This window comes from Copidosoma floridanum, unplaced genomic scaffold (genome assembly GCF_036245765.1).
Source record: "Copidosoma floridanum isolate Cflo_tuat_1 unplaced genomic scaffold, Cflo_Japanese_pri ptg000021l, whole genome shotgun sequence".
NCBI lineage: Eukaryota > Metazoa > Arthropoda > Insecta > Hymenoptera > Encyrtidae > Copidosoma > Copidosoma floridanum.
The window spans coordinates 14,462,423-14,584,318 of record NW_028321898.1 but is presented as its reverse complement, the minus strand read 5'-3'; the positions used below and the strand labels follow the sequence as shown (position 1 = coordinate 14,584,318).

Below are 121,896 nucleotides of genomic sequence, written 5' to 3'. Positions count from 1 at the left end.
TTCTCAAAATTTATACGTAATTAGCTTATATGCCTCTAGATTTAACAAAAATAATATATATGTACATATATGTATATATATGTATATATATATATATATATATATATATATATACGAGGGTGGATTGATAAAGTTTCGGCCTGACCAAGAGATGGTGCCACTAGGCCTACCTTGAGGTGGCGTTCTATAGTACCATCCTTAGATAGCTTGTAGCTATAGTTTTAGTCCGATCGCCATGTTAGTTTAGGTTTGAGAGCACGCTGAACAAGACGCCTCTGTGTTTTTCGTAAAAATGGAAAAGCTGGAAAATCGTGCTGTCATCAAATACTTTTATTTGAAGAGGTTAAAGCCAAAGGAAATTAAAGAAGAGATGGACTCAACACTGGGGACATCCTCCCCATCATATTCAACCGTTAAGCAGTGGGTTTCTGAGTTTAAAAAGGGTCGTGTGAGCACCTCTGATGAGCCTCGCTCAGGACGCCCCATTGAGGTCACAACTTCAGATATGATCGAAAAATCCATCAAATAGTGCTGAAAGACCGCAGATTAAAAGTGCGTGAGATAGCTGAGACCTGTAAGATGTCATATGAACGTGTACAAAATATTTTGCACCAACATTTGTTATGGAAAAGCTCTGTGCAAGATGGATGCCGCGTTTGCTAACAGTCGACCAAAAATTGATTCGAAAGAACATTTCTACCGCCAATTTGGCGTTGTATAAGCGTAATCCAAGCGAATTTTTGCGTCGATTCATAACCGTTGACGAAACTTGGGTCCACCACTACACTCCTGAAACCAAAGAACAGTCTAAACAGTAGATTGGACCAGGGGAACCAACTCCAAAGAAGGCAAAAACAATTTTTTCGGCGAACAAGGTTATGGCTACTGTTTTTTGGGATGCAAGAGGTATTATATACATTGATTACCTTGAAAAGGGTAAAACTATCACTGGTCAATACTACGCAGACTTATTGCAACGTTTGAGCCACGAAGTGAAAATTAAACGACCTCATCTGGCGAAGAAAAAAATCTTGTTTCATCACGATAACGCACCAGCGCACACGTCAATCGTTGCGATGGCTAAAATCAACGATCTGAAGTTTGAATTGATGCCGCACCGTCCCTACTCTCCAGACCTAGCCCCGAGTGACTATTATCTGTTTCCTAACCTCAAAAAATGGCTTGGCGGTAAGAGATTTGCGGACAATGAAGAAGTAATCGAAGCTGTAAATGGGTATTTTGAGGAGCTTGACGAATCAGTCTATAGAGATGGCATTACTAGACTAGAACACCGCTATGAGAAATGTATCAGCCTTGGAGGAGATTATTTTGAGAAATAAAAAAAAAAAATTCTTGAAAACGTTGTTTTTCTTGGCCAGGCCAGAAACTTATCAATCCACCCTCGTACATATATATATATATATATATATATATATATATATATATATATATATAATGATGTGTCGAATCCGTTTGCAACCCTCAAGACACAAAAAACCTATTCTTTATAGCAGACGACATGAACGCCAAACATCTACACTTTAGAAACACAAAAACAAATTAAAGAGGGAAGCTATTTTTTAAATGGATAACAAGTGATTAACTAAACTACAAGATTTAAATACTCAAAACGATAAAAGTTACCTTTCCTATGTCATATTTCTTTTTAGACGTGGCATTGATAGACACAAGAATAAAAACATTAGACACACACCTAGACACATTAGAAGTAGACAGCAACCACAAGGCTACCATGACTACCTTACAATTCCCATCAAACAGTCTATGAAAATAAGCCACACAGAGCCCTAATGTTTACCTATTTAAAAGAATAAGCTTTTAAAAATTTCATAGATTACTTGAGAAAAAGCACCACATTAATAAAGAAGAGTTAAAGAAAATAAAAAATATAGACATCAACACAGCCACATATCTCAACGACAACGATATTATTAAAATAACTGACCCACAGGTAATTCCAAATATAATAGGACACCAATTAGAAGCAATTAATACACACTAAACAATTCTCAATGCTACGGAGCATAATAGAAAAAAATGCAATATCTAGACCAAGAAATGCTAGCAATGCCAAGCGTAATAAAATTCTGTAACAACAATTCCACTGCACCCTACTCTGCTGATAAGCAAGATGTCATCTTCACTGATAAAGAGAAGTGACAAAGATCATAAGGTACATGAGCAAAAAAACATCGACAGGGTGAGAAAACATACCTAAAATAATATTGAAAAATTGCCGAACAAAATAATTAGAAATCACACAATAATAAACAACAATGCTTTAAATAATGGATATTTTTCCAATAGTTGGAAAATAGCCAAATTAATAATTAAAAATAAATCATAACAAAGCAATTGATATTGAAAACATATGACCAATTAGCCTACTTTCAGTACCAAGCAAAATACATGAAACAGTTATTAAAAATTAATCCAAAAAAAAATTTAATATACTACCACGCTCATGAAAATTTAGAAAAAATTAGGAACAAACTAAAACAAAGGTATAACACAATTAAAGGGTATTACAATAACTGATTACTCGACACTAATGCCAAAAAATGTGAGACCATACTAGTTATTAACAACGTCTCAAGGAGGTCATCAATCAAAAAAAAATATGAGAACATTCCGAATAAAAGATAAAATAGAAAAACAAATACACCACACAAAAGAATATTAAAATATCCTGGTGTTAATATTAATGACATACTAACTTTCACCCAACATGCCAAAATCCAATTAGAGAAAGCAACTGTTTTTCACATACTCCACAAACTATTCCATTCACCTTACCTAAACACAAAAACAAAAGTCACAGCCTATCAATACCTTATAAGGCTGATCATAACCAACGCTTGTGCCTGCTGGTTTAATATCAGTGCCAGTATGATGAAAATAATAAGATTAATCAAAAAAAGATGCTTGAGAAAATGCACATAAGCTTATAGGATAGCAAACAAAGTATTTACTAAATGGAACGATAACAATAATTTATACGTACAGAGCAAAATAAATCGCATAGATGTCACAATTATTCACCTTATCAGAAAACATACAAGAGACGCGATACACAATAAAATAAATGATCTTATAAGCTCCCCATACTTTACAAATGACTTACATGTATATATACATATATATATACTTACATATATAGTAAGTACACTTAAAACAGGGCTTATTCCACCATTGGCGATTTTATACCTAGATAATAACAAATACATAACTAACAGCAAAGGTATACCAATAATCTACCATTTATCCAGAAATAGCAATAACAAAAAAATAACATATGAACCCAGTAACTTACAATCAAATATTTGGTATATCCTACCAACATTACAGACGAAGATAAAAACTAATGAACAAATTTAACTATATTTTAAAATAAATGAATACTAATATTTATATATATATATATGTATAAAAGCCACATCCTTCCCTTGTTCTCCTTCTTACATTATTACGTAGTTTGTAAGTAGCTAGTAAAAATTAATAATAAAATAATAAAACAAGCTAGTTTTTCAACTGTTTTTTGTTTCTAGCACTGTGTCACTATAGTCGAATGTAAAACCTGAACGTAAGTTAAATAAATATGTAATAAAAAAAAAAGAAAAAGTTGTAAAACAACGAGCACCCACTCGGTAATTTTGTAGTTTATATACCAGATTAGTATGGATGTTTTTATGTACAATGTTTACTATCCTTGTTATTATAACAAAATTGCTCAATAAACATTTGAAAAAAAAAAAAAAATTTATAAAATTCAAAATGTATGGTGTGCTGACGTGGTGTAACGTAGAAGGGACCGGAAGTATCTCAAGGAGGACGAGGCGAAGGGGGAGAATCAAGCAAAATCCACTTCTGTCGCACTTTTTCTCAAGATCAGAATCTGAAATCGTTGATTTACCCTTGCGCAAAGCGCGCCTATAGAAATAATTGCTACGTGCACAATCTGAAAAAGCGATCGCAGCAATACCTGTGCTAATATGTGAAACTAAACGATACGTTTGTCTTCTGCTAGCAGTCTGCTAAGCATTACTAGCATAAGAAAGTTGTGTTTTTATACATCTACAATATTTCTAAGGAATAAATTGTCACTAAAATTACGAGTAGTATATATACATTTTACTTATCTATGTTTATTGAAACATCTTGATTAAAATGCAATGGAATATGTTATACTGTGTATCTTTTAGAGCTATTAGCTGGCGTAACCTGCAAAGACGCATAAGCTTTGACTTCGAAAACGAAAACAAACGTTGTATATATAGCACGAATTGCGAATACTGCCGTCTGCTATGCGAGGCAAATAGTTCTCGTTTTTCCCTGATTGGCGCTGCTTTTAAATTGTGCACGTAGCAAATATCTTAAAAAATCTGTCGTATCCATAAATATCTCGTACGACATTCAACATATAAATTGAAACGAAGGACAGACTTGACATTTAACTATATCAAACTGTTCTTAGTAAATGAAATATTTCATAAAAGCGTAATATAAAAGAAACGCTTAATACGCAGCTACTTTACTACATAAGATAAAATTTATCCTTATAGAATTACAGTTATAGACATAATACTAGATAAAACTTAATGACACCATAATGTCAAGTGAATGGATTTAAAAGGAAAGTGCACAACAAGAAAGAGAAAGAGAGGTCTTGCAATGAACAGTTGGTTCTTGACAAGCAAAAATTAAATTTATTTGTTTGTATAACGAATCTACAAGTTTCGCTTTTAACTCGGGAGTTTTTCACAAGAAAGTTAATGGTTTCACAGAATACAATTTTACGATCTGTAAGTTTGATGTAAGTAAAGCTACGTTATATGTTTTTATTGTTCACGTGAAGAAACTTGGTCTTAAAGGAGTTAAGATAAATACAATGTCAAAAGTGATAGCAGCAATGATTTGAACAGTTTTGAAGGAGAAGAACATTATTAAGAGAGGGGGTGGATTTGACATATGTCTTTTATCAGAGATTTTAAGTTGAGCAAGAAGATTATTAGTGATAAAAGATGAGAATATAATGATTAAAAAAGAGCTCAAAATAGCAGCTTGTAAGATTTCTTGAAAAATAATGAGAAAAGTTGGCGCTAGAAGGTAATAAACTCGACAGAATATTCGATTCGTAGCTTGCAACCGACATAAGGGTTAATTTTTGTAGCGATAAAATATGTATGCAGAATAACACTGCAATGCAGAGCTTAAGAGAATAGTATCTTGAATCTGTTATATGTAAAAAACGTTAAAGTATGAAGTTGACTGAGAGCGAAGTAGTTAGTATTAGTATTTAACCAAATTTAATGTGTATATTTATACAGTACTATACTTTTAAGTACTTATGTTGTGCTTACTTCACTTATCCGTACCAAAATTTCAATAAAAATTTTATCAGTGATAACAAAATATCTCATAACCTCACAAAACTTCACAAAAAAAGGCAGCATTATTCGTAAGACCAGAAATAATGGAATAAATTAAGAAGAGGATAGAAATCGCTCTGGCTTATGTTTTTAAGCACGAGTAGAAGGTATAGTTAGGGATAAAATCATTAAAAAAGCCACGTAATAGTTTTTCATCGCATACATACCCTAACCCTATAACAATTGACTTAGATCCGCTAAATGTCTAATACTTTATGGAGTTCAATTACCTTTAGTTTATCAAGACTACGTAAGTGTACGTCAATTTCAAGTTGACAGATGAATTCTTATGCACTTTGAAGTTATTCATAAAAGATGCTAAAAATAAAAACACGAAGAAAAGTATTTTTTTATGTAATTTCATGAACTGTTTTTTAGAAACATCGTACCATTAAGGGTCTCTCACACAACATAGAATACAAGAACATAGGTCAATTTCCGTTAATCATAAATTTTTAGATGAGCCAGTGTACTTCAAAAAAATATAGTTACATTTATAACATAACAGGCTCATAAATTATTATGATATTATTTTGAATTGTTTAAAAATAACTTAAAAGTTTACAGATCACTCAAATCAACGGCATTTACTTGAGAAGTAATTTTATCTTCAGTACGTATTTGTTCAGTCTGATGTAGATTTTCACGTTGAATATCTAACTTACTCCAGCTACCAGGTTCGCTTTTTTTCAACTTGATTTCAGTTTTAGTTGGTAGCATGTTTACAGAACTAGCAGTGACATCTACAATCTGAAAAAAAAGAAAGAAATTTATAAATCAAGAACTACTTTATTCTAATTTTTAAGATATTTCTAAATAAATTGAATCCTGTTTAGTAATTTTGTACTTCGGTGTTTTGCATTACTGCAATACAAGTTTGATTTGTAATGGAAATAAAATTGTGGGATGAGAAAAGGACTACTCATTATTACGACAGCCAATGACAAAGTAGTAAAAATGAAAAATCTAAGCAAACTGCTTCGTGATAAGCTGTCGAAATAATGAATAGTCATTACACTCAGCTTACGACTTCCCTTTCTTTGAGTATAACCCCGGTTAATTTGTGGTAGTAACAATCGGCTAAGAATATTATCTGTACCGAGGAAACTCTAAGATTAGGAACCAACATACAAACAATGATTGTGTTTATATGTCGGAGGGCGGGTTCGTGGCCCTGTGTAAAAGAGCGAAATTGCTCAAATTGCCGATTATATACAATACTTAAAAATATTTATTATCAAGTTTCAAAATTTATCTGTTGAATAATCAATTAATTCCTGCACCATATACAGCAATTGTTTATTGATTATTACTTTATTGAATTCTCCTGAATATTTCCTTAATTTAATTAATTTAATAATTTAATATCTTTTTTATTTCATTCCTGTCCCTTTTTGGGGTTCAGATAATATTCTCAGTTTATTAAACGATTTCAAATCTTAACAGCTATTTTCTAGTTTTTATCTTAAACTATAAAAAGGAACTCGCAATCTTATGTGGAGGGGAAGGTTTGCTTAAATAAGTACAATCAATTTATTTTTAATTATCTTATATTTATTCAATCATATGATTCTAAGGAAAATTTTTTACATGTATTAATTTTATTTGAGTGATCGCAATTTTTTACGTTAATAATAAAAAACAATATATACTATACTCGACAACTCACTTAAAATTTATCCGCCTTTTTAATAGAAAATTTTACAAAAATGACAATTTGAATTTTCCCTCTTTAGTATCTCTGCTTGAACACGTTAGGTTAGACTAATGCGAAATTTTATTACAACCGCGGAAAGTTAGTGTTAGGTAACTACCTATCCGACCAAGTCACGTAAGGTTAGGTCGTTCTCAGGGCCCTTGGGTGTCTTGAGCACTGCTCAAGTCATCAACCCAGGAACTTCGCCTAAGAACGTGATCGCTAACCCTAGTGCCTCGACTACTTGGGGATGCGTCGTCTCCACGCTTAAAGCGGTCGAGCACCGAAAGTCCAAGTAGGTACCGGTTAGTGGAAGTGTTACCTTGGTGATGGTGTACACACTTACTTTTCAGCTATCGGCCTTCGTACTTCGTCTCTTCCTCTCTTCGTCTCTTTCTCTCCCTTCGTGCTCGTCGCGGTATTGTACCGGTGCACGGGAAAGTTCCAGGTCTGGGTGAGTAACGGATATACCGCGTCCCAGGGTCGCTGGAAGATGAACTCCCCTTTGCATTGCGCAATGGTGCCTTTTATGCTAACGTTATTTCCTTTTGAGTAGCAGGTTTTCCCTTCTTTGGGTAAACGCGCTCTAGCGTTTTCTTAACGTACTAGACGCACATTCCCCGCGCGCGGCGTTCAAATTTGAATTTTCAAATAGGAATTTTTTATAAAATGAAATATATGTATACATAGAAAAATGTGTACTATTGAATTGTCTATTAGACGGATTTTTTATTACAAGAAAATATAATAAATAAAAGAATATAAATATAAATGGTAAGCGTGTATTATAAATTCTAGGTAATAGAAGTGCCCCCTTGCATCTGCCCCCTCTAATTTGTGAAAATAAAAAAAAATTTTTCTTTGAACAAATTAGGTTTGAGGAATAAGTTTTGTTAGTTATTATTAACATCATTTCCTTTTAGATGTCTCATTTTTTTAACGAGCAGGAACTTTTTCTTTAAAGGTAATGGGCTCCTTTCCGAGGCACGTTTGCAAAAGAATTTTTTTTCTATGGTTACATAATTTATACAGGATTGTCCCTTTTAGTTTATACCGATTATATTCCTGTCCATTTATTATGTTTTGTTTGGTTATGTGCCATTTTTCATCGTTTGATCGTACGTTAGATGTCGATTTTGATTGTTCAGGTATATTATCGTTTGGTTTTCCTGCCAATATTTTTAATGTATTGAAATCCTCGGTACTTCTTCGGTCCTTTTGATTGATGTGTCGGTTTAACGAAATGGCTACCACGGTTTTACTCCTCTTGATTGATGATGTTTTAAAACTGTAATCCAATATATACGAAGGAAATTGGTGTAATATCGAAACGATTGCTAATACTTTGATCTCTGTGGTAGAATAATTTTTCTCTGCCCCCTGTATTGATCTATTTGCAACGTATATTCCTCTTTCATTACCATCGCATGAGATGGCTCTGAGTGCGATTTTACTAGTATTTATTTTTACTTCAGCCTTGGATTGTTTCTTAGCTTCAAAAAAAATTCTTCCAATAAATCTACATGTTGGAAACTTAATTACCGGAAAAGTAGGGAAAATTTTCCGTGCGTCGTTATATTTCTCATAAATGTATTCAAATGTACTTGGTAATTCACTCCCCGTCTCTATTAATGCCTCCAGCTTAACCCTTTTAATTTCAAAATTTATTTCCGGGCATACAAGAGCTTTATTGGTCAACAGATTTTCGCTGTGTGGTTCTTCTAGTAGTGTCGGTCTTAAATCTTTGAATACTGTATGTATTTCTGGTTTGACTACTGAACAACTTTTTATTTGATTTTTATGGCAAATTAAGTAGAAATGGCATGCATTTGTAACAATATTAGACTTATTCTCCTCAGTCACTTTTTTTTCAAGCTGGTTATCAAATGGAACCAAAACTGTATATATATGTACGAGGTATCAAACATTCTTGAGCCTTGATAAGTAGATTCCCTTGATTATTGTTAATTTTCGACATTATTTTTGAATTTTTATTTCCATGTGGTAGCGTGGTAGTGTTAAAGGTGTTTATGTTATTTTTTTGTTCGGGCTTGGATTCATAATTTTTTAATATACTTGTCTTTGTAATGTCCCCTCTGATCGTTGTATCCCATGAAGTATAGGTTTGATAATCTTTAGGGGTTTGGGATACAACGTCTATTCGTTTTCCTGATTTGGGATCTCTTCAATTAAATTTATTTGAGTTCCCTGGGTCCCTCGATTGTATGAGCTACTTTGTGGTCTTTCTACGTATGGTCGATTGGAACTATTATTGTTGTTGTTAGTTTGTTGGCCTGAGTTCGTATTTCGGTTTATGGTGGTATTACTTGTATTGTTACCGCGGTCACGCCAATTGCTATTGGGAGGGTTTGGTGTTGAGGCTCGGAAGTTGCTATGATTCCGCGTAGGGCTTGAGTTTATTTGTCTCCCGGAATCTATGTATGAATTTTCTCGAATCGAAATTGAGCTATTTAACGCGCCTACTGCATCCATAGAATCTAAGAGTTTTATGAGATCGTCAATTTTGTTAATTCCCCGAAGAATTATAGACTGCTGTATGACTTCGTCAAAATGATTTGCGAATTTCTCAACGGCCTCCGCTTCAGTGGGTGGTGCTGATAACATTTTCACGTAACTATACAAATTTAACACGTATTCACTACGGCTCATATTATTTGTGGCTTCGTATGCATTCCATTCGAGCGCTCGACGAACTTTAGCTTGTACCGTCGTGTTCCAATATTTATTCAAAAATAAAGTTTCAAAATCATTCATGGAATTTATTCTTTCTTCGATGTGCTCAAACCAATCAAGTGCCGGGCCTTTTAATGCTTGAGATAATACTAATTTAATCGTGTCAGTTTCTATGGAAGTTATTTCAATGTAAGTTTTTAAGGCTTTAAGGAATTTGATTGGTCGATCACTTGCAGCTGCGCTAAAAGTGGGTAAATCTACTTTCAATTGAGAAACTCCTCTGCCTTGTACGTTATTTAATTTTCGGGTGATGATCGATTCCACGTCTTTTTTGTGTTGGGCGATAGCCTCGTATATGCGATCATCTTCCTGTTCTAAATTGACTATGGCTTGAGTTTGTGCCGTGACTGTTTGATTGAGTTTTTGGAATGTTTGTGTTGTTTTCCCTATGTTTAGTGCGAGTTGACCGAATTGTTTATTTAAGTTATCGAGTATTTCTGATTGTCTAATAAGTTCTGCCTGACGTTGTGCGTTTTTAGTACGTATTTGATTTTGTGTTTGTGTGAGTCGTTCTATATGGGTCTCCAGTGCATCGTACGTATGTGTAAGTCGCATCGATTGTTCTTTGAGTGTGTTCGTTTGTGTGATGACTTTATTTACTTTGTCAATAATTTGTTCCGAATTATTCTCGGGGTTGAGAGGTAGGATTTCAGCCATTAGCTGCTTTTGGACCCCTATGACCTCGAAAATATTTTCATCATTTCCACCCACTGTATTTGGCTGAGGTGACTCCTCTAATGGAAAAATTCCACTTAAGTTATCTTCGTTTTCCCCGTGAATCTGAGCCGTTACTTGTTGTGTTTCTTCATTATTGCCCCCTCGTCGTGTTTTAACCATTTTTAAGGCGAACGAATAATATAAAACATTTGATAAAATTTTTTGCACCTGTTTAAACACTCCCTCTTACGATTGCGAGTCCCACCAGGGGTACCATTTACGACTTCCCTTTCTTTGAGTATAACCCCGGTTAATTTGTGGTAGTAACAATCGGCTAAGAATATTATCTGTACCGAGAAAACTCTAAGATTAGGAACCAACATACAAACAATGATTGTGTTTATATGTCGGAGGGCGGGTTCGTGGCCCTGTGTAAAAGAGCGAAATTGCTCAAATTGCCGATTATATACAATACTTAAAAATATTTATTATCAAGTTTCAAAATTTATCTGTTGAATAATCAATTAATTCCTGCACCATATACAGCAATTGTTTATTGATTATTACTTTATTGAATTCTCCTGAATATTTCCTTAATTTAATTAATTTAATAATTTAATATCTTTTTTATTTCATTCCTGTCCCTTTTTGGGGTTCAGATAATATTCTCAGTTTATTAAACGATTTCAAATCTTAACAGCTATTTTCTAGTTTTTATCTTAAACTATAAAAAGGAACTCGCAATCTTATGTGGAGGGGAAGGTTTGCTTAAATAAGTACAATCAATTTATTTTTAATTATCTTATATTTATTCAATCATATGATTCTAAGGAAAATTTTTTACATGTATTAATTTTATTTGAGTGATCGCAATTTTTTACGTTAATAATAAAAAACAATATATACTATACTCGACAACTCACTTAAAATTTATCCGCCTTTTTAATAGAAAATTTTACAAAAATGACAATTTGAATTTTCCCTCTTTAGTATCTCTGCTTGAACACGTTAGGTTAGACTAATGCGAAATTTTATTACAACCGCGGAAAGTTAGTGTTAGGTAACTACCTATCCGACCAAGTCACGTAAGGTTAGGTCGTTCTCAGGGCCCTTGGGTGTCTTGAGCACTGCTCAAGTCATCAACCCAGGAACTTCGCCTAAGAACGTGATCGCTAACCCTAGTGCCTCGACTACTTGGGGATGCGTCGTCTCCACGCTTAAAGCGGTCGAGCACCGAAAGTCCAAGTAGGTACCGGTTAGTGGAAGTGTTACCTTGGTGATGGTGTACACACTTACTTTTCAGCTATCGGCCTTCGTACTTCGTCTCTTCCTCTCTTCGTCTCTTTCTCTCCCTTCGTGCTCGTCGCGGTATTGTACCGGTGCACGGGAAAGTTCCAGGTCTGGGTGAGTAACGGATATACCGCGTCCCAGGGTCGCTGGAAGATGAACTCCCCTTTGCATTGCGCAATGGTGCCTTTTATGCTAACGTTATTTCCTTTTGAGTAGCAGGTTTTCCCTTCTTTGGGTAAACGCGCTCTAGCGTTTTCTTAACGTACTAGACGCACATTCCCCGCGCGCGGCGTTCAAATTTGAATTTTCAAATAGGAATTTTTTATAAAATGAAATATATGTATACATAGAAAAATGTGTACTATTGAATTGTCTATTAGACGGATTTTTTATTACAAGAAAATATAATAAATAAAAGAATATAAATATAAATGGTAAGCGTGTATTATAAATTCTAGGTAATAGAAGTGCCCCCTTGCAAGCTATAGCCGCACTGAGGTGTCACCGCAATAAGATGTCGTCAGAAAAAAACGTCAATGAAATAATCTTTCAGAGTTTTTATAGAATTTCCGTAAACTTGTCGATACTTCAGACCCCCTCCTCTCACGAACAGTCGTTTTACTGAACTGAGCTATCGTTGAAATTATCATCACTGTAACAAATATTCAAAATTTTACTACAACTACTTATGTTAGACGCGCTTCGAGTGGTCTACGTTATTGATACTACGTTTCTGATAAATTGGAGGACAAAATTTTGCTCATATTTTTATTTTTATTTTGTATTCTTACAAGCTAGCGTACTACAGTAATACACTACACATTAATTGACACAGTATGAGGAATGGTCGTTTTCGTACCTGATGACGCATGTTACCAGAGCAAGCACCCGGCCTGAGGGACTCTTTGTGCTTGTCCTGATTAGATGTTCACCAGGTACGAACCCTACTTTTCCGTCAGAGGGCGCACTATACGTCCAAATGTTGAAAGAAAAGCCTTAAAAAGAAAATAGTAGTTTTCGTACCTGGTGGTGCACCAGGTGCGAAATCTATTTTTCTTACTAAGGGCATACTTAACCTACAAAAACGCCCGAGGTAGGAACGTAATTGGCGGGTGGAAAGTGTACCCACGGGCGCAAAGTTGTACTTTCCGTCGTTGATACAAAAAATGTTGGTCTCACATTGGGTAGAAACATATAACTCACTTTTTATTAAAAACATATTTGGTTTGTTAGTATATATCAGTGCCCTCCAGTGAATTTGGAAATTCAAAGTGATCAATGATCCGTTAGGGGCGAAATGTGAGAAAATAAATAAATACAAGTAGAGTGTATTTAAATTTTCTTGCGTTGATATATTAATACACAACGTTCCGCTGACAATATGCGCCAGCCTCATCAGGCTACAAAATTAAAATTAAAAAATACACAATGAGTGATCTGGAAGGCTCAAACACAAAAATACAATAAATTTTTTATGTAAATTGTTACCGCAGGTATGCGAGAATTCGTAAGTTTGGTTGACTTACTCGTCACCTGTCGTGCTATCGACTGACAATAAATTACAACAACAAGCCAGCGCTTATATAGGCGGAGCTGCAAAGGTAGACGGTAAAGGGCGATGAACTCGATCGAGACATTTAAACCTTCGTAGTAAAGGAAGGTATGCTCTATTAAAAGAAAGCACATCCTCCTTTCTATTGATATTGTGTTTGTCGAGTTTTATATAAAGCATTTCGGAAATAATTCTTTTTTTGTAATTGGATTCTTTGTCAAGGATTTTAAAGTTATCCCAATCGAATTCATGGTCAAAATTGATTTGGTGTGCACAAACAACGGAATCAGAGTTTTGACTTTTCATATGTTCACTAATGCGGACCTCCACCGCTCGCTTTGTTTCACCCACATATGACGCAGGACAATTTTTACAATAAAACTTATATACTACATTTGTCTGTTTATGTTTATTCGTTGTATCTTTTCCTAAGCGGACGATATGCCGCAGTTTATTGTAAATAAGAGGGTAAGTGTGAATATTGTAGGGTTTTAACATGGTTGAAATTTTTTCAAAATTATTGTCAATGTATGGTATGCCAATTTTGCAGAGAGGGTAGGTGTTTGTAGTGCTTCTGTTATGATTACTATATTTGTGTCTTTTTAATCTGACGTTGGGTGTAATCCGCAATCGCCGCCAGCAGTTACATATGTAAGACGTGACAACGTTGCGTGGTTGGGGGCGCTACTGTCGATTTACTGGTGATGTGATCCGCAATCCCGCCAGCAGTAAAGCAGACGACGTCGGTCTACTTGCTCTTTTTCGTGACATTTTTTTGCTGTGATCTCGCGCAATCCCGCCAGCAGTAAAGCAGACTATATTTTCGAGTAGCTAAATTGTTAGGATTTTTTCGAAGTCATCGTGTTTTTCATTCAAGTAGAAAGTAGATAATTTCACATTTTGCATCATAAACACCAAAAAAGGTTTGACAATTGTTGATGCCAGTACGGGAGAAAAGTTCAATGTGATGTTGTCTGAAGGATTAGTTGAACGAGCAAAAAACGGTAAGTATTTATAACGATACCATAATATAATGGAAAATGTTTTTTCGTAACCTCAAAATATTTTATCAAATCTTTTATGAATGAGAAAATTATGCCCCATATTTTTTCTTACTTGTAACTCGAGAATGGAGGCTCTATTGATGTAATTCTCGTTTATAAACTGTCACATTCCTACGTACCTAAAAAATGCTTTCTTCACATTCTCACAATGTTCATATTCATATTTGTTTCTAGTTGATGGTTATTCTGTTTTATGAATTCTAGATGCAGTTTTTAGGATTAGAATTATTAATCAATTGAAAAAAAAGCGTGAAGAGGATCAGCGCAAAAATATGTCCTACAGTGAAGTACCGTATATTGAGAAACCATGTGAAGTAACTCTTTATGACGAATCTACCAAAACAACAACATTGTTATATGTGGATCAAGCTACTTTTAATTTACGAAATGGTTAGTTTTAAATGCCATACATGTTAAATAGTTCTGTATGATCTTATTTTATGGATTATTACAGATCATCTTGTGTCTTCCAAACTGATGGCTCAGTACAAAGCTTCCAAAGCCAAAAAAGATGGTCTTACAGGATTCATGGAGTTCAAGAATTTTCAATTAGATTTATTTGATTCATTATCTGGGGAGTGGCACAAGTTTTACGTTGACGAAAAAACTTTTAATCGTGCTTATTCTGGTAATAATCTCAGTTTTTATTGCATATGTTCTTGCTAGACCATAATTCATGCTCAAACTTTTTTTAGATACTTCATTTGCTTCGCAACTCTTGGTGGATCATATAAGGACAATTAATAATCAGTTCAAACAATCTCTTTCAACTACAATTTCTTCAAACAGTTGTGAAAGCAATGTTGCACACCTGGTGGGTGTACAAGACAAAGTAGGTAATGCATCACATGATGATGATACCTCTGTACAGCTAAATGATGAAATTGATAATGAAAAGAAACGTGGTAAGTGATAATATTCAAGTATTACTATATATATTTAAATCTTTCTGAAAGAGGTTCCTTCACATAAGAGATATTTTTTTAGTTTCTCAGCGAACACACTGGTCAGATGCTCAAGTGCAGTTGTTGTTATCGCTATACAAAGAACATGATGAAAGTTACAGTAATCAAATTATAACGTACCAACAATTTTGGAAACTGATTGCCACTGGCTTGAACGAAAAGGGTCACAAATTAACGACTAAAAATTGTGTTGTCAAGATGGACTCATTAAAGAAATCGTACAAAAGTGTAAAGGATTACAATTCCGGATTTGGTAACGATGTTAAAACTTGTCCGTTTTATGATGTAAGCTATAATCTTTAAGTATAATTTCGCTGCGTACAAAGTATCAGATTATTTCGAAAAACTTATTCTTTTTTAGGAGCTAGATAAAATTTTCCATCAAAAGCCTTGGATTAAGCCGTTGTCTATTGCTGGGAACAATATTAGTTTGAAAGACTTCGACAAAAATTATTCTACTCCTTTAATGAGTGAGTAATTTTCTTACACTATTATACTGTCATTTTTTCGCCTATAACTTATGTCTGTATTTTAGAAAGACATTCACCAAGTGCTAAGGCACAAAGTCTTGCTATTAAAGAAGCATTGCTGGATGAGAAACGTTTGAGAAGATCTGAGACAAAAGCGTATCGAGAAGAAAAACTAAGTATTTTTAAAGCTATTTTGGAAAAAGTGCAAAAGTAACTATATATTTTCGATACTTATCGTTATAAAACTACGTTGTAGGGTTTACAGTGTACATTAATACTTCTATTTTATTTTAAAAAAAAAGTTCAAACGCGATTATTTTATTTTCTTTGGGATACCATCGATTATTCATAGTGTTCTCTGTAACGTAATACTTTGTAAGTCATCCAAGACTGTTATTCATAATTTACCATTACATGAATAGTTAATGTAAGAAAAAAAGTCTGTTTTGGAAAAAAATTTACAATTATAAAAGTTCTATTTTGTTCGAAGAACACAAATACTTGTGTACGTACCATCGCTTTAATGTAGTTAACTAAAATGTAATAATTCATAAGTCATGCAAGACTGTTAAGTATAAGTTACCAAAAGTTACCAATTAATGAATAGTTAATGTATAAAATTACAATTTCCTACTATTAGAAAAGTTACAAAGATTCTATTTTGTTCGAAGAACACAAATACTTGTGTACGTACCATTGCTTTAATGTAGTTAACTAAAATGTAATAATTCATAAGTCATGCAGGACTGTTAAGTATAAGTTACCAAAAGTTTTTAATTAATGAATAGTTAATGTACAAAATTACAATTTACTACTATTAGAAAAGTTACAAAGATTCTATTTTATTCGAAGAACACAAATACGTGTTTGTGTACGTACCATTGCTTTAATGTAGTTAACTAAAATCTAATAATTCATAAGTCATGCAAGACTGTTAAGCATAAGTGACCATTACATGAAGAGTTGATGTAATAAAAATAAACAATCAGTTGTTTGTTGTGAAAAAAAATTATATTTTCATACAATTACAAAAGTTTTAAAAGTACAAGAATTAAGAAAAGATTGGTACAAAAATGGACTTGTAAGACAAAGCATATTTTGCATTAATAATAAATATTACATACTTAAAATATTTCTAATGTTGTCTCTTTTAATTATACCTTCTTGCTTTTGAATGTTATCCATTGACAACGGAGGAGGACATTCGTCGACTACGTCAGGCACCAGTATTGAATACTCACACTTATCTTCTTCTTTTATACATAAGTTATGCAAAACGCAACAGCAAAGAAGATAGTATGGTATAAGGTCTGTTCTTCTCATATGACGTTTATCTAGTAAACATCTCCAACGCGACTTTAACAAACCTATCGAACGTTCGACCATTGTTCTGGCTCTAGAAAGAGTTTTATTACAAAAAATTTGTTTCACTGTCAAGTGTCCATCATCCTTATAAGGAACCATGACATGTTTTTGGATAGTGTACGCAGAGTCTTCTAAAATATGCTCATGATCCCGAAAGAACGTCTCATTGCACATCTGCTGTACACCAGAAAACTTAAAAATCCTCATGTCATGTACCGAACCAGGCATCCCGCAAAAGCAATGAATAAACTCCAGTTTATCGTTACAAATAACGTAAATAATATTTAATACATTTTACTACAACTGGTAGATTTCATTGACAATGAAAATCACACAATTTTATAAACCTGCAGTTGTATTGTGTGTACATTTTTACGGTTGACATAGCTTTGACCATCTCTTTTAGGAGCTAAGATTTTGATGTGGGTACCATCCACTGCTCCAACAACTCCTGGAAATTTGAATTTTTCCTCGATAATCTGTGAAATTCTGTCAGCCTCTTCGATGTAAGGCCATTTGATAAAAATACTGCAAAGCTTGCAGATTGCTTTCACAACTCTTTTCACAGATCTCCATGCAGTTGCGTGTCCCACTCCGAATTTTGAAATAACTCATCTAGTTTTCAAATTAAAAATTTTGACTATTTACATCATTTAAACAAATGCGTTATTATATGTAAAAAAAATTAATTGTAAACCTATAACAGTCTGGAGTTCCTAAGAACCATAACGTTATTAGCAACTGTTTTTCAGGTTCAATAGGCATGTTGCCTGCAACTCCTGGAGTCCCCTACAAGTCTGGTCTTATCAAAGCAAGTAAGTATTCAAATGTACTCCTTTTTAATCTATAAATTAATAGAATCATTGTTATTATAACAATACTCATTATATACTTTTTATCAGTAGCGATACATAATTGTGTATTAACCGAAAATTTTCTTGGAATTCCTTTGCATTAAATCTGTAAACCACAGTTTCAATGAAATTCATCACTCTGGGCTTTACTCTTCTTTCATCATTTTCATCGTCACTGCTAAAAAACAATGAATTATCGTCTGAATCACTAGAACTGGAACTGCTGGAGTCAAACATAACAGCAAGTATCTGAGCTGTTATTTCCATTTTTCTTTTTGGCACTTGAAACTATTTTTTTTGGTCTGCGTGTTTGTTTGCGTACAGCACAATATGCTTTGTTTACAATCAAAAAATATCACGAAAAGGAGCAAGTAGACCGACGTCGTCTGCTTTACTACTGGCGGGATTGCGGATCACATCACCAGTAAATCGACAGTAGCGCCCCCAACCACGCAACGTTGTCACGTCTTACATATGTAACTGCTGGCGGCGATTGCGGATTACACCCCTTTATGTTTTTATTAATAAAGTTAAAAGGGTAATTGTTTTTTATCAACAGGTTTTTCACCCTAGAAATATTCACACCGTGAAAACGTGTACTGGCAAGCAAGATCGCCCTATCAACCAAATTAAAAACAATATTTCTCTCATAGCTAACTGGATGACCAGAAAAATAATTTAAGATTCGTCCGGAAGAAGTAGGTTTATCAAACCAGTCAAAATTAAAATAATTAGAATTTCTTATTATCGTCAAGTCTAAAAAGTTGAGTTTCTTGTCAATCTCCATTTCATATGTAAATTGTAGTTTGGGATGATATGAATTCAAAATGTTTAAAATTCGGTCAATATGGTCAACATTAATAAAAAGTAATACATCATCTACGTAACGAAAATGAAAAGATGGAATAATGTTATAGTTATTTTTTAAGATGGAGAGACAATTATTTTCCAGGTCGTCCATTACAAGGTCAGCAAACAAAGGTGAAATAGGAGAACCCATTGGCGTGCCGAAAATTTGTTGATAAAAAATGTCGTCAAAAGTAAAAAAAGTATTATTGAACAAAAATTTTGTACATTGTCGAATTTCATCAACCGGGATTCGACATTTATTCATTATGGTCACAATACGTCGATCGATGCTCCGTAGTACCAACTCTAGAGGAATATTAGTAAGTAGGGAGCTGACATCTAAAGACATTAGTCTATAATTAGTAGTGGGTTTTATATTTTTTAGTTTATTTTTCAATTCAAAGCTATTATTAATGTGTGATATTGGAACGTTGACTGACTTCTTGAGTTCATCGTAAATTATTTAGCTAGAAAATATGTAGGGCTATTGATAAGAGAGACGATAGGACGTAAAGGGGCATCGACCTTGTGAATTTTCGGCAAGCCATAACATTTAGCTAGAGTTGTATCTGTGAGCGACAAAGCATTGGGATGGTATGTTCTAGAAAGGAAGCCGTTAGAGTTGAGATTCTTTAAAATGTTAGAGGTTCTCTTTTGTAGAGAGTTTAATGGGTTTTTTGAAATAATTTTATACGTCGATTTATCAGACAGTAAATTATGCATTCTTTCCGTACAGTCACTTTTTTTGAGACAAACCGTAACGTTGCCTTTGTCAGCAGAGGTGAAAAATATATCGGGATTTTTGTTTAGAAAATTTTTGTTGATTTTTAATTTTTTGCATATTGGCGGTCCACTCTAGAAATATCTGGCTTTTGTTTACAAGCATTAACTAAATATTGCGATAATTTGTCACGGATTCCGGTCTTTACTCGATCGTTCGTATCGAGGTGTGAGAGACCAACTTCTAGGTTTTTGATAATACATAAAAAATCGCGTTTACAAAAAGTTGATGGGAGATTGAAATTCGGTCCAAGAGAAGAAATATGTAACTGCTGGCGGCGATTGCGGATTACACCCAACGTCAGATTAAAAAGACACAAATATAGTAATCATAACAGAAGCACTACAAACACCTACCCTCTCTGCAAAATTGGCATACCATACATTGACAATAATTTTGAAAAAATTTCAACCATGTTAAAACCCTACAATATTCACACTTACCCTCTTATTTACAATAAACTGCGGCATATCGTCCGCTTAGGAAAAGATACAACGAATAAACATAAACAGACAAATGTAGTATATAAGTTTTATTGTAAAAATTGTCCTGCGTCATATGTGGGTGAAACAAAGCGAGCGGCGGAGGTCCGCATTAGTGAACATATGAAAAGTCAAAACTCTGATTCCGTTGTTTGTGCACACCAAATCAATTTTGACCATGAATTCGATTGGGATAACTTTAAAATCCTTGACAAAGAATCCAATTACAAAAAAAGAATTATTTCCGAAATGCTTTATATAAAACTCGACAAACACAATATCAATAGAAAGGAGGATGTGCTTTCTTTTAATAGAGCATACCTTCCTTTACTACGAAGGTTTAAATGTCTCGATCGAGTTCATCGCCCTTTACCGTCTACCTTTGCAGCTCCGCCTATATAAGCGCTGGCTTGTTGTTGTAATTTATTGTCAGTCGATAGCACGACAGGTGACGAGTAAGTCAACCAAACTTACGAATTCTCGCATACCTGCGGTAACAATTTACATAAAAAATTTATTGTATTTTTGTGTTTGAGCCTTCCAGATCACTCATTGTGTGTTTTTTAATTTTAATTTTGTAGCCTGATGAGGCTGACGCATATTGTCAGCGAAACGTTGCGCATTAATGTATCAACGCAAGAAAATTTAAATACACTTTACCTGTATTAATTTATTTTTTCACATTTCGCCCCCAACGGATCACTGATCACTTTGAATTTCTAAAAACATATTTTTTCGGAATCCATACAGTTTATTTGGTCAAGTAAAAAGTTGTTAACAGTGGAAAAAGTATAATTCTGCTGAAAAGTACCATCCGTTTCATGTGCCAGTAAATAATCGTTGGCCTTTAAGGGCCGTTGATTTGTAGTTCTTCCTGTATAATCTACGAAAATAGCTATTTATCAAAGCTGTTAAGATTTAAAACTCACAAAAATTACATAGTTAAACAAAAATGTTGTCTCTTATCTCACAACTTTATTATCAGAGCTTTAAAGTCCTGGAGCTTAATCTCTACATTTTCCATCATCACAAAAATACATATTCTACGTATTTAAGAATCTGAAAAAATTTAAGAGATGACTGTGAGGGTACAATAAAAAGGTGATCTCTCACGCAATGGATTTTTTATTTATTGATTTTGACACGGCTGTTTCAATATCGATGTATGTTCTGCGTCAGTTTTTTGACATCTCAAATTGTATTCATTAATGATGGAGAGCTGACTGCGGGTAGCTTGACTCTTACCCTCAGAGTCTTTGCGGAGGCTTGCATTTGTAATAAAAAATTTTCTGACGGCACCAGGCTGGATAGTTGAACGACCAGAAGACTCTGAAGTAATGGAGTAGGTTGTGCTCTGGTTAGACACGTTTCCTGGTATTTCACCAGAGACGTTATCGTTCAAGACATTTATTAATTGGTGGCACTTGTCAATCCTGGTGGATCAGGGTAGAATTAGACGAAGGTCACTTGTCCATTGGAGAAGAGTGTTGTCGGTAGCTGGGATATGCAGCTGCACAACTAACAACTTTAATCTTGATGTACTGCCGTGGACGACTGTGGAATTTGCAATCAGTCAGTCAGTTTATAGGCATTTGTGTGTCCTCTTTTGGGTGTGGTCCAGCTCTGGATGGAGGAGAGATGTTGATGGTTTGTTCCCATCCCCGTTCTTAGCGCATCTGGTGCATTTTAACTCGGGAAGTTTGTTGTAGAGCTTGAGCTTTTCTCATTTATGTTTTGATTTATTATGCTGATTACATGTTTCTTCCCTTTTCTTGTCAGGGGAAATGATAATGATTTGGTTGGTAAAAAGTAATTTGGACTGCTGATTTGAATGTCCATATTTGGGTTAATCCAGGCAGCCTGCTTGTGGGGGTTTATATTCTATTTTATTTGGAATTGCGTCTTTTTTTTATTCTCTAAGGAAGACCAGCAATTCCAGATTGATGTTCTGGTCGAATTATTTGGCTTGGTTTGTTGTTAATGTATTTAGTGGTTGCATATGGGCCTCCAATGCCATTCTGAGGCATCTATTTTGTACACGTTGCAATCTTTTGCTGTTAGTGGGCGATATCCTAGCGGCCCACACTTGGGCTGCATACAGGAAGGCTAGCCTCGTCACCGTTGTGTTGATTGAGAGTTTGTTTTTTGTAGACAACTTGCTACACTGAGAGATTAGTGGAACGCCCTTTGTCCTCGCACGGTCGGATAGAGTCCTAATGTAACGTACGCCTACCGACCCAGGCAGTGGGACAGCTGGCGAGCCACTTTGAACGCTAGGCGGACCACTGTAGTACAGCAGCAGTACTATCTATACAGTACAGCAGTTGTCCCGATATCTAGTGCATGGTCTGTTCCGGTTCGTGGTACAGTATATGTCCACGACACAAGCTATTTATACTATCTACTAGATAAGTTACTTGTATCTTATAGATAATAATGTATGTATATGATATATAGCACATCATTACTGGACATATCTATATATACTATTCACTGTATAGGTGCTACCTGTGCGTCTCTCTGTCACAAAAATGATTTTCAAAGTAACGAAAATTCGAAGTGTTGTATATTATTTCTAAAAACTTTTATACATATTAACCCTATAACTGTATTTTATAGAAAAAAATCATCTCTCCAAACTGTAAAATAAAAATTTTTGTTCAAACAAACTATTATAAAAAATAAGTTTTGATTTTTAATTTTTATGATATTTATAGTTTAAATAAAACTAGATAGTAAATTTTTATAATGTATAAGTTACCAGTGTCATTTACAATAACGTAATAAGTGGCAAATAATAATACAGAATATGTTACTCCTCGAATAAATTGATCAATCTTAAAACATACCGTATTATTTTTAATATATTTTAAAGCGACACGATTCATGAACGTGCATACATACAAACGCATTCAATAATATACATCTATATACGCATGCACACATGCGCGTTACATACACATATGCGCGTCGAGTACATTATAATATATCATACTCGACGCTCGGCAGGGGAGCTACTGTGAGTACATCTAATCTACTCATCAATAGCACCTTAATAGCACCATACTTGTGGCACATTGCTTGTGCTGCAAGAGTGGAGCGCCTGGCGTCTCACTCTGGGTTGTCTCTTGTCCCAACGTACGTGGTAGCTCAGCCACGCCACCTGAAGGACAGAGGGCGTTCTACTAATCTCTCAGTGTAGATTTACCCAGCAGGGGCAGCAGGACTCCGATGGCTTTAGCAGTGTTCGTGATGGTTCTGTCTACGTGTTTGTGATACTAGAGCTTCTTGTCAAGTACAACTCCCAGGTACTTGACTTTGTCTGGTCTTACTTGTTGATCGAAGAGTTCGATGGTTTCAGGTAAATTGTCCTTTCCTGTGATAAACACAATGCACTATGTTTTTTTTTGTGTTTAGCTTGGTTTTGCTGTCGTCATAATATGGTTTCAGCGTATCAGTGTGCTGTTTTACATATTTACAGTTTTATAGGGCGTTATTGTAGAGGCGTTTGGTCTGATGTTTTGGTGTTGCCATTTCTGCTGCCTTCATTATTGCACCTGAAAGGGTTTGAATGCTGGCATCGATACTGGAGGTAGTACTTAACTTATTGTCTATTTGAATGTTTGAGTGCAGGATTTCACTGTATTTAGCCCAGTCTGCTTTTTTGAAGTTGGGTTTGATTGGTGGTGGTTCTACTTTTTGTACTGCGTTTCCTAGCTCGGAGGCGCAGTAATTTGAGTTTAGTCCATCACTTGCATGGATATACCGTATGGTGGATTTTCAATGACTGCTTCATCTATAGCAGATGGTTTATGTTTTATTGAGTATGGTCTAGTAGTGTGCTCTTTTGGGTCAATGACTGTTATTTGTTTGTTTAATGTGTAGTTAAAAAGGGTTGTTCCGTTTTTATTTGCCATCTTGTTATTCCAGGTTACATGTTTGGCGTTTAGGTCACCTATAAGAATCACTTGGTTTGCTGTGTTGAATACTGCATTTAAGCCTGACGTTGTAATTGGCACTTTGGGGAGGCAGTAAGCTGCAAAGATTTTTGGCCGATTTGTCAGACTTATACCTATAGTTTCCATTTTACTTGTCTTAGTTGCAAACAGGTAGTGGCTTATTACATTTCTACACATAATGAGCACACCTCCTCCGTGTGAATTTCTGTCTTTTCTGTATATGTTATAATATTGCATTTTTAACTTGATTTTTTCAACTATTTTTGTTTCACCAACGGCCATTATGTCTATATTTTGTTGGTTAATACAATGCTTTAGTTCGTCCCACTTACCTCTGAGTGCTTTTAAACATGCGAGCGGAACTTGCTCGCTACTGTGACATGAGTTCATGCAACGTTTGACTTGGCTTAGTTTGGCTAGAAGTTTGTTTAAGTTTACTTTGGCTTTGATCCTCTCAACGGTGTCAAGGATCTGGATCAATTTGTTTAAGTCCTGTACTTGTTGGTTTGGTAGGTGCGAAAATTCTTGCAAGTTTATCACCGGAACTGGCTGTTTAGCTTGCATGTTGCTCTTGTTTATCTGATTATTGGGCTCTTTCATTTTGGAGGCCTTAGGGCACTTTAAGTAGCCTGCCAGGTAAACTTTCTCGCAGTTAGCACATTTTGGGTCCTCTACTTTATTACCTCTACTCGATTTTTGTGTTAAACAGGTGCTTAATTGCTCTGACGTCTTTTATGTCGCTGTCTGCTTGAATTTTTAGCAGTCTGACTGGTTGATTCGGCATCAGGGCTTCTCTTTTCTCAATGACTGAAATTTCAGAGCAGTTTATGTCCTTAGTCTATAATTCGTTTTTTATGTTATCACTCGGAATATCCGGCAGGCCATTTAGTACTATTTTTTGGGAGTTTTTCCAGCTCGGTGTTTATATGTGAAATTTAAAGTTCTTTTCTTCTAAGTATTTCTTGAAGTACTTAAAGTCGGCCTTGCAGTTTGTGTAAATGTATGAGTTTTCGTTTTTAAATTTGAAATGTACTGGTTGCTTGCAGAATTTCGTGGAATATTGGTGGTATACCCTTTTGCGGAAATGTGTGATGTGTGTGCCCCTGTGTGTGTGGCTTATCTTGTTCACTTTGCTTTTGTGTTTTATTTTGGATTTCCTCCTCTCCTTAAGTCAAGTCGTTGGCGTCCGCTAAGAGGCGGAACTTGTTTTAAACTGTTATTCCTTCAGCTTGATTCTCGCTAGTTTTTTTCCTTTTGTTCGTTCGCGGGATCTTGGCTTGGGCGAACGATCCCAGCTGATCGATGTTTATAAGACTGCTTTCATCAAGTTCATTGACCTGGTGGGATGTTCCCCTGTCAGGACCTGACAGCCCGGCGCGATCGCTGCACTCGTCCTCCGGGGGAGCAGGGTCGAGTCCGCGATTCTAAGCTACGGCTTGTTAAGATTTCACTACTGATCACTAGCTCGATGCGACTCGTACGGCGTTTCACTCTCTGTGAAATTTGCTGAGACGCTTGGGCCTATTTTAACCACACTTATTTTATTTTATTGCAGGTAGCTTTAGCGATTACAACGGTTTCAGCGACTTTGCTTTACATATTCAATTTTCAAATTTTTCAAACATCATCAAATTTTTTTTGAGCTAATGATTTCCTTGTCCGGAAAACGTATCATACCCTAATAAAACAATATTGAGAACTGAAATTTGGTCACAAGGTAGATATTACAGTCTTTAATATACACATCAAATTTCACAGAATAGATGTAAGGGTATTGAAGTAGCACCAACTTAATCATATTACTGGGCATTAGATACAATGAATTGTGGCAAAAGCCCGGTAAAAAAAAGGCTACAGACTGTTTGATTCAAAAGCCACTTCCTATAAATTGCTTAGCTATAAGAGAAGATAACATAAAAAAACCAGTGGACAGTGGGTGCTTGGGTACCCAAGTAAGAAATTATATTTTTATAAAATTATATGGCAGATAATATAATTATAAATATAATTATATCTTGTATGAAACGATATTGTGTACAAAGATGGTGCAATTATCGTTGGAATGAGTATACCTACGAAAGTTGGGTGTGGTTTCAATAAATATTTTAATATTAAATAACTGAACAATTATAAGCAATACATAATGGCACAACGCAATCTCAATAATATGGAGGCTGGCTAGTACAAGACTATGAACTTTCATCGAATCTTCCGATAGTTTCAAAACAACTTCCTACTGCCTACTCTGATGACATCTGTAACGTCAGGCTCACATTTATCACATACGCTCACACACTTATTCCTACTCCATATTTAATACCCAAAATATAATTGTATCTTTAAAGTTGATACAAACCATCCTGTAGTACCGCTACTAGCATAGTAGTACATACCAGTGAATGTCCCTAAAGGAAGGACGTTTATCACGCATTGGTTTTTATTGACAGATATTATTTGAGCATCAAAAGTATAATAAATCTACTATCAGAAATACGCCAAAAAAATTTCAGATCGTTGAACTCTACCTTTTTTCACATGTTTAATTTAAAAAATTTGTAATTGAACATGTAACCTTATGCAAAAATCACTTCAAATTGCATTTACAAGACCTGTATAAACCTCCCAATTTTTATTTGTATTTAAGATTACTTTTAGATAAACCTGTTTTATTTTTGAATAAATCTAAATACATGTGTACATATACATACACATATATATATATATATATATATATTTAATAATAATACAAAAAAGAAGGGGTTAAGTATGCATAAAAGCGTGTAGGTAAGTACATCCAAATGAGAAAAATAATTTCCACCGTTGCTGCATAAATTTGTGCTTCTCCTATCTTTCTGAATTATGAGCTGAACTTTTTTCCCACTAACTATGTGATAAACGTCCTGAAGTCAAAAAACCACCTTAATCACGAAGTAAAAATCGTGATTAAAGAAAACGCAATGAAAATCAATCAGTGAGTTCATATAGTACAAAAAAATTTTTTTTAATTATGAAAATTAAAAAAAAAATGTGAAAAAAGTATAGAAACAATTATTTATTTACTTTAAAAGTGACAAATTTATGATAAGTAAATAAATTTTTTATAATATGTATAATGTATAGTAATTTACAAAATTTTTAAAAAAACATTTACCTAAAAATATTTTGCTAAATAAATTATTTATTCATTTAATATACTATCAAACAAAATGGATTAATAAACAGTAAGTAAAAATTTACTTTTAAAATAAGTTACGAACTATGTATAAGACAACATGAAGTAATCGATTCTCCTACGTTAAGATCGCTCATAGCAGAGCGGGTAAGGGCTTCGGCTAGTGGGTAAGATATTGGTTATTTAAATATATTTGAAAACTTTTTTTTTTTTCATCTTTTAAGAAACTGGTTAAAAGAAAAAAAATGAAATTAAAAATGTGTGCTGTAGTGTGGTGCCATGACGTTATGAGGTGTGATGTTGTGTACAGGGGACTGAAAGTACATCAAGGAGGATGGGGCAAAGGGAGAAGAATCAAGAAAAATTCACTTTGGTTACACTTTTTTTCAAGGTCATTAATCTGAAATCGTTGATTTACTCTGTAGGGCAGAGCTCGCCTATAGAAGTACAAAAAAGAATGGTGAGTCAGACAAGTCGTGTGAATCAAGTATAACTATTCTGAGAACGATTTCACGTCACTACAAACCGGCAGTTTTTAAATACATGAACGAAAAACTAATTTATTCAGTTACATTATTTAAACAAATTTATAAATATAAAACATTTAAATAATTATTTTATAACTTTGAATATAGCACAACTTTCTCGCAAATCCGCTGATAGAGTGTCTTCAACTCTTACCTTACTGTAACATTAAAAGTGAATTCTGTCGATTACCCTCATTTATTGGACTTTGAAATAAATCCCTTGAGCCGTACATGACGACTGACGACGCTACAATCATAGCAAGATCTCTGAATTATAATGTAATTCTTTACTTTTTAAGAAAACTAAAACTAATGTATAAACTTAATGGTAACAAAGTAAAAAGCAGTAAATCCAGGGAAAAATCTTAACACGATTCTTAACACTAGAACTTATTATACTAATCACGAAAAACCGCCAGTGAACAACTCAAAAACAATTTTAATAATCACCACTACTGGAGAGAGAAGGACCGGGACCGCAAAAAACCAACGTGCTAGGCGATCGTATTGACAAAAAGAAATAGCATAAGAATACGGACAAGATTTATAGAATTACTGCAAACGAACGTCCCCAAGATACCTGATGGACGGAATCGAGACCAACCTTTCGATTGGTATATTAAACAATCGGTGGCTTTATGTCCCAACTCTTAAAAGCCTTGCGACTTACACCCCTTCGAGCTATGAAGGAATTTGCTCACCTCAATTTCCTTAAAGTCCTTTCCTTGATTATCCGAAATCAAAAACTGCCTCTATTCCTCCCCTTTTTCTCGCAGCAAACCTCGGCTCGTGCCCTCCGATCCTCATCCCTCGTCCGCGCAATCGAGATCACCGATTATGCCGTGATACGAGACCAATCACCCTTAAATAGAGGAATCGGCGACATAACCACGCCTCCTCCCCAGATTCCATCGATTGTCGACGGAATTTTCCAAGCAGCATAATTTGAAAAAAACTTATTTATTGCAAGAGAGAAGAGCTTTATGATATATAATCATAACCACAAATTATCTTCCGCATTCAGCTGTATCTCTATAAACAGGAGGTGATAAGTTTCAAACCGTTTTCAACTAATTATAGTACGTTTAGTGTTTAATATAATGTGCACATATTAATTATTTACACTGAAAAAAGTCCTTAGAACTAAAAAATTTGTTACTAGAATTGGAATTTTAACTTAAGATCCTGCTCTGTGAGATCTGAATGTTCACCTACTCTAGGTACGTACCACTAACAGAGCTACCAATTGACAAAATAATGGAATATATTTAGAAAAAAAGCAAAGTCATTTTTAGGAAATCGCTTTTAACACGAAAAAAATCTGAAACCGCTTAACTACCACCCAGATTTTTTTCGCGTTAGAAGCAATTTTTCAAATCAAAAACCTAAATCTATTACACTAAAAAGTTTCAATAGCTGGATAGTAGAAGCAAGTAAAAATACGTGTATGTGATAACCACATGACATAGGCTATTTTACACAATTATCAGGCTTTACAAGGCAAAAATGTGTTTGTAAGAGTAAAATTACACATTTAAAAAGTGTAAATAAGAACATTACACTGAGAGAAAAAAAATTCCCGTGCTAGAATAGTAATCTAGTGTTACTTTGCTGTCTAGGGACTTTTTACTTCGGTTAACCTAATTTTCACCATTCTGTACAGTAATTTCTATTGTACAAGCAGTAAAAATGACTATACCTACAACAAAAGTTACTGTTACAAACATTAAAAATTATTTTTTAAGTATAAATAAGTCTCTAGATAACCGAACACTACCAGATTACCATTCTAGCATAGTGATTTTTATTGTTTTTTTTTCTCTCAGGGTAAAAATAACGTTTTCCCATGAAGCTTGAATCAAATGGAGTAGAGAGATTAGTAAAATTAAAAGTTATTCTAAACATACTCTTGTATAAGCATACTTGCTCCGAGAATAATCACCATCCCCTCCACTCGTGGTGACAGCTGGCATTCTGAAGGTACGGAAAGGTATTTTTTTTAGGATAGTAAACAAAAATATAAGCTCACTAAGAAATAATCATACTATTGATGATAATATTCTGAGAACAAAAAAATTTAGTGATTCTAAACATTAGTACATTGTTTTAGTCAGTGAGTGTAAATCGTTACAGCGTGATGAGGTAGGCTGAACTTTAATAGCTATCTCTCTCTAGCTGGAACATGATTGGTTGAGACGTTTCATTTTATCAGCATTAGCTAATCAATTTTTAACTTGAGTGAGATATCCATTACGTGTCAAACAATCGCGTTTAAGCTGAGAGCGATAGCTACTACTAAAACCCAATCTGCCTCGTCACGTTGCAAATCATTGATTTGCAACTTCTAGGAGTATATGCTCTAAGAGCTAGCCAGATAATAGCTTCCCTTAAAAAGGGAGCCCTTAGAGGACCAAACATTGACAGAAAAATCTGTTTGTTTTTAAAAATCAGAGAGTTGTTTTTAGTCACCTTGAGTACTTATGTCATCGGAAAAACTCGAACAAATACCTCGATATTTTCTAAAGGGATTTGAACCCACGTAGGTGAAAAGTGCGCGAAAGACGTACGAAAGTATGCGAAAAAATAAGTTACTACCGTATTTTTAAGGGCACCTTTACGTAGGTGAAAAGTTCGTGAAAGACGTGAAAATAGTGAAAGAAAAACCTCACGTGAGTAAAAATACGTGACAAATTTTTGAAGGGTTAGAATGCATGGTGCAGTAATCATAAGGTTTGCTCGATTACTCCCCAGCCAACTAGGGTTATCTTTGTGGAACTATCAAACAAACTTGTATACTTTTTAAGTTTAATAATAGACAAGTTTAGATATAATTAAATGTAATACTAAGGGAAATCATCACGCACTGCATGACTGAAAAAAATCAAGGATATAGATATTTAGAATTTTTTATTTAATATTGTAGAATTAGTACTGTAACACATTTCCATCATTTTTAAGCTATCTATAACTGATAAAATTTCATCAAGTTTTAAAAAAATTTTTAATAATCGGTTCAGTGGCACCTTTAGGCCAACCGGATATTTTAACTGCCGGGGACACTTTTATTGTAATCAGATCTATTTCATTATCATGAACATTAGAAGTCATTTTTGTACTTTCTTGTCGCATTAACTCTTTTTAACTGTCACATTAGTATTTACATTAGCAATTGAGTTTTTGCAAACTCAATACATTTACAAGCACTTGTTGACGTAGTCGCAATTATATTCCTATATCAAATGTAACATGCATACTAAGTGTTATTGATGTCAACAAAGTTAATGTGATTATTTATATCTTTTTAGTTGCATAATAACTTTTTCAAAAACATTTGTACTCAAATGCTGCTGATAAAGATTTTCTGAGGTTCCTCTGGCGTATCCTCTGATCGATTGAAAAAAAAATATCCTTTAATGATTCAGATTTAATAAATTCATTCCGTCGTTTATGATAGTTAAAAAATACCTTTAAAAATTGCAATATAAATTTTTTAATTTTATTTCTGTTTTCACCCTTACATTCACAACCTCAACTCCATTGTTAGTGTAGTTTTCCATGTTCCCAAGTTATATTTACCCATGGCATAACGAACTTATTCATCTCTATTATTATTATTATTAAAATAACAAATCACCGATTTTGATGCAGTAGCACATAACCATTATAACATATCATGTTGCTAAGCACAGGTACTTTTTACTAATTTATCAATTAAATTTGAAACATTGTCACGTTTTTTGGCTATTTTATTCATTTTAGAAGTTGTTATTATTCGAAAAAAAGTCTTTAAAACGTAAAATTCACACAAACACAAGTGTGATTGCGGAAAGACTTTTTTTAGCACGGCTCTTACACTTAAATCTTTGTCAGTCTTAAATATTTGCATGCTTGAAAGTTAAAATTCTTAAAAATTGTTATTAATTCCAGTATTGTACACGCCTCTTTATAGCTACTAATGCAACTCCAGTCTTGCTCGAGCGCTCGTACCATACGTACGCTTTCTTTGCACGCCCGCTACACGGAGAGAACAAACAAGGTACTATTATTTATTCTATGGTCCTCAAACCTACACTGAAAAAAATTTCGAGGATCAGCTACTCAAAACCGTGGAACATCCACTCGATACGCATGCTGGTAGTTGCTCATAACTCAGAGTGGCCGCTCCTCGGCTATCGAGGAGCTGACACTCGACAGCGAGTGTCTGATACCTCAAAAAGAGGAGCTGCCATCCAATGATTGATGGGTGACAGATCCTCGCTGCTTTGAGTTGTCGTCCCTCGCGTACTGTTCCGCAGCATATAGTTCACATGGAAATCAAAGTTAGGAAACCCAAGTGATAAGTGTAATTTCATTTGTTCACCATGGATAATTTTTTTGATAGGTATCCTGATTTATTTTTTCTGCGTGACAGCATTAATCGTAAGTATATAAATAAGTTAAGTGTCAATGTAAAAATATTTGTGGAATCCTTTTCTACATACACTCGAATTTTTGTTTTGGTTCTTATGATTTGTGAAGAGCATAATGTTGCGGATGATGTATTTTATGCTATCAATGATGAAGAATGGAGTAAGATATTGAAAGATCACCCAGAAAAAGCGCAGTTGATGTTTAAGAGTAAGCTCATGTTTAAAAAAGTAAGTATGCTTGAAGATGTTTGCGGAAATGGTATAGAAGTAGAGTGTATAACAGAGACAGTGGAGCATCTCCTTGTATATCCTTTTCCTTCAACCTCAATTGTTGCAGATAATAAGTCTGTAACTCATTTTCCATCAGCACATAAATCTATGATTAGCTCATCATCAAAAAATACTGAATCCTCCACAGAAAGTGATATTTTGTCTCACACCCCTAAAAAAGCTAGGCTTCAGCCTATCCAAGGTGCCTTCTTGATTTTTTGACAGCTTTAAAAAATATACATACAATAAATTGTGAAAAAAATTGAAGTTTTATTTTACTGATAATATGGATTATTTTTGATTTCCAACATAGTTTTCACAATTTATCATTTTTTTTTATTTTAATACTATTGTGTCTTGTGAATGTATGTTTGAATGAATTTTTAGACACAATACAATTTGTAGAAAATGAGCTGTACACATTTTTAAACAGCAGACCAGAGGACATACTTGTTCTTGGGAAGTATGAACATTCCCAATTTTTAGATTTATCAAAACTAAAAAGTCTAGACATTAATCACTACATGTTTGAGAATCCCATTAATTATATGTAAGTCATCCTACTACACCCTACCTACATTTTGGATCAAAATAGATTTTTAATGTTATATGTGACTCGTAAATGCTATTATATTGTTGTAAAAAAATTTTCTTTTGTTTATTTACAACTTTATTTTAGTAGAAGTACAAAGATATTCCACTGGATTGCTGATCAAATTGTAGAACTTTTTCCTACCGTTGACAAAGAGCTCCTTTATTACCCATATGTTGCAAGTACTGTAGATAACCAAAAGAGCAACGAAGAAGGGTGTTTATATTGGTGTTATAAGTATCTGCATAAGCAGTACTACGATGCTGGGTTATTAAAGCGTGATAAGTCGAGTGTACAACCGACTAAAAGTAATGAACCTGAACGTAAGAATCATTCTATATTGCTCTGCATGGTTCCTTGTTCAATTAAATGTTTCATTCAATTTTTGTTCTATTAAAACAAAAAACAGAAACAATGATATAATCATTTACTAAAATTTCATAGCAACGTTTTCAGTTCCCTTCAACTTTGAGTGTTTGACAGACCCAGATCGAGGAAAGTACAACGCTATTGATGTCAGAAACAAGTGGAAAGAATCATTTCCTCATAGATGTAAAACGCTCGTTGAAAAGGAAGGATACAAATTTGTCTGCTCGCCTGCCACTTACATGCGAAGTTTTCCATGTCTTAATGATTCTGTAGCAGTATCTTTGGTAAGATGTTTATGTGATGCTGAGTCAAACGTATTTTTAGTTATTTATATGTTTTAAAAATTATTATCTTAAAATTTCACAGTTAGAGAGTGATTTTATTAACATTTTGCCTAGTCTTGTTGAGAAAAAAGTTTTTAAAAAAGTGACATTTCAAATTACACTAACATTTTTCAAACTGATTGGCCTGAAGTAGCCACAAAACTCAAAACTCATTAAATTTTTGAAAACTTCAAAAATAAAAGAAGTACTTGCTTTTACGAACACACATGCAAGCTTATTAAAAAACGGTCAATAATTATTAATACAGTTTTTTTTTAATTTTTTATGTTGGCATTGTCTTAGTTGAAATAATTTTCCTTTATTCAATGTGAGCATAATAATCTTTTAGCATTACTTGCTTGTCCGCTGCTATTAACCGTTCAGCAGCCTGTTGGAAAAGACGTCATTGCAAAATCATTCATTCTTGTAGTAGAGGTAATTTTTTGGCTTCATTTATTATATTTAAATTCGATATTATTTTTGTGCTATAAAAGAGGTTTCAAAACGGTTGTAACAAAATACGTTAGTAAATATAAAATATATTTTCAGAAAAAGGAAAACATCGACCCAGAGCGATCAGTAATTACAAACAAATTGAAAGAGCTTGGCGCAGACACTGTAGTATACGTTATTTTGTGTGGGGCTTTAATAAGTATTGAAAAGGCGTACGTAGTTTTAAATGGAGAATTATATCCGTACTCAGACCCATTGAAGGCTGTCGACATTTGCTTTAAATGTCAAGCATCTCTTCGATCGTAGTCTATACTATCTGACTACGTATGGGCCTTTTTGCAATTATCAATATATAAGATACCACACAATAAATGACCCGTTTTCGTTAATAAAACTTTCCAAGTCGTTACCAGACTGATTCATAATTTAAAGCAGCTATAATAAGTCTAGTTTTGTTACTAATTGACGTGTGATACCTTTGTTGACAAAAATGGAAATTTTAGTGGTTCTCAATTACATTTTTTATTTAATACTAGATTTGTACGGTAATTCAAATTTACCGAGAAACATTGTTGACAATGTAATAAAATTTTTTGAAAGATTCATTCAAAATATTTTTTTGCCATTTTTAAAATCAGATCTTATGCATGTTTTAAAAGATTCTTTTCTTTCACAAGATACTTTGAATAATATTAATTCTGTGTTTAGAGACTACGATCGATTGTTTGACACAATTAAAACAGAACATGCAAGATTTAAATTTTTCAAAAAATTTGGTTATTATGAGCCTAATATTTGTCAAGTTGGATGTTATTTGAATTACAAAAACATTGTTGATAAATTAGTTGTAGTATTTGAACCTATTTATATAAGTTGGGTCCCTTTACGAAATTCGTTACAATTATTTTTGAATATACCAGGAATATTACAAGATATTTTTAAGTTCATGAATAAGTTGTGTTAAGAAGGTAATAATTATATAATTAAAAATGTAATGCAAGGAAAACTATGGGGAGAAAAGTATCAGCATATGTTTGCAAATAAAATAGTTTTAACTTTTTTTTGTACTATGATGACTTAGAATGCGGGAATCCGCTTGGGAGCAATGCCAGCAAAAATAAATTCGGAGCAGTATATGCTCAACTGGCTTGTTTACCATCAAGAATTGCTTCACGTCTTGAAGCTATATTATTTTTCATGCTTATTCATACTGAAGATAGGACAAAATGTACTAGTAAAGAAATTTTTTAAATACTAATTACAGAAGTAAACTTTCTTAGAAGAGAGGGGATTAAAATTGTATATGATTCTGTTGAACTTGTTATTAAATTCTAATTAATGTTAGTCATTGGTGATAACCTCGGGCTGAACGATATTTTTGATTTTACTACTTCTTTTAGAACCAACTATTTTTGTCGAGTACGTAAGTGTACTGTGAAAAAGGCTGAAAGTATGACTGAAGAATGTGAGTCGATACTAAGAACGCGCGAAAGTTATAAACAAGATGAAGAGAGCAATAATTTATCTAAAGCCGGTATTAAAGAAAAGTGCCCCTTCCACGAAGTCGACAACTTTCATTTAGTTGATAATTTTAGCTTGGATGTAATGCATGATTTCGCGGAAGGGGTATTCTCTTACGTAATTCATAGTGTATTGGCAAATTTTATTTACAAAAAAAAATATTTTACTTTACATACATTCAATAGCCGTATACAAAATTTTGACTATAGAGGAACCGAGACCTCTAACAAGCCACCACTGATAACAGAGTCGTGGATGAAAAACAATGTGCTATTAAAAATGTCTGCTTCCAAAACTCTTAGCTTGGTAAAATATCTGCCCTTGATTATTGGCAATTTAGTTGCAGTTGATGACGAATTTTGGAAACTAATTAAATATTTAAGAAGTATTTCCGAAATTTTAAAATCTCACTTCATCACAGCTTATAATGCTAAATATTTAGCATATTTAGTAAAAAAACATCATCAGTTGTACATAAAATTACTCGGTCCTTTGAAACCAAAGTTCAATTTATTGACGCACTATTCGAGGTTATTGTTAAAGCTAAGACCAAGTATTAATTTTTCAACCGTAAGATTTGAGTCACGACATCGACCCATTAAAGCTACTGTTATATCAACTAGCTGTAAAAAAAATCTACTTCTTACGATAGATATTAAACAAGTTTTACAGTTTATGTGTCGTACTCTTCATTGTATGCAATTCAAAAATAAAGCAAATAAACTTGAAGCAGATGTGTTAAGCACATTTAAATGTTCGAACTGCGAGATTAATATTTAGAAAAAGTAGAACTGAAAGGAACAACTTTTAAGGTTGGGATGTTTTTTGTGACAAAAGTTAATGTCTTTCATAAATTATTCGGTAAAATCAGTAGAATAATATGTGTTAAAAATAATTATTATGCGACTATGGAAATTTTTAAAGAGGTGTACTTCCATTCACATTACCATTCATACGTTGTCCAACGAAATGCTAATGAAGATATTAGTATGAATCTCAATTTTTTTATAGATACGGAACCAGCTCTATTTATAATAAAAAATATCACGCCAAACTCTCAAGATAAACAAAATGTAGAGTCTTTAGTATGTTTAAGGTCAGGCTTGTGAAATAAATTATATAATGAAAATCAAAGAAAAAAGTTTTTCCATACATCTAATTAACCCATGTAATATTCCTTTTTTGATAATTTTCGCAAGTTTCTTTGAATTTATCAAATATTTGTAATTTTATAGGGATGAGTAAAAATCAACTGCATGCGTCTTTTTCTAATGAGTCAATCTCGATGTCATATTCCTCGATTTATAAAGGAACTGACACTCGATGAGAAAGTGTGCCTGCTACTCGGTTTCATCGAGTGTAAGCTACTCGAATTTCGAGTAGTGGCTGCTCAACAGTGATGGGGACACTGTTCCTCAACTTCAGAGAGGCAGATCACCAAAATTTTTTTCAGTGTAATAATTGCTCGATTACTTTTTCATGTTATATTTTCTCAAATAAAAGCGATAATAGTCTGAAATTCACATGAAGATCAGTAAAGTCAGTAACTTGGCAATAACACGACCAACATGCACCGTTTACCCAGTACTCTACAGCACAATCTCTGTTACGCTATCTGTTAATTGGTATAGTGCAGCTACAATATTTGCGTGATTCTCTTTCACCTGATCATCCCGTGCTCATCACGGAATTATTCTGGTAGCGTACAGGCGGTATAATCGTGTATGGGATTCTGTTAATGCATATAAACATATATCTGTGTGCCTGTGTGTTGCAGCAGATATACTTAATATAGCAGCAGTAGTATATCTATATAGATATAGTATTACAATAGTGCATATTCTTAATCTATTATATTCATGGGCAGTTATATGGGCAGACACACACGCGTTTATGCACTCACATACAACAAAGGTATCTTACTATAGCATACATGCTGTTCTCATGTGTATATACCTTGTGTATACCTATAGCTAAACCAGAATCGTTTGTCAAGTAAACCAGAATTATTCCGTGACACACCTCGGAGTATCAGGCAAAAGAGTCCCTTGCTTATTTGGATGTCTTACAAGCAAATTGTGGCCAAAATATCCGCAATAATACTGTAAGAAATGTGGACTTTTTGTAGTGCTGTTAGCTTGGCGAATATACTATGAAAACATCCGGTATTAGCTTGAAAATTTTGTAGTATTATTGCGTGTACAAGTCATCCTAGAATAATACCTTGTTTGTTTTCTCCGTGTACGCATAGCTCACTACTCAGCCTTGAGTCTTTTCTTAACAGCCTTTCAGAGCTCCCTCTCTTTTCATTATAGTTTCAACTAAGTCACGTCACGCGACAGTACTTACGGTGCGATCAATACGCGCGTACACGCCACCAACAGCCAAAAAAATATTACGATGGCTAGACTACAATACACGGTCACTATGACCTATGATTTTAATATACGGTAATGTGGATATACTTTTGTGACAAAATCTCCGTCACTTCACGCGGTGGTTACGGTTAGTACATTTTTGTAAATGCGATACCATTTTTTTCTTAGCTACAGTACGCCATCTATGATGAGTTTACGGACCGTAGGGACCTCATACGCGTAGATATGTGTATTTTAGCACATTCGAAGCCCGAACTCTCCGATATGGATTTGGAACAATCTCGGATCTCCCAATCCCCATCAAATTATTCTGAAGCGAAGAAGACCGCTTTTGATGGTCTTCTCGAAGATCCAAATCAAGTCGACACGGAGAAAGCTGGCAGCAAGCCTAAATAGAAGACATCTCTACCAATCACAAATTCGGACCAAAAACTCTGGCGCAAATCCAGCAAAATCCTCATTGCGGAAAACATCACTGTCCACTTCATAACACGCTTTCAATGAATCGTCCACGACCTGAAAATCATTGATGAGAAGAAGGTCGAATTTACCACCCACCAACTTTACAAGTACAGCGAAATGGTAGACGTCATCTGTGGAGTCAATATCGGCTACACGGAAGCAGAGATTCTGGACATGATACAGGAAATAGTACACTTTTCCCGTCTTAATTACCGCATGACCAAAGGTGATCAGACCTGGTTCCTAATCACCGTATACTTCGACACGTAGGACACCAACTCCCACACCATCTACAACCTAAGGTCTCTTGGGAGCACTTCTTTCAGAATCGAACAGAAGCGCAAGTCAAATGACATTCTCCAATGCTGCCGCTGCCAAAAGTTTAACTACATGGCAGCCTACTGCCACGTCGCCTTAGTCTGTGGCTTCTGTAGTCTAAATCACGCCACTGCAACTTGTCCAAAATAGGACACGAACGAAGTCACCCCTCACTGCGCGAACTGCAACCATGAGAACCACGCTTTTTACTGAGGGTACTTAAAATTCCCCCAGAAAAAAGCTTGTACTCCTGAGAAAGGCACCGCCTCTCCTCATCCACCCCTTATGTAAAATCTACCCACCATACAATAACCAAGGGCTCGAACACCATTTGCCCGGAAATGTAATTTCCACGAACGTGTAATCCTCTCTACCGAATCATGAAAGAGCTCAACCCCAAGCTCCTCTACTCAACACAGCTCCTACAACCGAGACTACTCTTCAGTCCATTATGAGTCTGCTGACACGCCTCGATTATAAAGGGTCTGGTCTTAAGGGCAAGCAAACAGCATTACGCTACTAAAACACTTCACACTACTTAACTGGAACGCTAACAGCATCGAAAAGGAACTGAATTCGTAAACATACTACAGACCAAAGACATCGACATTGCATACATTACTAAAACGCACCTAGACAACACAAAGTCACTCTATATACCAAACTAAACGGCCCACAGACGAGGCAGATGCGAACAATCTCATGATAAAGTGGCTATCCTTCTTTGCAAGGGTATCTGTCATCGTGTCATAAGTAGGGACGCTGCCAACGACGAACAGTTGGAATCAAAGTATACACAACCTCCCTCTACACTTATCTCCCTCTACTCCCCTCCCAAGGACGATTCTAGCATTCATTATATAACCTCGCTGATGACTTTAACATTCCTACGATCGTGGCTGGCAACTTAAACGTCCAGCACAAATCGTGGGGAAGCAAACAGGAAAATTATAAAGGAAGTTTCTTTTTTAAACATTTGCGTAACCTTCACATCAACATTTAGGTTCCACCTGAACCAACTCACTATCCTAGTTCTCCGGACCAAGATCCAGACATCTTAGGCATATTTCTAAAAAAAAACTTGACCATCTCTTAAGAACCACGAACTTCCCCAGACTTCCCTTGCAACTATAACTCAGTCGATCTATATATCCCTAGATCCTTTCTCATCATACTCGTTACTACCAGACGCATGGACTTGGTCCACCTTATTTATAACCGAGAATCTTTTTTTTCAAATGTCAGCCCATGAAATCCTAAACGGAACTCAACATAGCAGTTGAAGAATTTACTGACAAACTCAACAGATACATCCAAAATGTCACCACAATAACCATAGCTTCTTAACATGTACTGAAATTCCCACGTGATCTTAGGCGTCTCATAAAGAAGAGGAAGAAAAGAGTTTAGAAACTCTGACAAAATTGGAGAACCCCATAACTATAAGTTTAACTTAACTCTCTCAAAAGAGAAGTTAAATCCTAAATTATTAACTTCCGAAACAAGGAATTCAACAGATTCATAGCCGAGGCAGAATTCTACCTGAAAAATGCTGGGGAGGTCGTTAAAAACTTCGTAACAAACGGCTTTTTCTCCCCTCTCTTCTTAAGACAAGGGAATAAACTCTAATCACTAGATTCTGATGAAGCAGAGTCTTTGCAGATTTACTGCAAATTTAATGCTCCCCCAACCTTAACCCTGAAGAATTAGCTCACGGGAAAACGTGAAAATCTACCACACGGTGCAGCAACAGGTCCTCGACAACCCAGTTTTCAAATACTGCACACCCTTCGTAATCAGATACATCATACGCTCTCTAAAAACTTGAAAAGCTGTTGGCAGAGACGGCATCTTCAACAGCGTCCTTAAATCCTCCCTCAGAAATTAATTACGGCTATTTGCAACATTACTAACGCTGGGATGCGTTTTTGTTATTTTCCGAGCAAGTGAAAGGAGGCGATCATTTATCTCCAAAGCCGGAAAAACTTCTCAGCAATTCCTCAAGCCATAGACCCACTAGTTTACTCCCTTTACCCAGCAAAAATCACCAAAAGCGTTATGCTTTTTCGCCTAAACAAGCGCGCCACGGAAAATAACAACTTTCTAGACGTTCAGTATGGCTTTAGAGCCGGATACTCGGTAGTACACCAGCTTCAGTAAGTCACCGAAGATCTCTCAGAGAGCCTAATTCACAAACAATTCAGCACGATAGCTTTTCTAGGTGTACAGCAGGCCTTCAACAAAGTTTAGCATGAGGACTTATTGCACAAACTCATATAGTTAGGTTTTCCGTATTACCGCATCAAAACCGTCAAATCTTACCTCTTAAACATATTTATTTACATTAAAGTAGGAAAATCCCTCTTTAACGCCCGTCAAATAACCTCTAGAGTCCTCTAAGGCTCTAAACTTTCACTCATCTTTTTCAACATTTTTTGCTACGACCCACCCCAGCGCAAAGATATCAATACATACGTCTACGCAGATGACGTTACGGTCAGCTGCATCACTACCCTTCTAAATGAGCATATCGTCACTTTCCATTGCTGACATAATCTTTGGAAACGAGTCGTCTCCTGAAAAAATCTAAGGAAGAAACTGCAGGAGAGTTGACAGAGTTGAAATCAACTGGAGCAGGTAGCTCCAGGTACGGCGTCACTTCGGCACCATGCTAAACGAGCGATTTACGTACTTTCGACACATTCACTGCACTCGCTGCAAGGTATACGGAACCTTCGAGCAGCTAAAGTCTTGCTGCTTTAAGCACAAAACAGTCTCTCAGAAAGATCAAGCTGCACAACTTCAACGCCATCATCAAGAGTATCAGTATCTACGCGATCCCAAACCGACTTAAGGGCACCCAAGGCCCTCTTATGAAGATAATAAGATCGGTCGTGGATATTTTGTGGCACATCAGGAATACTTAAATTATCAGAGTTCAACATCGTCCCTCTACTTCAAGCAGCCCCTGTTCTTGTATCATAGAATCCGTGCCTCCATTACGATCCTCACTATCGCCACACTCGCGAACATCCAGCTCGGGTGCTTCATAATAAAACGCCCATGTCCTATTGCACGGAACCCAGAGAACCCCCTAAATACTCTAGGTCTTTAATTCCCCATGCTTACGTCTAATGCATCTCCATGATTCGCCAAAACCGTGACTTCAATTTCGCACACTTCGTCCAGGAGAACCTATCTGCCCGCCATGTCCTCTACGACCTTAACAACTTATCAACGTGAAAATACTAAGGTGCGCTTGGAGCGACATAAAACACAAAAAAAATTTTTTTTTTTAATATATAAAATAATAACAATAATAATAATAATAATAATAATAATAAAAATAATAATAATAATAATAATAATAATAATACTAATAATGATGATAATAATAAGAATGGTGAGAAAAAAATTACGATGATTTTACTCCAATGAATTTTTTTACTTTATGTCCAGTTCTTCGACTGTTGTGCCTTTTTCACCACGACTTTCTTCTTTCTTGACCTTTTCAGATTTACAGATTGTGTGCAATTGTTTAGCAACGTTTTGATATTTGTGTAGTTCTTGTACAAACTTATCTTAAGTATCAAGTTCTTTGTTTAATACCATTCTGTGAACTACACTTGACTTGACTTTTTCCATTTTTAACAAGACGTTTAGTTACCATTACTTTGTGGTGACAATATAAAATTTACACTTCTACTTGACACTAAACAAAAACCGAGATCCAAAGTTCAAAGGGTAAGTGCATAAATATACGTTTATTCAAAATTCAAGTATAAATTACGTGAGACCGCATTCAAAGAACTGGATAATTTTATCGTCGAGTACCAAAAAAGAGTAAAAAAAGCACTAGTTAAGACAAACACTCAGCTGTTACCCGGAAATTCGCGATTCGTGTACCTTCTTCATCGTATGTGTGTCAACTTTACGGAACGTATACTGGAATTGAAAATTCCAAACATCCCGCAGAAAAATTTAAAAACAAATAAGTACGATTGTAAATTCATAGTAAAAGTTTCTTAAAATTAAGAAGCCAAGCTTTTTGCAATAAATGAGGAATCTGTGTTTCATAATAATGAAGAATGCAAGAAAAAAATACCTCGTACAAGCCTGTACGGTAAGCATTTATATCCTTTTAATTGTTTATACTTCCTTCTCGCTTTCTCTCCCCTATTTTCACCATGATACTTTATCTTTTTCTCTCTCTTTCTTTTTCTTTGTCATTAGTGACAAGTGGCAATTGGTTGAGGCTTGCTGTACTTGTGGTCACGGTTGCACGCTGGCGAAATTAGTTGCCGAGTATAAGCATTTCGGACTTTATGAAAGACTTGTATCTGCGGTCTCGTGCTTTGGTTAAAAGTTTATTGTAGCTTATTTTTTTTTTTTTTTTTTTTGCTTATACTCATTAAATCATGCTTGATATCTTTTGTCGGTTTTTTTTTTCTGGGGGCCAATACACCGTGTTGCGTCTCCATACTTTTAAGCGTGCCCTACATACTACTTACAACTATGTACCAGCAGTATGTTGCTTTTGGCGTACATGCAAGTACTGATTTTTTTTTTGTTTTTTTTTTTTAATTGCTATATAGTTGTGCATATAGAAATTATGTGTACACTCGTCATCACGTACGCAAAACTTTACGTGACATTACGCTATAGTAATTTTATGCTTCTTAATTATACGTACTATTAACTAATTTCTTTACAATTAAAAAAAATTTTTTTTTAATACCGTTGGGTGTGCATTCTATGAAACCACCGATGAAAATCTGCAGGAACTTTAATGATCAGACAACTAATTTATTGAGATTCACTGGTAGTTCTAGCGAAGCAACTGGTGATACTTAGCTACAAACCAAAACACTTGAGGCTAACAAGAATATAGAAGATGCCCTCTTTTTTATTAAATACAATAATTTTTCTGAATTACTGAATCAAAAAAAAAATAAAATGAAATGAAATAAAATAAAACAACATAAAATAAAGGAAAATACCTTGTACTGCTGAACAGTATTATAAAATACAGTTATGCATGAAATTAGTACAGTCATCAATGCTAATGCTCCAATGATCGAACTAACATACTGGAATTTGCTGGCAATTCCAGCAAAGAAGCTGCTGGAACCTTGCGGCAAATATAAACTTTTGAGTCTCACAAAGTCGACAATGGTAATAATTTTTTAAAAATATTTATTACTATCTGAAAAAATAACAGTGATGGCATGAAAAAATTATTCACCTGAATGAATAGTAAAAGTAAAAAGATTAAAAAATTGCAATGTTTTGTTTTCTAAAGATTTTTTTCTATAATTCCACGTATGACTAACTCTAATGAAATCTCTGTTTTTCAAGGTTTAAAACAGCATCATGAACGTGGTGCACAAGATTCGTTATTTAGAAATTTACTAAACCAATTGACTTCAATCGATGCTCGTAAGCTAAGTCCGGTGAATAAAGTGCTAGTTGTTAGAGGGGGTAAAATGAAGCACCAGCAGAGCCCATGGTGAGAGAAAGGTGTGGATTTGCCGGACATTTGAAGAATTAATGCACTAATGAGCTGTGAAGTTACAAGTATCTTAAAATATTTAAATATACTATCGAACCGAAGCTATTGTTAATTTGAATTCTCCGTCTTTTAGAAAACTAAAAAAAGGAACTTCACTTTTTCCAGGGGCTAATCTGTCTAAGGGTGCGTTTAGACGCAACATCAGTAGAAGTGTGCAATACAATAAAAGCATACTATCTAGAGAAGAGGGGGAAAAAGTATTGCTATTGCAGCCAAGAGAAATTGAACAGTGTGCCCTGTTCACATGGGGCGTGAATACTTTTCTGCAATCCATTTGAATGCGCGAGTGCGAGAGGGCGAATGATCCATCGTCTCTTTCGCACCCGTGCATTCAAATAGATTGCAAATTGCTATTGACGCTCCATGTGAACAGGTCACACGGTGCAATTGCCGTTTGCAGAGGAGGTAATAGACAGCTGTCAAATTAAGCTTCTGTTCACAAAGATAGAACCCGTGCTAGGCCGTGTCACGGCCGGTCGATCAAGAGCCAGACTGGGGACACTTATTATTCTCTCTTACCGAAGAATTTTCAGGCGTTCGATAAAAGGTAGGGGGGAGCATGGGCTGGGAGAGCAAGCGGCTTTCCCACGGACGTTTGGCCAAGAAGCAGTTCTTTGAGGAGAAAATATATATCATCGTCTTAGCAACGATAGTCAATATTGATTTTTACTTTTTTGTATTTGTCCAAATATGTTACTATGAGCAAGCGTATTTTGTTGTTGTTTTTGGTTACAAGCGACAGGGGTATTGACAAAAAAGTTTGCAAGCACCCTGCTAGATTGCTGCAAATTTTCAAAGTAAGAACATCGTCTTATAAATGATTTTTGTTAACCTATAAATTGGTTGTATTTGATAAAAAAAAATTTAGTATTAAAAAAAAAATTGCATTATCAAACTATTTTATAGTGCATGCGCAAGGTTCCACAAATTTAAAAACCTAATGCACCATAGCAGTACTTCTTGGGTGGTGTGGAAAAGTGCTTTATAAAATAAAATTAAGTAAAAGAGCGGCATTGGCTCAGTGGTAAGCGTGCTTGTTACTGATATAACGCGGTTCTAGGAGTTATGGGTTCGATTTCCGGTGAATGCAGATTTTTTCAAATACTGTTTTCATCAAAAAAAGTTTCTATATAACCCCGGCTGTTTCGGGGCGGGGTTTTCCGTGGAATTTTCCTTCAGAGTAATTCCAGGATTTTTTCTTTGCCTGACAGGTCTTCAGGCCTGGGTGAATGCGAAACAGTGTTAGGGCTATAAGTAGGGATTAGCCGATCCGATGCGTCGGGCAGGGATCGCCGGCCTTATCGACGAGGAGTAGTCCCTGGAACATGGGGCTTCTCCGGGCATGCTAATTAGCTTGGATCCGATACTTCGGGAGAGAGCGCCGGCTAAACTGGCAAGAAATGAACGTCGTGGAATATTATGGAGTCCTCTCCAGGGAAAGGCTGCACAGTGGTGGACCCGATGCACTGTTGATGCAGAGAGTGTCAACTTAACTGGCAAGGTGTTCTACCGGAGATACTCACACTGTGCCCATGGATTCAGGTATGATATCAGTAAAAAAGGGTTTGAAATGGGTGTGGCAATACGCCCCCACACATAGGTGGTGAGTGGGTGGCCCTGGCGACTAGGCCAGCGGTAACCGGGTAAAATAAATAAATAAATAAATAAATAAATAAAATTAATTTATAAATTCTCATCTGTTTATACATTTATGACTCTGTTTAAGATTAGTGGGGAAGTATATGAGGAAGACGATGGGGAAGCAAAATAAATTTGGTAGAGGACAAGTGGAGGAGCGGGGAAAGTGGGAAAGAGCGGAAGGAGCTGACCTAAAAAATATTGAATTAAAAATCATGTAAAAACTAGCGAATAACTACGTCATTTGCAGGGGCATTGTGGAGAAGCTGCGGGGGAACATTAAGGGAGCGTGGAGAAAAAACTTTATCATTGAACAAATTATTAAGTAATATCACATAGTTTTTATTTTAAAGCAGAATTTATAAAATTAATACTAAATAAGAAATTTTTTAACCTTTTAAAAATTCAAATCTAACTCAACATAATTTTAAATAATGAGATCAAATTTTTCATAAAAGAACGCCCTATCCCTTACATAACTTAAGATCTTATATTTGTCGAGATATTTTGTTCTTTTGTTGGATATTTGTAGTCATACTTTTGTTTTTTCAGAGCAATTTTTTTTTCGTTTAATAATAGTTCGTCTTTTTCAGTTTAAGAAATTTATCTTGTCGCTTAATTATATCCTCATGTCTTCTCTGCTCTCCTCTCTCCGTAGAACTCATTAGATTAATATCATACTTTTTTCTTTTTAAAGGTTTGCGGTTGGTTGTTTGTCTGTCATAATAAATTGTAGTTATTACTTACAGAAATATTTTTAGTTACTATTACGTACTCACCCTTTATCACTATCACTGAGAGCTTTAATTTCTAATTAATTTTCTTCAGAGCTTTCAATAAATTGTATAGTGGTTTGATCTGAGTCATTGGTCTCAGCAGAGTAACTGTACCCTGGACAAATCAAGTAGTTAGGATGCAGAGCATGTTTGGCTTGAAATATTTCACAAAGCTCACTGATACATTACACAAAAAATACGTAGTTCTGATCGTTGTACATATTAATTTAAATACATATAATGAATTATAAAAAAGTACCTTAAGTAGGGAACGTCTAGTCTTCCTCTTCCAGATTTACGTGATCCTTGATTTTCAATTTTATTTTTGTAAGACTGTTCTAGGGCTTTCATTTTAGTAGCAATTTGACCATTTGATACTGTACATCCATGAGTTAACAGATCACCACTTATTTTTTTGCAGACTTGTTTTTTACTTAATGATGAATTTTTAATTGATACTAAATAATCCCTAAATAAACTTATTAGAAGCAAAGTACTTTTATCGTTCTATTTGAAAGATTGTTTTGAACCCAATAAGTTAGCTTTTGATAAGTTAGTAGTGTTTGCCAAAGGATGAGGTGATTGTGATAGATTGTGTCCAGAAGGATCTCTATCACTTGATGCATACGTAATACCATGATGTAATTTTAAAAGAAGTAAGGCTGTATCTTCTACATCTTGAGTTATAGGTGTCACAATACTTTCACGTGAAGTTGATACATAAGTGGCATCTTGCTGTCTATACTCTGAAACACAGTATTGTATTGTTTAATTCTTATTAAACAGCATTTAAAACTACAATTGAGAACAAGCTACTGACCACTAGGTTTATACACGTAGTTTTGTTCTAGTTCAACTTCATTCAAGCTGTCAAAGCAAAAGTGTAAGAAAATATACTGTTCTACAATTTTATTTCCACACTCGCCACATTGCTAACGCAGATTTTCCAGATTTAAAGTCTATTGAAAAACATGCATTACTAGTTATTTACTACTCACTATTAAATGCCTGATTTACAAAAAAAACTTAATCACAAATACATACCTGATTCATTTTTCACATAAGATTAAGTTTATAAAAGCAAATGTTACCTCACTTTTTGATAATTTCTGGTTTTCACACTTTCACAGTGTTAATGAATAAATCATCTACATCTATTGTCTAGAAAAGAAAAAATTTTTCACTCTAGTTTCGTTAAATAAACGTTTTAACTGCGTCTTAAAACCGTATAACTTTACTTAGAAGCTCAGTGTTTACAAACAACAGTTATAAGCGGTGTGTATACCTATATAGTATAAAGATATCTCGGAGGCCTCCGAGTGCTTTGACAAAGAACTCGTGTTCATTTATTGGGATTCCAAAAGGTCACGTGACTCTCGCGGTATATATAGTCACTTGGGGAAAAATAACACAGGCTCTGTAGGTATAATTCTATTTTTATTTCTTTTACACGTTTAACGATTGCAATACGATAAAAGCCTTTCAATAACATGTTTTTGAGGAGATGACAATACCTTAGCTATTTTTCCCAACTCAGTTAATCTTTTGCAGCTTAAAACTTTCCTTTGATAGTGCGAAAACGTACATTTAACCTTACCAAAATTCCGCTCGTTTTCCTATAAATAGTCGGGATCGGGAGAACTTTGTACAGGTTAAATGTACGTTGTGTAATGTAAATTGTCGAAAATGAGTTATTTATACCAATGGATTTATCAAGACAATTCTGCGTCTAATAGTATATCTACAAATTAAATATCTCATACCGTGATTTAGTAATAATTAAATGAAAGTTAGAAAAATTGCTAATAATTTTTATCAGTGGTAAAAAAAAAGTGAGTGATACAAAACGTAGAAATCATGCCAGACAGACAGCGTGAGTGTACTTACCTTCTTTCACGTTGTAAAGTCGATGATCACCGCCTTGGATTCCAAACTGGAAAAGGGTAAGCTGCATATAATAAGCTGCATTTTTGCACTTACCCTTTTTTCACGAGGTACTTGCGCCGAATTAAAAGGGTAAGTACAGATTTTCACAGCTCCTATCGAAATTTTTTTTTTTTTTTTTTTGTGGAAAACAGAATGATTATACCATATTTGTATAGAAAACAGTTTTTCTTGCGGTCCAATACTCAGATTAAAATTGATTTTTAGTTTCCCTTGATTTTCTCAGTTCATCTCTCATGGAACTTATACTTTTTTCCGTTAGATGGCAGTATCGTACCCAGAAGTGTAGGGGCTTACCCCCACTCTTATACTAGTCGTGCGGTGTAACCGCTTACTGACGACTTCAGTCCTTGCTGAGCTCGAGTCCGAGCCACACATGTAATAGTAGTAAATAAAGCACACACTCATATACAAAGTCTTTCTGATCATTCCAGCACCTTCTCCCACGACGACATATATATATACCAGGATCTAAACCCTACATTGGTGACCCCGACGTGATTTTGTTGATCGTCTAAACCCTACATTAGTGACCCCGACATGATTTTGTTGATGGTCTTCGTCGTCGTCGACTTGGCACTGGCATTGGTCGCCCGACATGCTCATCTTCGTCAACCTGGAGATTTCTTTGCTGGGGCATTTATTGTGGAAGTGTCAGCCACGGTGAGCCTTTTCTTTTGTTGCTACCGCTTTATCAGCTAAGCCTGAGCTTATTTCGCCCCCACGTGGGTCATATTGGCGCTTGATACGACGTCATCGCCTGATGCGATGCCTCGTTGCCTGACCTGGCTGGTGCTCGCGCTCGTGGTGCTGTTTCTCCTTCCTTCATCGCCAGGATCTGCATTGTTGACCATATGATGTGTGTTGCTGTTGTGTGCGCGCCCATTTTCGAGCCTGTACATCGGCCACATGCTCCACCTGCATCATCCTCCAGGTGTGACTTTACCAGGTGCAATTCCGCTGCGCTCGTCTTCAAAGTTTTTGTCTTCACCCTTCTGTACATGATAGGCAGAGTTGTTGACACCTCGGCAGCCGTTTGGCCTCATTTTGTGCTTGGTCTCGTGCTGCGTGCCAAAGGGTTGGCCATTTTTTTTGGAGCCACGTGCTGGTCGTCGCAACATTGGTCATTTTGGAAGCCACGTGCTGTGTGAAGTAACATCGACCATGTTTCCGCCGTGTCTTCTTGCCACCCTCGCATGTTCAAGACCAACGAGTGTATATTGCGTTACGTATGTGCATTTAATTGAGTGGCGTCACAAGGACCATAGTTTAATTATCAGTATTATGTTGAACATAAATTGTGTCTTGTCTTGAATTTTATTTATATGGTTCGGAGCACTGTGTCATTTTAAGATAATTTGTTGACATCTGATAAGTTAGTTTTTAATTTTTGTGCATAATGTTTAGCCAAATTAATGTGATAGCTTCATTTCTAGTCTAATTTTTATATTGTATGAAAGACTGATGTCCGTATAACCCAATTATAACAGCTCTTATTGTTATGGCTAAGCGTTGTAATTCCCTTTTATGGTTTTGGTTATACGATAAAATATTGACACGCGCGTAAACCAATGGCAAGCTTATAATTCGAGCCAAATTACTTTAAGCATTGTTACGAAAGCTCGTTACATTACCTCTATAAGGGAGGCGCTGTTGCTCATTATTTTGTTTTTTTCCTAATGTTTATATGTATTTTTGTAAAAAATAGAAGCAGCGCTCAATAATTTTTGTATTATTAAATTGACATTGTTTTGTAACTGATGTGTGTGCCGCAGTGCAAGCTGATTTTAAAAGTGTTCTGTTTATGTATTAATACGAAACTGTTTGTTTTAAAAATGATCTGAAGAGTTGTAAGATCGATCAGATATCTTATTCAAATCTATTTGTCTGCGACATGGAATGTATTTTCCCTCGTAAAATTTTTTTGTACACGTTTGAAAATTGTAAATATTTTGGTACAAGACCTTTTGTAAGTTTTAACTACGTTCAAACTTGAGAGGAGTACTGTAGGGGCTTACCCCCACTCTTATACTAGTCGTGCGGTGTAACCGCTTACTGACGACTTCAGTCCTTGCTGAGCTCGAGTCCGAGCCACACATGTAATAATAGTAAATAAAGCACACACTCATATACAAAGTCTCTCTGCTCATTCCAGCACCTTCTCCCACGACGACACACACACACACACACACACACACACACACACACACACACACACACACACACACACACACACACACACACACACACACACACACACACACACACACACACATATATATACCAGGATCTAAACTCTACAGAAGTGTTAGGAGAAAGTGAAATTTTTCAAACAATTATTAAAAAATATAAAATTTACCCAAGATGTCATGTACTACCTATCAGGAGCATTTCGAACCTGGCTGTGAATCTACATGCTCTCAATAAGATATCTCGTGCTACTGATATGGGCATTGCGAATACAACTTCGTATCGACGAGTTCTTTATTTAACTTTTTATCCTTATAAAGTGCCTCCATACTAACCCTTACATGAATATTAATTATTACGTCACCATACTCTTCATACATATGTAATAATATTATTATATAAAAACTTTGTACCCCCACAGATCACGCATTATTGAGTTTCTCGACCACTTTCAACTGTCAGACATAGAAGTAACGATAACTACCATGAACGTGAGCTTCATAGTTTTTTTATTGTAAAGTGTTATATTCGTGTGATAGTTCATTGAACAAAGTCCATGATAACTTATTTACAGTCATTAATGTCATACTTGCGTATACTTTACGGGCTAGCTCAGAGAGCGCTCTGCTTCGTTCTATTTCCACACTACAAAACAAAGGTTATATTACTAAATTTAGTATCGTCTTTACTGTGTTAACTTGGATGTTGGTATTATTCTTTGCTTCTGAACTTATACTATGTATAACTAAAATAATCTTAGTTATTGAAATTCTCATAAGTCAGAACTCTTGTGTTATTTGTGGCTAATAATGCATTGAGCTTTAAATCGTCTGGCAAGTCTACACTATACTGGCGTCAGATAGCACTATTACACTTGCACACAGCGAAAGGACATATTCTTTTGTAGGTCGTGCTGGCGAGAAACGGCTTCTCATTTGACGTCTACGAAAATAACTAATTTTAGCTGTCTGAGTTAGGATGATTTAGTACTCAAAGATAGTGTTAAGAAAACAAAGGGTAGGCCATATAGAACATCAAAAACAATAGTGCACGGTGCAAAATTAATGCCAGCGTCCCAGTCTTTTGAACAAAAAATCAAACTGAGTCAAGATAAAACCCCTCTGACCTCATTGCTTAGGAACAAAAAAATTTTAATTGTAATATATTTGACAAAGATACTCTTTCATCAACTTCCGTTGAATAAGGGTTAAAACTAGTAACTGTTTTAAATGATTATTGCAGTTTTGACGCTTTGAATTACTCGACAAAGTAAAAAAAAATGAGCCAACTCAGATACTTGGTGAAAAAGGTGCCAACTCGAAATTTAGGTTGAAAAATCAGTCAACTCAAATTTGGCTTGAAAAAGGAGTAACTCAGGTAGTAATTTTTTTTATCAAGTTTTGTCGTGGTAGCACTGACATTCACAATAAAGGTTGTTATTGGCAGGTACTTGCAGCGTCTCGCGGGTTGCTCCTCAACGATGCCTTGAATAGGCCGAGACTACAGACGCTGCCGAAGCGAGTACGCAGAGGCCAGTAGGCGTCGCCGATATCCACGATATCAGCGGAAATCACTAATCTTCTCACGTATCAAACTCACGAAAACTCACACAGGAAAAATCTCACTTCTCGCGCGCTTGAAGGCCCAAGCTAATCTAGCGCTCTCTTGGCCTTTTCTTCTCTTCCCCTCCTATCCCTTACCGCTTTCCCACCTAGTCCCTTTAACTCTTTTTACCCTTTTCCCTGCTTCCCTACCTGCCTTAGCCTGCCGGTCCCTCACCGTTACAAGGTATACCTATGTAAACGAAACAAAGATTTTTCAATAATGTAATGTTTCAGAAATATAATTTATGTTACAATGACAGAGCGTACTATATTTATTTAATTGTGTGCTTTACTATTTTACTGTGATCATAGAAGGAAAGTAAAACGTTAATTAAATATGACTATATAGTTAAATGCGAACGTATACCTATATGTGTACACAAATATACTTTCAGAAATATCGAATTTTCGTGTATGATACCTTATTTCTTTGTACAAGAATATCACAGTTTTTATAAAAATATTATAAAATAGGACGCCGCGTTGACATAGTATTCATGTATTTGATGATTGAGAAAAAATTAAAAAATATAATATTTTTACTAAAGTTAAATAACAAAATATCATTTGTAGTTAAACTAAGTTGTTTTTTTAAAACGATGTTCTAAAACAAAAAAATTAGTTAAAAATTTATTAAATAACATTTAAAATGCATTACCTCTACAGTCTGATGAGAGAATTACGTCTAATCGCAGCAGACTTTTGAAGCACATAATTTAATAACTATAATACGATGTATTACAATAACAAATTATATTTATGAAAAATTGGATAATTGAAAAATTTTTGGTCGTTTATATACGTATACCTTTATTGTAAAAGTCAGTGCTACCACAACAAAACTTGATGAAAAAAAATTACTCCCAAGTTGGCTGTTTCTTCAACCTGAGTTGGCTCCTTTTTCAAGCCAAATCTGAGTTGACTGCTTTTTCAATCCAAACTTCAAATTGGCTCCTTTTTTACCAAGTATCTAAATTGGCTCTGTCTTTTACCAAGCCGTCGATATAGATGTAACAAAACTCAGAGATAAAACTCCGAGGTGTTGCCTTACATGTTAAATTACACATTATATTTGAAGTTATACTTTTATAGGCGCGTTCGGCACTACAGAGTAAATGAACAATTATAGATCAGAGACCTTGAGAAAAAGTGTAACGGAACTGGATTTTGCTTCATTTTCCCCCCATTGCCCCACCCTTCTTGACGTACTTCCGGTCTCCTGTACAAAACCGCCATATTACTCCACACAACATCATAGCATCACAGCACAGCACACTTTTTGAATTTTATTTTATTTTTTTTAAACAAATTTCTAAAGAAAAAGAACTTTCCAAAATGTATTTGAACCACCGATATCTTTTACACAAGCCTTTACCCACTCTGCTATGAGCGATTCCAACGTAGGACAATCGATTACTTCATGTTATCTTACAGTTCGTAACTTATTTTCAATGTAAATTTTTATTTAGTGTGTATTCATTCCTTTGGTTTGATTACACAGGCCTGCAAGGTTTTTTTCTTTGCAGTCCAATGGTCATATCCTAAGTATTTTTTTGCGCTGAATCCAAATCCGTTAGCCAAATTGCCCTATCACGTCAGGATTTTGAGCAATTTTAACCTAAAAGTGCCAAACAGCGTATTTTTTGCCCTTTTTCGCGTTGAATATATCAAAACAATGGAATGATAGCGCAAATCGGACAACGGAATCGTTTTTAGCATGCCAAAATCTACAGAAAACCATACCGAAAGCGTGAAATTTGAAAAAACTGTTTTTGTAATACTTAAAAGAAAAACTTCTTGGCGCGAAATCGACAATTTTTATTAACACATGACATCATCGTTGCACCTCGTTTTTTAATAATTTAAATCAATAAAACTCATGTAATTGATGTTAATAAAGTCACCCATTACGAGCACATAAAGTTATGCTATGTAATTCAAAATGGTGGACACAAAATGGCGTTTAATAACATGGGAAAGAGATTGTTTCCGACTGTAAGAAACACAGATATCATTCTTTTGTTAAGGCCATTTTTTAATAGGTGGCACCTTTGGCGAAATATTTAGATGCATAGATTAAAATGGCCCACCGTTATACAAAATTCAATTTACAATTAGGCACTATACCACAACAATTGTCATTTTCGTATGCTATTGTCAGATGACATCGCTGCTTTGATCAGAGTGAAAACTAATTTCAAATGACTCAATTTATCCAAATTTCGACTTATTTTATTTTACTGTCTTCTTTCGTAAATGGGTCTTAGCATATGTGTTGTTTAGCTCATGAAGTTGGCTGCTAACGACGAAAAAACACAGCACAATACTTGTTTTGTTACAAATCGGGTTACTGATGGAGTTCACATTACGTATACATAAATATACCACTGAATTTTTCTCCATTGAGTAAATCGTGCTGTGTTCTTATGAAAAAGACTAAAGGTTGTTAATATAAAATAGAAATGAAAGAAATAAGCGAAAGAGTAATATTGTTAATTGGGTTCCGTTTCGGCAGAAGACTGTGACAGATGATGAAGAAATGATGAAATGTGATGTTTTCAACCAACCGAATCGCTATTATTATTATTATCATCATCATTAGTATTATTGTTGTTATTATTATTATTATTATTATTATTGCGAATCGATTAGAAAGATGAAAGACATTTTAAGTGACAAGAAACAAATTTTAAAAGAATCGCCACTTTGTGTCCACCATTTTGAATTTTCATAGCATAACTTTATGTGCTCATAATGGGTGATTTTATCAACATTAATCACATGAATTTTATTGATATAAATTATTAAAAAACGAGGTGCAACGAAGATATCATGTGTTAATAAAAATCATCAATTTCGCGCCAAGAATTTTTTCTTTTCAGTGTTACAAAAAAAGTTTTTTCAAATTTTACGCTTTCGATATGGTTTTCTGTAGATTTTGGCATGCTGAAAACGATCCCGTTGTCCGATTTGCCATCATTATCATTTTATAGTTTTAAGATATTCAACGCGCAAAAGGGCAAAAAATACGCTTTTTGGCACTTTTAGGTTAGGATTGCTCAAAATTCTGACGTGATAGGGCAATTTGGCCAACGGATTCGGATTCAGTGCGAAAAAATACTTAGGATACGACTATTAAATTGAAAAGAAAAAAAAATAACCTGCAGGCCTGTGTTATTCATTAAATCAATAAATATTTTATTGAATAGAATATATCTTTTGGCTAAATGTTTTTTTCAAAAAGAGAGAAATTCGTATATATTCGCAGAGCAGCTCTTATATGTATTAATAAACATTCATTTACTTATCATTAATTTGATACTTTTAAAATAAGTAAATCATTGTTTGTACAATTTTTCACATTTTTTCAAAATTTTAATAATCAAAACTAACACATTTTAGTACTGTATAAATAAAATAATTGATTTTTGTTACGTTTTCTTCTTTCACAATTTTTCGTTTGTGATTAAGGTGATTTTTTGACTTAAGGACATTTATCACATAGTTAGTGAGGAAAAAGTTCAACTCGAAATTCAGAGAGGTGGGAGGAGCGCAAATTTATGCAGCAACACTGGAAATAATTTTTCTCATATGGATGTACTTACATACAAGCTTTTACGCATACTTCACCCCTTCTTTCTTGTGTTATTAAAAAAAAAAATATTATAGATCTATTTGAAAATGAAGCGGTTCATCTAAAAGTAATCTGTCATGCAAACAAAAAAATTAGGAGGTTCGTACGGATTTTAGAAATGCAATTTCAAGTGATTTTTGAATATACGTATGATATTTCAATAATATCTCTCAAAAAAACCTATATGTGATGAACGTCCTGAAGGAACATTCAATGGAATGTACTTTTATTCTGTTGAAAAAAGCAGTAATACAGGATGGTTTGTCTTAATTCCTATCTTAAAAAAACGATGGGTCACGTGATGAAGCCTGTTCATTCGTCACGCGATTGGCTGAGACTGATGAAAATGGAATTTTGAAAAATCAGTGAAAAGTCATTTTAATTTGTAAGTTGATAAACATTACAATATTACGTGTTACGACAATGATGTAGTTATTGCATTTTTCTTTAAAAATACAGAAAATAAATGTTTGATTGGTGATTTTTAAATCATCAAAAGATTCGACGAAAGCGCACTGTTTGGTACTGACCAGCATACTTATTGTTTATATTGTATCGTCATATAATATACTGTTTATAATTGTTCAGTTAAATATTAAAATATCCATTGAAACCACAACCAATAAACGTTTGTATACTTATTCCACTACTGATAATTTCAACACCTTCGTACACAATACATGCAGTTTCATAGACGGTATACGTATGAATATACTCATATGAATTATGAGCGCGCGGTGGCTCAGTCTACAAGGTCGTGGATTGGCACGCGGGAGACCGTGGTTCGATTCCTGGCCAGTGGGACTTTTTCGGGCAAGTACCTCTGTGATTTTTCACATGTGCTTTTTTACCACGCAATGCTCCTCGAGGAGGGTTTAGGCGACCTTCCCGCAGCAAAAATTGCCTTTCCCCTACCCCCTCCTGTAATGGGAGGCCTCCTATCCCTTTCCTTGTCCCTTTCCTAAGTGCTAAGTGCCTATAGTAGTGCCCTTATTAAAGGAGCCGATCGTAGAGCACTATTAATTATAAAAAAAAAAAAATTAATATTCATATATTATCTACCACACAATTTTATAGAAGAACGACTTCTTAATTCGGTACCCAAGCACCGATTGTCGACTGGTTTTTCTTCGTTTAGCCACTAGTGATACATCATTTTTTATAGTCTATATTTATACATTTACGTATTACGTTTCATATCATTAACAAAAAGTCACTACACATGTCAAATAATAATTGTACATTTTTGCCTATTAAAATTGCAAGTATTGTAGCACTAAAAGTTTGAGTATTATTAGTAAATAAAATGTTTATGATAAAATATAGTTACGTTTGCCGTACTTTATGATAAAATTTTGGCTAAGAAATTAACACAAATGGTTTAAATACACTATACTTCGGTAATTGAAATACTTCATTTGCGTTCTCTTCCAGAACATTTTTGCGAACGTTTCACCCACGCGAAGTACCCTTGAAACGTTTAAATCTTATTCGCACATTTTTCGCTTATTTCTCGTGTAGTTTCGCCTAATTTTTGCTTTTGCGGTTCGCATATTTTTCGCACACTTTTTCACCTACGCGAAGATTCACCCGCGAACACGTTGATCGCTTATTTTTCGCGCACATTTACATAACTGAACCTACTTTCTGCCTACTTGTTCGCATATGCGGAGGTGCCCCCGTGATCAATTGATTTAATTAGATCTCAAATGCATCCTGATCAGAACTGAAATGTACGGTGCGATAACGGGCCATACACGCCGTGGTAAAGTCGGTACACGGGCCTTCTACCAAGCCGTGATGGCACCGTTAACTTGTGTTACCAGGAGGGCTGTTGAAGCACGAGCGAACTAACGAACGATAGAACGAACGAACGATATCGAACGATAGAACGAACGATGGAACGAACATGGCACTGATGTCGCATAATCTGAAATATAATTTTAAGCACGCGAAATTAAAAATGGCTACATAGACGAAAACGCAAAAACGCAGATAACTCAACAAAATTTATCCTTCACTAATCGCGGACCTCATTTTCGATACTTAGGCGGTAATAAATAATATAAGCGTAATTAAATAATTCCCAATGACCCAAAACGCCTATCTTTCGATCTCAGACATTTAAAAAATATTTCAACGTAAAAACTTAATCCTAAGTGATTTAATGCGCCTTTTTTATGTACTACAGCGTGGCGTTTAAACATTATTTAAATAGCCCTCTGGGGACCAAGTGGATAATGATGAATGATCATCATCATCATCATCATCATCATCATCATCATCATCATCATCATCATCATCATCACCACCACCACCACCACCACCACCACCACCACCATCATCATCATCATCATCATCATCATCATCATCATCATCATCATCATCATCATCATCATCATCATCATCATCATCATCATCATCATCATCATCATCATCATCATCATCATCATCATCATCATCATCATTCATCATTATTCACTTGGTCCACAGAGGGCTATTTAAATAATGTTTAAACGCCACGATGTAGTACAGAAAAAAGGCGCATTAAATCACTGAGGTTAAGTTTTTACGTTTAAATATTTTTTAAATGCCTGAGATCGAAAGAGAGGCGTATTGGGTCATTGGGAATTATTTAATTACGCTTGTATTATTCATTACCGCCTAAGTATTGAAAATGAGGCCCGCGATTAGTGAAGAATAAATTTTGTTGAGTTATCTGCGATTTTGCGTTTTCGTCTATGTAGCCATTTTAAATTTCGCGCGCTTAAAATTCTATTTCAGATAACGCGACATCAGGGCCATGTTCGTTCTATCGTTCGTTCGTTCACTCGTGCTTCAATAGCCCCCATTTAGCATGTACGGGCAGTATACCGCAGCGGTAAAGTACTATGGCCTGTATATTGACTACACATGGCCAGTAAAGATGAAAAAAAACAATCAATAAAGTACTTTTTTAGTATTCTTCGGGTATTTTTACGCATTTCTATAGAATTAAAGTGACGTAGCTTCCAGACACGTTACAAGTATCTTGTTCTACTTTTTTTTGTTAGTTATGATTGAATAGTGTACAAATATAAACAGTTAAATCAATGTTATGTATATTTATTAAATGATTTGCTAACAAAGTATTATTTCACAACATGTAATAAAATTAAACTCAATTCTAAAAAACAACATGTATCATAATCTTAAGAGTGAGATATATAAAAGAAATATTAATTTTAAAAAACAAAAATGTTTATATTTAGTTAGTAAGTCAACGGAAATAAAATTTTTTTATAAAGTTAATAAGAATAATTTGACATGAATAAAAATAGGTACGTTATACTTGGACCTTATATGGATATAATTTGAAAGTCAAATGTTACCCCTCATAGTTACATTGAGAAGATTCTTGGTTGTCGATTTAAACAGACCAAGTTCGCGGCTGGACGATGGAGAATTTTTTTTTTTTATTTCTTATTCTCCATTATTGTAGTTTTTTTTATAAATCAAGGTAGTGACAATGTCTTTGAAAACATTTTTTTTTAATTCACACTAAATTTTGGTACTCATCAAAAAGTATTCTTATTTGGTTCTTCTTGAATAAATAAAGTAATATATTTACTGTAAAAAAAATGCTTCAAGATTTCAAACAAAGTGGACGTTCGGGTTTACTTAAAGATCCAAATAATTGTTTTTTTTAATTTAATTTTTGGAAAAAATCATTCTTCTAGAATCCTTATTGACTACCATGTAGTAATCTATTCGCGTATATATTGGGTTTTTTCATTACACACAACCACCTTTTAGTTTTTTCATCCATGATTGTAAAAAAATGTTATCATTCATAATAAAACATACACTTTGCTATTGCAATGGACTTTTCGGAGTTGAGAACTATAAATCATATCAAATTATTTCATGTTTACGGGCAGTACACGGACATTGTATGGACAGTGTACGCAATTACTAATGTACGGTACCTGTACACAACTTGTATACACGCCTTGTAACACATTTCATGCGGCCCATAAGGATTTTCTTACGGCAACAGTATACAGGCCGTATATTTCTTTACGGCAGCTATAATCCATTTCCGGTCGGGACATTTTATCTGATACATCTTGAAATTATTTATATCAATTAATATTTAATCGATCTTAAACATTTAAATCGATTAACTTACGAACCACACTGGCCCCAACAATAAGTTAGAAAAAAAAAAAATCTGATTTATTAAATATCGCAGTTTCTTAGGTCTAATGGCAAAACGACAGTTTTCGGATTAAAAGCTCTAGAATTCGTGCTGACATAAGATTCTTTAAATATCTCATTAAATTTAATATCGTATGAAAGCGATTCATTCATACTTCAAATAAGGTAAGGTGCACAACCAGTGCTGTCCTCATTTTGCCCCCTAAAGCTCATGTTCAATCTTACGGAAGAAAATAGTTAAAGTGTCCATTATTGGCAAATTTAGTCCTACGAAAATTCAATGTTAAAGTGGCTAGAGGCGCTAGCCGTACCCTCCAACCTCATGCACCTTGGCTGGACTAAATGCACCAACAGTGTTTTACAAAATTGAATCTACTTTAATTCTATTATGTGACATGACGATTTATTTTCAGAACCTACTTAATTTTTGTTACCAATTTAAATTTATATGTTTTAGTAGAGTAAACACATTTGAATATTAGAGATTTTTCACTAATAATTTTGAAAGTTTCATTAAAGTCGGCATAAAAACTCAGTTAGCTACGAAAATTATATTAAAATAAACGACAAAAATTCAGCTGCATACATACCCCTTTTAATTCTATGTCTAAATTGTATCTAGAATCCTCCTCAGGAAAATATAAATTTATTGTGAGATGAATTGGATTCAATTTTACACATGATAAGTTTGGATCATATTTTTTGGCAAAAATTGACACAAACACACAAGTTGCTGTTTGATGCCAGTCCATTCTACACTCAACTTTCCTAAGTGAATCCTGCAAGAAACACATTAACGTCACTAAATAATTATAAATAATACAAAGGTTGAGCAAGCACAATTAGTTTTACTAACTTTTTGAAACCATAAATGTTTTCCTTGGGTACACCCAGGCTGTTCGAGAAAAATGCTGAAATCTGTTGTTTTCTTTTTACAGCAGGACCAGTATTTCATGCCTTCATGAAAGATTGGAACTCCAGGGTGGTAGGTGCAAATTTTATCATGGTTTAATTGACCTTTAAAAGTTTCTTTACACGAATTATTTTTACAACTTTGTCCAATAGCTACGTTATTCTTATCCTGATTTGTATTATTCAAGACTTTCAAGTTTTTTATTTGTTCCAAGAGATTCGGTGAGATTATAGGTTTTAATGTAACTTGTGGGGAATTAAAAGGTGGTCGTTCTACTTGTGATTCAGTATTCAGAGGCTTGACACATACCTCTATGACTTTCTCAGCTTCTGACTTGTCAACAATTGGTTTTTGTGGTTCTGGTGGCTTGATGTTTGAGTGATGGGACCTAGTACAACCCTTAATACTTAAAAATTCAGTAAAATCTGTGCACTTTTTGCTACAACAAGACCATCCTTTGTAAGCATCGTGGAAGACTGGATTACCTGGATGATGTTGGCAGGCATCTGTGAAAAATTTGTAATTAATACGTTTTAAAGCTGAGAGCGTTACATTTAACTTGAATGTTTGCGATTTCTAAGCAGCCTGATACTTAAGCAAAGCAAACATGCACCCTGCTCACACGGACGTAGATGAAGATAAAAAAGTACCTTCTTTATTGTTATTAGGATCAAATTTTTCTCCACAGCCACGGTTGTAACAAATTAGTAACTCTTCTTCGTTCGTCATTGTTATCACGGGTAAAAAAATCCTGATTATTTATTGTCACCTGAATCCCGTACACTTGAGTTTCATGTGCGACTCAATGCTCATGTTTACAAGTACAAGCACTCTTTCTTTTTTCGCTTTTCTAATATAATAGGTTAGGCCGCGATCACACGTCTGCAGAAAAAGGCTACGGGTTGCAGATTGCGTCAAAGAAAGTTCCCGCACTACACCTTTTTTTCAGTCACTGTGACTGTGTGAGTGTGTGCAAAAGTGTATTGACGCCATCTGATGGTGAAACAGTGCGTAATTAAATGCCGTAATTTCAGGACATTAGAGGATCCAATACATTATTAATAGGAAGTTTACAGATTTATTACGACAGCAAACGTGAAAGCAACAATAATTTCAACAATTCTGAATATCCTAGTTGTCTGTTATATACAATGTTAAAGCAAAAAGTGACACTGACATCTGAATTATTAGGACAAAAACACCACTAAAGCCAGTAGCATAACCTCAAACTGCAGTATCGAAGCAGAACAGACTCATCTCGACCGCAAAGTTTCATACACAATAACATAATAAAATAATCCCATGCTGTTTAACCCTATAACCCAACGCAATAGTCACCAAACCGGTAATGTGCGAAAAATCGGTCGAAAAATCGGTACTTTTTTCCATAAAAAAAAAATTAAATATCTTCAAAAATTAAAATTCCATACTATCATCGTTATTCTTATGTAATAGCTAGTATTTTTGTGTAAATTTACAAAAAAAAATCAACTCTCCGACCTTCTGAAGCCGAGAAATTTTTTTTTTTTTTCATTCCTGTGGCGTCATTTTTAAATATTAAGGGCTCAAATTTACATGAGTTGAAGTTTAATACTTACAGATTAAATGAAAAATTTCCAAATTCAAATCAGTCATTACTGAGCGCTGGAGCGTTCTAAGTAGTGACATTTTTGGCTTTTCGTTAGTGACATGAGCTGATCGACCGTGGCAGGAGTACATTAGCATTCTATGGGTGGAGTGGGTGAGATCAAACTCCTACTGACTTTCTCTTAATTATTTTCTTGTGTTTTTATTGTGTTTTTATTTGTAATTTGTGATTATTTAAGCGGCAAAGTAAACGATTATAGTGCTTGGGTTACTTATAATTGCAAAGGAAATAAGAAAAAAAATTTTTTTTTCAATTCGTGTATTTATCTGAAAAAACGTTACAAAATGCGTGACACAATATTAATATTTTTGTTTCTTTACAGGTAATTCATATTCACTTTCGCTGCTACTACTATTTTCACGATTACATACAGTAAGTTCTGATGTGTCACTATCACTGTCAACAATGTCGTCATTTACATTTTCATTTACATATTCTTCGCTGTCTATAGCTGCCTCTGTAATATTTAGCTCGTATAATTCCTCGTCGAAAATATCTTCGATAATAGGAGTTTCAATATTTGTGCAAGTTTCGTTGTCACACTTTAAACATTACTTGAACATTTTAATCCATGCTTTCTACAGCTGCAAGTTATTTTTCTGCATCCAGTCCCACATGCATCGGCAGGCTATTGTTTTTAAAATGTCTTCTGGGATCATTTGATCAGAGCTACATATGTACCATCGTTCTGGATCAAGTGAATTTCCAAGCCATGCTTGCAGCTATAAAAAAGTGCTATAGGAATTTTGAGCTGCAGCACCCTCAGTAGGTGGGAGATTTGCCAAGGTAAATGATGATTTAGATATGCAGACTTTTTAAACAGAGCAAACCTTAAGTCACTCAGAGTACCCGTGAATTTTTTTGTACAGTATAAGGTAGAAATTATTTTGCATCCGACTTGAGCAATAACCGTGTGCAGAGTACTTTTATCGTAAAAAACTTCGAAATTTTGGAGCAGCTCGTGTCGCTTGTCAAAAACTTTACAAATTTTATTTTTGCCTTGTTTAAAAAAACAGGAGGTTGTGTCGCAGCCTGATATTATATACAAAAGTCCAATGTAGTTTTTTAAATGTGGGTATTTAAAACTATGTGCACGCTACTGTATACCCATGAAAAATAAGCAGACGCCTCAGGAGCCGTACTATATAACTCTTTCCGCTTCACGGGCCTAAAGGTAAGTGTACCTACCTCCGTGGCACGTAATGAACATTCCAACTGAAATGCACCATAAAAAATGGTATACTAAAATTTTTTTGAATATTTTTTTTTTTAAATCTTACATAATCTCTTACGGAATATTTAAAAAAATTTTATGAAGCTAAAACTGCAGTAGAATATTTTTAAAACGAATAAAAACGGTATGCTGGTATTACCGTGGTTGTGCACCTATTACCGTGTACGTATTACCGCGGATGTCCCAATCACCGTGTCCGTATTACCGTGGGTAAAGAAAGTTGTATTTGTGGAATATAAAAAAAAATGCAAATTTCACCTACATTTTCTACATGACTTATTTATTGTTTTAAAAAAAATATTACTTTTTTTTGTACTTGCTTATTCATTTAGTAGGAATCTTATACATTTTTGAGCACTCAGCAATAGATTTTCCAGAATAGATACTTTTCAAAGCTAATTTTAATGTCTCTGGAGAGTAACACTTTTTGTTTTTCTTTATTTCGATCGATTTCTTGCCTTTCTTGCCTTTTTTAGTTTTCTTCATCTTGGTTACGTTAGATCGACGTGCTTACCTACTAATTGTTTACGTGTTAACTGTCGTGCGTTCTGTAAGTATAGGGTTATGTTTACGTACGCGCGCTCACCGCGGAAATACGTACATAAATCAGTTAATGAGCGCGTTGTACTGAATACCGCGGAAAATAATTATTTACTCAAAATATACACAAATATTTCTGTTTGAATTGCATCTACATTAACGTCATTTTAGATTATTAAAATTGAAAAATTATTTCATATGAAACATTTCTTATTTTGAGCAAGTAATCATCAGTTTTTCAAAATCCACGGTAATAGGGCAGAGCACGGAGATAGGTACACTTACCCCTATGTTTTAACATAGGCCCGCAAAGCGAAAAAAAGTTATATGGTACGGACCCTGGTAAAGCCACAGAGAACGCCGAGGTGCAGGTTAGATTGTATAGCTATATATACGATCTAGGGAAAAAGTTTCGATATTGAATCTGCCTAACCCAACGCTGCTGCTCTTGGACAAGAGACAGCCTCGCAGCCGGAACCGATCCAGATCGCGCTCTAGAGGAAGAACCAACCAGGCAGAGGCAGTCAACAACGCCACAAACCCAGACTGGGGCCGGTTCCACCAGCGGTTCGGGGCAGCCGCGAAAAAGTGCAGTCCACCGTGCACCTTCGGTTCAGCTGGTTCGGGAAACCTGTGAGGCCGCCTTCGTCCCAAGTGGTGGAGCTGGGCCAATCCGAACCCTCGGAGAACCGCTTTCATATCTTCGACCAAGAGTCCCGGGTAAATTTCCTGGTCGACTCTGGGTCCGTCATCTCACTTCTTTCCAGGCACCTCATCAAGGACCGAGAACTACAACGTCAGCCGTTGACGCTCACGGCTGCCAACGCCTCGCCGATAGCCACATACGGCACCCACATCCTGACCATAGAGCTAAGTCTCCGACAAACAGCGACGTGGAGCTTCACCGTCGCCGATACCCAGGTCGCCATCGTCAGAGCCGACTTCCAGACGTATTTCGGTTACCTGGTAGACGTCAAGACTTGGGACACCGCTACTCGGACCTCCTCGCGGAGTACATGCTCCCCAGGGCAGCGCTTCCTGACCTGTCAGTGCACCACACCATCCACACAACAGGCCCGCCGGTCGTTGACCGTCCTCGACATCTACTCGGACCGCGTCTGCAGGCAGCCAAGGTGGAGGTAGGACGTCTCTTGGAGCAAGGCATCGTTCGCCCCTCGTCCAGCCAGTCAAGAAGTCCAGCGGGGGCTGGAGAGTCACTGGAGACTACCGGTGTCTGAACGCCTGTACTGCTCCGGACCACTACCCCCTGCCAATCATTGACGACCTACTGCAGGAGGCATCTGGGAAAGTCTTCTCCGTCATAGACTTGCGAAAGGCCTTCCACCAGATCGCTATTACTCAAGAGGACATTCCGAAGACGGCCATCACGACTCCGTTCAGCCTCTTCGAGTTCACGGAGGTCCTCCATGGGACTCCGCAACGCAGCGCAGTCACTGCAGCGGACGATGGACCACGTCCTGCGCGAGCTTTCCTTCGCCAGATGCTATCTCGACGACACCTTCGTGTCCTCTGAGAACCACGAGCAGCATCTCCAGCACCTGCGCCAGCTCTCGAAGTCTTACGTAAGGCGAAGCTCCGCGTAAAACCGCAGAAATGCGTCCTTGAGCAGGACCAGGTCGACTACCTGGGCTATACGGTGTCTGCCGACGACGTCCGCCCTCCATCACGCAAAGTCCAGGGTATCTAGGACTTCCCAAGACCAAGCAACTCCTCCGAGCTCCGACACTTTCTAGGCATGATTAACTTTTACAGGCGTTGTATACCCAAAGCTGCTCGTGCCATGGCTCCCCTCAATGACTTATTAAAGGACCTACCACCCAGGAGTAAAAAGGCTTCGCTCGCCTGGACGCCTGAAGCCGACACCGCCTTCCAACAGTGCAAGGAGTTACTGGCAAGAGCCGCTACGACAATGTTCCTGTGCAGGCCAAATGCTCCGGTCGCCTTGAGGACCGACGCATCTGACACCGCCATCGGAGCAGCCCTAGAGCAGGAGTACCCGCGTGGCACCTGGAGCAGGCCACTCGGTTTCTTTTCGAGGAAGCTTTCCAAGACCGAGAAGAGATACGCGGCCTAGGACAAGGAACTCTTTGTTATCTACACCTTAATCAAGGTCTTCAAATGAGTGCTTGAAGGACGCCGATTTACAGTCTACACGGACCATAAGCCACTCATCTTCGCAAGACGCCAGAGCTCCGCCAAAGCCTCAGCGAGACAGGCTCGGCAGCTTGACTACATCCTGCAAGACCAGGTAACTCTTGCTCATGTCAAAGGAGAGGACAACGTGGTGGCCGATGCCCTTTCGCGCATCAACGCCGTATCCATGTCCTGGAGTTCCAGGTTGTAGCCAACGCCCAAGCCGAGGATGACGAACTCCATCATCTGCTGGAGGACCCTCATCTCGACCTGCAGCCGCTCACCACCGATGGTCATCGCATTTTTTGCGACCTCTCCACGGAAAACCTGAAGCCATACTTACGTTCGATTCTCCACAACCTGGCGCATCCCAGCGTCAGAGCAACGATCCGCCTCATCTCAGAAAAATTCATGTGGCCCAAAATGCGTAAAGACGCTACACGCTGGGTTCAGCAGTGCGAGCCCTGTCAGCGTGCCAAGGTCAACCCACCTGAAAAAGAAAGACGGAATTCCATGTGTGATTACTTCTGTAATACCTTCAGGAAAGCCATGTGGCATTACGTAAGGCATTACATAAGGGGTTTTAGCTTGGTAATGCCATATGTAATTCCATTTGAAAAAACACATAGAATTACAAATTGGAAAAAGGAAAAAAATTTTGTCATCTAGAAATAACTGCAGAATACTGTAATGCGTCGTTTACTGTGAACAATTAGTGTTACTATTTGGATGATAACTCAAAAACAAAAGGATTCAAGTTATATTTTAGGAATAAAAAAAAAATAATAATAAAAATAAAATTTTTTTCTATAGAAGTAAAATCAGCTGAACCCCCTTCTTTTGGAGTGATCATCCCGATGGTAAGACAAATTGTTAACAGCAAATAACTTATTATGGTATTTAGCAGTTATTTCTAGATGATAGCAATTTTTTCTTTTTCCAATTAATAGTTCCATGTGTTTTTCCATATGGAATTACATATGGCATCACCAAGCTAAAACCCTGTATGTAATGCCATATGTAAAACCACGTGTAATGCCATATGGCTTTCCTGAAGGTATTACAGAAGTAATTCTACATAGAATTCCGACATTTTTTTTCAGGTGGGAACCGACATAATCGGTCAGCTCTAGGCGATTTTAACACGCCAGATGGCCGGTTCGACCATATTCATGTGGGGTATCCAACCTTAAGTCACTAGCGGAGCAGTAGTAAATCCCTAGTCTATACAGTATATGTAACCATGTACCGCACTACATTCAGTGCTTGTTCGGCCGCCCACTTAAGCGGTTCTCCTGTATTACAAGACTCGATAATAAACAAGTTGTACACTATTAACCAGGACGTATAATCTTCCTTGTTGTAGAATCCTTACCCTGGGGAGCTCCTGCTGGACCTTGCATTATATATATAGTAGGCTTGATCCCTACATTCACGTCGACCTGGTTAAGCTTCCTCTCTCCAGAGGATTCCAATACTGCCTGACCGTCACAGACAGGTTCTCCAGATGGCCTGCAGTTGCCGTACCCATACCGAATCAACAGGCCCCGTCTGTCGCCAAGGCTCTCTAAAACGAATGGATCGCTTGTTTTGGGACGCCGCTCACTATCACCTCTGACCAAGGTGCCCAATTCGAGTCGGCTCTTTTCACCGAACTCGCCAAGATGATTGGTTCGAATTGGCGATCGCGCCGCATCAGGACGACACCCTACCACCCACAATCTAACGGGATGGTAGAGAGCTTTCACCGAACTGTCAAGGCGGGAATGATGTGCAACCCAGACGTCCCTTGGCCAGATGCACTGCCTTCAGTCATTCTTGGTTTGCGCACCACTTTCAAGGAAGGCCTCCAAGCATCACCAGCCGAGATGCTATATGGTACAACACTGAGGGTGCCAGGCGAGTTCTTCACTGTGCAGAGTAACCCAGCTGCTAACCTACCCTCTTTCGTCCAAGGCCTTATAGGCTTAGCTACGCCGCCTTACACAGGCCATAAAACCTGTGCAGGACTCCAGGCACTTGCCGCCACAAAAGCCGTTCGTATTCAGCGACCTTTAGGTGGCGATGAAGAGAGCGTAGCTCGTCCTCACTCTCGTCCCGTGTTTCGACCAGCTACAACATAGGCACGCGCCTTGCTCACGGTCAACGCTTCGAGACGTTTCCAACGTTATACCCTTTCTCTACACAATGATTTGTTTTTGTAAAAACGAATTGTAAGTTTTAATACGTGGCGAGTTCTTTCTTTCACGACCTGGCGTTCTACCTCCGGCATCCTTGAGCACCGGGGACAAGCTCACTCGTGACTTCCCTAAACATATACTTACCGTAACTCGTACTGCAGTGTGTAGTATTCTACAACAGTACAGTCGATATGTTATTATACATATATACATATATACATAAATCCTGGCTAGGCCTTGGGGTGTGTTCCAGTAACTCTCTCCGACAAGGAAGACTCTACTGGAACACACGGTTGATCATAGCCTGTGGTCAAACTCATTCCTGATTCCTGATCGGAAATCGTACGTATTAGGCTGTAACGAGGGCCTAGCTAGGCATAATGCACTACTAGCTAGGCCTCCGTTACAGCCAAGGTGCGATTTCCGATTAAGTTAGGACGTGTGATAAACTCTATATTTAAGATTGCCCAGGCCTTGGCATCCATAAACATATAAGGAATACAGACTGAACCACAAGTAGGAGACACAACACCGAACGTGGGTACCTGTTTCTTTCGCACAGTGCCTAAGGCGGTAACGTGAAAGAGAAGCTGATACCCTCGTTCAATGTTGTGTCTCTTTCTACTTGTGCTTCAGCGCCGTACAGGCGTAAGAACTAAGAACGAGCAGTCTATATTTCTTGTATGTCTGTGTCTACACTGGCATCGATGTAAGGGTTGCCTGGCTAGGCCCTGGTCTTAACCTTCGGATCACATCCTTGTCGGGTTATTGACTTATTAGATTCGTTCACCTAACAATCCAGGGACGGTCGGGGACGGTGTGAGCGAGTCGGAGACGAAAGTGAACAAGTGCTCTTCTCCGATCGTCCCTGATCGTCCCTGACCGTACGCGATGCGCAGTTGTACACGTTAGGTTAGATTAATGCAAAAAGTAAGCAAACTTGTTTGTATTTGCACTTCTTTATTTACAAACTATTGTTTACATACAGCATTAACCTAACCTAACGTGTACAACTGCGCATCGCGTACGGTCAGGGACGATCAGGGACGATCGGAGAAGAGCACTTGTTCACTTTCGTCTCCGACTCGCTCACACCGTCCCCGACCGTCCCTGGATTGTAAGGTGAACGAATCTATAGTTCACTCCACCATTCCACCATCGGGACAATTCTTTAAACTGAGTAGTGCGTTTATTTCCCAATCAAAAAAGTCACAAGTCACAACTGTCACAAGTATTAATTAGGTGATGTAAACAGTCTCTGCAACGTATATTTAAAAAAGATGCTTAGTAATACTAAACTAAGAGTACGGAAAAAAATTCAAAAAACAATACATTAAATGGTTTTTACAATGATAACATGACATATGTACATAGGTTTTAGCTATTCACGGTTATCGACAATCAGATGAAATATTTAGTGCAAAGCTAGGCTCATTGAGGAAAAGTTTCAAAAGAGAAATAGAATTTACATTTGTAAGGGCACCTCATAAGGTTTCTCCTGTGAAAAACTGTGACAATGAGATAGAAAATGTCAATAACGCTCAACGTAATGTGTTTTTTGGTTAAAAAAAAAATTTTATATAAATCAAATTCTATGCCAATTTACAGCATTTTAAGGAAGTGTGGAGCCGTTCTTAATCAATTCATGTTCTCAATATTAATTACAGAGTATGGTTGGTGGTTTAATACAGAAGACAGACTGTTTCAAGCAATTGTACCTAGTAACTTATCAGTTGGTTTTGAAGATAGTATTCAGTTAATTAAAAACATCTTTAAAGAAAAAGGACCATTTGATGGCCTAATAGGTTTTTCTCAAGGAGGATCATTTGTATCTCTACTATGTGTAATGCAACAGAGAAATAGTATGTTAAATTTTGTTTGTAAAATTTCTCGTGAAATTCATAGAAAGAATACTATTGTAATAATAACCCTTCTAGTCTACTATTTATTGCTTTATTACTTTCAGTTCTCCCAATTAAGTTTAATTTTGCTATTATTATTTCTGGTTTTAAATCGCTTTGCAAGCCACACGAACTATACTACTCTGAAAACTTGACGTTACCAATATTACACGTTTATGGAGCTAATGACAAAGTCATTCCAACAAGTTGGTGTCTACTATTGTTTACGAAAATTAAAAAACTATTACATGATAAAATTTATCTTTTGCAGATATGTCTGAAGACTTGAATAATATGTTTGAGAATAAGGACACTTTTATACATGAAGGAGGACATTTTGTACCAGGAAAAAAACAAATTTTTAATGAGTTTATTACAAGAATGTTAGAGATAAAGAAGGGAAATCAATGACATGAATAATATAAATTTAGTATCAATCCTTTATATTTAATTGTACACAGTAAACGAATGAATAATTTAGTTTACAATATAATATCTAGTAAGTATTCAGTTGTTTAATTATATAATTGTAAAAAAAAGGCAAAAATCAATGCACAAAACAATTTTCAAAAATTTTAGTACCACGGGATGAAAAAAATTGTTATAAATTACTAATTTCTTAAAGAAGTCTTCATGAATTAACGTTAACTAAATTAAAAATTTAAATTGTTCATAATGATGTGTTGATTATTCTAATACCTTGTGACAATACTTTATACTGTTACTTTATTTGAGTTTAGGCTTGTATGTTCCAATGTTAAAAAATTAAAAAAAAAAAACATTTAAAATACTTGAAAATGTAACAACATTTTACAAAAGTTAAGATTAACAAGTTAAACCAAACCTGTACATGCTTACACATTTGCAAAGTTTACAAAATTGTACAATTTCTCATATCCATTTTACTTAGAGGTAAAGGTCACAAATATCATAAAAACGAGTAAATGTTGTCAAGGTAAGTCTTACAAATAATATTAATATAAAATATCTGTTTACTTACTCTTCGATATATAAGCACAGTTAGTTTAAAAACATTATATCTGTTAAGCTTGACATGACTGATTTTGATCTTATAATTTTCTTTTTTAAATAGTTTGGTACATATTAGCACTTATTACTAATAAATGGATTATTATACACTTTTTAACATAAACCATTGTAAAATATCCATTTTCAAACATCAGCAGTGTATCTTGAAGTCTTGAAACTATTGGATAAATTACACAGGAAAATCCAAAACATGACTTCACTTTTGTCCAATATCCTCATGGTGTTTGCTCTTGTCCATTGGTTTCTTGCGTTTTCATAACTTCAGGAAGGTCAGGAGGTATGGAAAATGGAGTCATTTCCAATTGTTCGAATTGCCCATTATCTTGACGCAGAGCTAATCCAATCAATGCTGGACACTGAGCTTTTGCAGTTGATGATAACAGTCCATAATCAGATAGATATTTATTGTCCGACATGACAACATTGTCTTTATTGAATAGTTGTTGATTAACGATAGGAATTTTTAATATCCCTAGAAAAAATTTTGAACTCAGTAAGATACCTTTATTATCTTGGCATCATTTAGTAAATGAATAAATGAAATGATAATACAACAAAACCATAAAAGGGGTTTCTCGTTAGATAACTTTGTTAAATAAAAGAAACATACACTAAAGAAAATCATCTTAATTATCTTGGGTTACTGTTTTAGTAAGAATCATAATGTCTTGGTAAGAAGTAACAAAAAATTACCTTCAATGATTTTTTTTAATTCCAAAACTGTTGTGTTTTCCTTAGCATCTGTGAAAATTGTCATTTTTTTTCGCCGAATCATCAAAAAAACATCCTAAAATGATGAACATGAATTAACCTTGACGATGACACTTGCAACACAATTGATTTGTCTTGAAATATAAGGATTATCTTGCGTGATTATAAGGTGGAAGTTGGAAAACTTACCATTTTTATTTTCAAAGTTATCTTACTTTGTATAAAAATTTATCAGGACTAAAATACTTAAATAAATGTTACAGCTACGTGATGTGGAGATCCGTTGACCATTACAAACAGAAGTGGCAGGATTGAGGACTAGCAAACTAGCATCAGGGAAGCCTGATGGTCTGACGGAGCCAATGGCATAGACATATAAAAAGTAGACTGCTCATTTTTATGTACTTTGTACGGCAGAGATACCCACGTTCGATGTTGTATCTTCTTCTACTTGTGCTTCAGAGTCTTCCTTCAGACCAATAACGAGCAGTCTACATTTCTTATATGTCTAAGGTTGTAATAGTAAGGGAGACTTGTGAATCTGGCGCCCGTAAATATTAAATATTAATATTTTGCATCCATTTGGGGTTTAAACGATTCCTCCTTACTAACGGATTTATCCTCCATTTGAATTTTTATTTGCGGATCAATAGTTTGCGAGATATTTGCAAAATAAAAAGTCGAAAATGGGCGCAGCGCTGAAGTATAAAAAACTTTGTTTTAAGTGCTAAATTGGGTTAAAATCCAATTCTACCTGTACGATTCGATTCCTCCTCATTTGCGGATTACGGAGGTATATAAATTAATGTAATTGAATGTCACAAAGTTTGTAAATGATGAATTTAATTATTGAGTGAGAGAATCTAGTAACTATCAATTATTACTTGTGTGCTTAGCTGTGGCTTGTCTTGGGATGATTATAGCTGCATACTGCTACTTTTTAGTTGTGTTGTTATTTGTTTCTTGAATAACAACAAATATTAAAATTTCGCGCGTAATGAATAAATATCAGTCTACAGTATTTGCCACAATAGATTCCAGATATTAGACTCCTTACAGCGGGTTCTACAAAATATTTATCGGAATAGAAAACTTTAGTAGGTATTAATCTATTAATTATCAGTTATAAGTTATTCAGCCTTTGGGTCAATACACACATACATACATTACATACTTCAAGCTCAAGGAAAAATTTATTTGTCAATAGGTACAGATTTTTCATCTTAAGAATCTAATATCTGGAATCTATTGTGGCAAATACTGTAGACTGATATTTCTTCATTACGCGCGAAATTTTAATATTTGTTGTTATTCAAGAAACAAATAACAACACAACTAAAAAGTAGCAGTATGCAGCTATAATCATCCCAAGACAAGCCACAGCTAAGCACACAAGTAATAATTGTTAGTTACTAGATTCTCTCACTCAATAATTAAATTCATCATTTACAAACTTTGTGACATTCAATTACATTAATTTATATACCTCCGTAATCCGCAAATGAGGAGGAATCGAATCGTACAGGTAGAATTGGATTTTAACCCAATTTAGCACTTAAAACAAAGTTTTTTATACTTCAGCGCCGCGCCCATTTTCGACTTTTTATTTTGCAAATATCTCGCAAACTATTGATCCGCAAATAAAAATTCAAGTGGAGGATAAATCCGCAAGTAAGGAGGAATCGTTTAAGCCCTGAATGAGTGCAAAATATTAATATTTAATATTTACAGGCGCCAACTTCACAAGTCTGGCAACTTCCCGTCAAAACTCTCTGGTCTCATGAGAGGGAGAGAGAGAGGTTCATCACGTGACCACATTTAAGGGGGCTCCAGCGGGAGGAGTTAGGAGGTCACAGGTAGCTTAATTGATAGATAAAAACACGCTGATTCCAACGGTGTCCTGATTTACCCCTCTAACCCTGGAAAATTTTGAGATATTTGCTCTCAAAGTTCGTACATTAAACATAGCCTCTCATAGAGCAACGTGAAAAACATCGGTATTTTCTAACAATAATTGAGGAGTTACATGTGAGGACTGTAACTGTTTTATAGAAAAACATCTCAGATTTCAGATGGTACCTTCAAAAATATAGGTAACCCTGGAAATATTTGAGATATTTTGTAAAGTATTGATCAAGTCATTGAATTAGCAGGGTCATGACGGGATGCTATCTTGTTGTTTGTAAGGCGCGCGCTTTTGAATATTTCAGAATTACACTGCAAGTACTTACATAAGTTTTATGTCATTTGTAACTCTTTTTTAATCGTGTTCTCCTATGGATTACTTACACATATTTTTTTTTTTAATAAAATAGAACATTGAAAAATTTTAACTGCAATTACTTTTTATTTCATCAAAAATTGCGTGAATAATTTTTCTATTTGAAATAACTCTTACTTTATTATTTACACTCATAGATAATAATGAGGTGATGCCATTTGTAGGATCTTTTTTATATGCATCTACTAATACTTCTATTGATATCGATTCTTTGGCCATTTTATAAATCATCTTATCATTAATAATACATTCTAATACAATTAATTTTTGTTTGTTATCATCAATTACTTTTTTATTTCTTTTTTGCTGTTGCAAAATCATTTCAGCATCCTGAAAGTCTTGATGACTCTTACAGTGATGTGTGATTTCTTTCATTTTTTATAACACAAAAAAACTAATTCTAAATAAAACGCTCTGTACGTGACAGAAGCTGCTGTTTGTTTACCATAGGTACGGACACATCATATATATAGATGATGGTGCTCGCTTATATATACACGTATATATAGATATATACTCACAGAAGTGATACCAACTAACCGAATAGTTTTCGGGTTGGTACCAGTGTTCGCTGGAGCCCCCTTAACCTCTCTCTCACTCTCATGAGACCAGAGAGTTTTGAGTTTTGACTGGAAGTTGCCAAACAGCAGGTCTTCCATGTACAGACACCCTAACTTGTTTTGTAATCGTGGCAGGACCGTCTTTTTTTTTGCACAAGGTACCTCGGGAGAGCTAATAATTTTTTAAACATCTATTTCCCGGTGACTCTTCCGCGTATTATTGATATTTCGTTAACATACTTACATGATAAATATAATTGTGAAAGAAAAATACGAATAATCATTTACATAAGCACCCCACAGGGGCCCCTCAGTTGATACGACAGCAAATGCTCAAGCCTCCTTAATACGCAAAAAAATTATTTATTCTGGTCAACCAGCTTTGTTAGTGTATTTTTTGAATTTTTTTCACTGCGATGTTCTAGTAGCCAGCTTCGGGAGGGCGCGGGGGTCGGCGTGCACCCACAGCCTATAACTGGTCGACAAAAAGGGTTATTGGTAAAAAAAAGGTGGGAAATATTAAAAAAAGATATTTTAGGGTGGAACTTTCATATCCTTGAACAAGTTTATTCGTATAATTACGATTGAACTCCACTAAAGCTCGTTTAATCATCAAGTATATTTCATTTCTTATTCGAGGATATTTACTTAATGTAGATGTTTGGAGATTCCGAAAAAAAGGAACGTAAAGTTTTTATTTTTTATTTTTAATTTTCTTGACGAGCTTGATTCTATCAATATTTATTCACATGATCACAAAATGGTCAAGAGAAAGCTAAAAAATAAGCTATAATCAAATAATTACACATTAATGCATATTCTTACATTCCTTGATCACTGAAAATAGAATAACTTTAATAAAAGACGGAATTTAAAATAAATTTAGATACACTTAAATACAGCTTTGGCGCTCGCTTTCTATTTCCTGTATCTATCAGGCTGGGATTGATGGTAGTGACTCCTTGCTGGATACGGCTTGTATCAGGGACTTGAACTACGAGAAGATCATCTAAACGTCTTCCTTCTATAAGAAGAATTTTTTCTTAACTCTTCTCTGACCTGAAAACTTCCAGAAGTTCGTTGGTTCTGGAAGTTGAACCGCTGCCTGAGCAAAATAAGTGTCTTCATGCATTTTTCGAGCGTCATTTTGTGCTCGCACCAATTGTACCGGGACGGTTGACACGTGTCACTTACCTTCCGCTGTACGCGAGGACTTTGGCAAAAGTCGAAGGTATAGTGCAGATTTACTTAGAGAAAAGCCCTCTTTTAGCAATTCCTCATGCAGCTGTCCTAACGTTTTCACCAATCGAATCTTGTCTTCACGTCTGCGGTCATCGGCGGCGCTTCCATCCATAGCCAACTTGATGATGACACGGTGAAGATCAGGCTGATCTGCTTCCAGAGGTGGTTTCCCGACGGATTGGTGAACTTTAAGTTTCTTGACGAATTCGGGATGTTTTTCGGTTATCTCTTGAAGTGTATGCTTCCTGCTTTCTTGGGCTTTTTTTTGTCTCTCTGCTGCAAGTTCTTTTTGTTTCAAAGCTCGTTTCTCAATATCAATATTCTGCTGACACTCATGTATTTGTTTTTTAAGATTTACTTCAGGTAGTAGACCGGAATTCTGAGCTCGCGTTAATGCATCTAATTTTTTCCTGAGTTCAACAATTTTCTTTCTGCTGGCATCTTGTGAGGGTGTATCAAGTTTTTTCTCTGTTGATGTTTTTGAAGTGACTGTAGCTCGCGAAAGTTCTTCAGGATGATCATCAGACTTAACGTTGCCATCTAATAAGTTGCTGCCAGCAACAGAAACCTCCTTCAGCTGATGTAAAGGTTCAGGTTCGGCACCAGCCTGAGATCCACTGACTTTACTAGTACTAGACTCGTTTCCCTACAATATAAATAATTTATAGGTATTAATATACATGCATGTTCGGTCGCCGACGAAAGTGTTTTTACGCATTTTTATAGTAATGTTTAACCTGCCTAAAAAACGTTAAAGCCGTCCTCTTCTTTTCGGCATCAGCCTTCTCATAATCTTTAATTTTAGAGGTTATAGCATTCGCGAATTCTTTTTCGCATTTGTAAGTATTTTTTTTGTTTTCCATTCTTCATTAGCTTTTTGTTGCATAATAAAAAAGGTGAGGTTAGGGTGTGCCTTTCTGAAGGCCGTAAAAAAGTTTTGATAAAGTTTGTTTTTAAAATCCATGTTTTCCAGAGATTAAACTGAAAAGATTCAGTCAAGCCGCTAACACTAAGCTTTGTTGTGCAAGGAGCTATCAGTTTGATATGAGATTCTTACAACTTTAGTTGCCTGAGAAATAAAGCTACCAAGAACACGCAGTTCACACAACAAGACACGCAGTATAAACACACACACACACTTCTCTACGTCGATATTTTACTTGCCTATTCGACCGTATTATCTCTATGTTCGAACATTGTGATCTCTTTGACTTTAAGCTGCCGAACGAGTGACCAGTGTGCCGACTCGAAAGGCTACTGCTTCCACTACCATCGCGTGCATGTACACGTATAGGCGTAAAGCATACATATATATATATGAAGTAGTAGAAAATCTGCCGCAGACTGTGCGTCTTCTGCACTCGAAAAGCTGTATATAGTTGTTGCACTGGACTGGAGTAGAGGTCACGTTGGGTAGATAAAGTCCAATTTTTTATTATTTTCAATAAACGTCACGTTTTCTGTAGACCCCCCCTCCCCCCATGTCACACTTCATCACGCTAAACCAATACCCCCTCCCCCCTAGCTGCGTGACGTAATATATGAACGGCCCCTAAAAATATTTTTGTTCTGAGAAGTGTCAGGAACAGATGTAAAATTTTTAACTGAAAACGTTTTACATGACATGTCAACACACTAAGGTGTTCCCTTTAGTAAGTCTCGGGCGAAGCCGACGGTGGAGGTGGGGGGCGCTAGTCTTTAAACGTAGAAAAACCGTGTTTGCACTGTTTTCACCTAGTGAAGTCAAAAATAGTGCTGTGTAAAAGTTGTAATAGGAAGAGCCATGACTCCTGTACGCAAATATGTTGCATAGATAGCAACAGTAGGGTGATCGATACAAAAAATAAAAGAAAACAAGAAAATGATAGTCAATATTTCATTAAATTTTCAATCAAATCAGTTTTTCTTCCAAAATAATGGGATGAAATTTCGCCATATTGTTGTACATATGATTAACTAATTGTTAATGCAATATTTTTTCGAATAGCAAAAGTTGGTAGGTATAAGCACCCCAGAAATGTTCTACGTTTCGATATTTTTCAAGTTATTACGTACAGTCATTTTTAAAGTATTTTTATTAAAACAAAATATATTTTTTTATTGGCAAAAGTGTGGCAAAATTATGGCTAAAGACTTGGAGCCACAATTTTCCGAGCTTCTCCAGGAAAAAGATTCCAATACAAAAAATGGTGCGATTACATAAAAACATACATAAATAATTTTACGGAAAATATTGCATTCCACCATTTAATTAAAAAAAAAAAAAAATAACTTGCATGTATTCTATAATCGAATTTTCAGTTTATCAAAAAAAACAAGAGGTAAGTAATTTTTATTAAACGTTATTGTAATTAAAATAATAATCATCTTATGTAAAATTGAAATAATTCATCAATTCGTTATAAAAAAATTTAACTATTCATTTTCTAGTCAATTTATAGGTTCAGCTATATACATTTTTTTTTGTATCAGTTATATAAGTATTAAAACAAACACATTTCAAACAATTTACTTCTACACTTTCGAGTATGTTTTGAAATTCGCATCTGTAAATATATGAACTGTGAACTGCATATCTATTTTTTAATAAATTTTCCTTGATCTTAATTTTTAGGTTAAAAAATACAATTGTGAACTAAAATGAATAAAATTATGAACTTGATTAGTAGTATCGACTTTTTTCCTATTATCACTGTCTTCGCTACTTGAATTTTGGTGATATCTTGAATGATGTCTACGTCCATAACGAGTACTTTCAATGCTGCTACTACGTGATGATGAATTAGAACGACGACGTGGGTCTCTTTTTTTAGTTTTGCGTTCGCGACTATTACTCCTAGACTAGCTTGAATAATCATTTTGCGCTCTTTGTTTGTGGTTATTTTTATTTCCACACTTTTGCCACAGTTCCAGCCACAATTTGCCAACAAAATTTCTGCCACAAGTTGGCCAACATTTCATTTCCACGTGGGAGCTTATATTTTTAGTGTAAGATAAAAAAAATTGCAAAATTATGACTTTCCATAATAGCAGAAAGCGGTACTTATATGTTACACTAGAGAGTTTTTACGTTTAAAAAATTTTTATTTCAATACGTACAGTTTTATAGGTACTTTCATGAATAGGAAATACACTTTTTATGAGTAGAGAAGTTTTTTTAAAAGTTTCAGGCCAAAAAAAAAAGAAAAATCGCTTAAGCGAGAAGTATATCGGTACTGCTCATGCTGTAAAATTTTGTTGTGAACGTAAATGCGCTATGTTGCTGTACAATTAAATAACTAGTTTTTAATGCAATTCGGATGGATAACTGGTTATTGCGTACAGTTTTATAGGTATTTGTATCAATAAGAAAACTACTTTTCCATGCGCGGAAGAGTTTTTATTAGAAGTTGTCGGTTGAAAAAAATGGGAAAAATCGCTTAAGTAAGAAGTAAATCGGTATTGTTCGTGCTGTAAATTTTTTTCCTTATAATATTATTGAACAAAATTTAGTCATCTACTCATAAACTTAAAGAAATAATTGTAAATGCAATTTGGACGGGTGGTAGCTTACAGTTTTAAGAGATATAGGCAAATCATTCTTGAGTTAACGCCAACTCTCATTGTACACTTTTTTATTTTCTGGTCATTAGTAGTTTTTGCATGTTTGTAACGTTGAAATAAATAAATGGATTATCTTTGTAGAGTATAGTTCAAAGTTGCATTAAATAAACGGCTGGGAAACTGTTATTTTCAGGTTATGGATTACTGTACGGAAATGTGGTCATTGCATCCTAAATATGATGCTGGTCTAGTCTTTCTAGTTTGAAAACAGAAGAATAATTTATTTAATAATTTTTTTTTCACGTTTGTTAGTTGTTTTGCAGTTAATACAATATAGTATTATAAGGTTTTTAATCAATAAACTCTCTTTTTTTTTGGATTTCTCGAAAATCCTCCAGGCAAGCGCTCGAAACTTCAGACTTCAAACTCGTCGTAATTTGTTACCTTCTGGTTGTAGGTAGTTATAACTGGTACGTTATAGGTAAAATTTAAAATAGTTTCTCATGGCAGTGCTAAAATTTTCGAAGAATATTCTACTTTAGAGATATCAGTTTTATTTTCAAAACAAAAATTTCTCTGGTTACGTTAAGGACGATTTTTACTTTCTTAGATCAACTAAAAGTATATGGACACTTTTTATGCTACTAATAACTCAAAAAAAAAATTTTTAACTGAAATGATATTCCATCGTTTGAATTATCATCTTGTACAGTGACTTTGCGTTCTGAAGTCACGTTTGCTCATTTGATACGTAAGGACATAATGCAGTATGTTTTAATTGTAGGTTATTGACTCGCTCTCTTTGCAGTCAACGACTCTCGGGATTATTGTCTTAAGGTGGCTCCTTACTATAAATCCCACAAGAAGAGTAAGCATACTGCAACACAGCTTTTCATTGGCTGTGGAGGTTCTTGACTAAAAATGGATAGGTACCTATAGTCCCTTCAAAAAAAGTTTAGTCACATCTACACCGTTGACCTATATCGTACAATACAGTGACTCGAGCAGACGTATATATACAAATCTGACAACATAACCCTTGTATGTAAATAATAAGCTGACGATAAGTACCTAATAATAAGCCACGGGTGACCAAAGACAAAAAAACTTTAGAAAAAATCTACAAGTTATTTATTAGTGACGAGTAAATACAACCGTGTCCTAACTTTATCGTGATATATTCTATTAATTTTATCTATTAGTCAAAAAAGTACATAAGTCAGCCCCGCATTAAATTATTTTCTTAGTTCAGCGTCTCATTTATTTTTATTATAATTTACGATTTCCCACAACTCCTATTCATTTTACGTACAACTTTCTGACCAATTCAAACTACGTGGGCTACCGCTCTTCGGTGTAGCAGACGCCCCACACTTTTCATCTGTTCCAGGACTTGCACAGTTATCTACTATTTTCACAAAATATCCTATAAAACCCATGGTAATGTCCAAGTACCTGAATGTCGTTGGAAAGATTCTGATTTCTTCTATCTGCTACATAGTTTTCTATTAAGAACTACAGTATCTTTGCTGAGATATCATACAACCTGCGCCACCAATTTGATGACCCTCCATAAGAGGCTATGTTATAGAGTCTATTTTCCAGTTAGTTTTTTTCAACAATTTTGGTGGTGACGAGGTCTAAAATTTTGAGAAAAGACTCCTTGCACCTTCAAGAATCATTCTTTAAAATATCATTTAATACTCCAGTGTTTTGATTTAGTGAGGAGCCACCTTAAGTAAGACAACATAAGAATATATTTTTACAAGAAATTAGAATGGTAACATACATAAGTCTCGTTTTTGTAGAACTTTCAACAGTAAAACTCATGAGTATCACACTGGAAATATATGTAAGTCCCATAAGCGCAAAAAAATAGAAGTCTCGACAAAATAAAAATTCAACTTTTTTAATAAATCACTTGAAAATTAGGACATTGCAAATTAATTATCTCTACTAAAAATATAAATGTCATTCGAATTCGAAACTGTTAAATTTTTAAGTTTTGAGTTCGTAAAAAATACAAGTCTTACAAGCGTGGAAAAGTAAACGTTTTACTAGAACGACAAAACAACAGTCTCAGATGCAAAATTTAACAGCTTCAAATTCCAATAATATTATGTTTTCAGTGAAGATAATTAATTTGCAATGTCCTAAGATTCAGGTTGTTCGTTAAAAAAATTTAAATTTTTGTTTAGTCAAGATTTGTATTTTTTTTTGCTCTTATGGGACTGGATATATTTGCCAGTGAGATACTCATGAGTTTATACTATTGAAAGTTCCATGGAACTTATAAATGTTACTATTTGAATGGCTTGTAAAATCACATTCTCATGTTATCTTACTTAACTGCTAATGTCTTAATATAAATATTTATATGATAAAAACTTTGATTTCTTGTACTTGTAACTTGTATTTTGTTTATCCTTGCCAATGTAGTTTATGAAGTATCGTAAGTTTTTTTTATATTATGCAGTTCCACCAGAAAATTATAAAATTTGTAATTGTACTTTCATGTGTCTTCAAAAAGATTTCAAAATTTATATGAAAATATCCTTGATGAGACCGTGGCGTGAGATCGCTATTCAGGTAGACTTCGCGGGCTTAACCGGGGTTGCTGCCCTTCACAAACAGCGGGCAGCGTAGCAAACTATGGTCGTCCGCGTTGGCCTAGGCTCGACCCCCTGACTGTCAGCTTTTCCACCTCGCATGAAGTTCATGCTCCCTCGGTTCAACATCAGGGTGAATTAACTCGCTTTCACTCCAAGTCATTACCACCGGATTTTCAACACAACACACCAAGATCGCAAAACAATACAAAAAAACGCTTCACGCACGTTTGCATACTGCATTTAATCTGCCGCTCTCAGATTTTTAGGGTCTTCCCCTCATTTTCCTCTTGCCCCTTCCTACTTATTTCCATTACGCCTTTCTCCTAACTCGTCTAGCCTGTCTGAGGTGATGTTACGGTGCCTTATCGATACAAAATAAATAATACTTTTTTAACAATTATTTACCTTCTGGGGATTTTGGTACTGCTAAAAAATTATCACTTGGCATTATTTTTATGCTGAGGTGTAGAGCAATCCCTTTTTTATTGCTAACGTTTCGAATAAAACTCGTTAATATCATGTTTATGTGAATAGCTTTCGTATTGCCTGTCCATCATACACGAACAGAGGGCAGAAATTACAACACTTAAGGCTTCCCAGTAAACGCAGTAACTCAAGATTTTTTGTCGATGTCTTTTAGGACTTCTAATGTCCATTTGGAAGACATCTTTGGGGGATTTTACCTCCGGAATTCCCTAAATATTCAATTTAGATGGACATTAGAAGTCTACAAGATATCTACAATAAATCTTCAGAAAATTTGTTAACGGGGTTCGGTCACATAGAGCCGCATATAGATAGCGTTAAGCGTAGCGCGGAAAAATTAGGTATTGACTACGAGCATATCTCAGGTGGCGCCGCCAATACTGGTTTTTCCAGCATAAAAGTATTGGATCTTATTGGAACGATTTTATTTTAGTTAACTACGATCCTATTTCCATGTGGTAGTTTATGAAACTGGTACTTCTTACACAACATTGGAATAGATTATTGAAAAAATAATACTCAAGAGAAAATAAATCGGCAGAAGAACAAGAAAACGAGAATCACGGGGCTCTTCAAATAAACAGTACGTATCGACTATACCTATGTATATGGCACATCTGATGAGCTGACTAACCTTGCCTGGATAGTATGTGATTAATCTCGACTATAATGTAACGAAAAGAATGTAGTAATCACTCCAAAATAGTTTGAATTTGATAAAGTATACCAATGTAGTGTAAGGAGTACCGATTTCATAAATCACTACATGAAAATACAATTGTAATTAAAAAGTACTGTTCCCATAAGATTCAATGCTTCTATGCTGGCAAAATTGGTACTGAGTTCCGGCATTAGCGGCGCCACCTGAGATGTGGTGTGGGAAACTAGTCACCCTGAGCAGGAGTGTCAGAGGATGGCAGCCCACAGCTGCCAGGTACGTGGATGGAGGAGAGAGAAGTAACCCGATCTAGAGACAAAGAAAACTTGATTAGGAACGAGTTACATTACAGCTGATACGTGAGCTAAAACATGTGCTCAGTTTAAGCAGTAAGCAGAGACTGTCGCATGTGCGCAAACCATGGCACAGGCGCCGAGCCTGATCGGCCAGGCAGATCGGAGAGTTGCCGGCTCTGGTCGCAGGAGAGCTGTGAGCCCCCACATACTCCCCCACGAGAAAACGCATTAAAAAAAACTTTAAGTGTACAAAAAGGTGGGTGGCTAACGCACAAGACGACTGACAAAAACAATCTAGAAACGCGGAACAGACTGTAGTTACAAAAAAACAAGGATAATTGAATAGACTACAACTAGAGACAAGTCGAGAACAGGTACACGTAAGGTGCCGTAAGGCACAAGTACATCACAGTATTAAATCAGTGCTCCAAAGAGCCTTAATACTAAGAATTCAGTCTCAAACGCTCCTGGTTTGATTAGAAAGGGTTTGACAAGCTTCCCAACACGCTTTGAGGGAAGCTGTCAAGATTACAACCTTTAATTAGGCAACGCAATACAAATGGACTTAAAACTAACGCAAGGGCTTAATGCTCATTGTTACTAAGGCTAAAGGAGACTTGGCGAGGAGTCCGACGCTGATCTGAGTGCGAGTAAGTTTTTACTATGGGCACAGGCCTAGTGGGGTTAACGCACGGAACCGAGAGATCCAGAAGCGGAGTGGCGAGACATTTCCGGAACAAAATAAGCCGATTTTAGCAATTCCGTCGATACGACCTTAGGCACTCCCTTCACCTCTATCTTGAAATCGCGATCTGAGACGTGCTCGAGAATTTTAAAGGGGCTAGAGTAGGGCCTCTCGAGAGATTTGACTGCTGGAGAGCGCTGAAAAACATGCGTGCACGAAGCGAGGTCCTTGAAGACGAAGAGACGCGTGCCATGGTGATGTTCTACGGGCACTGGTTTGAGCTGACGCATGTGCTCACGTTAATCCTTAACAAATATTTGAGGATTAGCCATAAAGTCATCGGAGATGAAAAATTCGCCGGGAATGCGGAGGCTGGTTCCATAGAGGAATTCGGCGGGAGACGCGCCCGTGTCAAGACGCACAGCTGTGCGCAAGCCGAGAAGCACGGTCGGAAGGACGCTTCTCCAATCTGGATTGTTGTGGCACATGAGTTCCGTTTTAAAGCTGCGGTGTCAACGTTCAATAAGACCGGTGGCAGGATGATACACGGCGGTTCGCTTGCGTTGACAGCCAAGGAAGGCGAGGTACGCGTTGAAGATCTTCGCTTCGAATCGCGCACCCTGATCGGAAGTGAGGAAGCGAGGAGTACCGAAACTCGCGACCCAGTGCTCCTGGAACGCACGAAGAACGGTAGAAGCTTCAATGTTTTTCAGAGGCACCGCCTCACGTCTCAGTCCAACGCGAGAAGAGGTCAATCATGGTCAAAAGGTAAGGATAGCCATCGCAAGCCTTGAGGGGCCCAACGATATCCATATGGACGTGACGAAAACGGTCGTCAGGAACCTCAAATTTGAGGGGCTCGTTCTTGACGCTGCGAGAGATTTTCGCTTGTTGGCAATCGGGGCAAGCTTGACACCAGGCTTTGATGTGTCGATGCATTGCAGGCTAAACGTACCTTTGACTAAGCAACTGGATTGTGACTTTGGAGCCAGGATGCGAAGGCGAGTGAAAAAGGTCAAAAACCTTTTTACGGAGAGTTTTCGGGACGGTAGAGGCGAATTATGTTGCCCGATAGGTCGCAATAGAGACGATTATGCTTATGGCCAAACTCAATGCTTTTGAGATTAAGCGAATGGTCGGACGATTCGAGGAGCTCTTTCAACTCTGTGTCATGCTGCTGGTGCTGCACCAGCTCAGGCATTTTGAAGTTTAGGGGAAGACGAATGATTTCGACACGCGAGAGAGCGTCCGCGGCCACGTTGGCTGTGCCAGGAAGGTGTTCGAATTGCGTGGTGAACTGGGAGATGTAGCACAGCTGGCGGTGCTGATGCGGAGAGGCCTTATCAAGCTTTTGAGAGAAGGCAAAGGTTAGTGGCTTATGATCCATTACAACCTTGAAGGCACGACCCTCGAGAAAGTACTTGAAGTGCTTGACCGCTTCATAAACAGTGGTAAGTTCCCTATCGTAGGCGCTGTAGTTACGCTGGGACGACGAGAATTTTTAAGAGAAAAAGGCGAGAGGCTTTCCATAATTGGCTCAAAGTTTTTACGATTTGTTTTTTATCTATGTTGATTCAATGAATTCTACAAGTAAAGATTAAATTGTTTTTGTGAATTTAGTAAAGACCACCTACTTTACTCCTTCACCTGTATACATGTTATATATTCTTTTAGTACGCATTACGCTAGGAAATTATCATTATTATCATGTCCACGTGAGTAAAAAATACGCACATAACAGTATTGAAACCAATCACAATGAGTATTTTACATTTGCGTAACACATGCTGTCTCGCTTGCACAGAGCGAAAGGTAACAGGACACAAATTAAAGGTTCAGTCATTACTATATTTGCTTAACACAGGTATTTATTAGTGCACTGATCATAAAAATACGTACATCCGTGTCTAGCCTTGACTTTTAGTTGGCCTTGTGTCACTTATTGTGATTACGGCCGTTTACCATGTTAAATACATGTATAAACATTAGGGAATATGTTTGTGTTAGTGATGAGTTTTCGAGTAGATAACTTTTGATTAGAACAATTTATTCAATAAATAAGACGATGAACAATGCTACATTTACGCTGGATATTTTGTTGTTCGACTACGTTTATTAGTGTGGCAGAATTAGTTTTTCATCCTAGAAAATTCCTTGTTATCCTAAAAAATTGTCAATGCTAGTTTTTTAGGTGTGTAATAAGTTACATCAATTTTTAACACCTGAAAACTTCCGCAAACATCCCAAAAAATAGTGAAAATGGTCAAAACATGTTTTTGCGTCTAAAAGAAAACCGAAGAATCCTAGATAAAAAAGTTTGGTGTAAAAAAGATGTGCAATTTTAATACGAACGAAATGAGATACGTTAGTTTCAAATCGGTTAGGCCGTTCTTTCGCAAATCCCAAAAAACCGCTATTTTTGGTAATCGTTTCAAATTCTATAACTTGCGTTCTGATTAATACGAATCGCTAAAATTTTGACAGAAGGTAGGTATCGTAGCCCTTAACAAACACACAAAATTTTAGCTTGATCGAGTGTAAACTTGTTGGAAACCGCAACAAAAACTAAAAAAAGGCCCTTTCATAAAATGGCTCTTAAACAGTTTCTAGACTACGTAGAGACTTTTGAAACCTTTCATTCTATTTCTTTAATTCCTCTCTACAATGTGCCGTTTATTTTGTCACAGTAGAAGTACGTCAAAATCAGATTGCCAAAAACGGCTTTTTCATTTTGAACGCGCTTGCTCAAAAGTTCCAAGGCGTGTATGCGGGAACTGGGCATGGCCTATTGCGGTGGCTTGCCGAGCCGCCGATCCAACTGACCTGAGAGCAAAAAAGCCGTTTTTGGCGATCCAATTTTGACGTACTTCTACTACGACGAAATAAACGGCACTTTGATGTATTATAGAGGGGAGTAAGAGAAAGAGAATGAAAAGTTTCCAAGGCTTTACGTAGTCTTTTTTAGAGCCATTTTACGAATGGCGTTTTTTCAGTTTTTGAAGCAATTGAGTAAATGAATAAAATTGTACTAAATCTCTAAAGTGTTCAATTATATTATTAAAACAAGTCAGTTGAATAGAATAATGGCTTATTTATATGTCAGATAAAAATGTTGGCTTTTTTATGCTTCAATCTAATTTCTCTGTAGAAATAGCGTCATTTATGTGAATATTTTAATACCCAAGCTTGCTTACGAATTTCGCTTGTTTTTTTTTTTTTTTTTTCTATTTACTCACAATATGAAAAAATTACATGAAGACTTACATAAGATTTCGTCGGATGGATAGCATTTTTTATCAATCCCTAAATTTTTTATTTTTCACTTTTGGCCCTCCAACACTTACTTTTCGAAATACTTTCAATAAACGTGGTGTACGTTTGCAGTTTCACTTTTTTCAAATATTGTAGGAAAACTAGGTGTTTGAATTTGTATTAGTCCATGAGTTGCATTTTTTTTAAATTAGGTAAATAAAATTCTGGATACCATTTAGTTTCGTAAAAAAGTAGTGTTTGCTTGGTCAATGGATTGTTTAACATATTTTGTTTGAAAAAATTATTCTGCCTCTCAGTATTTCATCGTTTAAGCAACTTGTTTCGTTTTGTACACATAAGGATATTTAAAGTGGTAGCGCTGACTGTCGTAACTTTTTTTTTATTTTTTCTTAATAATTAGAAAAGACTCAGAAATTTGCCACTTTACCTGAGTGGTACATTCCACAACTTTTAGTTTATAAGCCTATATCAATAAGTCGCGCGAAAGTGTGACGAGGTAAGTTTTGTAAAGCAGACGAAATCTCGACGACCGCGCTACTATTTACTTCAAATTTTGCATTTTTACCGACTTTACCGACAAATATGGGCCAGAAATATGTTAGAACAACGAAAACGAGGCATGTGTGTCTCAAAACGCTCGAGACAAGATTTTTTCATGGCTCAGGGCTCAAAAAATGGTCTTATAGTTGAGTTAGCAGCATACGTTAGAGCTGAAAGAAAAAAAATGAGATGATGAACGATTAAAACATAACCTTATTTTTAATTTTAGTGATTTACGAATTGCTCAATAAAATAACTACTTATAATAAATCGTGTAACACAGAGTTGTAAATAAAAGTATCAAAATAATCTGACCGATGAAATAGGAAACTCTAATCATTTCCTGGAGTGCCCCGAATAACAAGTGGAATACTTATCTGAGCCTCATTTAACTCAGTGATTTTAGTAGTTCATAATCATACATTAATAATTAATTTTTTAAGTGGTGGTAAAAAAAGAAATCGTTTAATAAAAACAATTGTATAAGTAACTTGTACATCGCTTTTACGATCTTCGTACTTTTTTTCGTTATAAATAATTATTTATTGTGAGAATTACTCAGTTATTAAATAACTGTAATTTGGAATGTTTGGATTTCATCAATACATAAAAAAGATACAACTAACGGAAAGAGTGATTTAATCAATGTAATCAGCAGAAAACATGTTGCTGATAATTATACGATGAAGTGGTTCAGTATAAGAAAGAAAAAGAAAAAAGTATCATAGGTTGAAAATCCTGAAACTGTATTTAAAAAAAAAATTTATTTCGTTTGACAAATTTATGAATAGTAGTTTACCGTAGCTATGTAGTACAGACTTTGTTTGTATCCAGTACTTTCTAATATCAGCGATACATAATGTTATTAAACTTTTAAAAATTAATGGTATTTTCCTGAAAAGTTATAATATCCCCATAAAAAACCTTTTAACAAAACAAAAAGGTTAGCTAAGTTTAATATGGTTAGCTAATATTTTGTGAGGAATTTCTAAAGCTTTTTCATACACTGGCAATCAGTAGTATTCTTCCTAATAAATCTGTAGCCTTGAAAAGTTCTGGAATAAGAATATAAAATCAGTAAAGTTTTTTTTTGAAGTTATACGTCTATATAGGCGCGTTCTGCCCTACGGAGTAAATCAACGATTTCAGATTGGTGATCTTGAGAAAAAGTGTAACGGAAGTGGATTTTGCTTCATTCTTCCCCTTCGCCCCGTTCCTCTTGACTTACTTATGGTCTCCCGCAGTTCCATACAACGCCACCACACCACAAAACATTTTCTTTTCACACCACACCACATATTTTTAATTTTACTTCTTTTTTCTTTTAACCAATTCTATAAAAAAAAAAAAAAAAAAAAGTTTCCAAACAGATTCAAATCGCTGCGGCGCGCCGTCCTCTTGCACATTGTCTGAGACCCTTCCCCACTCAGCTATGAACAGGCCAGGTAATAAAAATGTGATTACTACATATTATCGTACAGTTCGTAACTTATTTACATTGTAAATTTTCATTTATTGTGTATTCAGTTATTTAGTTTTATTTCACACTAGCAGCCACCCTCTCGGCTTCGCCCGAGACTTACTAAATGGAACACCGTAGTTTGTTGACATGTTATGTGAAATGTTTTCAGTTAAAAATTTTACATATAGGGGTAAATGACCCAACTACTGCGCACTGAAATTTTTAATTGTACTAAATTTATCATTTCTCAATGTTTTTCGATGTTAATTGAACCAGTTTTACTTAATCTTTATCTGCAGCATCTTGTGCGATTAAAACGACAAACATTTTTCTGTTAAGTAACTTTTTTTTTTTAAATAATTGTTTTAGTGCTGATATCACTTGCTGGTATTACTGCGCACGGTTATGAAATTAGCACCAGTCACTGCGCCCCCAATGACTGCGCGGGTATCTCCCACAAGGTTTTCATGCTAAAGCCCTAGACCCAATTGCTGCGCACCAATCACTACGCACGACTACAAAGTTTTGTAGGTTAGATTCGTTTAGAGTCACTCAGTTAAACATTTACAAATGTCATGATGTATAGTATGATTCGGCTCCAGGGTCACTTGCCCTTAAGAGAAGAATGTCATCGATAACCAGGTTTCCCAGCTGCACGTCTATCATCTACATTTTCGCTGCAGTTCGATGAACTGTCAGTAGGCACCTGAAGAAGATTTGGAGACTCCCTAACGTATTATAACCACACTTATTTAATTCTGTTATAGGTAGCCTCGATTTTATGTCGACGCCACCTGGCGGATCCTACTGAACTGAAGTGAAAAGCTGGCGTATTTTTTCAAAACTTTGAGCTTATTTATTGCTATTGTTATTAAATCTTTCAAGATAATAACTATACTAAAACCATCTAGGAAGTATCACGAATCAGTGTGCAAAATTTCAGCAAAGTCGGTTCAGTAGTTTTTGCGGTTAGCGATTACAACGGTTTTAACGACTTTGCTTTATATATTAGTAAGATTAAGTAAATGAGTTATGTAATAAAATAAATTTTTTTGGTACATGTTTTTTTCAAAAATTCGGAAATAAGTATGAATATTAGCAGAGCAGCTTTCATATGTATTACTAAGCGTTTATTAATTTATCATTAATTTATTACTTTTAAAATAAATAAATTATTGTTTATACATTTTCACACTTTTTTAGAATTTCATAATTTAAAAAGAAAAAATTCCGTACTGTATAAATACAATAATTAATTTTTATTTCGTTTTCTTCTTTTATATTATAGATCTATTTGAAAATTAAACATGTTTATCTAAAAGTATTCTTTCATACAAAATAACATTGGGGGGATAATACAAATCTTATATATGCAATTGTAAGTGATTTTTCCACAAGGTTACGCGTTAAACTGCAAATTTTTAAAATTATACGTGTGAAAGAGGGTACAGTTGAACGATCTGCAATTTGTTTTGGAAATTTCTAAACATATTTTTAGAATACATTTGATACTTCAATAATATTTGTCAAAAAAAACTATGTGTGATGAACGTCGCGAAGGGACATTCACTGGCATGTACTGTTATGCTATCGAAGAAAGTGGTAGTACAGGATGGTTGGTCTTAATTTTTAAGATACAATTATATTTTAGATATTAAATATGGACCAGAAATAAGTGTGTAAACGTATGAGATAAATGTGAGCGTGACGTTACAGACGTAAACAGCATAGGCAGTAGGAAATTGTTTTGAAACCATCGGAAGATTCGATGAAAGAGCACAGTGTCTTGTACTGGCCAGCCTTCATATTATTTATATTGTATTGTGCAATTATATATAAATTTCTTATAAATGCTCAGTTATTAAATATTAAAATATTTATTGAAACCACACCCAACTAACGTAGGTATACCTTTCCCAACGATAATTACACCACCTTTGTACACAGCATCGTTTCATGTAAGATATATTTATAATTATAATTATTATCTAGATATATTATTTGCCATATAATTTTATAGAAGTTTAACTTCTTACTTGGGTATCCAAGCACCCACTGTCCACTGGTTTTAATTTTGGGTCTTATTTCAATGGTGCAGCTGCTTCAGATGGATCATAGCATCTTGGCTCGAAAACGTTAAATCTTTACTGCTTCAACAGTTTTAAAAATTGTAAATCCCTATTTACTAATAACCAAAAATCTGATAATTTTGTTTAGGCACCAAAAAAACACGTGAGAATTAATCGAAACTTTGCTCCTAGCAAAGAAATGCACTTTTTTAGACATTTTGTTTCGAATCAGCAGTTTGCAGGTTGACATGTAAGTACGGTTAAATAATATATGTATACAGAAAACGTAAGTAGTGTGTGATCCAAATATTTCAGGATTTACGATTGTCATTTGGTGTTTTAATAAAAAAAAAGTGAATCTTTAACCTTAACATTTCATTTGAAGCACATCATGGCACTGTAAATTACAAGTGAAAAAAAAAAATCGTAAATATTTATAATTCTTATAAAATTGTTAAACTAATCATTGAAAAAAGCATTAGCTGCTGCAACAAGCAAAAAAAAAATTATAAACTAAAAAGTTTCCAGCTAAAAGAAGTAAATTTTAAAATGAGCGAAGAGTAAGTATCATTGTTTACTAGTGATGAAGAAATACTAGCACCTCACTTGCCCAACTGCTCAACAAATACAAATTTATCATTTATTATTCGTGTAGGCATATCACTGAGCTACAGAAGGATGAGAGAGTAGCAAAGAGCTCAGCCAAGCATGAGTGCACCAGGTGGTACCGTTTTCGTGTGATCGGCCCGGCGGGACTTGCACTCCTACGTGGCAGCACATCGACGTGCGACCGGCGTTTTGGACCACTGAGCCGGGGCCGGCAGGTGAGCGCTGCCTGCGTTGTGGCCCTTATCTGCGCACAGCTTATTAAGCCCCAGGACTGGCTGGCGAGCCTCATCGATCAGGTGATCGATTGCGGTGACCAACTGTACCGCATGAGTCGGGCTCGATTTCATTTCGATGACGAGACATACGTCGGTGCTAGTCTGTTACTCCAGGAGTTCTACGTGGGCGACTACAAGTGCCGAATATGCACAGAAGCCGCCGCAATCTCTGGTAACCTGTTCTGCGAGGCCACCAGTGCGGGAGCTGTCGCCGGTGCTCTGAAGCTCGCCGACGGCTTGCGCACGTTTCTCCAGCATCGCAACTTTGGGGTTCTCAACTCGCAAGGTTAGAACTGCTGTACTGGTATACTTGCGTTTACTATACGTTACTGAAAGTTAACAGGGTCAATCGTATAATTTGCTCTCAACGGTGTAAGATTACTCTCAGGGGTAACGTAGTGTCTTTTTTTTTTTTTTTTTTTTTTTTTTAATATGCAACTATTCTTTTTATATTTAGTAGAGCAGCTGACGTATAATCGAATAAAAAAAAACGTAATCCTTTGCTTGTGCTAAAATAGAGTTTCATAAAAAAGTTTCGTGATTTTAATGAGAAAATAATGCATACAGTCACAAAAACAAAATATTTAAAATAATATTTGTAACTCGTATTTGACTCTTAAACTTTTCTTTTTGTATGTATGAGAAAAAATAATTTTATATTGAATATCTCTAACTGTTGTGTCCTTTTCATAAATTTTTTTAAAAGTTTATGTCAACACTGCATGAGCTAAAAAATTATTAAGAGTTAGAGAACTCTTATAATATTCTATACAATACTTCAGAAGAGTGTCATTTTTCAACTTTTTCCGTTCAAATTTACTCATGCATCATAAAAATGAGAATTTTTATCGAAATCTACAAAACAACGTAGCTGACGTACGATTTATTTTTAGTTGTAAGTATATCTTAATCGTAAAAATTAATTTTCTTATAAAGGTGTCTCGGTTGCGATTTGGAGTGATTCAACGCATGGATATTTTTGCTTTAACCCCGCACCGACCGATGCGCAGGGCGTGAGATGTTCCTCAGGGTTTGGATGCTTAATCCGCAGTACAAACATAGAGGAACTGTCGAATATTTTTCTGTCAAACCTCAACGAAAAGTATGATTCGGAATACTGCATCGATCGTATCAAACTAACCAAAGTTAAGCCAATTGGACGTGGGAAGTATCAAAGCCGAAACGCCACCGACATTATCGTCGACAAAGAAGTTCTCCAAACGATGAATCCAGATAATGTGGAAGATGTCAAGTTACAGTGTACCGCACTCGTTCCAAAAACTGAAATCGTCAAAAAGAAAGAGCCATTAGGAAAAAAAGAGGATGCCGAAAAAAATGAGAATCAGATGTTTAAAAAACTTACTGTAAAGATTGAAATCACCAATGACGCGATTGAGGCAAAACTTGCTGCTGTTCCACTGGCATGCCAATTTCTTGAGGATGAAAGATATAGCTACAAAGATACACAAGTCAATATTCCATCGACATTGAAACCTACACCAGATAATCCGGATTTGTTTATTTTGCATGGCTGGACGCACGAAAACAGCGATATTTACAAGGCCAAAGGAGCACAAACTGCAGCCAATTGTGCCATGTGTTTTGCCATGAAGGCTGTTAATCCTGTCAGAACATGGCTAAGGAAAAATTTAGATGAGATTTTGGCTATGGGTGATGCACTCTTCGCAGAGGTAAAGGCTACTAGACCAAGTATCAAGAAAATGACAGCTGCCGACTTAGATGATGCCCTAGTCAAGGTTGGAAATATTACTTGTAAATTCTAATTAATTTATCCTGCACAGATTTTTTAACTAAATGTACAATAATGTTAAAGTGATTGTCTATACAATTATTAGTCATAAGGTCTATGAGAAATGACAATCATATCTAATGCAGAAAAAAATTTCGACCATAGTAAATTTTCTCGTTTATAAAACATTTTCATCAAAAAAATATGTATTTATGACAGTAAAGTTGGCTCAAATGGAACTGCATTTTTAAAATTTCTGTAAGTCATATATAATGTCTTTCTGGTCAGTACTATTTTTATTGATTTAATTAGTAGACAACGTTGACCGCGTAAAACTTACTCTTGAAGTTCCTTCAGTATTTTTTTATGTGGCTACAATTATATTATCAGACATCCAGAGAAAATGTTATTAAAGTTTTAAGTCCATGGTTTTTTTCAACTTTCTAAGTAAGTTATCATGGTAAAAGTTGCGTACTTTTTCTACATTTAAATATTGTATACAAAACACATATCAGTTATTTTTTATAAGAAAAGTTTACAAAATTGATTAATCACTTCAATAATTCTTTGTGAGATGGTAATTATAATGATAATAGAAATAATTTGTCCGTTTGAGTTTTAGTTTTTAGTGAACTAAAAAGGAGTCATCTGCACCTACATTTGCTTAGTACACAGTGAGGTATATTTAAATGTATGTGCAAAAGATATATTTCTTATTAACGGCCTCAAATATATAATCTCAGTAAGAAGATGAATTACTAAAAAGATGAGTTGAATAATACTATGAACAATATAGAAGTTATACTTCTGTAACATTCTATGGTAGACAATATATAAATATAAAAATACCTAGTATAAAACAATATTATGTAGGCTGGCCTATTCAAAACAACTATACTTACTTTGATAAATTGATAACATTGCGCTCGCGTATGCTGACATACTTATTCTCTCAACTACTTGCGTATACGAAACCGACAATACTTATTTTAAAGAAGGCGTAGAAAATGTTGGAAAACCAGTTGTATTAATGAATGTTTATTCAATTTTATATTGTATAAAATAGATAATTAACATTGTGTCAATAAAATATGTTACAAACATAATAATCATAAATACATAATTAATAATAGTAACTATGTGAATTGAAAAATAAAAAGGTACATGAAAACGGTTTAAGGTACAAGTACCGATGCTGGGACGCATTTTTTGATTCTGCCCCAATAGTGGAACAGTCAATAACTAATAAGCTTTTAAGAATTCCGTCATGAAATAAATTAATTTTAAATGTTAAAAGTGGTGTCTTATTATATCAATAAAACTTATCATCTATTTTCAAATGCATTACAATGAAAAGAAAATTTTTAAATAGCTGTTTCATTATACGTACAATTCAAAACATAACCTTAAATTTAAGATGTCCCGCTGGTGAAACACATAAATTCCATTAAAATAACATGTACGTTTCGCCATTAGGATATCGCGTACCACCATTGGGACAAGCATTCTCTGACACGATTGGCTTGTGATGATAAAAGTTAGTAATATACACCTTTGATTCTAATCTAGAATAGGTAGCGTCCTATAGTATCGCTTTATCTTCCATAGGATAGTGTATTACATAACAGTGCATGTAACTTAGAAATCACTTTTTTCACGAATGAAAAAATTTTTGAAGAAACAGATGCCATGAAAGTGTAATCATTTATCTACAAAATTTTGTACGAATTAACCGGTGATGTAAAGAAATGAGAACTTGTTTTTAAAATTGAACAAATAATTGTTTATTTTAAAAAGTCCCAATAATGAAAAAAATTAAATAAATATTTATAAATATAAAGATTAGCTGTTACCAAGAAAAAAGTTTATAAACTTAAAAAAAAATTACTTAATTCAATGAACATAATTTATGGTTAAACCAATTTAATTAACAAACAGAAAATTCAGTAGTAAGAGGCTGTTGATAATCGGGATCGCTCGTGGAAGAGTGGATACAATACTCCACTTGAGAGCTGAAGATCACTGGTTTAATTCTTAAAGAAAGAGTTTTTTTTTTTTTGAAGAATTGAATAAAAATCAAAATTTGCTTACTTTAGGAACACGCTTTGGTAGTGTTACGTGAGGTATTTGGTGTAGCGATCTTTTGTATGCCTCGAGTACAAATTCGAAATCAAGTTTCCCCTGGGAACTTTAAAAATGACTGACCGTGATTAGAAAAAGATATTATTATAAAATCAAGTTTCCGGCTCCTTTGGCAGGTGGCCATGCCTCAAAAGTGGATTTTCTGTAAGCGTATGGCAATCGATTCACAATAATATTATTTTCTAATCACGGCCAATCGTTCTTAAGGTGGTTCTTCACCTAACCCATTTACTTAAACTTACAGGGAAATTTGGAGGGATTGTTATTAAAGTTATAAGGCATCTTTCTTTAAAATTTCAAGTCCCTTTATCAGGCAAATTTTTGAAAACAAGTCAGTCAAAAAATGCACTTTTAACATGTGTTCTTATGTAGGTTACTTTTCCATACTACGATATCATGTAATATCTCGTAAAGTAGACTTAAGATCGTAATAGAAAAAGTTTGTAGTGAAAGAAGAACTTTTCAGCTTTCTAATAATATAACAAAAGTTTGAGTTAATCAGGGAAATAGTATACGATATTTAATCGTAAACGAAATGTCTGCCGTGTAAACTGCGGCAACGTCTGCTTGAGTAGGAGCGTACATGCCATTTTCAGAACCTTGCGTCAAAAAAAAATTTTTTTACAACTCTTACTCTGACTTTATTAGCTTGTTTATTTGTATGTAAATGCAATGATATTATAGTCAAGTGCCAGTACAACATATTTTATGTTGCAAATAATACGCTAATCGAAAATTAGAAAATCACAGGGTCCCGTGTCGCTTTGATACGGCACCATCGTGAAGAACCACCTTAAAGTTCCCAGTGGAGGTGCAATTTAGAAATTGCACACGAGGCCAATACGTGGGGTGGAGTATAGAGCGTGGTGGGTTGGGGCAAGGAGAAAGTAAGATGCAAAATTTACTTTCGTAACATAATTTCTCAAGGTCATAAATCTGAAATCGTTCATTTACTTTGTAGTGCAGAACGTGCCTATAGAAGTAGAACTTTAAAAAAAGATTTAATATGTAATGAATAATATGAACAAAGCTACAATATAGTCAATATCTGACTCAGGACTCCTGATAGAGTGTGGATGTGTAGTGTTTGTGGGTTGTTCTATGAAACTGCGATATTTCGGGGCGTGAAATAAGATTTTCAAAATTCCGTAATTGCGATTGCTTTTTTTTTTATGATATGTAAGCTCCACATAAGTCAGCAAATTTTTGGTCCAGCTCTATTGCTTTTTTGGACAACTCATAATAAATTCAAAATGAAGTTGAAAAAATTTTATGAGGGCCTTATGGTAACACACATTTTGGCAAAAATTACTTCATTTAATCTTGAAAAAGTATTTTGGCAACTAATAGTTCATACCTATTAAAAAAATTTCTGACTCATTATAGTTGAATCCACTGTTCTTTAACATAGGCTACATGAATTATCATGGTTTTTGTGAAATGGCCTAATGACTCATATATGCTAGGTAAGTAGTGCTGACAGCGCCGTCAGTTGCCAAAATATTCAGTTAAAAATTTATAGCTACAATTATATCTATAAATTATAGCTGTAATTATAGCTATAACTACCTATAAAACAGCTATAATAATGTATAAAATTCAGCTATAAATATAGCTATAAATTACAGCTGTAATCTTTTCACAAATTTTGAGTAAAAATTAGTTTAAAATCAGATTTTTTTCAACATATATCGATCAGTGAAGACGGTATCATCCGTGTGATAACAGTAAAACTGAGGGCCTAAAGTATTTTTAAACAATTTTTAAGAAACTTGAAATTGTATAAGATTTTTTGTTTTTTTTTTCTACTTATTGAAAAATACTTCAGGCCCCCAGTTTCACTGTTATCATATGGAAGATACCATCTGTACTGATCGATATATGTTGAAAAAATCTGATTTTAAACTAATTTTTATTTATTATTTGTGAAAAATTTACAGCTGTAGTTTATAGCTATATTTATAGCGGAATTTTATACATCATTATAGCTGTTTTATAGATAGTTATAGCTATAATTATAGCTATAAATTATAGGCATATTAATAGCTATAAATTTTTGACTGAGAATAATCAGCGTTGGTCGTGAATCACGCAGCTCTAGAGCTTATTACTTAGTGCCACCAGCAATTCATCAAAGGTTTGACTGGGTTCTGCTGAAATTTTTCCTAAAAGATACGACTAGATTTTAACTAATGATTATGACGGCCAGTGCTACCAATACTAAGGTGATAAGTAATAATTTTTTAGATCACTTTTATAGTAAACACCGTAATGTGGATTAGTAATTACAAATTTGAAAATTTTTGTTAAATGAAAATATGCAACGGCATTTCACGTCGTTTAGTACGTCGTTTAGTAGGTGTGCGACCGCCAAAACATCTGCTTTCTAGCTCATGATTATATACAGCATTACAAAATAAACTTATATAAACATTTGAAACATCCTTATCTAGTGTATTTTTCTCAGCTTTTTTATGCCACTATTGGATTTTAAAAACATGAGTGCTAACCTATAAAAAAAGCACAAAATATATTATATCTCAAAAACGGCAAACATTTTTCAATAAATTTTTTTTATAGTCTAGGTCAAAAAAGCAGTTTTAATTCACATCGAAATGGATATTTCAAAATAAGAGTTTTTAAAGTTATACCCCAGCGGAAATTTGAAAACGTAACAAAATGTTAGAAAAAGTGAACATGTGTAATAATATGCCGTAACCCGCAAGAAAATGTAAGAAAATGTAAGGAACTGTAATAGTCTCATGGATTCCGGACGTTTCTTACACTTTATTATGTTGTGTTACGTTTTTTTACATTTTCTTACGTTTTAATATGATTTACTACATGCTGTTACACTTATACTTTTTCATAATAGTTACTCAAGTTTTTTTCATTTAAGGCAAATTTTATTCGAAAATGTAAGGAAATGTGACTAAAAGTTATCAGTGATAATAAAATATAAAAAAGTGTAATAAACTGCAAAAAACTGTAAGCTGTTATGAAACATTACAGATGACAACACTTCCTTACAGTTTATTAGAGTTTACTACAGTTGCTTTTTCACGAGATTCAAGTGTCTTTTTAGAATTGTAATAAAATGTTACGAATCGTAAGATAATGTGTTTTTCACGAGATTCAAGTGTCTTTTTAGAATTATAATAAAATGTAACGAATCGTAAGATAATGTGTTGGGATGTAGACTATAATCAAACGTAACAAAACGTAACAAACTGTAACTGTGGTCCGAAATCTAACTAAACTGTACATTACATCACAGAAAGTTACGGTTTGCTACGTTTTTTCACACTAACTTTTTCCGTTGGGGTACTTCTATGAGAAAAAGTGTGACGGAAATGTATACGTATACATGCTACTTATAGTATTCTTCCTATGCTCATGGGTTTGTGATTTAATAAAAAGTATATTAATATGCCATTTTACATTGATAAATCATTACAAAGAAAAGAAAGAAGAAGTTAAAAACAAATTAATATTATATTTTAAGAACGCTAAAAATATTAAAGTACCGTAATTACTTCAAAATATTTAAAATAAAAGATTATCCACTGTTTTACTATCATGTTCTGTTAAAAATAATTTGATTAAAACCAGGGGTGGCTTAAGACATTCTGGTCCCCTGAGCAACTGACCAGTTTGGCGCCCAATATAGCCCTACAAACTTTGGAGATATGTAGTACTCCAGAAAAAAACTATTTAGTAATTTTTTAGATTTTTTGACAATCTTCTTCGCTGTCAGTGACGGTCACAAATGTTGAACTTCTTAATTTCACTGCACTGATAAAAATGATATTAAAAAAAGGGTAAAAACTCTACTAAATATTTCTATATTTTTCAGAAAAGCTATGACATACTCCCCTAACGATGCCAATTGTTACGATTAAAGTAATCTGTATTATATTTGAAATGATTATTATTGTGTAGCAGCCATACAAAAATAATTATACAGCCCTATAAAAATGACTATGTCTAACATAGTTACAATTGTGATAATACAATTTCTGCTGTACAACATGGTAAATTTTATTGTAATCGTTTCAAAATGTTCCAAATTTTAAAGTGGAACTTGCACTGTAAAATAGTAAAATTTCTCATTCCACTGCATTGCTACTCAGCAATTTAAAAATTACTATGCTCGAATCAAACTAAATATTTAAAAATTTTTTTTAAATAAACAATATAAAAGTTAGCGTAAAAATGGACGGAAATGGTTTATTCAGAACTTTTTCTTATTTTCTGTATAGTGACGAAAATTTCCACATGAGAGCTCGTTCTTTAGTAATCAATAAAGTTGTAAATAAATGGCAAAATTATTATGAATTTATAGTGGGAAACGATTATTATCAAAATGTAAAAAGAAGTGATAATTATATTAACATAATGTCAAAAAATGGGACTTAAGGTACAAGTATTGAAATTAAAAGCTTCTTAGATTTATTACATTGTCACGTTATAGTTAATTTCTCGAACAACGATATTGAAACATATGGAAATTCAAAAAGTAATCTTAAACTAAAAATTAATCTTAAAGGAAAAATATAATAAACAAATATTGCAATTGGTCGATTAAACATTGTATCTCCAAAAGATCATGAAAGATTTTTTTTAAAACTTTTATTTAATAAAGTAACTGGTTCGACATCGTTCGAAGACATTAGAACATGTAAAGGAATAACTTATGAAACTTTTAAAGATACTGCAATTGCAATGGGTTTAATAGACAATAATGGAAAAATCGATGATATTTTCGAAGAAGCAATTACTGTTATATTTCCATATGAATTAAGACAATTTTTTGATTGGTTTTTAATTTCAGAAAACGTTCAAAGTGATAAAATATGGAATAAATACAAAGAATTTTTTACGAAGGTTTTTCCTAATAATAAAGATAATTTAACTCTTTGACATATTAACTAAATTTTAGAATCAGAAGATAAATCACGTGGAAGCTTCAATTTACCTAGACCAAAAAAATGGAGAGTAAAAAAAGAGATATAGATGATGAAATACGTTTCAGTAAAGAAATTTTTAACTTAATGAATAAAAGTTAGAATATAATAATAATGACCAAAAAAATATATTTCATATTATTTGCAAACAAAAAATAATATTTTCTTTATAGATGGTCCGGGAGAGTCAAGAAATACTTATTTATATGAAACGTGAATTTATTTGTTTATTTCTCAAAATAAAAAAATCGTGTCAATGGCATGGACGGGCATAGCATCAATTTTTCTTTTAAAGGGGATGACCAGTCATAGAATTTTTCGACTTCCTTTAGATATTAATGTTATAGAGAGTGCATTTTTAGAATTTGAGTACGATGAAAAAAAATTAAGAGAAGTTGATTTAATTATTTGGGATGGGGCTTTAATGATTCCAACAAAAGCATTGGATATTTTAGACAGAACGTTAAGAGATTTATGTGTTACGTGGGAAAACCGAAAGGTAAGGAGGTGCTTCGCGAGAACAATCAAAACCTTGGAACCTTAAAGACTTTTATTCAAGATACTTATTTATAAGGCAAAGACGCGTGTGTGTTCCCGATTAATTGCCCGATCTCTCCGAGTAATCTCTTCGTTCTCCTCCCTGTCCCAGTCTTCTCTTCGTTCTCTCTGTCTGTCCGAGTCTTCTCTTCGTTCTCCCGATTTTGAAGCTTGCCGGGCCTTATATTACCTCGTTCCCCTCCCGTCGGTACCCTCTTGATAAGGTAGCTTCGTGGTCACCAGGGGGAGTTAGTATGATATGCCTCGCATATCGTACGTAACACGTCCGAGGCCGCGACGTCGTCGCCCTCGACGACGCTGGCTTTCCGATGTTTATGGTACTGAGCCTGTGGATTTGTTGCAAGTGTGCGTGTGTGTGCTGTATTGTATTCTGTTGTTTGTGTTGTTTATGTAGTTTAGTATCCTACACTCATTCTTCCATTCTTTTAGAGAACCGCTGTTCCCTTTACATTAAGGGGGCTCCAGCGAGCACTGGTACCAACCCGAAAACTATCCGGTTAGTTGGTATCACTTCTGTGAGTATATATCTATATATACGTGTATATATAAGCAAGCACCATCATCTATATATATGATGCGTCCGTACCTATGGTAAACAAACAGCAGCTTCTGTCACGTACAGAGCGTTTTATTTAGAATTAGTTTTTTTGTGTTATAAAAAATAAAAGCAATCACACATCACTGTAAGAGTCATCAAGACTTGCAGGATGCTGAAATGATTTTGCAACAGCAAAAAAGAAATAAAAAAGTAATTGATGATAACAAACAAAAATTAATTGTATTAAAATGTATTATTAATGATAAGATAATTTATAAAATGGCCAAAGAATCGATATCAATAGAAGTATTAGTAGATGCATATAAAAAAAAACCTACAAATGGCATCACCTCATTATTATCTATGAGTGTAAATAATAAAGTAAGAGTTATTTCGAATAAAAAAATTATTGACGCAATTTTTGATAAAATAAAAAATATTTGCAGTTAAAATTTTTCAATGTTCTATTTTATTTAAAAAAAAAAATATGTGTAAGTAATCCATAGGAGAACACGATTAAAAAAGAGTTACAAATGACATGAAACTTATGTAAGTACTTGCAGTGTAATTCTGAAATATTCAAAAGCGCGCGCCTTACAAACAACAAGATGGCATCCCGTCATGACCCTGCTAATTCAATGACTTGATCAATACTTTACAAAATATCTCTAATATTTCCAGGGTTACCTATATTTTTGAAGGTACCATCTGAAAGCTGAGATGTTTTTCTATAAAACAGTTACAGTCCTGACATGTAACTCCTCAATTATTGTTAGAAAATACCGATGTTTTCACGTTGCTCTATGAGAGGCTATGTATAATGTACGAACTTTGAGAGCAAATATCTCAAAATTTTCCAGGGTTAGAAGGGTAAATCAGGACACCGTTGGAATCAGCGTGTTTTTATCTATCAATTAAGCTACCTGTGACCTCTCAACTCCTCCCGCTGGAGCCCCCTTAATATTATAGCTCTCACAATCATTTAGTCTACTCTCATCGTGTGCTGAGTGTATAACAATATTGTTTTTGTATGCGCTTTGCCTTACATTACAATTATAAATGAAATTGCCGTGAAGCGGGCTTCTGTTTACGACTACTTTACATTAAGTGTGGTTTTACAATGTGGTTTTTTTTTTTTTTTTTTTTTCTTCATACTTTCACTTGCGCTTATTTATCAAAAAAGAGGGAAAAAAATTTCATACAACTTTATCATCAAAAGAAAAAAAAACTTTTATTGTCCTACGGACTGCGCCCCTCGGTATAGCCGAGCGACTCCCGGCGCTCATTCTAATTTTTTCATTGTTAAAATGGTATTTGTTGTTATTATACTTATAACATTAATATTATTGTATTATTATTGCTACAACTACCAGTTTTTTTTTTTTTTTTTTTTTTTTTTTTGACTTACAGTGATTTTTTCGACACTACATACTTTAAAAAAATTATTTTCTAGTTTAATAGTTACATCCTTTGGACTGCGCCCACCAATACAGTCGAGCGACTCCCTGCGCTTATCCCCGAGGCTCACGAATTCTAATTTTGTATCACGGTCACCGACAATTCTAGTATCCGTCTAAAGGATCGCAGTCACCTTTCTGCTCTGAGTTCTACTGTCGGTGTGGTTTGAATTACTGCCAATTCTCGTGCTTCTTCTTGAACCTTTTGTTTTCCTGTGAACATTCTGTAACATATCAGTAGTAGGACCCCCCCCCCCCGATGGAGAAGGCACTTATTCATAAGAAAAAGAAGCCCCATGCCGAATTTATTAACCCTGGAATAGATAAAGCTGTTAGCTATTAGTTGCCAACCCTGGTTTCTGTGGTAAATACTTGTCCTAACACTATCTATACTTCATCGATAGGTATTTATTTAAATGTTTTACCGTATGTACCTTACCCTTTCTCTTATGTTTTCCCTTTATTTGGTTAGCGTTGAGCTGCGAGTGTGGCTCTCTCCTCACATATAAAGTATATCTTTTAATTCTCTCTCGTTACTTTTTTTGTATAATTATTGTAATTTATTTTAGTGTCTTTGTCAACGTGGGTATTTTTCTCTTAGTTAAAAAAATTCTCCATCGTAAATATGTTTTATTACGTTATCTTTTATTTCGTATCAGTTCTACGTGCGCATATAAGTCGCTTATTGAGTTTGTGAATAGTCGGATATAATATTATTCGCTTCATTTTGCCTGAGGGGTCATATAACATACTCAAGAACACTGTAGAGTCAGATAGTTTGACGATTGGTTGTCTTACATTTCACTAGTATTTTTTTTGGTCAAGACAAACTTGGAGGTATGAATAAAAAAAATCATTTTCTGGCAGTGAAGTTTTGACCCGTATCGTACACATTTCTAATACTTTTCATCCAAACATTTTTTTATACAATGTTTCCCTTATACTCCTTCAATCTCTTTTCTTATGTGGTCAGATTTAGAAAAAGATTTATAAGGGTATTTTTTTCGTCAACAACCACTCTTGACGCCGTAGACGTATTTGCTGAGTTTGTTCGCTGCTTTTTCGATATTCTTTTTTTTTTTTTTTTTTTTTTTTTCTTACAACAACGAAGCTTTTATTTTTCCTCTCTAATGTCTAGAGAAAGTGTACTTTTTAAGATGTTTGCGTGGCGACTAAATTCTCAAAGCTGAGCTTCAACTCTACTTGCATCACAGCGTAATTTTTTTCTTTTTGCGCCAGTAGAATCTCCGTGTGTAGTCCTTATGGATGCAATTTAATTTTTTTCTTTCTTGCAAAAGCAGGAGCAGCTTGTGTACACTGCTGCGCAATGTCGTTATGTAAGTGACAGCTTATGTGATTGCAAGCGTCTTTTATTTTTTTTCAGTTAAGCATGCGGGTTGTAGATTCATATCCCTTCTCTCCAATATTGACGACCCTGTTTGAATGAGGGTGGCCTAGTAACGTTGTCCTTCGATGACCAAGTTCTCAGAAACTCTGCCGCACACTGGGTGTGGTCAATTATTCCTCTTGATCATCGAGCGGTGATCTGGGTGCATTATTTTTAGTCTCCCTTACATGAACGATTAAGTACTGGTCCATGTAGTTTTTGCAAAATTATGCTAACTTTGAGGTGGACAGTTTGACGAACGGGCTATTCGTTAATTTAGACATGGTAGTCAATTCTATATCCCGTTACGATTATGTGTGGCGTTTCAGGTGTTGTGGTTATGAGTATATCATGATGGTAGGAGTGGGATTGTTTCTAATGGAGAACGATAGCAGAACGTAAGAAGAGGAGGTTTAATCCCTCATACTCGACGTGGGCTCGTGAGCCTTTTTTAAAAAATAGTTTTATTTTTTCTGAAATTGTTTTATTTATTTTTTTATCATTTTTCCATGTCTCTCTGTACCTAACAATGATTGCTAAAAATTTTTTTTTTTTTATATATATTTTTTTTCTTACCATAATGAAGTCAATCGGGTGATCAAGAATAAAATTATTTTAATTTATAAGTATATGTCAGCTTATACGTCTGTTTTTTTCTTTTGATTTGTCTTTACCATACGTAATTTGTACATTTGGCCTGTGAGTTAATTCTACTCCTATTGAGTACGTCTACTTACTAGAGAGTTCCACACGCGCTCCTCATTCGCTTTGCTTTTTTTTCATTCACATTACATCAAATTACAATTGATTTATATTATTAATGCTTTGTTCATGCATACCTATCCATTATAGTTGTGGTTTTTTTTTTTTGCAAATCTAAGTCTAACGTATGTGAATATCTAGTTTGCGGCGCGTCCGGGGCCGCGAAAAAAGTTTTATCGTAAACCTAATTAATCCCACTCTTTTTGTCATATTTTCGCACTGCGTAAGGGGGCCGCAAAAATTTTAGAAATCTGAATTTTTTTACGTACTTTTACAATAGTCTATCTCCACAAGGGGGTGGGTTGATTGTCAGAATATCTGTTGGTTGCGCAGTAATCACTTATTTCATATTTTCTTTTTGTATGATTTGTTGCTCACTTTATGAAAACTAACGCTTGTCGCTATATATATATATTATACACGTCTGTTTCTGTTAATCCTGTCTTCCTATACAATATACTATGTCAGTATACTAGTTTTATTTTTCTCATATCCAGTATTTCTTCTGTCATTATTAATATTAATGTTACTATCATTATTATTAATATTATTAATATTGTTATAACTATCGTCGTTGTATTCTCTTCAGTCAATGGCTTACCGTTGCTTTAAGGATCCGGTGGAAGTGGTGGTTCAGGTGGGGGCCTTATGCAATTTTCGTTAGGCTTCCACAAGTCAATCCTCATTCCCGGCCTTCCCTCTACATCTTGCATTTTCATGCCAATCATTACTAGAGCCCGTAATTCATCGGACCTTCCCTCTAATAAATCATGTATGTTCGGCTCTCCTTGTTTATTGGACTTGATTAGATTCCTTACATGTTCTTTTTCTTCCTTGTTGCAACCAGCTGTGGCTACGAGTTGCATTATTTTGCCTACCTGTTTTTTTTCTCTAGCTCCCCTTTGTTTTTTGTAAAAATTTAAATTTTTTTCTAGTCATCTCTTTTTTCTTCATCAAGCAATCTTATCATTGCTTCCCCCAAGCTTTCGACATCGTCCCCTTCGACGTCCTCTGCGCGCTTCCGGTAAATTTCCTCATATTCTAGCAGCTCTACCTCCAGAACAGGCACATATTTTATTTCGTTACTTGTATTAATGCACTCTGCGACTATTTTACCATTAACATTCCTGGTTATAAGGTTTCCGAACAGTTTTCCTTCCTTCATTTCTTGGAGGGGTATCCAGCCATTTTATGAATTATTTTTGCTTTTTCTTATTCGCGCATAAATTATTTGCCTCGATCTCGCAGGTATTTTAAAACACTCCGGCCTTAACAGTGGTATCTCTACGCTATCCAATTTAATCGTATTCTCGGCGGCGCTTATCTGGCCCCGGTATCGCTTAAAAATATCCCACCCTATGATTCCTTCCGCGTCAATTGGGAAGTCATGGGGGACTACATGTAATGTGCACTCTAATCCGTGCAACTGAGCCTGTACTGTGCCCAACGTTTTGCGTGCTCCGTGAGTCATGCCGATAATAGCTACTCGATACCTACTGTCTATTAGCATATCTGTGCTTAGAAAATTAACCTTTACAATCGAAATCTCTGCGCCTGTATCCGCATAAAAAGTCGTCTTTACATTCTTTAACTGTGGTCCCTGTAACTGGACCGATGAAGGCATATGCCCTGTTCTTGCGAGTTTTATAGTTATCTTCGGAAGCTGCTCTCTATCTTCGTCACGCTCTGAAAGCTTGGGTTCATCATTATCTACATGTGTGTCCGGCGCCTTTGTCTGATTACTTTTCTTGCGGGCTCTCCTGCCTTTTCTTCTGTGTTTTCCGCTCCGTTTTATTGGAGGTGTATCCTGCTGTGCCGTATTACTTTCTATTTTTTCTTGCACTGTGTAAGTACTTGGACTGTCGTTGTGCGTCTTCTTCTCTACTATCTCTTTCTCCGTCTTTTGCGGCCTCTCTCTCACACATTATTCCTCACTGGACACACTTTTCTCTATCTCTTTCTCTAGTTGATGCCCGACGTTTGGGGAGCACGCCGAACATCTTGCGAGTTTAAAGCTGCCGGTACGTCCCTCCTATTGTCACGGCCGTATGCGTTGTTTTCTCGATGCTGTGGGCCCCTATCCCGTGGCGGCTCTTGCCTAATTAAGTCCCTATTATAGCTGTCCCTACTGTCTTGATTTTTATAGTTGTTTCCATAACGGTTGAATGATTCCCTGTTGTTGTTATTACACTGGTCACTGTAGCCACGGTTGGTTTAATAATTGCTCCCTGTAGGGTTGTAGTTATTATACCTGTTATTGTAATCATTCCTGTCATAGTAGTTGTTATTTTTATTATTGTAATTGTTATTTCTGTTATTGTAGTTATTATTCCTATAATTGTAATTATTATTTCTGTTATATTGTTCCGCTGGGCCATTATTATAGCCCCTGTTGTAATTATTGTAATTATTGTTATTAAAGTTATTATTTTTACCCCTATAATCATAGGCATTTCTGTTGGTATGGGTATTATTCACGGGTTGGTTATTTCCCTCGTTTATCCGTCTTTCCTCTACCTCTATGTCTTGCATACGTAAACGACAGTCTCTCGCATAGTGTCCTCGTCTCTGACAATAACTGCAATTTTCTTTTTACTCTTTTCCGTTGTCTCGCGAAGTTTTTCTGTCAGTAGTTGATTACTGCTAGTAATATTCGGCATTCCTCGACTGAATGCCCGGTTCGGCCGTCGCAATATATATAGCGTTTTACGTTTGCTGCGGTCCCTTGTGCCCCGTTAGTGGTTTCTGTTGTGTTATCTTCTTTACTTGCTAGGTTTACCTGTGGCCCTCGCTCGGTTATTGCCTTATTTTATGCAGGCAGTGCACTTACTGGTATTGCGTGTCGTAGACTGAGGTCACTCTCTATTTTTAATGCCTCTATGATTGCTTCACAGAGAGTCCTCGGATTTAAGCTTGTGATTTTGCACCTGTATGTTGGGTGCAACCCATATGTAAATTGTTTGACTGCTTCTGCCTCCACGCCTTCCTTTAGGGCCTGCTTTTGAATCGGCAGTAAGCTTGGATTCGAATCGTGCAGCATCGTGAGCCTGTTATATAATCGTTGTACCCTTCCGCCGTAATCTTCTATCGATTCCTGATTTTGCTGTCTGATTATCTTCAATTGTGCCATTAAAGTGTCCGAATTATTTTTACTCCCATATCTGTTCGAAAGTTCCCGAAGAAATTCCTGGACCGTGCCGAATAAAGCCAATCTAGGCGCGAAATGCTCAGCTACTTTTCCCTTTAGTCTGCTTGCAATGGTTCCAAGGAAAAATAATTCATATTCTGGACCGATCATTTGAGCAGTCATTCTTACCATTCTTTCGAATAGCGGCAGATTGATTGGGTCGCCGTCGAAGAACAGGATGCTATTTGCCATGTGGCTGAGCGTGGGCAGAAAGTTTTGTTGTAAATTCTGCGATCTGCGTGGATGGTTATGATTACCTGTAGCTTGCATATTTCCTGTATATAGGCCCATGGTTGGTGCTATATTGTCCCCATCCCTATGTTCATTAAAATCGGTCCAGTTTGTGTAATTATTAGTCAACGGTGGTTCTGCTGCCATAGACACGAATCCCTTTATTTTTCCAGGTTCTTTATTCATTTCTCTTAATCCGTCCCACAGCTGTTGAGCATGTAAGTCTCTCGTCCCGGAGTTTCTTGTGCCTTGATATTCGTAACGGGGTGTAACGTGAATCGGCCGCTCTTGTTTCACTGGCATGCTCCATTGTGTTGATAACATATTTGTTTTATTTTTTCGAGTTCCACGTATTTCTTCAGTTTCTCTTAAGCTTCGCTCGATGATTCGTTTGCCAGAGAGAGGGTCCATTTCTTTATTTATACGTCCTATGTTTGCGTTTGTGTCACACAATATATCCCTTTGATCCCTTATCGTCAGTGACAGATTTCGGCTGGTCTCTGTGTTTAACTCATGGGGCACGTTCACTTCCTCTGCTCTTTTTAGTTTTGCTTTTATCTTTGAAAATAAACTCATGACTATCGCTTTTGTTTCTTCGTCCAGGGCGTCTAGTTTCTCGCACCCCTCGGGTTCCAGCTCCAATTCCAACATTCGTTCCGTCATATTTTCCTTTTTTTGTTTACTATTGGACTCTGGCCTGTACAAGTCTGCCGTCATATTATTACTTGGGCCTTCGCTATCACTCTCTGACTCATGGATAATGTTGCGTAGATGAATCATTTTTTCCCTGTTATTTATTTTTTTTTTTTTCGTCTTTTATATATGTATTTCTATTTGTCGTATCCTCCTTTTTAGTTCTAAAAAGGTGTATTTATTCTCCTAGCAACGGGGCTGCGTTTAATTACCTGTGTCGCAGCTTAACAATAATCGGGTGGAAAGAGTAGTGACAGGCGAGATAAGAAAATAAAAGAGCAGCGTTTGTCTTTCACTAGCTCTCTTTAATTTTGTGCCCTTTATTTGTTTAGTGATAAATAGAGAGAAATATTATTTTGGGAATATGTGTGGTCTGCTTTTGTTAATAAGAATTATAATAATGAAATTAGTGGTATATATGGGTGCCGATTATTATTATTATATTATTATTTTCGAATATTTCCTATATCTGTGGAAGCCTACTTATAAATTCCCTCTGTTTTATGTTTGATATGCCAAAATTTTCCTAATCTGCTAATTATTTAAGTCTGTTGTCTCGCACTGTTTATCTTCGAGTTCTAAGAGTGAAAAAAAAACGCCAAACACGGGGAGTGGACATAATAATGAATATAAATCAAGAAAAAAAAATTTTCTACGACCATACGTAACATATGTAATACTGAAAAATATTTTGGAAATAAATGGATAATTTTAGGAGGTGATTTTTGTCAGATTCTCCCAGTGATAAAAAACGGTAATAGAAAAATTATACTTAAACAAACTATTAAATCATCATTTTCATGGAACTCATTCCAAATTTTAAAATAAGAAATTAATATTCGTTCTAACGATAAAGAATTTTCAAAATTACTATTCAAAATTGGGGAAGGGGAAATAAAAACTTTTAACATTCCTAAAAATTGCATCTCAAATAATGTATGTTCTCAAATATTTTCGAATATCTACAATTGTTCGATGAATAGTGTTATACTTACATCGCATAACGAGAGCACCTCTTATTTGAATAATAAAATTCTTAAAAAATTAACTGGAGTAATTAAAACTTACTATAGTATAGATAACGCAACGTATGAAGGGGTTGGTAAATCAGACGATAATACTTATTTAAATTTTCCGGCGGAAATGTTGAACAATATTCGTGAAGGATTACCACCTCATAAACTAAATCTAAAAATTAGTACAATAGTGATGTTACTGAGAAATTTATGTATATCAGATGGACTCTGTAATGAAACACGTTTACAAATCACGAAATTATTACATGACAATATAGAAGGAGAAATAATAACTGGAGAGAAAATTGAAAATAGAGTCTTCATTCCAAGAATAACTTTAGACACAGAAAACTCCTCAATATTACTGTTTGTTTTGCATCGTAAATAATTTTCAATCGTTGTGGCATTTGCTATGACAATAAACGAATCCCAAGTTGAAAGTTTCGATAACGTAGGTTTGTATTTAAAAAAACCCTTATTTTCTCATGGTCAATTATATGTGGCTTTATTAAGATGCAAAAATAAAAATAATTTATGTATTTAAGTAGAAAGGCAAAAAAATACAGAAATAGAAAATATTTTATGGAAACAGATTTTTACATAATTTATTGACTTTACTTGATAATTTTTATAGATAAATTGGCAATATTTATAATAATAAGTTGAAAGTCACTTATTATTATTTTATTATCTAACAAATATACAGCACATGATGTAAGAAAAATAAAGTGGGAGCCTGTGGGGGGTCTAAGGAAAAAGTTAGTAAATGTCAAATTAGCGATGAAAACAGTCGAATTTTGGCTTATTTGTGGAGGGGCTACGGTCGGTCTATGTGGAGGGGGGGCTGTGGAGGGCTGTAGGGGGATATGTGAAATGCCCCACACAAATAACTATATGATATGGAGAGATATATACACACACACACACACACACACTATATATATATCTTCCTATATTATATAGTTAACTCAGTGGGGCATTCCACACAAACCCCCCACTGCCCCCCCACCACCCCCCTTTTGCCCCCCACCCCCCACAAAATATTATATGAATAGTATAGAAGTATGTTATAAGTTTTTATTCAAGCCAAGGGGTTCAACCACGTATGGCTCCATGGGATAATAACAATGTATGTTTTAATATTTAATCAAATAGTTACAGATTACTGCACAATACTATGATCAGCTAAACTTAAATACAATCAATTGTATTTTAATTTACTGGATCCCTTGGTTTCTTTGTAAGCATAAAGTTTTTAGTGGGCTGACTTTTTTTGTTAGCATTTTGTAACGTTGCATTTTGCCAGCCCTGTCAATGTGTTAAAGTCTATTACCACATTCCTACCAAATCACATGGAAATATTGTATAGTATTTTTTCTCAAAACATCCCACATTCCCCCACCTACCCCCTATGGCCCTCCCACTGACCCCCACGAATTTTTTCATGGCCCCCACCGCCTCCCCACTCCACTTTTTTGAAACCTGACCGTAATCATACCGTCTTTACCTATCTTTAGACAAAACTGTCTAATTGCTATGATTTATTTCATCGTCAAGAAGAAATTTAAAGTCATAAATTGATTTATAGGGGGTTGTTGCGCAAAACATCATTATTTATACAACTAAGTACGTTTAAAAACCAATTTATATGGAGTTAACAATATTTTGAAACAAAATAATATATACACATATATTGGTGCGCATAATTATTATATCATCATTACTTATACAGTCCTTTATTACACAATTCTTCTTTTTACGAACATAAACTTGAGTTAAATTAAGAGTATCATTAATTTAAACAATGAAAGTTTCACATCACTTTATGAGTCATCTTATAAAGCCTAATAAAACCACGAAGACTTACGTCCATATCTATTTTGTTTTAGATTAATGCTGAAATTGGTACAATAGATGAACACGATATACATTCGTAATATGTATTATTAATTAATAAATTTTACCTATACATAAAAAAATAATTATTAAATCATGTTATGAATATTAGACACATTATTATATTCAAAAATTTCTTTCCAAACTATATTTTCAATCTCTAAACTGTTTTCTATATCGACTTGAACAAAAATTTCATTTTTATTTTTGCATCTTGATAAAGCCACGTATAATTGACCATGAGAAAATAAAGGTTTTGTTAAGTATAATCCCACATTATCAAAATTTTGACTTTGAGACTTATTTATAGTCATAGCAAATGCTACAACTAATGGCAATTGTTTTCTATATAAAATAAAAGGTAATGTTAAAGTATTTCCAGTATTTAATGTAATTCTTGGAATGAAAACTTTATTACCAATTTTTTCTCCCGTTACTATTTCACCTTCTACGTTATACTTTAGTAATTTAGTAATTCGCAATCGTGTACCGTTACATAAACTGTCGGATATACTCAAATTTTGAATTAACATTACTATAGTACCTATTTTTAATTTAAGTTTATGAGGTAACAAGCCTTCACGAATGTTGTTTACCATTTTTACGGGAAAATTTATATGAATATTATCATCTGATTTATCAACACCTTTATATGTTGCAGTATAGATGCTGTAATAAGTTTTAGTTTCCCCATGTAATTTACTTGAAATCTCATTGTTTAAAAAAAAAGTATATTCATTATGTGAAGTTAGTATGACGTTATTGCAAAACAATTGCTGTAATTACCTAATATGGTGGTACAGACATCATCTGTTATCCAGGATTTAGGAATATTAAATGTTTCTATGTCCCCTTCTCCAATTCTTAACAACAATTTCGAAAATTCGTTATTACTTAAACGGATATTATTTTGTAATCTTAAAATTTTGAAGAAGTTCCATAAAAATGATGATTTAATAGTCTCTTGTATTATTAAAGTTCTATTACCGTTTCTTTTAACTGGAAGGATTTGTCGAAAATCTCCTCCTAATACTATTAATTTATCACCAAAGCAAAGTTTTGTATTACACAAGTCTCTCAACGTTCTATCAACGATTTCTAAAGCTTTTTTCGGAATCATAGAAGCCTTGTCCCATATTATTCAATCAACTTTCCTTAATTTTTTTTTTTCAGTTTCAAATTCTAAAAATACACTTTTAATATTATCTAAGGGTAGAGGTAAACGAAAAGTTCTATGACTGTTTATACCTTCTGGTAGCAATACAGATGCAATTCCTGTCGAAGCCATTGACAAAATATTTTTACCTCTAGAAATAAAGTAATAAATGAGTGTCTTATATAAGTAGGTTTCTCCGGATCCACCAGAACCATCTATGAAATATACTTTTTCATCTTGTTCACAAATAGTTTTTAAATTTTTTCTTCAATCTTCATTTGACTTTGTGTACATTACATCGAAAATTTTTTTACTGAAAGATATTTCCTCAATATTGCAATTATTTATATAGTTTCTAATGATTGGTGTCGGTAAACTAAAAGACTCACATGATTTACCTTCCGATACCAAAATTTGATTATTATGTAGAAGAGCACAATTATTATTAGCATTATCGAAGTCTTCCGTAAAATATTTTTTATATTCATTCCATATTTTATCTCCTTGAATGTTTTCTGAAATCAAAAACCAAGCAAAAAATTGTCTTAACTGGTATGAAAACATAATTGTTATGGCTTCTTTGAAAATATTGTCGATTTCAGAATCATGTTCTATTAAACCTATTGCAATACATATCATTTTTTGACAATTACTTTACTGTGTAACTAAAAAAGTTAAGAATAAATACGAATAAATACACAAAAATTGTAAAAATGTATTTCTTATAAAATATTAGGAAGTTGGGGGGTTGGCGCGCAGTGCACGCAGGGGGGCGTTAGCCCCACTAGTATATATATATATATATATATATATATGTGTGTGTTTGTGTATGTATGCACGTATAAATGTATGTATGTATGTATGTATGTATATGTGTATGCATGTTTTTTTTTTTTTTTTTTTATATCGGGTTACCGCGACAGCCTATTGGCCCAGTCGCCGGGGCCACCCACTCACCACCTATGTGTGGGGGTGTATTGCCACACCCATTAAATCCTCTCTTTTTAATTGATACCACACAAATCATACCATGGGCACAGTGGAAGTATCTCTGGTGTAACACACCTTGTCAGTTAAGCTGACACTCTCTGCACCGGGGGGAAGTGCATCGGGTCAACTCGCCACTGTGTAGCCTGGGTCCGAAGCATCGGATCCAGGCTAATTAGCATCCCCGGAGAAGCCCCATGTTTCAGGGGCCACTCCTCGCCGGTAAGGCCGGCGATCCCTGCCTGGCATCGGGCCGGCTAATCCCTACCTATTAGGCCCTAACACTGTTTCGCATTCACCCAGGCCCGAAGACCTGTGGAGCAAGGAAAAAACCCTGGAATTACTCTGAAGGAAAATTCCACGGAAAAACCCGCCCCGAAACAGCCGGGGTTACATAGGAACTTTTTCCGGTGAAAACAGTTTTTTGAAAAAATCTGCACTCACCGGGAATCGAACCCACGACCCCTAGAACAGCGTTGTATCAGTAGCAAGCACGCTTACCACTGAGCCAACGCCGCTCTCTTGTATATGTGTATGCATGTATTTCTCATCTTACTTCAATATAAAAATTATTGCTGAACAAAGTTGAAATTACTATGTCAAATAACAAATTTTAATGTAATTTGGTTTTACTGTGAAGCATGATTATTTTTATAATATGGCAAGCCTGTGTCAGCTTTCCTATATAATGTAGTAATTCTTATTACAGTTCTTATACTTTTTTGAACATAACTTCTCCTAGTACGCAAACGGTGGAATACAATAAAATTACTTCAAAATTTGGAGGTTGAGTTTTCAGCATATTACAGCAGTTTGAGATATAGAAATTGACTTTTTGGGAATTATGAAACTTTAAATATTTTTTTTTTTTGACTTATTTTAAAGCCATTTTCTTTTCAATATTTTTTCTTTTAAAATAGGCTGTTGATCAGTATTGTCATTGGAGGGTTCTAAAGATGCACACTTCTCATTTTATTTTTTCTTTTTATGATCATAAACATTCTTCAAAAAAGCCATTTAATAATATGTTCCAGAGTTAACGGATCAATAACATAATGTAAAAAATAATGTTTCAACATGATGAAGTCAATACACGGAAGATTGTTGTTACCAGAATAAGCTACACCAAAAGTGATGAGCATAGAAAAATAACGTACAGGTCTTGAGATTTCTGCAACCAGTCTCACATTTTGACATACTTATCTGGATCACCGAAAAACCTGTGACCAGTCGGTTTTATAACTATACTAGTACAAGTTTTTTAATAGCTTTGGTACAGGATTTTTCTGTACCTTGGATAGTCTATTAAATTTGTATAGTGCGCATGGCTTTCTACTGTACCGTCTACCACGCATAGTACGTGCGCTTATAATATACAGTGGAGATATGTATGTATATATATATATATATATATGTGCATACTTGCATACATGTATGGGATTGTCATTGTTATTTTGGCTCAATATGAAAATTGTTCTTTGCGAGTAAAAACCAATTATTATACGCAACAAGAAAGTGACTACAAGTGCCTACTGCACTGATCATTACATCTTGTTAGATTCGTATCAATGTACTGAACTTCATATTGTGTTGTGGTGGATATACTGAAATCCTAACCTCTTGAACTTTTACAGCTACGTGTATATATATATATATATATATATATATATATATATATATATATATATATATATATATATATATTGACATTCTGAATGCTCCCACTGGCCGAGTAACTTTCTGTACTGGTACAGGAAAAACCCGTACCACGTATCGGATTTTGATGTACTTAGTATAAGGTTTATCTATACTCGCTAAGGTACTTTAAAGTATACTACCGTACCAAATATACCTGTACCAGTACACATTTTTCTTGTACAAAGTATTGAAAATACTTGTATTAACATATAGTACCTGTTTTTCTGGTAACAACAATCTTCCGTGTAAGGCAAATTCAGTACTCGAAACTTTGCTTTAAAACTATCATACCTTATTTTTCATATAATTAACGGTAAAACGTGTGTCTCCCTATTTCGTAACAAAGTGCATGTTTTTAAGAAATAGTATATTTTTTACATAGGGCAGAAATTATAACTTGCGCGCACTTTTCACCCGCTAATTACTTTCCACCTTAGGGTGGGAAAAAACTTTCGGTCCAGAAGGGCCAGAATGTTTCTTGCCTAAAAGCTTCCTGCCCGTGGGCGGAAAGTAAATAGTAGGCGGAAAGTATGCTCTAGGGCGCGAAGCACTTCGTGCGAGGAACGGAAAAAACGTTTGAAAAAATGTCTTTTTTCTTATTTTATATCAGTACGACGATTATGATAATGCACGTCGTAACTATATTGTAAAACTATTTTAACATAGAAATACACTTCATGACCACAAAATACATGATACTGTTAAAATGTATTTTTCCCGAGCGCTGCTATACGTATATGTGTATGCGCATTTATTTGCGTGTGCGTGTGTACCTGCGACGAGCGACGGTCCGTCCGTGGCTCCATCTTTGTCTTTCGACTATACGCACGTCTAAGCGTACAGACAGACTTTGCCTGTCTCTGCTGCCGTGCAGACGTACTTCCGAGCTCTCGCGCTATCCGCCTTAAAACACATTGCCTTGTGTACTGTACCTTATTTCTTTGTATATCTAAGTTTGATAATATACGTTCAAGCTACTGTATTAATAAACCAACTGTGTGTTTCTTTTAAACAAACCTCTCTCGTTGTCCCGATCCTCGGCTGTACAGCGTTGCTGTATTAGATACAATAAGGAGACGAAATGTTTTTATTGGACACTACGTATTGATGTGATGTATTTTTGATACGTAACGAATCTACGTAATTATTTTCAATCGGATTTGTACTTTTTACAAAAACAACAGGACAGTAAGTATTGTGAAGCGTCAAGATGGCTGAAATATCAACGCATCACATCGAGAAATTCAATGGAGAGTATTTCCAGATGTGGAAGTTTCAGCTCGAGAATCTGTTTATCGCTCACGGTATTTACGATGTCGTTACGGGAGCCAGAGCGATTCCACAAGACGAGACTAGCAACGAGAGAAAAGAATGGATTAAGGACGACGCAAAGGCAAAGTTAATTATATCTTCAGCGATGGAGCATGAGCAGATGCGACATGTGCTGATATGCCAAACTTCCCAAAAAATGTGGAAAAAGCTCTCGACGATACATACACAGAGCTCTACAACGAACAAGCTGTTGCTAACGCAGAAATTTCACGAATACCGGATGAATCCGGCGGACTCTGTTGCCACGCATGTATCGAAAGTCCAGAATATGGCCGCACAGCTTTTAGATGTAGGAGAAAATGTAACGGATCTGGTAATCGTCGCTAAAATACTCGCTAGCTTGCCGTCGAAGTTTCGAGGATTCCGTAGTGCTTGGAACAGCGTCGACCCTGGGCGGCAAACAGTGGAGTACCTACAACAGCGACTTCTCGAAGAAGGATCATTCTTGGAAGAGGACATCGAAGAAAAGGGCGCGTTCGCGGCGACGGTTAAACAAGGCGGTAAAATCAGTGCAAGAGAGAGCCGTAAGAAGAAAAGCAAGAAGCCTCGAGACAAAAGTCAAGTGAAATGCTATGTCTGTGAGGAATTGGGCCACTTCGCCAGAGAGTGTCCTCAGCGGAAAGAGTCAGGCAAAAACTCAAAAAGCGAAGATAAAAGCAACTTGGTGTTGATAGCTTCTAGTAACGCCAAGTGTACACCTCGCGTGGAGCAAACACTGTTAGAGCAAGCTAAGTCGCTGCTCGATGCCGATACAGCAGATATCTGGCTATCCGACAGTGGTGCGTCAGAGCACATGACTTTTCGCCGTGAATGGCTCTCCGATTACCGTTCGAGAAGGGATGGAAGTGCGGTCTCTCTGGGAGACGACGGAGAGTGCAAGGTGGTCGGTGAAGGTGCGGTGACTATCAAGAGGTTAATAGAAGGAGAGTGGCGCGACGGGCGTATCGAAAACGTGTTGTATGTGCCGGGTATAAAGAAAAACCTCCTATCAGTGGGTGCTTGCGTGAAGAAAGGCCTCAAAGTTCTCTATGAAGGCGATATGGTATATATTTGCAAGCAGGATGTACCAAGCACGATAGGGGTATGCCAAAGCAATAACATATACCGAATGCTTCTTCGTACAGTCAGATCAACAGAGACGAGCCAAGCCTGGGTGGCAACGAGTCTCGCGTGTTGGCACGAGCGTCTCGGTCACCCCAACGCGCGTGCTCTTAAACAGCTGATTGACGGTGGACTCGTAGCTGGAGTCGAGTTAAGCGACAAGTCAAGTTTCTTTTGTGAATCGTGCCAAGTAGGCAAGGCATATCGACTACCGTTCGGAAAGGTTGAAGAGAGAGACACGCAGCCAGGCGAACTCGTGCACAGCGATGTATGTGGGCCGATGACTGAAACATCAAAGGGAGGCGCGCGTTTCTTTGTAACCTTCATTGACGACGCCACCGGCTATCGTTTTGTTTACTTCCTCAAACACAAGGCTGACGTGTACGAGAGGTTAAAGAAATACGAGAGAGCATTAGCAAACAAGTTCGGTCGGCCCATGAAAGCCTTTCGCAGCGACAACGGTAGAGAATTTAGTAATACTAATATGCTGGAGTATATAAAGTCACGAGGGATCAAGTTCGAACCGTCTGCTCCGTACACGCCGCAACAGAACGGCAAGGCCGAGAGGAGCAATCGCACAGTCGTGGAATGTGCTCGAACGATGCTTCTCTCCTCCGGTTTGCCACGTCCACTGTGTGCGGAAGCAGTTAACTGTGCTGTGTATCTGCTGAATCGCGTATCTCGAGCAAGCTGCTCCAGCGAAGTGGCGGCATACGAGGCCTGGACGGGCAGAAAACCTAACCTTGAACACGTCAAAGTCTTTGGTGCGAAGGGTTTCGTGCATATTCCGAAGGTTTTCACGACTAAGTTCGATCCGAGAGCTAAAGAGATAGCTCTAGTCAGATACGAAAAAGACTTGCGTAACTATAGAGTATATGACAAAGTATGTGGAAAAGGTTCAGTCTCGAGAAATGTAGTCTTTGACGTAACTCGGTCGGCCAAGAAAACTCCAACAGTGTTCGACGATCTCACGTTTCCAGCGAGCGACAAGGACCAAGAAGTTGATTCTCCTCCAGTGGAAGACCAAGAAGAGCTCGTGGACGAGCACCAAGAAGACGACCAACTCGGCGACGAGCCGCACGACGAACTTGAAGCTCCTGAGTAAGGAGAACAGCTTCCTGAGCAAGGCCGTCAACTGAGAGACCGTGCGCAACTCAGACCACCCCAGAGGTTTCTAGCGAACATTGCTGAAATTTCTGTTCCGGTTACGTACGAGGAAGCCATCACGGGTCCAGACTCTGACCGATAGAATGAAGCCGTCCAAGAAGAGCTTGCGGCTCATGAAGAAAACGGTACCTGGACCATAGTACCACGAAGCACGTGTAAAACACCAATAAAGTCGAAGTGGGTGTTTAAAGTCATTCACAACGCGCATGACAACGCACCTTGCTGGAAAGTAAGACTGTGTGCCAAGGGTTTCCTTCAGCGAGAGGGAATCGACTACACAGAAACGTTTTCTCCAGTCGTAAGGTACGACTTTCTTCGCGCGCTGCTGGCTGTTGTCGCTGAAGAGGATCTCAAGATGGCTACTTTCGATGTTCGCACCGCCTTTTTATACGGAAATCTCGAAAAAGAG

At 35.5% G+C, this 121,896-nt stretch overlaps 4 protein-coding genes across 5 annotated transcripts; 2 read left to right on the top strand and 2 right to left on the bottom strand.

Moving 5' to 3' along the window:
* Positions 1-5,823: 5,823 nt before the first annotated feature.
* mora (cysteine and histidine rich domain containing protein) lies at positions 5,824-62,401 on the bottom strand. The gene is made up of 4 exons (XM_014357441.2): positions 62,104-62,401; positions 61,397-61,959; positions 61,131-61,319; positions 5,824-6,200 (listed from the first exon to the last, which is right to left on the bottom strand). The coding sequence occupies exons 1-4, from the start codon at positions 62,180-62,182 to the stop codon at positions 6,012-6,014; spliced, it is 1,020 nt and encodes a 339-aa protein (XP_014212927.2). The 5' UTR covers positions 62,183-62,401; the 3' UTR covers positions 5,824-6,011.
* Positions 62,402-62,801: 400 nt separating this feature from the next.
* Positions 62,802-66,583, top strand: LOC149374134 (uncharacterized). The gene is made up of 4 exons (XM_089594739.1): positions 62,802-62,828; positions 65,374-65,920; positions 66,000-66,350; positions 66,423-66,583. Exons 1-4 carry the CDS (start codon positions 62,802-62,804, stop codon positions 66,581-66,583), a joined length of 1,086 nt encoding a protein of 361 aa, XP_089450865.1.
* Positions 66,584-70,250: 3,667 nt separating this feature from the next.
* Positions 70,251-71,690, top strand: LOC106642610 (esterase OVCA2). Its single transcript, XM_014357439.2, has 5 exons — positions 70,251-70,513; positions 70,584-70,755; positions 70,877-71,071; positions 71,176-71,316; positions 71,382-71,690. Exons 1-5 carry the CDS (start codon positions 70,490-70,492, stop codon positions 71,519-71,521), a joined length of 672 nt encoding a protein of 223 aa, XP_014212925.2. The 5' UTR covers positions 70,251-70,489; the 3' UTR covers positions 71,522-71,690.
* EloB (transcription elongation factor elongin B) lies at positions 71,550-73,213 on the bottom strand. 2 transcript variants are annotated; one of them, XM_014357440.2, is made up of 3 exons: positions 73,061-73,213; positions 72,854-72,947; positions 71,550-72,632 (listed from the first exon to the last, which is right to left on the bottom strand). In XM_014357440.2, exons 1-3 carry the CDS (start codon positions 73,061-73,063, stop codon positions 72,376-72,378), a joined length of 354 nt encoding a protein of 117 aa, XP_014212926.1. In that variant the 5' UTR covers positions 73,064-73,213; the 3' UTR covers positions 71,550-72,375. The 2 variants fall into 2 exon arrangements, with proteins under 2 accessions (XP_014212926.1, XP_089450360.1); XM_089594234.1 differs by having other exon boundaries at positions 72,854-73,005; positions 73,087-73,213.
* Between the last annotated feature and the right edge of the window lie 48,683 nt (positions 73,214-121,896).

Excerpts from the sequence above, each read along its gene's own strand:
- mora (XM_014357441.2), bottom strand. The coding sequence starts at position 62,182 with ATGACGAACGAAGAAGAGTTACTAATTTGTTACAACCGTGGCTGTGGA. Across the intron at positions 61,960-62,103 it reads TCCTAATAACAATAAAGAAG|ATGCCTGCCAACATCATCCA; the intron begins GTACTTTTTTAT and ends AATTTTTCACAG. Across the intron at positions 61,320-61,396 it reads AACATTTATGGTTTCAAAAA|GATTCACTTAGGAAAGTTGA; the intron begins GTTAGTAAAACT and ends TGTTTCTTGCAG.
- LOC149374134 (XM_089594739.1), top strand. The coding sequence starts at position 62,802 with ATGTGCGAAAAATCGGTCGAAAAATCG. Across the intron at positions 62,829-65,373 it reads AAAAATCGGTCGAAAAATCG|AGGAAGAACCAACCAGGCAG; the intron begins GTACTTTTTTCC and ends ATCGCGCTCTAG. Across the intron at positions 65,921-65,999 it reads AGGGCAGCGCTTCCTGACCT|GCAGCCAAGGTGGAGGTAGG; the intron begins GTCAGTGCACCA and ends CCGCGTCTGCAG.
- LOC106642610 (XM_014357439.2), top strand. The coding sequence starts at position 70,490 with ATGCTTAGTAATACTAAACTAAGA. Across the intron at positions 70,514-70,583 it reads TTAGTAATACTAAACTAAGA|GTTTTAGCTATTCACGGTTA; the intron begins GTACGGAAAAAA and ends ATATGTACATAG. Across the intron at positions 71,317-71,381 it reads TGACAAAGTCATTCCAACAA|ATATGTCTGAAGACTTGAAT; the intron begins GTTGGTGTCTAC and ends TATCTTTTGCAG.
- EloB (XM_014357440.2), bottom strand. Across the intron at positions 72,633-72,853 it reads ATTAAAAAAAATCATTGAAG|GGATATTAAAAATTCCTATC; the intron begins GTAATTTTTTGT and ends AATTTTTTCTAG.